Source organism: Haliotis rufescens, unplaced genomic scaffold, assembly GCF_023055435.1.
Source record: "Haliotis rufescens isolate VD_foot unplaced genomic scaffold, xgHalRufe1.0.p SCAF_8, whole genome shotgun sequence".
NCBI classification, from domain to species: domain Eukaryota; kingdom Metazoa; phylum Mollusca; class Gastropoda; order Lepetellida; family Haliotidae; genus Haliotis; species Haliotis rufescens.
Genome location: NW_025964372.1, coordinates 1,312,501 through 1,440,000, shown reverse-complemented (window position 1 = coordinate 1,440,000; position 127,500 = coordinate 1,312,501). Strand labels below are relative to the sequence as shown.

Sequence of the window (127,500 nt, the reverse complement as noted above, 5' to 3'; positions counted from 1 at the left end):
TACGCCAGTCAGACATTGTGAGCTCAACCCTGTTGTGCCAATCTTGTCTAAGTGTAACGGGTTCGTAGACATAACACAACATTCATAAGTACAGTTTCATATACGTCATCAGCGGAGATAAATGTTACCTCAAGCAGCCATCTGTTGAACAACAAGTACCTCTGGATTAAAAAAACCGCAAGCTTCCAATACTCATCCCGTTTCATAGCTCTTAACTAGTCCATCAAGTTTCCAAGCTCATATAATGCAGTACATATCCTAAATTGCTACCCCATCAACGCATGTCAATTGAATACAATAACAGCAATATTTTGAGACCACACCCAACTCGGTGACATTTGCACCTGGGAGAATGCACGGACGGTGTGAGGTCATCACCTCGGGACAGGTGTTAGGTAATTAGGCCATTTCATACATGCATGACAACACACGAATATTTTCTAAGTTTATCATAATTTTACCTGTAAAAGTACATTTGAAGGGTAATCACAAAGTCGGTTAGGACAGGCCAGATTAGGTCAATTCGCGTTATTTTGATATATGGTTTTTTATAGTCCTATGACTCGTATTTATTACATGAAGTCGGAAAAGCAGTGTTGTAGCATTTCCGACGGTACTTAAGTAAAATTTGAATTTTTTTCTCATTTTACTGTCATGATGATTATTACACTTTTGGTCTGATAACGCAAATCGTTTAAGCTCTCTTAAAATACTCTACAACGCTAAGACTTGCAAATGACTTCATAGGATGAATAAATCAGACTCAGCTAGAACAAATAATTAATGACATATGGATTATACATCAACAAAAAAATGTCTGTATTATCAGCCACTTTTTGTGTTTTTTGCATTGTTCAAGGAATTATGTTGTCGGTCATCTTTGAGATTTAGACGCCGCCGAAAGGAGTGACCATAATATTGATTATGATGAATGTATGAACATAATGCAGACAGACGTTATACATGTACAATGTTATATTTGACTTCAAGTATACAAATAGACTAGATAAATGTCTTCACCTTAACGTCACATATGCGATCTTTGAGAACGCTATTAACCTGTAACCTCATTCCTTGAAAAGCAGGAATGAAATGGTTCACTTTGAACAAGGAATACGTTTTTCGATATGTTCATAACATTATTAAAAACTAATAAATAAAAAAGTCACATGTACGACCTTCGAGGTCATCATTAACTTCATTCTTTGAACAATAGGAAAGAAATGTTTTGTAAAATATTATTAAAACATAATTTCTTATGTGTCTTTCAAAGACATAATTTATATATATTTTGTGCGACTCCCCTTACCTGGATCTGTTTGAAGCAATAAAAATCCTTTGATTTAACGATTAGTATTTCACAAAACTTTTCATATATGGGTACCCGTGAAGAACCGGGGTACAATAGGTCTTCAACAACCCATGCTCACCATAACGGGTGGTCAGGCATGCTGACTTGGTTGATGCATGTCATTGTATCCCAATTGCGTAGATCGATGCTCATGATATTAATCAGACAATCCAGACTCAATTATTTACAGACCGCCGTCACATAGCTGGAATACTGCTGAGAGCGGTGTTAAACAACAAACACAGCATGTATGGGATCTGCTTGGTAAGACACAACTGATCTGAACACTGAAACGTTCCGCAAATAAGTATCAAATTGATTTTTGTAATCTAACCTATACATCCATATCATTAAAAAGCCCTTTCTCAAAATTGTGTGAGATAGAAATATAACATTTCGTTCTAGCATTTATAACTAACACAGCCACACGCTTTGGTAAAAGATTATTTTTTACGTTTAACATTCTTTTCACTTGAATATGGATTTCACGTTACTGGCAATGCACAAGACGTCGACAGTCAGTATCTATAAATGAAAAGGACGAATGGAAGGCTCGATCATCTGATACCATCGATATCAATATGTCCCATGTGAAGGTAAGGTGTTAGGATGCTGGGGCTTAGTGTATGTGTATGTGTTAAACAAATAGTGACAAGTGACACGTTCACTTGCATGATCACATCCAATATCCCTACTGTTAATTTACGTTGTGTCACATTGAATAAGGTTTGCTATTGCACCTTACGTGATCTAATTAGAACCATGACAATATATGGAGACAGTATTCATGCGCATGCACTTTCATCAGACAAAAGTCTCTGTGTCAGACTGACTCGTATTGTGAAGATAGAAACAAGGCTCCCCAAAGAATAATGAACTCAACAGCCAGTCCTGACACTGGAACAGACACAAATGACGGTATATTCTCCCTTAGTGTTATTTATCTCATTGTATCCTTGCTGGTCATGTCCGCCAACGGAGTCGTCGTGTTCGTCTTGGCCAAGACAAAGGAGCTGCATATGCCAACGTTGTGGACCATCACTTGGATGGCCGTCTTTGATTTCTTCTTGGGTCTGTATATCTTGATTTTCGTCGTCCCCTCTGCTTTTCTAAACCGATTTGCCTACTCTGATACAATAGTCGGACTTGCTTCCTGTTTATTGACGCTTATAATAGGTCAAACGGTTTTCAACGTTGCCTTGACCGTCATGGAACGTTGCATTGCCGTGTGCTGGCCATTGAGATACATCCATATTGTTACGACCAAGCGCGTCATCATAGCAGTTATCATCTCGATGTTCCTCAGTCTAATCCGTCTGGTCCTGATAACTGTACCTGATGGGGATTTCTACTTCCGCGAGGATGCTGCACTTTGTGTTGTAGACTTTGATACTGCAGCAACTGTTTTGGCATCCGTTGGATTTCCTATGGTATCACTGGCTTTGATCGTCATCTGTTTTATGATGATCTTCATCAAAACGCGAAGCCTGAAGATGCAAGTTCACCCTAACGGCGTTCACACGAGACCAGTGGGTCAGGTCAAGTTTACAATGACATGTATGGTGTCTACAAGTGTCTTCTGCATTTCGTACGTTCCCTTTACATTGGGTATTATTACAAATTACATATCCGGAAAAGACAATGTACCCACCACCCTGGTTCGGATCATTATGACTTCGCTCTTATCCAACAGCCTGTGGAATGTGTTCATCTACTCTGCCACCTACCAGCCATTCAGGGAGGCTCTCGTCTACGTGTTCTGCAGGTCATACTTCAGAAGGAAAAGGCAACAGGAGATCACTTTAGTGCACTAATTTCGCTGTAACACAATACGCTTAACCACTCTTTATGCGATTACTATTTCTCTGGAAAGTTGAAATATTGTTATCAGGCTAGCCTTTTTTATTTATCATTGGAAATATCGAAATCGACCAAAATGACTAATAATCATGGATGATTCAGTTAATGAAACAGTGATAACTCGATTTTCCAGGTGACCGTGGTCTACAATTCATGAATGGTATTAATTGTCTGGTAAAATGTCATGATCCGAACACACTTTCCACCAGAAGCCCACGGTAGATGAAACAACAACTGCCTCTTGTATCGTGAAAGTATATTTCATGACAGTTTTCTCTGACATTTAATGACTAGGCGACTATTTTCTAATCTAGGACTGGCGTGTGCTTTACGGGCAAAATTGAGCACAAAAATTATTTTGATCAACGTGTTGTTGATGAGATATATGGTAAAAGATGTAAATACATTTCTATCGCTCTGGATATATAGTTAACCATATTGAATGGCACTGTTCTGCCTAATGCATGATGCCAACAAGGCAGTGAAAACAACTTGGTTTGGTTTGTTTGTTGTTTAACGCCGCACTTTATTTTTAAACAAAGGCTATTAGATATATTTCAGCAACACTGGCACCAACCAATTTCTCCTCCCATTTTCTCAAGCATGATACTGGTATCAAGTCATTGTTGCAACCAGACAAATATTTAACTGTGTTACAAAATCTCTTTTGAGAGCTCTTTGTAGATTTAGCATATATCTCCATAACGCCAATGTCAATAGATATGGCAGAAACAAGAATGTTTTGTTTGTTTGTTGTTTAACGCCACACTCAGCAATATTCCAGCTATATGACAGCGGTCTGTAAATAACCAAATCTGGACCAGACAATCCAGTTATTGACATCATGAGCATCGATCCACGCATTTGGGATACGAGGACATGCATCAACCGAGTCAGCGAGCCTGACCAGACTTGGTGATAGTGATAGATAAGTGTGTGTGATCAGCTCCCAAAACTTACATTTCGCTTTTCTCCCTCCAGTGGGACACGTTTACTAAATGAATGTGTTGACATGATCGGGAACACCAGATAAAACAAGTGGAAGACAAGAAAGGCCACATGCTCTGCTTGTGCACAAATGAAAATAGCGAAACAATTATATGCCGATTAAATACGCGAAGACTGCTAGTTTGCCTCTCTGCCTCTTGTACAGCGGCATTTATTGTTTCTTAATGTTTACAGTCGAGGCAGAGAACATCAGTCATAGTGCTTGGCAAGTTGAATATCACTGAACAATGATTGTGTCTGAGATGAAGAACCCGAAGGCACTCGAGACAAGCGAGCAGGTCATCAGGACCTTGTGGGAGGGGAATGTGGATGTTTGTACGAGAAGCACGATCAGAGGACACTATATAGTGTTGTGTGATAATGTCGACAGTGAGAACTTAGTATTCAGATATTCTGTGCAAAACCAACCCATTGACAATTTGGACCTAGACGTGTCCCTCTTTATACATCAGAAGGTTGGCAATAGTGCGATCTCTTCAATTCAGACACCTCGTGTATCGCTGATAGCCTGGACATGAAGTGAATTGACATTATTGGAAAAGCGAAGCCGATAAAGAACTCTACGACAGGTTACCTGTGCAAGAGCAGTAAAACGCTAGAAATGACCAAGTTATCTCAGAACAGTTCTTACATTTTATCCTGAAAAGAATAGAAGGTTTGTGTGGAGACATTGTAGGAAATGGAAACAAGAAAGCGTCGTGATCAGTGGTGAGGGACACACTTTACGTCTCTTGAAGCTGCACACAACAGACACTCATGAACAGCCATGAATACAGGTTGATACTAAGGCATAATGAATATCTGTGAATAATGGTCTGTCTTTGTCAAAAGTAAAAGAAGAAAATGGTTACAAGTTAATAATAAGAGTGTAAAAGAAACCACAAATGACCGTAAAAGAAAAAAAGTAAACTGTTTAATCCCCAACTCAGGAATATACCAGTTATATGACGCCGGCCCGTGGATCAGACAATCCAGTGATTGATATTGTGAAGGACGATCCACTCTATCAAGTCAACAACGACAGTGCACTCACAATCTCAGGCCCTGACGCCAATGCTAGTCTCTCCAGTGAGAGTAATCTCCAGGAATTAATTGAGTTTAGAATTCTACATTTTTTTGTGGTTATCTGTTTGATAATTGTGGTCTGAGCGAAATATTGTTGTCATTATTACAGTTTGTGATTTTGTTTGTGATTTTGATTCCTAGTAACTCTTGTTAGACAGTATATGTTAAGCTTCAATGAGCGATGTGGCGGATTTCGTATTGTTGTCAACAGTTTTTAGTGTGTTCATGAATAAACTTTAGTCTGTGGAGATATTGTTGATGAAGTATTATTGTCTAGAAGTTCATTCCACGAACACACACACATGGGCAACGCATGCTCCGGGTTGGTCAGTAGTGTGGAACCCGTCCGCCATGACACCCATGTGTAACGCGCTGAACATGGATGTGCACCCTTGACACACGCATTTCGGGGGGAAATTTTGACCAAAGGTGGATCCATGTTAATCTGAAATTGGAGGTAGAGACAAGGAGAACAATTTAGGATGTCCTGACGAAAATGTTAAAACACATTATGTAAGGTGCTTACTCATGTCTCCATTTGAGGGGTGGTCGGGTAGCCTAGTGGTTAAAGCGTTCGCTCGTCACGCAGAAGACCCGGGCTCGATTCCCGACATGTGTACAATGTGTGAAGCCCATGACTCAAAAACTCTCGATGACAAGACGGTGACTTGAAATGTGCATCAGCTCGTGTTCTTCCCTTACGGATGAGATGAAAAATACTTATTGCCAGCTTGTTTGGATAAGAATCTAGTGTTTATCAAATCCAAGATTATAGTGTTAATATGCCTCGGTCGGATGAAGCCAATCACTTTCGTTCCTCGTGGCCAGCCTAGTACATCTGTCGCATCGTTACATCTTACAAAGACCATTCATGTGTTTCATATGTTTTATTTTGGACGAGTCTACACATATATAAGAAAATATCCTAAACGTGAAAAACTATTTCAATTTGTTTATTTATCATCAACGTGATGTCATCAAAGCCCTACGGAGATCGCTAGAGATACGGTCACTTTGACGTATAAACATATTCTGTCATGCACCTCACAGTAGAAGTTTGTAATGGTTAGTCTATATGATTATGAAGTGAGGTGAGGTGAGGTGACATTGGGTTTAAAGTCGCGTCCAAGATTATTGCACTTATATAGTGACGTGCATGCACGTGTGTTTGTGTGTGTGGCTGTTTGTACTAGTCCGGATTGATGCCGATATATAGTGCTAGCTCACTGAGATACCATGCCGCAGTTTAACATGAATACAGTATACTGTGTCTGAGCCGACCAGTCCTTGTTTTTCACCCTTAATGCCGAGCGCCAGACAGGGTAACAACAAGTACCATCTTTTGACGCGGTCGGGGGTCGAACCCCCGACCTTCCGCTCTCCGGGCGGACGCTCTACCTCTAGAGGCGGAAGCGGTCTATATGTATATGAAAAACAATTTGTAAAAATATAGTATATAAACGTCTTTGTAAAGGGCACCGAAAGGCCCGTATGTTCTTATTTCAGAATATGTGCATTTGTTTAGAAACCAGAGAAAAGTGGTGAATAGTGCGATCCGTCGATCACTTCGCATACGATTTCACCGAAATTATTGTAAACATGATTATAATTATTAAATGAAATTTTGAATATAATTAATAAAATATATTGCAAACATTAGTCCAGATAAGCAATGAATTATTTTTATTACCAGGTATTATAATAATAGGATTAAATTGCGTACTTCAGTTCGGATTTGTTGACTGGTATTTCCGGTGTTTCTTGATCGCGGTGATCAGCTGATAATGTTTTCTGAGATGGGGGAAAACATCGTGTCATTGGATAACTTGAGTTTAATTAAAAAATTTAGAAAATATTAAAGCGCGCAATAGCGAGGGAACACCGAAAGTAACAAATTGTAATGTGTGTGAAAAGTCGTACTAAAATACGCTATTAGAAGGGGGCGTGGCCTAAATGCAAATGTCCGATTGGGATTTTAAATTTTCCGTACCCCTGAATAAACACACAAAACTTTTTCAATGCAAACGGTAAATAAATGTATAATATGAATACTTTCTTTTGTTTTAGTTTTTTAAATTAAGATCCCAATTTACCATGAGTGTTCACAGTGGGTCTGTTCACCGTAACCAATAAAACACAGGGCGGGGCCACACTGGGAATAAACCGTCCAGATATATCTTGGTTTATTATAACTTGAAACCTTGATTTGAAAGTCTCAGTTGATAAATCTGAACGATACTGTTTGTGTTGATGGTAGAATGATTGAATAAACTATAAAACGTCGACGCCAGAGAATACTCAATCTCTAAATAACTTCCTAAACGTGTTACATTGACAAACATTATATTATATTATATTTTATAAGTATTTGTTGCATGTTATGTATTCAGTCTTCGGGGGTAATTGTGTTCATTGATTAATTGTGTTAATTATGTTGTCATTATCCCACAGCATATTCTTATCACCAGTGGTTGTCGCCATCCTCTGGTCATCAGTGTATTGATTCATGTCTGATTAATGTATCACCTCTGCACCTGCCTATAATGAGTGTGTTCGGACATTTGCGTATGGCATGTGTTGCAATCAGTGGTTCTCATTTGGCGTTTTCTCACCTTTGGGTAATTTTTGGGTCATTGATTTGGTAATTAATGTAGTTTTGATCATTGATGTGTAAAATGGCTTACTGCAGTCGTGTACCACTGAAAGAATAACAGGTCCAGTACAATACCCATGGAGGTGAGGTGAAATGGGGTTTAACGTCGCGTCCAATATTAATATTATTGCACTAATATAGCGCATGCACTCGCGCGTGTGTGTGTGTCTGTGGCTGCTTGTACTAGTCCGGGCTGATGCCGATTTATAGTGCTAGCCCACTGAGATACCATGCCGCAGTTTACATGAATACCCCACTCAGACACAGTATACTGACTCCGAGCCGACCAGTCCTTGCTTTAGCCCCTTAATGCCGAGCGCCAGACAGGGTAACAACAAGTACCATCTTTTAACGTCTTTTGGTATGACGTGGTCGGGGATCGAGCCCCGGACCTTCCGCACTCCGGACGGACGCTCTACCATTAGACCACGGAGGCGGTCAAATACCCATGGATGTTAAGTCAAGAAACCTACAGATTAAGTGTGTGTCAGCTTTCTTGGTGCATATTTCAACATCAAGATATATTAGACAAGACGTGTACAGCTGATTGCTATTTCCGGCTTAGTTTACGAGAAATTACACACGGTGATCCTAATCCCTGACAGGAGGTTCAGGAGGTAAATCATCAAGTCTAGAGATTTATCGCAAAGTTCACATTTTTATTGACATTGTGTGTTATCACCTGTTCATTCACCATAATTCGCTGAAAGGATACCAAGCTATATTGTTACTGCGCAAAATGCTCGGAAAATCTTATGCTTTGAATAATAGTTTTTTGCCTCTGGAGAATTTGAGTAGGGGAGGTAGCTGATGTGGGATTCCGATATTCGGAATTTCGTTTACCCGGACAATATTTGCCAAAACGCAAATGTCCGGATAAGCGAGGTTTGACTGTAACACCTATTTATGAAGCGCTCCGTGTGAAGATTGACTACGCTTGACTAGGAAACATATTTCAACAACTTTTAAAACATTCAGATGAATAATAGCATATCACACTTGAAATTGAAAACACTACAAAAAGGTACAGAATAGTATTTAGACAACCATCTTCTCGAGGCAAGAGTTAACTGACTATAAAAGTCCAGTTTCCACCCTTGCCGAACTAGGCTGGAATTGCTGGGCTCGATCGTAGCGCCACCAGTGGCTATTATGAGTTATGTCATTTCCAAGCCTCTCCTATGGACCAATCAGATACACCCTTGTATCACTTGCATTTGCTTCAAATAAAATGGCGGTGCCCAGTCAAGACGATCTAATCGATAATCAAGATCTATATTGTGATAAAACGGGCCTTACGTCGCGAAATGCATCAAATCACGTGAGCACCTTCATTAAAAACATGAACAGATTTGGAACATATCTCTTGACAACGTGTTGGCGGTGCACATGCTTTGCAAATCCTGCATTCGACCGAAATCTGCACGACAGTTTACGAACTTGATTTCGATTCCATTGCGCGATTTTGATTGGACTATGCATAAACTCGTTAGTCCAGCCAAAATGTAATTCTATAATACCAGCCTAGTTCGGCAAGGTTGGAAACTGGACTTTCTTATAAAGTCAGTTAACACCTTTGCCGCGGGAAGATGTTAGAAAACATGGTTAACTCGTTAGAAAAAAAATTATTGTAGATTTCCGTTATTATTCAAGACGTCTACATCGGTTCAGCTGCCTCGCCACTATATCCCATAAATAATTATTTTAATGTGACTATTGTTCCAACAGTGTATTATTTCCCAAGAACAATTTCAGTCAAATACATGTACATGTTCTATCAACAAGAACACGTTCACCATGTGTATCAAGCGTTGTAACCACGTCATCTCGAACTGCACATACAACCGCATGTTTTATTTCGACACAGGGGTAGTTGGTTGTATTTGCGCGTTGGCTTTTCGTCAGGGTTGACTTTTCTATGTAAAAGAATGACCCATACTTTAATTTGTTCTTCTTTATGACGTAAACGCCGGTTCGTTCCCATACAAAGAATACTATATCATAACGCTACTGCCTATTTGCTACTCCACGACAGTGAGTGAGTGAGTGAGTGAGTATGGTTTTACGCCGCTTTTAGCAATATTCCAGCAATATCACGGCGGGGGACACCAGAAATGGGCTTCACACATTGTACCCATGTCGGGAATCGAACCCGGGTCTTCGGCATGACGAGCGAACGCTTTAACCAGTAGGCTACCCGACCGCCCACCGACCACCTCCCACCCCCCACCCCCCACCCCCACCCGTAAATGAACTAACCAATATTGTTTTTAAATTCAGTGTCTTTGACGTTCAAATCGTATCATAGGGTTGGACAACTTCCTACAATTCTCGACCAATGAAGCCATTGTTCAACACCCATCTATATATTAATGATTGAACATTAGTTTTCTGTACTGATTACATACAGATGTAACCAAGTTAAAACATTATGTATTGCATTTGCGTGCATGGATGATTGGTTAAAGGGAGAATGCAAATGGTTTTTTTAAACTGTTTCTAATAACCAGGATATTGGAAATAACTGAACATGGAGAACGCATCAAATTTGTGATAGATGTCACAGGGTAACATTCAACAGGGCCGTTACCTTGTGATCATGCCAACGTTTTTCTTAACAGTTTAGAAAAACTGAATTTTTTTAATAAAATTGAATAAGTAGTGTAAGGCTTTGATTATATGAGACTCTCCGTCCATAGGAATCCCATCTCCATAATCGTCTCTTCTCTCTTATAGTGTACAATGTATAAACTAAACTTTGAACTTGCAATGATGTTTTATTCAGGAAGTATATTTGAATTTGTTGTGCTTATGTTGATGAAAAACACTTGTTAATCGTCAGTAAACAGCTCAAATAAGTCATGCAAGTTTGTAGTGTCTATACAATATCTAGTTGTGCTCTTCGCATATGCGCAGGGAAGCTGTTGAGTAGTCATTCCCGATTAAAAGCTGATTCAATATTGTTTCTCAATTCAATCATTACCTTGGATACATTTACTTTTGCATTATTATGTTACTAACTTAAATAACCTAATAGCCCATGTCAGTGATTTCAAACCACATTTTTGGTGTAACCCAGTCAGTGCCCCACCTCTCGTGTATGATAAAACACTTTAATATTTCGCCCTCGTGATCTAACGTTATGACGTTGCAAGACACCACCATCATCTAATACACAAATGATGAAGTAAATGCCACTCAAAGAAGTTATACATAAATGATGATTCCTGGGCATGTTATTTTTAGGTTCCATTGCCTATACTCTGTTATTACAATTGTTTTTACCGGTCGTTAGCGAATAAGGGGGCTGTTAACAAAAAAAAAAATACACCTTTACAATTTTTTTATAACCATCATAAAACTCAAATCGATGCGCAAATAACTGTGTCCGGTCTACCGCTGGATTTGATGCGGTGGCAGTGTTATGATAACTTCTTTGATAGGCATTTAGAAGTTGGAGTACAAAGTAAGAAAAAGAATTTATGGATGAACAACTTGCTTGATAACGGTGTTAGAACCTACACCAAAACGTCGCTCTTAATTGTAATAAAGAAGTTGTTCATCCATAAATTCCTTTCCTTACTTAGTACTCCAACTTCTAAATGCCTATCAAAGAAGTTATCAAAACACTGCCACCGCATCAAATCCAGCGGTAGACCGGACACAGTTATTTGCGCATCAATTTGATACCTCCCACCGACAGGGTGGGATGGTGGTTCAAAGCGAAACGGACGACACTGTCTGTTGTCTAAAAGATCCTGGGCGGCGCCTTTGATTTTGCTCCAACAGATGTAAACGATGGTCGAGATGGCGTGAAAATAAACAAAGTTAGTTCTTTTTGAATATCAAGGCATCAATTCATCTGGCCCATAGTTTTTTTTAAGATACATGTGTAATATTAATATTCAACATTGACTTGTCAAGTTTACTATAATGTAACAAGCATGAAGAGATAAACACGGATTCTAAGCAAGTCTGAGTTTCTATAATTTAACCTTCACTAAGCTGAAATGTCATGGCAACCGAAAGGAAATTTAAAAGACTGGAAGGCAAAATTCACTTCCCTCTGTGTGTGGGAGGGGTGGTGGGGGTATTGCTACGTGAGATAAAGGAACATTAATTTAATTAATTTAGTGGTATATTTTTGTCTCACCATTTGTCCAAAAGATAAAAGTCAGCGGAGTATGATGCATTAAAACAAACGCCACCCAAACGGGCTTTGAGAAACAGTTAAACATTGAATTAACAGTACTGTAAATTATTTGTTTGATAGATTTCTGTGTGCCATATGTGTAAAACCAAAATGAATTGACAAGGCACTACATCGTCCGTTTTAAAGCTATTCGGCTCATGTTTTGTTATTTTGGAGGGATGCCATTGAAGATTATGAATCTACTCTTATCTCAACACCGACCAGGTGTCCCCTTTTCTGGCAGCCGTCTTCAATTCTTAATACAAAATTAAATAAAAATAAATTGTGTTGTTAAGTTCAGTGTGAGGATCAAGAATACGTTCGCACATATTAGCTTACACTAATAAGTAAACATTATACACTTATCCCTACGTACCTATAAGGTATATGAGTATATATACATTGCTTAGCGTAATATACACAAAGAAAAGGGACAAGTATAAAAATAAAATACATAAAAATGAATAAATGCATATGAGGGTAAAAAATTATGAATAATAGAATAGTTTCTGTGGGTGAACATTTTAAAGCACAATGAACCTCATGAAGTTGCAAAGGTATTACATTCAACTATGTTTATAACGAACACGCTTATAACGAACTGACGGATATAACGAACTATATTTTTGCCCCGACTATTTGCTGTAGTTACGCTATATATATGCCTATAACGAACAACGGCTAAAACGAACTAAAATTAGTGGCCCTTTTGAGTTCGTTATAACCGTAGTTTACTGCATAGTAAAGCACGCTTATAACGAACTGACGGATATAAAGCAATGTATTCAAATATGTGGCAGAGGCATCGCTGAATAAGGTCGGGAGTTCACTACGACGGGTATCATTATAGGAAATGTTTTTATCTATCGGAACAAGCAATACAAAAACCTAGGTTTGCTGGGACTAGTGGGATCCTGTATCAACCCTTTCAATCTCCAACTTGAGGGCGTCACATCTCAGGGGAGCAAGGACGGATCTCTTATGGCGTGGTTGGTTGTTGGTTGGTTTGTTGTTTAACGCCCCACTCAGCAATATTCCAGCTAAATTAAATGACGGCGGTCTGTAAATAATCGAGTCTGGACCAGACAATCCAGTGATTAATATCATGAACATCGATCCACGCAATTGGGATCGATGACATGCATCAAGCAAGTCAGCGAGCCTGACCACCCGATCCCGTTAGTCGCCTTTTACGACGAGCATAGTCGCCTTTTAGGGCAAGCATGGGTTGCTGAAAACCTATTCTACCCCGGAATCTTCACGGGTCTTATGGCGTGGTAGTTGAGCGTAGGGTTCAGTGAATAATTCTGACTTAAACAGTTTATAAGTTCTGAGTGTAGGCATTAACTGAATCCGTTCTGTTGGTCAACAGCATCAATCGTGTGTGTGATCGAGATTGTAGTGAGGGGCCTGTAGCTCAGTGGGTCACACACATCACTGCCCTGAGCTTCCTGAGGGGAGGGTTTAATCCTGCCTTTATTACAGATACTAGGAACGCTTCCCGTCTCGAAGCTATGGGAGATAACTCTGTATGGTAGTTTTGCACAAACTTCATCCTCCAGGACAACACTTGGTATACTGTCAATTTTCGTTGCTTTCCAAATTTTTGCTCTGTGTATGGCATAATCCACATCTTCTCTACTGATTGGAATTGTATACATTTGAGAGAGAGAGGGAGAGGGAGAGAGAGAGAGGGAGAGAGGGAGAGAGAGAGAGAGATAGGGAGAGAGAGAGGGAGAGAGAGAGATAGGGAGAGAGAGAGAGAGGGAGATAGGGAGAGAGAGAGAGAGAGAGAGAGAGAGAGAGAGAGAGAGAGAGAGAGAGAGAGAGAGAGAGAGAGAGACTATTACTGAGCTTCATGACGAAGATTTTCTGTAAACAAACTATTAATATTGTGTCACGTGAGAAATACCCACTATACAGCACAATGACGACGTGATGTTAACCTGAAGTTATTCAGAAAAATTATATATTTTTAATTTCACACCGAAAGCTCATCTTTTCGCGGACACTTTGTAAGCGAGCGAGCGAGTGAGTGAGTTGGGTTTAACGCCCCTTTTAACATTATTCCAGTTATATCACGGCGTTAGTCAGCTTAATGTGGGAGGAAAGCCCGAAGTCATGCCTCATGACACCACCATCATGAAACCGACCTTCATGACACGACCTTCATGACACCGACCCTCATGACACCGACCCTCAAGATACCGACCTTCATTAAACGACCATTATGAAACCGACCCTCATGGCACGACCTTCATGACACCGACCCTCATGACACGACCTTCATGTCACCGACCCTCATGACACGACCCTTATGAAACCGACCCTCATGACACGACCCTCATGACACCGACCCTCATGACACCGACCCTCATGACACGACCCTCATGACACCGACCCTCATGACACCGACCCTCATGACACGACCTTCATGACACGACCTTCATGACACGACCTTCATGACACGACCTTCATGACACGACCTTCATGACACGACCCTCATGACACGACCTTCATGACACGACCTTCATGACACGACCTTCATGACACGACCCTCATGACACGACCTTCATGACACGACCTTCATGACACGACCTTCATGACACGACCTTCATGACACCGACCTTCATGACACCGACCCTCATGACATGACCCTCATGACACGACCTCCATGACACGACCCTCATGACACCGACCCTCATGACACGACCCTCATGACACCGACCCTCATGACACGACCTTCATGACACCGACCCTCATGACACCGACCCTCATGACACGACCTTCATGACACGACCTTCATGACACCGACCCTCATGACACGACCCTCATGACACCGACCCTCATGACACGACCTTCATGACACCGACCCTCATGACACGACCTTCATGACACCGACCCTCATGACACGACCCTCATGACACCGACCCTCATGACACGACCTTCATGACACCGACCCTCATGACACCGACCCTCATGACACGACCTTCATGACACCGACCTTCATGACACCGACCCTCATGACACCGACCCTTATGACGCCGACACTCATGACTCCGATCCTCATGAACCGACCCTCACGGGTGGCCCTTCCTGAGAGCACGGGTCCTTGGGATCAATACAAGTAATAATTGTTAGGATTTTCGACTTAAAATGCAATGATAGTTTGGGATAATTGTTCCCTTTCCCTCAAGAGTGAGAACAGATGTGTTGCAGTAGAAACTATAAATACTAGAGATGCTGGTTTTGACATTCCACATAGGTTACCTTCTTTACCTTGGCCATGTCGCCAAACTACTATTATTCGTACTAATAAAGGTTCAAGACACGTACAAGTCTTTGACTACCACAGTTCCCACCGACAATCTAAGGGTAATCTGGCCTTGGACAACGCAGAGTTGTGTTATTTAGTGTCATTAGGCGCAGGAGTTCCACCAGTTTATCCTTTGGAATTCTTAGCTTCTTGCAAGATTAAGAAACTTTATTGTAATGCTATTATCACAGCTGCTTACTTGCTGAGACAATTACATAATTATCAGAACATCTTGCAAACTCTAAAAAATAATTGAGCTCCTGAAAATGCTGATCTCAAACCAAAATACCTCCTCCCCTTCCCGGAAAATGAATCCCCTCCCAGTGAAACAACAATGTAGGTTCTTGTGTGTATGCTTTTTAAATCTGAGGGACTTTTGCAATCTTAGAAAAGAACCAAGTTCAATTATGTCAAAACGTTTGGTTTTTCAACTTGGTACATCATTATCCAACACGTAAACGTTCACAGGACATTTGAATATGAACTTGGTGACCAAAGATACAGTTAGCTCTTTTTCTTATAAGGTTCAGGACAATTTGTCAAGAATGGAAGCATTTGTCATCTGATGTTTATTGAGAAACCAATATGTGAAATACGTCAATGTGACATAGGACATTTAGGCAAGAAGGAGGCATCCCCATGGGCACCAATTGTGCTCCAATGCTTGTTTGGGATTGGCCGACTCGAAACAGGACAATTTGACCATAAAGTTAACTTAATATTCAGGTATATCGATGATCTTATTTCGTTCAATAATTGTGAGGGGGCGCGGGTGACCGAGTCGTCTAAGGCGCCGCGATTCGCTGTGCAGAGTTGCGTCCCTTGGACACGCCAGAAACCTATGATTGTGGGTTCGAATCTCGGTTCGCCCCGATTATGTTTCTAGGTTTGTCAGCACCATACCCGTGCTCGTGGGTTTCACCTATGTGGTAAACGCCCGAGACCTTCATCACTTCTGGCTTTCCTCCCACATTAAGCTGACACGCCGTGATATAACTGGAATAATCAAAGCGGCGTTAACCCCCACTCACTCACTCATTCAATAATGGTGAAATAGCCAATTCCATTCTACTGATTTACCAACGTGAGTTAGAAATAAAGGAGGATAATGAAACCCCATCATTTGTTTCACAATTTGATCTATTCATAAAGATTCAACGTGACAAAATAATATCCACAAAAGGTCGTTTGAAGATAGCATTAGATCATTAATAATAAAAATGTACAACGATATGAGGTAAGCATTAATACGGTTCAGCTTTTGTCGTTCTTTCCTTCCGATAAAGCCTAAAATTTATCACGAATCCTTTAATGGTAAGGAAGTGTGTGTGTGTCATCTTGCACGTGGTGCCTGTGCCCCAGGTGAAGTGGTATGATATCCAAGATGGGCTTCATTTACAGCTTTCAAATAAAAAGTGTGACATTTGTCATATTTAATGTTTCTTTTTCATAACAAAATCAATACACTTGACACGGGGAGTTTAGAGTCGAGATGACATGTGTACCTGCTGCTCACACATCGGTTGCCATAGCGATGTTATGGCTAGTAGGTACATCTAAAGTGCATGGTTAGCTAAATAGAAGTGTGTGTGTGTGTGTGTTTGTGTTGTGTTGTGTGTGTGTGTTGTGTGTGTGTGTGTGTGTGTGTGTGTGTGTGTGTTGTATGTGTGTGTGTTGTGTGTGTGTGTGTTATCTTTGTACTATTTTATCTTGTAATCATTCACTGATCAATTACATGTTTGTAAACTTGAGGCAAGCTCAACATTTTCAGTTTTTTCTGAAGTATTTAAATATTTTAAAATACACCCAGTCTGACTCCAGTCTTACAGACTAAATAACTAATGTGTTGTCTGCATCAAACGAGAATACCCTGGCGTCTTCCGTCTAGGTTGATAGTTTCTATCTCTTGCAATATTTATGTTGAAAGTGATTGTAGTTCAGCGCGTACCTAAAATATCGATCATATTGTTTATCACATATCAATAAGTTAAAATCCTCAGTTTGATATCTGAGATTAATACCTCCCAGCTTCTGTGCGACGGTTAAGAAGCATGGGCAATAACGTAGAAAGCAAAGGCAATCTGCTCCTATAAACTATGTTATTTGTTCCTTGTGATACAGAAAGCTTGTCCATTGCTATTTGCATAATCGTGAATAGTTTAATTGCCAATTCTAACCATTTCAGCAACAGATTCGAGCGCTAAACAGTATTAAACTTTGTATTTAGAAAAGCACAACATTCGTTCGGTTTTTTTGGGGTGGGGGTGGGGGGGTGGGGGGGAATCCAGCCCGCCCATGAACCACAAGGCTACCTTACCACCCGAGACAGGGCATAACATGTCGAGCTAAATGACGGCGTTGAACAACAGAATCTAGATCTGGACAAGACAATCCAGCAAATGATATGATATGTTTTGATCCCCGCAATAGGGAAACGGTGACATGCTATCGGCCAGGTCACAGAGTATCACCGCCTGGTCTATTAAGTCGTGACTCAATTCTAACTAGAATAGGTACTATCTAACTATATCTAACTACAACGGGGAAGGGTTTGGAGATCCAGAAGACCAGGGGTACTAGTCCAGAGAAATAGAGATTGTTATGATGTACTCAAGGAAACCTTGTTATATGGAGAAAGATGATGAATGGGATGACACCCTTGTTATTAAATGAATGGAATAACCGCCAACTCGCAACCGCCCCACGAAATATCTCGCCATACACTCGAAATTCAATTTAACAATTGACGTTTATACATACTGAATATGATATTTCCAATACCGGACAACACCAATGTACCTGACCTTCTGGGTTGAGAATGTTGTGTGACGTGAAAGGGCGTTTTGCATTTCATCCCGACAAGCCACAGAGAAAGGACAGCGTCGATCAATAACACATGAATAACACATTATCATGGTTCTACTTCTGACATCACCAACATACTGTCGTGTGCGGCACAGTGAACAGTTGCGCTGTAACTTGTGAAGTGCTCACAACACATACAAAGTAAGCTTCGGACTAGACGAAAAATGTACAATTTCTTTTATGACATCAATTACTTAGTTCATGTGGTCAACGGCCTGTGCATGTATTTAACAAGTGCCTGTACGCTTGACATGCTTCAGTACGGAAAACGCCAGGAAGGGTCGACTTTCAAGGTGGTTGAGAAATCTAACTTGTTCTCATGTGCTACTGAATGTGCTTCATATAGGGTCTGCAAGTCTTTCAACTTGGACTTGGACCGACACACATGCCATCTCAACCAACAAGACGATGTAACCTTCGAGGAAAACCAACGGAATACATCGGCATTCATATACAGTAGAATTACTCCCTGGAATGAGGTAAGTTGGCAAAAAAGACCTAAAATAAGAGTTCCTTCCGTTTAGAATTTTAGTTTGGGGAGAGAATGGGATGTTTAAATGTAGTTTCGTTACGAAAATGCGAGGAAAATAATTTGCTTCAGGTTTTACACACAGCAAAGTTCGCTGAGTGTTCTGAAAATAACGTGTTGTAAAAACAGCATTTTATGGAACCCCTCTTGCAGTGGAGATAAAAAGGTTGTCGAAAACATATTTTGTCTCTTACCAACATTCCAGAACATCAAGTGGTCGGTCCTCATCATTTTAGATTACTAGATTATATGGCTTGATATAATGTGCCCCATACGACAAGGTAATCGTTTCTTTAGCAGCTCCACCTGCCTCTTTTAGAATGTTTCGGAAAATACCAAAACATGAACGCCGAAGTGAAGGTTCCACCATAGCTCAGCTCAGCAACATACATCCCTGAATTCCTCATACATTTTAGAATCAAATGTCAAATGATGAAATAAAACGAAATAAGTTGGGTGTGGAAACGGATCGGTACTTGTTTGAAATCTACACAAGACAAAATTCAAATTTTACACTGTGTAGCATTTTCTCTTATTTTGAGAGATCCACTTGCTAATTTGTCGCATTCTTTGGCTCAATATTTTGAGATTTTACAAGGGAAGAGTGTCCCCGGGCTAGTTACACATATACCCGTGACTCAAGAACCTGTGACCATATATATCCACGCTTTCTCCAGATATATCCTGGTTAAGTAACCCTGGTCACCTCACGCTCCACGCCATTCTCCTGAATAGTCATACCCTAGACCAGTTCCCCTGGATGTCTAGTTCCCCGCTCCCTCCCGGAATAGTTAGCTACACCCTAGACCAGTTCCCCTGGTCATCTCGTTCTCCGCTCCCTCCCGGAATAGTTAGCTACACCCTAGACCAGTTCCCCTGGTCATCTCGTTCTCCGCTCCCTCCCTGAATGGTTAGCTACACCCTGGACCAGTTCCCCTGGTCATCTCGTTCTCCGCTCCCTCCCGGAATAGTTAGCTACACCCTAGACCAGTTCCCCTGGTCATCTCGTTCTCCGCTCCCTCCCGGAATGGTTAGCTACACCCTGGACCAGTTCCCCTGGTCATCTCGTTCTCCGCTCCCTCCCGGAATGGTTAGCTACACCCTGGATCAGTTCCCCTGGTCATCTCGTTCTCCGCTCCCTCCCGGAATGGTTAGCTACACCCCAGACCAGTTCCCCTGGTCATCTCGTTCTCCGCTCCCTCCCGGAATGGTTAGCTACACCCTGGATCAGTTCCCCTGGATGTCTAGTTGCCCGCTCCCTCCCGGAATAGTTAGCTACATCCTAGACCAGTTCCCCTGGATGTCTAGTTCCCCGCCCCCTCCCGTAATGGTTAGCTACACCCTAGACCAGTTCCCCTGGTCATCTCGTTCTCCGGTCCCACCCCGGAATAGTCAGCTAGACCCCAGACTACTACCCCTGGTCATCTCGTTCTCCGCTCCCTGCCCGGAGTAGTTAACTACACCCTGGACCAGTACCCCTGGTCATCTCGTTCTGCGCTCCCTCCCCGGAATAGTTGGCTCCACCCTGGACCAGTACCCCTGGTCATCTCGTTCTCCGCTCCCTCCCCTGAATAGTTAGCTCCACCCTGGACCAGTACCCCTGGTCATCTCGTTCTCCGCTCCTTCCCGGGAATAGTTAGCTCCACCCTGGACCAGTACCCCTGGTCATCTCGTTCTCCGCTCCTTCCCGGGAATAGTTAGCTCCACCCTGGACCAGTACCTCTGGTCATCTCGTTCTCCGCTCCCTCCCCTGAATAGTTAGCTACACCCCAGACCAGTACCCCTGGTCATCTCGTTCTCCGCTCCCTCCCGGTGGGTTAGCTACACCCTAGACCAGTTCCCCTGGTCATCACGTTCTCCGCTCCCTCCCCTGAATAGTTAGCTCCACCCTGGACCAGTACCTCTGGTCATCTCGTTCTCCGGTCCCACCCCGGAATAGTCAGCTAGACCCCAGACTACTACCCCTGGTCATCTCGTTCTCCGCTCCCTGCCCGGAGTAGTTAACTACACCCTAGACCAGTACCCCTGGTCATATCGTTCTCCGCTACCTCCCGGAATGGTTAGCTCCACCCTGGACCAGTACCCCTGGTCATCTCGTTCTCCGGTCCCACCCCGGACTAGTTAACTATACCCTGGACCAGTACCCCTGGTCATCTCGTTCTCCGCTCCCTCACCTGAATAGTTTACTATACCCTCGACTAGTCCCTAAACGTACTACACTAAGTCCCCATCAACCCATGATGAGCGTAAGACGGGACTTAACTTGGCTCGGTGACTTGGCTGACTGCATGTACTCGTATCACAATTATGGGGCACAACATGTGTGAAGCCCTTGTGTATCCCTCCGTCATAGTGCTGCATTATTGCCAAAAGCGGCGTTAGACCATACTCGATATATGCTGTATCAATTATTGAAACGAAACAGAAACTGATGACAAAGTAGACAGAATTAATGGCTAACCAAAGAAGTTGTTGTCCATAAATTATGCCTACTCAGAAAACAGAAACGTACGCTTTTGTGTTTTATCGATTTTGTTAACGCTGTTGATACAGTATAGGACTCTATTGTTAAAATTGATAGCATTTGGTATAAATTGCCAAATAGTCACGATCATACAGAATATGTGTGGAATTTCTAGAACGTAATAGTAGACATATCCTGTCTAGCACAAGTAGGAAAGATACAATCCACAGGACAATATGCTGTCTACCAAGTGACCTTGTTCTCACCCGTTACACTGATGCTGTGAGAATATTGTCTAAGATAGCAATCCTAGGACATAAAAATTTCATGACGTTGACCATATTTCGACATCTAGGCTGGTCTTCAACATTAATTAATAATTTATTGCTGACTAATGTCGGGAAATATTGCCAGAAATTGAAACTTTCAACCAAAACATATAACTCCAAGGTATATATAATGTCCAAACAAAACAATCATAAATTAGTCTGTAAGTCCGGGATAAATATATTTTGCTGTAGGTTTGAAAAAAATAAATTGGTCACTTGATGTCCTGAGCAGAAATATGTCCATATTTTGTTCTCGTTTCAGATTAAATATTTTGTGTCTTAAGGTAATGTCATAAGGTCACGTAACTATATCTTAAAACTTCATGTCCGCTATTCAGTTATACGAGTTGAAAGCGCTAGCCAATTTAAACTGTTAGCCAATCTTACGCCACTTATTTAATTATTACTATATTGTGCCTGGGAGTTAGAACTTTATATATATATATAATGATAAATACATACATTAATAATGTCTATATGTTTTATTATAATTGAAATGTATGTAATCATGGTAGTAATTCTCAACAAACAGCCGCATTCATCTATAAAATCTTTGGTATACATCATGCACTTATTAACCCTCATAAATATCAAAATGGATTTCAGTGATTTCTAGTTCTTAAATCTTGAACATTGTCTTATGAAATCTATTTGATGGCATAATTTCCCTGTTTCTTTAACAATTTCTCAGTTATATACCTGACACACAATTATTTTGCTGTCAAAATTCACAATATTTACAAAGGAACTTTACGCTACATGAGACCTTCACAAAGCCAAGCAGTCCTCTTTGTATATCAGTACACTAGGGCAATCCAGTCTCTCCAAATATCTCTCACATATATTGTGGCGTGTTTTATTGTAAAAATAAATGCAACAGTAATTGCATGGCCTCTCGGTATACCTACAGCCTCATCCATTTTTATAAGTGTGATATTCAAACATCAAAGGCATCACTTTCAGTGCGGATTGCAAAACGTCCAAAAAGTAGCCTGGAATGAACGATCAGCTGATGTCACCGTCTTGCTTCGAAGGGCAATCTAGAGGTTTACTATAAAACTATAAGCAGTGGTCGTCATCCCTGATGCATCATTGGATGACGGAACATATATTTCAGGACATGACAAGAGATAGATAACTGTTTAGGTGAAAAGATAGTGTCCATACTCCAACTTGAACGTTGCTGAGGTGAAGCCAATACTGGTTAACTGTCTATAGGTGCGATATCTCGACGCACCGCAAACACATGCGCTGTCAGTTTAAGATTGCACCTCGCGGGTGAGTGAAGGGAAGATGAATTGACAAACGTCTCCCTCAGCATCAAACCTCCTTTTGTTCACTGACGCGTGAAATTTTGAAACCCTGATCAAACAGGTTTATAGCAAGACTCTTTGAAAACCTCGTAGAAAGAGAATGCTTGATTGTACCAGGTGTTCGTACAAAGGTGAGCGTGTCCTGCCCCACCGGTGGCACCGTCACAAACACATGCAAAGGCAAGTCAACCAAAAGAACACTGGAACATATGGTTCATGTCAACATTTGGAACTGCATCGGGTATTATTTTTGTCATCGATACGTAAAATGTAGAATTCTACTCCACATGTCTACCATTAATCTTGTTGAAGGCTTCACTGAGGCCTTGACTGTGAGTAAGAGTCTAATGCATGCTCCATTGTACATCAAAACTTGTGAATTGTAAACATCAAAAGCTGGAGTTTCAGGAATATATATATATATATATAGAGAGAGAGAGAGAGAGAGTGAGAGAGAGAGAGAGAGAGAGAGAGAGAGAGAGAGAGAGAGAGAGAGAGAGAGAGAGAGAGAGAGAGAGTATTTTATTAAGATGTCACGTGCAAATAACATATACATACTGCATAAAAACAAAAAACAACAATTATCATCGGTATTGCACCCAGCCTTCACAGGCTTATGAGACATCGTATGTACATTAAAACATGTATAAAAGTATCCAAGTAAAACATTGTAAGCTTTTTTCTTACATTGTACCATCATCTTTTCTTATTCCAGCAGCCAAGGAACTGTCAATTTTGTTGGACGCCATATTTTAACGTTATATGTGCATATTAAGATCGCTAGTTACCAAATGGCTGACTTTTTTTAGTACAAAATAATAAGAAAAATAACCATCAAAACACCTATTTATGTGTATGTTAACACCAGTATGATTAAACCACTTGATTAATACATACAAGTTTTAAATGTTAGGGAATATCTTCTAGTAAGAATACCAAATGATAATTTCAAAAGACCTAGTTGGCGGAGCTTATACGAGTGATATGACAGGTCAATATGACGTCATTAATAACACACACATTTCATTGGTTAATACGTAAACGGCGACATGATATGTAAACACCCACCCACGTGGCAACAATGACGTAAGTTTGTGCAATGACACACTCACCATTAATGGTAATAAATATTCATCAAACTATTCCACGACTTCTCAACAAACGCGTACGACTTTGGTTTCAAAACCTTTCTGCTATTTCGTCTTCGGTGATGATCTTCATAAAATGTCACTGTGGAATGTCCCCGATCTATGTTTTCATTCCAGTCTAACACACACAAATTCATCCTGCGCTTGTATTCTCTGGACGAGAACGAAATACGTTTGTCGTGATAAATAATTAAGAGCAGTGTTATTAAAATATTCAACATAATGTGTGTCACGGCACCACAGGCTGGAGCTGGAGCTTGAGGAATATTGGTCAACATGAAGGGAACGTTGACTACTGGGATGTTGAAGTCATCCCTATTGTCTTACAGTCTTGTGGGGAGCGTTTTGTCACTCTGAATCTTTATGCATTGATCGGAATATGAAACCGGTCTCCTTTGTCTCTAGCTCTGGTGGGTAAATCAGTGGAAGGGAATTGGCTATTTGGTGGTTATTGATCGATATCAGATCATCGATATACCTGAAGCTTGAGTAAAACGTCTTCACCAAATAACTTCTTTGAGTGGCATTTAGAAGTTGGAATGGTAACTAGGACAAAATTGTTATGGATGAGCAACTTCTTTATTACAATTGGGCGACGTTTTGGTGTAGATTCTAACACCGTTATCAAGCAAATGATGTACAAACTAGGTATGAGCATACCCATCAATCACTGTTCATCCTTCTTAGTAATCCTTGTGTTAATCCCATACCCATCAATCACTGTACATCAACCCTATCTCTTTTATAAACTTGTTTATCATAACTACCTATCAATCAGTGTACATCAACCTTATCTGTTATATAAACATCTATCTATTGTTATGTATATATGATGGGGAACACAATTGGTTCCCATGGGGATGCCGACATCTTGCCTAAATGTCTTTCCCCCAAATAGTATTTAGATCTCCATGACATAATACGTTTTTCAAAGCATTTGGATTGAAATTCACCACCAAGACAATTCTAAAGGATCCAAATCTCAAGAATCTGAATGAAACTTCTTTCTTAAGTCCGATATGTTCCAGTCACTGAATATTCAAATGTTCGTTTGGATTCTGGAACTACTTTACGACTTTACAACCTGTTGTTAATATTTACATTTCAAATCGCTCTGTACCTCATCACCCATTTATAAATCTTTGGTCTGAGTGATGTGAGTTGAGATGGATACCATTGTCAGTATCGGCATGGCGACCAGTAAGATGGTACCAGGTACAAATACAGTCTGAACCTCACTTGTAAAGTGTATTGATTATTGAAGGGATTTCAAGCACTATTGCACTTGAAAGTAGACGCTATCGATTCCTCAAGTTACTTGGGACATGTCATGCTAAATATTTGAAAGCTGAAAACAAATGGACGACAAAAGAGAGAGAGAGAGAGAGAGAGAGAGAGAGAGAGAGAGAGAGAGAGAGAGAGAGAGAGAGAGAGAGAGACGCGTGTCCTGGCTAAACCTGTGTCAATATCGACCTCTTCAATATGAATGTTTGTAAAACAAGACAAGTTGATGCCAATTTGCTTGAAAGGTTTCAAACATACAAAGGCCTGTCGCTTGTTTTTGTCGCATTGTTTTCCTAACCTTAAAACATTATATATGTTTTTGTACTGTCCTTTAAAACATTATGTACATGTATTTTATGTAGAGCAGGACATTCTTCCCTTTTCTCAAACACCTGGGGGGCACGGGTGGCCCAGTCGTCTAAGGCGCCGCGATTCGCTGTGCGGAGTTGCGTCCCTTGGGCACGCCAGAAACCCATGATTGTGGATTCGAAACCGGGTTCGCCCCAATTATTTTTCTAGGTTTGTCAGCACCATACCCGTGCTCGTGGGTTTCACCGAAGTGGTAAACGTCTGAGACCTCCATCACTTCGGGCTTTCCTCCCACATTAAGCTGACACGCCGCGATATAACTGGAATAATGTTAAAAGCGGCTTTAAACCCAACTCACTCACTCACTCAAACACCTCGTGTCTTTGCCGATTTTCAGTACTCCTTTCATATAAAGTAAGCGTCAGAAGAAAGTATAGGTTGGCAATTTGTAATTTTCCTAAAAACAGCGATAACTAGTGGAAAGTGGGTATTGGGAATATGACTGCCCAGGAACAGGTACCAAATTAACCTCAAACCGAACGCGCTACCTTGTACGGCCAAAGAAAATGGTGAAACAGGTTTCCCGCCTATGGCATAAACTGGAAGACGGTAAGGTACGGCTCATTCACCTGCGAAACAGATTCGTAACGGCGACGACAGCAACAGCGTTGGGACATCCCGTTAGCCAACGCACAGTACTACGACGACTTCGTGCTGCTGGAATCCGAGCGTATCGTCCTTTCCGAGGAATGGCACTGACTGCTCAACATCGACGCCTGAGACTGCGATGGGCGAGGCAGATTCGACGCTGGCAAGTGAGAAATTGGCGTCGAGTGCTGTTGACTGATGAAAGTCGGTTTAACTTGTTTCGAAATGACGACAGAGAACGAGTTTATCGACGCAGAGGGGAACGTCGTGTATTCGAGAGGTCCATCCATTCGGCGGGGGAGGTGTCACGGTGTGGGGTGGTATTTGTGGAGATCAGAAACCTGATTTGGTGATTATACAGGGAAACCTGAACGCTTTGCAATACAGAGACCAAGTGTTGCAGCCAGTTGTGCTTCCGTTCTTACAAAACCAACAGCAGGGGACATTGTTTCAACACGACAATGCCAGGCCCCAAACTGCAAGACTGACTCGGAATTTTCTAAACCAGCACAACGTTGACGTTTTGCCCTGGCCTGCCCACTCACCCGATGTGAATCCTATTGAACATCTGTGGGTCCATCTTGACAGACAGATTAGAGCACGCCATCAGCCTCCCGTCAACAGACAAGAATTGCAGCAGGCCCTGAGACCCGAGTGGAACGGATTCAGTACACGTCATCAGAAGACCGACGTCATCGATGAGGCGGCGTATCACAGCATGCATTGAGGCAGCTGTGTCGACAATGAACCTGTAATGTGTCTGACAATTTTTTGGTGACATTTCAGGCAACTTTTGAAAATAACCATTGTTTACCTTGAGCTTACATTACCTGTGATTGCACAATTTCATTCAAACTGGGGTTGATCAATCATTTGTTACCCCTCCCTAGATTATATTATAATTCGCAACAAAACCTCTTCTTGTTGTTTTTTTTATCGATCATGGAACTCGACCTATACTTTCTTTTGCCGCCGAGTTTACCTTTTATCACTACTTGACCTTTTTATGTACCATATCATCTGTCTCTGGGGCATTGAATTGTCAATTGTTACATATATTGAGTGCTGCTCAATACGTCGACTCTGAGAAGCTTTAAGTTATGGACCACAAGAGAAATCTAGTACGTTCATTGTTCCACTTAAATGTTTGCATCGCATTCAGTGTTTGTTCATGGGAATCAAACAATCAGTGACCTAAAATCCTGCATTAAGTATTTACGATCAAACAGTCCTTGTTGTATATCAGTACACAAGGGCAATCCAGTCTCTCCAAATATCTCGTACATATATTGTGGCGTAGAGATGCTGCAACCGCCTTTAACACGATTCTCCTGAACCCTTTCTGCATTACAATATCACAAACAAATCCTAACAAAATGAGCCATTTATACCAAACCTTTCACTGCATTTTAAATTGAAATTTGAACACGTCAAGTGAGGTCGCAGCATAGCCAAACCATTTTGGCATTTCGATGTACCATTATTATTCCAAGAAGCCATGCTGTACGGACCAACTATTGAGTGGGTGAGTGTGGTTACACGGCGGGGGACATCAGAAATGGGCTTTACACATTGTACCCATTTTGGGAACCGAACCCTGGTCTTCGGCTTGACGAGTGAAAGCTGTAACCACTAGGCTACCCCACCGCCCCGGGACAAATAATGAGAACTGCATGATCAGAGTCTGTGACGTGTTTAATTAGATCTTGTTGTTTCGCGCTGATTGTTGCTCATGCTAACTGTCACCTGCCTTGATTCCATTGTTTACAGCGCAACAGATGGAATAGTGCTAACTGCGGTAACCAGACAAAATTTACTCACTCAAAATAGTTGACCCGTAAAGATCCGAGTTAGAATAGGACTTCAGTAATCCATACTTGCCGTAAAAAGCGACTATGCTTCTCGTAAAAGGTGACTAACGGGATCGGGTGGTCAGGCTCGCTGACTTGGTATCCCAGTTGCTTGGATCGATGCTCCTGACGTCAATCACTGGATTGTCTAGTCCAGACTCGATTATGTACAGACCGCCGTCATATAGCTGGAATATTGCTGAGTTCGGCGTTAAACAAAACAAAAACAAATACAAACAAACAAACACTCATAACAGGCCGATTTATTTGTATTTGTAAGGACCGAACATATGATTTATAGAAATGAGTCAAAAATAAATTTGGCCTCAGGTTTATTAACAACATAAATCCCCAGAATGTCCTAAAACAACATTTATTCAGCTCGTCGTTTAGAAAAAAGGTGTTGTACGCTTTGAAGCAGTTACTGAAAAAAATAAGTTAAAACACTGGTTAGGGTGAAGTGTATGGCGGCTTGAGTTGCCTTGATTGTCGACAGCTTATCAGGTTTGACATGTTTATATATTCTCATCGCAGATTACACTTACTCCATGTCAAGGAGTCTCGTGTGGATACGGCCAAAGATGCGTTGTCAGAAGAAACGGTGACGTTCAATGCGGTAGGTTAGACCTGAAACTCTATATTGTGGATTCCTGATGAAATTTTGGTCCCAGCAACTAAAACTGGCCATCAGAGGCGACATAATGGTGGTCAAACCTGGTCATTTTATTGATTGCGTGTCGTCGCGCCCCGATGGCAGGGGACGTTAGTCATAATATCAATCAGTAGTGTGTCTTTGCTTGATTATTTACGACCGCCTCCATGGTCTAGTGGTAGAGCGTCCGCCCGGAGAGCGGAAGATCCGGGGTTCGATGCCCGACCACGTCATACCAAAAGACGTTAAAAGATGGTACTTGTTGTTACCCTGTCTGGCGCTCGGCATTAAGGGGCTAAAACAAGGACTGGTCGGCTCGGAGTCAGTATACTGTGTCTGAGTGGGGTATTCATGTTAAACTGCGGCATGGTATCTCAGTGAGCTAGCACTATAAATCGGCATCAGTCCGGACTAGTACAAGCAGCCACATAAACACGTACATGCACGTCGCTTTATAAGTGCAGTAATCTTGGACGCGACGTTAAACCCCATTTCACCTCACCTTGATTATTTACAGCGGCCTTTATACTGGTGGAATGTTATTCAGTGCGGCGTCAAACAATATGTAGGTCTAATGCTAAGGCACCGCAATCCAAGCTGCAGTGTTACGTCCAGTAGCCATGCCAGCATTCTACATGTATAGTCGTGGTTCGAATCCCATCTTGGCCCTCATCATGATTCATGGTTTGTCAGCACCATAACTGAGACCTGCATCACTTCGGGTTCTCATCCAGCATTAAGCCGACAGTCTATGAAATACCTTTCAAAGCTGGGTCTACTTACTCACTCCCTTAAATACAATGCCATCTCGTTGTAGGTGTAAAGAAATCACTATTTACATTTTTTGCCAATTCGTCATAAGGAGACAACAGAAACAATGTATACTCTTGTTTGCTATTGTTAACTGAACATGTATCGGTGAGGTGATGTGAAATGGGGTTTATTGCACTTTGTGTGTGTGTCATTGTGTGTGTCTGTGTGTGTGTCTGTGTGTGTCTGTGTGTGTCTGTGTGCCTGCGTCTCTGCGTCTCTGCGTCTGCGTCTGCTTGTACTAGTCTTGACTGACGCCGATTTATAGTGCTAGCTCACTGAGATACCATGCCGCAGTTTAACATGAATACCCCACTCAGACACAGTATACTGACTCCGAGCCGACCAGTCCTTGTTCTGTTGAATTGAATCATGGTATCTCAGTGACCTCACACTGTAAAACCGGTATTTGTCCATCTTCCCGAGGCAAGGGAATTAACTGACTGTAAGATTCCAGTTTCCACCCTTGCCGAACTAGGCTGGAGTTTCTTTGCTCGATCGTAGCACAACCAATGAGTTATGCCCCTTCTATGCCCCTCCTATTAACCAATCGCATTCCACTTGTCATATTACTTGCATTTGTTTCAAACAAAATGGCGGCGCCCAGTCAAGACGATCTAATTGATAATCAAAATCAATATTGTGATAAAATGGTTCTTACTTCGCGAAGTGCAACAAATCATGTGGGCACTTTGATTAAAACATGAACAGATTTGGAAAATATCTGTTGACGCGGAGTTAATGGTGTACATGCTTTGCCAAACCTGCAATCGACCGAAATCTGCACGGCAGTTTACGAATCGGATGTCGATTTCGTTTCGCGATTTTGATTGGACTGTGCGTAGACTCGTTAATCCAGCCAAAATATAACTCCATAATTCCAACCTTGTTCGAAAAGGGTAGAAACTGGACTTTATAGTAAGTTAACTCCCTTGCCTCGAGATGGTAATAGTCCTCACTAGTACAAGCATCCACACATTCTCTTATAAGTGAAATAATCTTCAACGCGATGTTAAACCCCATTTCACCTCAACGTAATAGACTAACGAGCACCTTTCTTACACAGAGGACGTTTTACAAAATATTGCACCTCAGAAGCCAACAGCTGCAAGTTCTGTCTGGAGTCTGGAACATCCGCCGAGTGCTGCTGCAAATGGTCGTGTGTCAGGACGATGGGTCCCTGGAAACTGCTTTGCTGTGGACAACAATGATTACACGCCTTGGTGGCAGGTGGATCTGCTGGCCACGTGCATCATTGTGGAGGTCCGCGTGACCTCCAGAGATAGTACTCGTAAGACTCTTCACCTTCCATACTCACTTCACCGTAAACCTATTCTCCAGGGCATTGTGTTTCCATTTCATTAAGATGAATATCCTACAGCCAGTAAGTTTGATTCACGCAAGCAAAACCTACCATTCAAATGGCTTGAGGTCAGAGATCTGACCGATGGTGGTTGTGAGGTCACGTAGCTTTTATGGTATCATTATCGTAATAGACTGGATATATGTACACTGGATAATACCTTGCACCCTTTTAGCGATTTTAATCTCCGGCGTCGTGTATCGTTATCTGTGATGTGTTTGATGCATTTGGTATGCACACGAAAACTCCCGTGGGGTTTCAGGGTTAGAAGAGGGCACAGCAGTCTGTGCTGGTTGTACGAGCAGATTCTACTCTGTATCAAGTGATCGGGCCGCTCGATTTGGTCATGCATCTCGAAGAAGTTTTTGGTGCTCATAATATCAACCACTGGTCTTTATTTCCAAGACTTGAGTATTGGCATACCGCCGTCATTCAGATAGAATATTGCTGAAAGCGGCATAAAATAACTCTCACCCCACACTCTTCGTCCTACATCCCACACCCCTCAACCCTCACTCCTCACCCCTCACCCCACACCCCTCACCCCACACATTGCACACCACATCTCACATCTCACATCCTCACATCCCACACCCACACCCAACACCCCTCACCCCACATCTCACATCCCACATCCACACCCCTCACATCTCACACCATATCCCTCACCCCACATCCCTCAACCACACCTCACACCCACAACCACACCCCACATCCCTCACCCACACCCCACACCCACACCTACACCCCACATCCCTCACCCACGTCCCACATAACTCACCCACACCCCACATCCCTCACCCACCATCCACATCCCTCACCCACACCCCACATCCCTCACCCACCACCCACATCCCTCACCCACACCCCACACCCCACATCCCTCACCCACACCCAACACCCACACCCCATATCCCTCACCCACGCCCCACATCCCTCACCCACACCCCACATCCCTCACCCACACCCCACATCCCTCACCCCACATCCCTCACCCACACCCCACATCCCTCACCCACACCCCACATCCCTCACCCACACCCCACATCCCTCACCAACACCCTACACCCCACACCCACACTCCACATCCCTCACCCACACCCCACATCCCTCACCCACCATCCACATCCCTCACCCACACCCCACATCCCTCACCCACCACCCACATCCCTCACCCACACCCCACACCCCACATCCCTCACCCACACCCCACACCCACACCCCACATCCCTCACCCACGCCCCACATCCCTCACCCACACCCCACATCCCTCACCCACACCCCACATCCCTCACCCACACCCCACATCCCCCACCAACATCCCTCACCCACACCCCACATCCCTCATCCACACCACACATCCCTCACCCACACCCCACATCCCTCACCCACACCCCTCACCCCACACCCCACACCCCACACCCAACACCCAACACCCACACCCCACATCCCTCACCCACACCCCACACCCCACATCCCTCACCCACACCCCACACTCTTCAACCCACACCTCTCACTCTTCAACCCACATCCCTCACCCCTCAACCAACACCCCTCACCCCACACCCTTCACCCCTCACCCCTCAACCCACACCCCTCACCCCACACATTGCACACCACATCTCACATCCCACATCCACACCCCTCACTTTTCAACCCACACCTCTCACTCTTCAACCCACACCCCTCACTCTTCAACCCACACCCCTCACTCTTCAACCCTTCAACCCACATCCCTTACTCTTCAACCCACACCCCTCACCCAACACATTGCACACCACATCTCACATCCCACATCCACACCCCTTACTTTTCAACCTACACCCCTCACTCTTCAACCCTTCAACCCACACCCCTCACCCCTCAACCCACACCCCTCATCCCTCACCCCACACCCCTCACCCCACACTCTTCAACCCACACCTCTCACTCTTCAACCCACATCCCTCACCCCTCAACCAACACCCCTCACCCCACACCCTTCACCCCTCACCCCTCAACCCACACCCCTCACCCCACACATTGCACACCACATCTCACATCCCACATCCACACCCCCCACTTTTCAAACCCCACCTCTCACTCTTCAACCTACACCCCTCACTCTTCAACCCACACCTCTCACTCTTCAACCCACACTTACATCCTACATCCCTCGCCTACACCTCACAACCCTCACCCGCACCCTACACCCCTCCCCCAAATCCCACACCCGACACACCTCATCAACACCTCACATCCCTAAACCCACACCCGCACCCTACACCCCTCCTTAAAGCCCACACCCTACACCCCACACCCCACATCCCACACCCCACACCCCACTACCACACCCCACACCCCACATGCCTCACTCACACCCCACATCCCTCACCCACACCCTACACCCTACACCCCACACCCCACAGCCCACATCCCTCACCCATACCCCACATCCCTCACCCACACCCCACATCCCTCACCCACACCCCACATCCCTAACCCACACCCACACCCCACTCCCCACATCCCTCACCCACACTCCACATCCCCCACCAACATCCCTCAACCACAACCCACATCCCTCACCCACACCACACATCTCTCACCCACACCCTACACCCCTAACCCCTAACCCCAAACCCCACATCCCTCACTCACACCACACATCCCTCACCCACACCCCACATCCCTCACTCACACCCCTCAACCCACACCCCACACCCCACACCCCGAACCTCACACCCCACACCCACACCCCACACCCCACATCGCTCACCCACACCATACACCCCACATTCCTCACCCACACCCTACATCCCACACCCCACATCCCTCACCCACACCCCTCAACCCACACCCCACACCCCACACCCCGAACCCCACACCCCACACCCACACATCCCTCACCCACACCCCACACCCCACACCCCACACCCACACATCCCTCACCCACACCCCACACCCACACCATAACCAACACCCACATCCACACCCTACATCCCACACCCACATCCACACCCTACATCCCTCACCCACACCCTACATCCCTCACCCACACCCTACATCCACACCCCACATCCACACCCACACTCGACACCCCACACCCACACCCCACATCCCTCACCAACACCCCACACCCACACCTCACATCCCACACCCACACCCCACACCCCACATCCCTAACCCACACCCACACCAACACCCACACCCCACATCCCTCACCAACACCCAACACCCACACCTCACATCCCACACCTCACATCCCACACCCTCACCAACACCCCACACCAACACCCCACACCCACACCTCACATCCCACACCCACACCTACACCCACACCCCACATCCCTCACCAACACCCCACACCCACACCTCACATCCCACACCCCACACCCCACACCCCACACCCCTCACCAACACCCACACCCCACACCCCACACCCACACCCATACCCCACATCCAAACATCCCTCACCTACACCCCATCCCCTAGATCCCTCACCCACGCCCGAAACCGCTCATCCCACACCTCACATCCCTCACCCACACCCCTCATCCCTCACCCACACACAACACCTCACATTAAACCCTACTCACGCAGACCTTCCGATATACAATTCCATTTGCAGCTGAACGCCTTCACGACTTTGCCCTTGATGTTTACCGTGAAGACCCACGTTCCCATGACGACGCCACGCCTCAGCTGTGTTTCATGTACAACGGAGCTGTTACCGAACCGGGCAAAACGGAAGCTATAAATTGTACGTCACCTGTGACTGGTCGCTACTTGAGAATTAGTGGCAAGAAAACCCAAAACAGTCAAGATGTTCTGCAGTTCTGTGAAGTCCAGGTCTTTGCCTTCAGTGTGATATACTGGTAATGTTTATACACTACATTACCTTATAACTTTAACGTAGCCAGCAAGTGGCCATTCTTAGCACGGCTTTTTCCCCAAACGAGGGCATCCAAGGTTAGACTTGATCCCCAGAAACCCATGCCACTGGAATACTGAATGGGTCGGGTGGTCAGACTCAGTGTCATCGTTTGATGCATGCCATCATACCCCAACGACATGGATCGTTGCTCATAATATCAATCACTGGTTTATCTGACCCAGAATCGATTATTGCCAGCTGCCAAATATGCTGCCATGTAGCTGAAATATATGCGGAGTTCGGCGTAAAAACAACAAACAAACAAACTTCTCTGTTGAAGTACAAAATAACATTGGAGTTAGATGACACACAAAGCTGTGTGACACACACATACTACCCCTCTGCCAACTGTTTGACACACAGTTACAACCTCTCTGTCAACTGTTTGACACACAGTTACAACCTCTCTGTCAACTGTTTGACACAGTTACAACGTCTCTGTCAACAGTACGACACACAGGTACAACCTCTCTACCAACTGTTTGACACACAGTTACAACCTCTCTGTCAACAGTTTGACACACAGTTACCTCCTATCTGCCAACTGTTTGAAACAGGTACAACCTCTCTGTCAACAGTATGACACACAGTTACATCCTCTCTGCCAACTGTTTGAAACAGGTACAACCTCTCTGTCAACAGTATGACACACAGTTACATCCTCTCTGCCAACAGTTTGACACACATTTACATCCTCTCTGCCAACAGTTTGACACACATTTACCTCCTATCTGCCAACTGTTTGAAATAGGTACAACCTCTCTGCCAACAGTATGACACACAGTTACATCCTCTCTGCCAACAGTTTTACACACATTTACCTCCTATCTGCCAACTGTTTGAAACAGGTACAATCTCTCTGCCAACAGTATGACACACAGTTACATCCTCTCTGCCAACAGTTTGACACACATTTACCTCCTATCTGCCAACTGTTTGAAACAGGTACAACCTCTCTGTCAACAGTATGACACACAGTGACTTCCTATCTGCCAACTGTTTGAAACAGGTACAACCTCTCTGTCAACAGTATGACACACAGTTACCTCCTATCTGCCAACTGTTTGAAACAGGTACAACCTCTCTGCCAACAGTATGACACACAGTTACATCCTCTCTGCCAACAGTTTGACACACATTTACCTCCTATCTGCCAACTGTTTGAAACAGGTACAACCTCTCTGCCAACAGTATGACACACAGTGACCTCCTATCTGCCAACTGTTTGACACACAGTTGCGGCTGGCTAAATACTGACTTGCTTACACTGGCATCTGTGTTACCGGTTACTGTTATTTATGATTCCATTTGCAGCATAAAAGCAAATGTGCTTATGCTAATTATGATTGGTTTTACAGATTCAGGACACATCTACAGTGTTCCAGTCGAATAAACTACCATTTCTGGGCATAAGAATTACTTCACATCACCCAAGGACCAAATCTACAGTTACTTCTCTTCCTGGATTTACACACTTCGAAATATCGTTACCTTTCTTTATCCGGACTAAGGTTGAAGATGTTAAAAGAAAGGATTTCTCAAAAAATATTCAATGGATTTGCTTTAATTTGTGTAATCTCCAAACAGAACCAAGTTTGATTCTGGTAAAAGATTATATTTTTCAACTTTTTACTCCGTGATCCCGAATAACAAATTTAAGGAAAAACTCCATTCCTTGATCCATGAGGCTTTTGTTTACTAAATGTGAAGACCATAGATAAGTTACATATCTATTTTAAGAGGTTCAGGAATATTTGTTAAACATGAAAGCAAATGCCACCTGAAGTTTTACTAAGAAAACCATATGTGAAATGCTGGACTTCCTCATTGATGACATCTATGTAAGTTAAGAGGTAAGACATTGTGGCAAGAAGCTGGCATGCTGGGAATTATTTTTCTTCTGGATTTCCCCATAATAGCATATATGTGGAATTCTAGCATAAAGAGTTTGGCAGAAGTAGACTTAGAGCGTTTCTTGAGTGTTGGTTGTAAACCTTTTTGCTTTCAATTTATTTTGATCTTTGAACTTTGTATATAGATACGAATATTATCTTAATGACTTAATGGTTTACATAGTAGGGCGCGATTGACTTTTCGCTTTCCGTAACCAGCCTCCTGCACTGGGGATAATAACGTTAGTAATATACACTGATGAGTTGATAAAATGTTAACCAATTTGCTCCTATTTCTCGTAACTGTTGTCGTGCATATATCACTTGACATTTAAAAGCATGCTGGGTCTAGCACGCCCACTCTTCTCGGAGTGAGTTGGTTCATCTATCAGTTTGTACAATATCCTTAAGTGGCGTTTCAGAAGTAACAATGACGAGAGATGACTTATCGATTTCAAAGCTGTTCTATACAGATGTTAGTACTTGTAGCAAGCAAGTTGCAAGTCAGAAACAGATGCTAGCTGTTCTATACATGTGTTTGTACTTGTATCAAACAAGTTACAAGTCAGAAACAGATGCTAGATGTTCTATACAGGTGTTAGAACTTGTATCAAGCAAGTTACAAGTCAGATACAGATGCTAGATGTTCTATACAGGTGTTAGTACTTGTATCAAGCAAGTTACAAGTCAGAAACAGATGCTAGATGTTCTATACAGATGTAAGTACTTGTATCAAACAAGTTACAAGTCAGATACAGATGCTAACTGTTCTATACATGTGTTAGTACTTGTATCAAGCAAGTTACAAGTCAGATACAGATGCTAGATGTTCTATACAGATGTAAGTACTTGTATCAAATAAGTTACAAGTCAGATACAGATGCTAGATGTTCTATACAGATGTAAGTACTTGTATCAAATAAGTTACAAGTCAGATACAGATGCTAGATGTTCTATACAGATGTAAGTACTTGTATCAAGCAAGTTACAAGTCAGAAACAGATGCTAGATGTTCTATACAGTTGTAAGTACTTGTATCAAATAAGTTACAAGTCAGATACAGATGCTAGCTGTTCTATACAGATGTTTGTACTTGTATCAAGTAAGTTACAAGTCAGATACAGATGCTAGATGTTCTATACAGATGTAAGTACTTGTATCAAATAAGTTACAAGTCAGAAACAGATGCTAGCTGTTCTATACAGGTGTTAGTACTTGTATCAAGCAAGTTACAAGTCAGAAACAGATGCCAGCTGTTCTATACAGATGTTTGTACTTGTATCAAGCAAGTTACAAGTCAGATACAGATGCTAACTGTTCTATACAGATGTAAGTACTTGTATCAAACAAGTTACAAGTCAGAAACAGATGCTAGCTGTTCTATACATGTGTTAGTACTTGTAGCAAACAAGTTACAAGTCAGATACAGATGCTAGCTGTTCTATACAGGTGTTGGTACTTGTATCAAGCAAGTTATTGTTGCCAAGTATCTACGTTGACTGCACCTGTGGCTTTGGGTTGCCATATGACGCCCATTCAACGGTAGGGTTTCACATTGCCGTCGAGCATGCAGATGAGCTGCAAGAAGTCGATTTCGAAATATTTCCCTGAGAATGTAACACCAGGGGGTGTAGGTGGATTGCCATTTGACTGACTGTCCTTTTTACCTTGTTCCTTATAATATAATATAATATAATATAATTCACACTCGTCCCTGTAGTTGCCTCATTGCAGATTATTTAGAATCAATTTATCAGAATGCTTAAAATGTCTGTGTGAAAACGTCTATCCCCTTTTCTCGAATATCCCTATTATGATGCCATTAGAATTTCAGTATGTAACAATCTTTATCAGTTGGAGGTCTTTTATGGATCCTGACAGTTCATATTGTGATAATTATTTCTGGTTGATACATAACAATATTATATGTATCAGCATTCGTCACATCTGTTCAAGGCGTTGTAAGTTTCGACAACGTTTTCCCGATCCATTTGTATTTTAATGTTAATAAAAAATGTTAATATCAAATCGGTCATCAAATAGCTCCCCAGGAACCTATGCTGTTCATAAGAAGCGACAAGATGAACCGGTGGTCAGACTTGGTTCGCTGCTCATAATATCAATCACTGGATGGTGTGGTCAGGACTCTTGAATTGTTTTTGTTGTGATTTTGTGAATACGTGAGCGAATGTGTTAGGATGAGATGGTTATGTGATCGTAAACCTATGAGCGCCTCACAGGCAGTTTGAGTTTTATACTCCCTAGGGAGCTGAGATTAAAAATCGAGTGCACACTGATCCATTCACGGGGTAATGATAATGTAGCGTTAATTATTAGTATTATTAGTATTAGTATTATTACACATATTAAATTAAATGAATGCAGCAAAGAAGGTTTAGGTGGGAAGTGACTGGTCCTGAACAGCAAACTGAACGCTTTCTGTTTCACTTTTCAAGCCAGCCGACTTCATCCAACCGAAGGACTCTGCCGGGTTTCTGACCTTCTCAACACACTTCACATAAACCCGATGCAGTGGTTCAGATAGCCTCTGCTTGACAAAACTGAGTCTGGGCCGATTTGATATGGCACTTCACTTGGTTGACAGTCATTTCTGTAGCGTCCACCAGTACAGAACCATCAACGAAATCAAAACTGATATTGAGATTGCGTCCCACATCCTTGGCTCGTTTCAGAAAACTGTGAAATGCCTTGTTTTCATCACGAGTCTTGACGTGCTTCACAAGAAGATCATTAAACAAAAACGTGTGCAAAAGTGCACAAAACACTTCTATCAGGAGAACCTCCACCTTATTCAAACAACACCGTCCCATTATCATAGGTAAATATAAGCGATTTGGGGAAGAGCGAGGTGGGTGGGATCTATTATCTGACACGATTCGTGTTGTGAGGGTGTCAGTACCTTGAATTTCTTGTTTCGTCCAAGCAAGACCAAAAGAATATGAAAGGACGGGCACAACATACGTATTTGTGGCTTTGACTTTAATACAAGCGTTCAGCTCTGAACTCCTGATTTTCTTAAGTCTACATTTGTACTATGCCCGAAGTTTTTCCTTTATATTGGCATTCTGGAGTTTGTCCCTAATCTGCATCCCTAAGTACGTATAGGCCTGACCTTCCACAAGGGGGTCAATAATTCCTCCCCAAAGTAAACTTCTACCTTACAAAGTTTCATATGAACAATGTTGCATTTGTTGAGTCAAAAGGACATGCTGATATCATTTGAAAATGAGAATCTGTTTATTAGAGTTGATTCTCCTTTGGCAAGTTCAAGGTCATCCGTGTAAAGGCGGTGAGTATAGGTAGTCGGGGATATATGCTGAGAAGGTCCAGGATGATAACCTTCCTCTTTGCTTAGCAAAAAGCTTCAAGGATTTGGTGACCAACAGAAAATCAAAGGACGAAAGGAATCTCCCAGAAATATTCCTCTTCTGATAGAAATGGGTTCCGAAGTCACCACCTGCCCCAACGAATACATCTTAATGAAATAATAAGGCTAACCAGGGGTGAAACCATCATTGTAGCAGAAAAGCAATTGGTTACACCAAAAAAAGCACATTTTACATCTAACAAAGCACAATTTTGTTTTAAAATAAGAAAATCTAAATTTACCCATCTATGCAGTAAATTATTAATTTAAACTCTTCACAGTCGAGCTTGATATTTATTGTCAGACTTGAAAATTGGAATCTTAAGCACTTTATGATTATAGTGGTAGGTAGTTTATCAAGTTGTGAGAGTGACGTCCCTTTGTTGACACGATGCACGTTGTTTATGTAGAGGAACCCGTGAAGATCCGGGGTAGATTAGGTCTTCAGCAACCCATGCCTGCCGTAAAAGGCGGCTATGCTTGTCGTAAGAGGCGACTATCGGGATCGGATGGTCAGGCTCAAAAGTAATAACATAATCGTCAGGAAGGGCTCTTATAATCTGCCACAGGACAAAATAACATTCGATTTGTGCAACAGCAGGACAATGCCCGACCCCATATGTCAACGTTCACAAAACGTTAGTTTGCAGAGAGCAGGTTGTCGTGATGGATTTTCCGGTCGCTTCGCCGGATGTTAATCCCATTGAAAATGTCTTAATTCTTACATTGAAAATCTACTTAGGGAAATGTCTGGCAGCTCATGATAAAATGTTAAGAAGTTGCAGTCTGAAATTATAAGATGGAAAGACACGATCAGCTAGACATGGCAAAATATACTTCAAACTACCACAGACAGTTTAACTAGGCTTATGACTAGTTGCACGGAACCAGTGAATCGACAGACTGGTACCCTCATTGGGTATGATATATGACAGTGTATTGTATTGTTGAAAAATGATTGTAACTGTGTTACATTGTTTCTGTTGAGTTGCCACAGACGCTGATTGTATTGTGATCAGTCGTCAGGTTTTACTATATTTAGATGTCAGTGTGGTGTGTGGTCACATCTAATCCAGCTTTCATGTGAAGATCACTCATCATCTCTGATTCCCTGCTGAAGCCGATCTCGGAAGTTTGACCACCGTCGCCCTTTGAATGCTGTCACCTCTATTTGTGTATTTCAAACTGGCCACTGCATTCATATTATATATTGCCATTGAATATTGCAATACCATTCTATTGTTAACTGCCATTGTAATTGCTGTGTAGTTATTTGCGGTGATTTGTATACCTAGTAAATTGTGTAATATAAATGTTAATTCTACACCATTTGTTGGTTAGTTGTTGGTTATTTCACGTACAGATTTCTGGGTTAACATATAGTTTCGATGTGGGACACGTAACGATATCAATACTGTGCTTGTGAAAAAATGAACCCTTACACCGCTTATGGCATAAGTACATTGCCATAATAATATGTTTGAAAAAATCCGGCTGTTTTGGCACAATGCTGTACATTCCGCATCCTAATTCTTACATTAGAAGTTAATAAATGGAAAAAGGTATTTGAGCAAATACTTTATATAGTATCTGAATATGTGCGGTATATAAATGAATAATAATAATAAAAATAATAAAAAAAATAAAAAAAATAAAAAAAATAATAATAATAAGTACCGGTTTATCGTAAGTTAGGATCATGATTGTGGTTATGTTAATGTTATGTATAGTGAGCAGCTAGGTAATATGTAAGATGCGAAAAACGCGTACACTCGAACTTATCCGTAGATCGAGACAACGGGATGTGAACGTTAACATGTGTCCAAAGCATCGGTCAGGATTCGGCTGGGACTCAACAATATACCTTAACGATACAACGAACTTTATTTAATTAATATTATATGTATATCTTGCATTGTGCAATTAGTGTCAATCAGCGCATTATACGTGTGAATATCTAGAGTCAGAAGGATAAATGATAAAAGGTATCATATATTGTATAAGTGTTCAATTAGTGTGCAATGTAGATCATGCAATTACAGGGTTTCGGTCTGGAAAGTGTGCTGTGCAAGAACCCAACATGCCGACCAGAATGAACATGGGCTGTCCGGCAGTATGGAGAAACGTCGTGGGTGTTTTCAAAATAATTGTACCTAAAATATCCAAAAATATCAAATGTGCAACATCATTAATTATAGACCAGGAAGACGTTTTAATTCATTTGTAGTCAGACTCACCGCCCATCCATTGACCCTTTAAATCTGTGTTGTGTGTGTCACATACTGGGTCCAGTTTGAATTTGCGTAGCGTGTCCTTTTATAATGTATTCTCATATATAACACACGCGTTAAATAACACGCACGTTAGATAAAAGAGTCTCACTTGAAATGTGCGGTTTATAAATCCATATTCCCTAAATGTCATCATTTTTCAACTTTTTTGTATAGTATATCACCGTTGATAGCCACAAGCTTTGTGCCCCTTGGCCTTTGACAGGCTAACTCTTTGCTTTAAAACTTCATTACTAGAGACAATGGACAATGGCTAGATGTCACAATTAGAAATGACAAGCAGTAATGTAGTGCTAAACGAGAAGAGTATACCTTGTGAATAGAATGAACACAAGAGTTCAAAGACCAACGAAGATGCCTGGTCAATTCCATACAACATACCCCCCTTAAGTTGAGTGGGTTCAGTGTTCAAGATATAATTGATGAGATTGTGCATAACTGCATGAAACAGTAAAATATGAAGATATATAACACAGAGTATATATTGTTAATAGTTTATTATGCTTAAAAAGCATAGGTACAATAACATTACGGGCACATGCCTTACGTGATATCGACAGGGTGCACAGAACACGCAGGCAGAGCCATATTCTGACGGCCGTACGAAATAGGATGTATCTACAAACAGCTCACAAGGGTTAGTAAAGTGCACTATCACCATATTCACACGTACAGCACGCATCACTTGAATGTTTTATCATAGTATTAAAATATTTCAATGTACAATGTATTATTATAATATTATCCATGTTCAAATAGTGTTCAATTTAAATAATTTAAAATGAAATTTAATTGGAATGCGTGCTGTCTTTGCATTACCTCTACACAAACTATTCATGCACATTTCAACAGGTGTACATATTACAAGCTTTAGGCATCTTAGGCGCTAGAATGAAAAAATACAAAATATTTAAAAATTTGAAAATACGAATGTAAAATTCGGCATTTTTGTTTCGGACAATGAATATCTTTCGTCGCCATCAGCTGCGCGTGAGTTAAAATGCATGTTTGTGCTTAATAGATCAAATCTGGGCACAACACAAGGCATCAACACTTCAAATTAACGACAACCAAGCCATTGAATGCAACTTGTAAACAACGCGTGAGCAGATTATGAGATCATTAGAATAACAACAAAGAAATGGTTTGAAACATACATCGGGTTTAGTTAAAAAAACAATCCGACTTCCAAATTTGGAGTAAAGGTTTTAAGAAGATTGGTATAAGATTCCATCGTATTTTCCTAGGGAACATATTATGCTATTGTGAAAAGATCTTAAAAGAAAATGTTAAGAAGAAATGACATTACTTTCTCAGAGGCAATGTCCAAGCGAACCAACCACCATCGTTAGAGCTTCCATGTTCCCAAGTCCCAGGGCTGTTTGCTTTACTCCGCGAAACTGCCATGGTTTGGAGAAGAGTTTCTATGAGAGGGTATCTCCAATTAAGCAAATGTCCACATAAACGACCGCAGTCTTGTCTAGGGTAGAAGTAGTGGCCTGTTTCTTCTTAATGGCAATCAATACCCGATGGTAACAATTCTACCTGATTGGTTCTGGATAGGTTTATTGGTACTTTCACTGTATAGCTTATGAGGGAGACACAGGTCACACTGAAGAGTTTCTGAACCAAGACGGTTAGGCAGATGTCACCCGTGCTACTTCACTGTACCTTTAATTTAAATTTTAAATTTAAGTTTAATTTTAAATATTGAATTTAATTGTCCGTCATTTAAGACAATTGTAATTGTCAAACCATACAGTACGTGTATGTGATGAATTTGTGTCAATCAGAGTGGACCCCCCTAGTTCTATTCTACAGATGATATGCTGCCTAGACATAACTGTAATTCTCTTTAAATGCATAAGGCTAGATGAAAACAATATCATATAATGGTAAATATTATGAAAAAATAGTTTGCAAAAAGTATATAAGATGTGTTCTTTGAAAATCTTTAATATATTACAAACAGATCTGGTACATCAAGAAACGCCTGAGATACAATAAAAGCAGAGTTATCTACCCTTTTTGAACAAAGAATTTGAATCAAAAGATGTACAAGGGATACATTGTTTGGATTGTTAGTTTCACAACCACAATGTAATCATCCAGTTGATACGGTAGCACCACATAAAGTATTGAACTGAAAGACGTAAACACAAGCGCTGGTAGATAATCGTCATGCGCTTTTCTAAAATTCTAAACTTAAAGTATTTTCCAACTAATCAACATAGAATGGTTCAGGAGAGTATTGTCATAAATATGGTTGATACAAAAGCATGGAAATTAAATAAGTCCACGATGATACTCAAAAGGCGATATTACCATACACATGTTGTTTTTTTAATCTGGACTGGAACAATTGAAATCTCTAGCTATATTCTAACTCAATATAAACAGAGGATAGGTAGCTTTTGCTGAAGATGACTACAGCTTAGACAGGTGCGCCCTCTGGTGGCGTGACATGGCAGTGCTTGGGAACGTTTAGGAGTAGTTGGTCTTCTGGATGTGACAGGCCTTCTCCTGCAAGACAATTTATTTGAGTGAATTTAAAAAGAAGAGGTCACGAAATCTACCGACATTAACAATGGGTCAAAGAGGAAGTGCGGATTATATTCTTGGGGATACCTGTTGAAAACCCCACGCCGTCGACAGACCAATCCATGTTGAGTGGGTCTCGCTTTTGTCACTAAACATGATTTTTTACACAGATATTGTTTATAAAAAAGTTTAATCATTTTGAAGCAAAACCTTTCAACGTAAGAACCCCGGGACGTTAAATAGCTTTTATTTAACCAGACAAAAGCTGTAATTTCAACAATCGAAAACAATGACAGGAGTAACTTGTTTTCAATATTAGCCTTATTTCAGTGCCGTGTTAATCAAAGTAATTTATCTCAAAACAATTATGTATAAAACAGGTTCCAATCGTTGACACAAATGTACCCCTGAAGTATATTATCTGCAATAGTTATTCGGTCATGACAACCAGCATGCTGACGTGGAGTCTTGACCATAATACATGTACGTACCTCGCCCTTCTCATTGATGAGGGTAGTGGTGATGTTGGATCCTGTTCCCCACGTATCGGCGTCACGGAACACCAGGTCGTTCAGACCGGCGCTCGTTGAAGACCCCTTGGCCCAGATCTACAAGAAAAGGTGATACTTTTGAATATATGCTTGTTGTGTCACACGTTCATGGAAAGGTAATTGCCTATATCGATGGCATTGGATAAGCTCGTAAATATGTTTGTCTCCATATGATAAGGTTGCTCTCTTCAACAATGTACACGGCTTATTGACATTTAGTAAAATAAATGACAAAAGAAAAAAGAAAAATACATTGCACATATAATTAATATTTACCCAAACCTAGTTTTTCTTTATAATTATATGTTCATTTTCTACAAAATTTATCATTCTTATAATAGAAACAGCTGTATTGCCAATTATTACCAAGACAATATTAATAATATTAGCATAAAATGCATTACGATGCATGTATGCATCAAGCAGTTTCTGGCTACCACTCCGAAGAGCCAGGACACATGTTGCACTGACAAAGTACAGGTGCCTTTAGGAGCAATGGTTTCAGGTCACGGAGATAGTGGACCTTGCGGTCCTTACACAAGCCATAGACGTTTCTCAACGTGTCCATTACCTTGACTTGTTTCCCGGCCTTCAGTGAGAAGTTTCTGAAGGTGTATGACAGTTTTCTCTTGGAGTCCAAGTCCCTCTCAAGTCTGTACCTGTCGAGGTCGACATCCTGAAGAAAAGTAAAGCCCGATACATATACGCACAACATGGATGCTCAATATTAATGAAAGGAAGGTAATCCATCCACACATACTTCTTAACTGTTGGAACCTGTTTTAACAACACAACGAGTAAGGATAGGATATGTGGATTAAAACTTCTTTATTACCATTAGCAGCGACGTTATCAAGCAAGTGATGCTTGATTACGATGTTAGAACCGACACCGAAACGTCGCTCCTAATTGTAATAAAGAAGTTGTTCATCCATACGTCTTATCCTTACTAAGTGCTCAAACATGTAAAATCCTCTCAAAGAAGTAACACCAGCCCCATCAAATGTTCGCGTTCTGTAAACATCCTTGGTTCGTGAACACCTGGTGTCATCACTATTTGATGGGGATGGTGCACGCATGCTCATTATAAAGTCGGAATTGTACACTCGACTCTTCTTTTGGTAGAAGTTTCTTATAAATATGGAAAGGTTTTTTTCGCTTGTATTTATTGATATATTACATTACATACCACGCTGTAGTTTGAGCTCCTTAATAGTTGCCTCCTACAAGCATAGTCGCCTTTTACGGCAAGTATGGGTTGCTGAAGACCTATTCTACCCCGGATCTTCACAGGTGCATTTCGTATAACTATATTGTGTGTGTGTGTGTGTGAGTTGGGTTTAACGCAGCTTTTAACAGTATTCCAGTTATATCGCGGCGTGTCAGCTTAATGTGGGAGGAAAGCCCGAAGTGATGCAGGTCTCAGACGTTTACCACTTCGGTGAAACCCACGAGCACGGGTATGGTGCTGACAAACCTAGAAACATAATCGGGGCGAACCGGGATTCGAACCCACAATCATAGGTTTCTGGCGTGCCCAAGGGACGCAACTCTGCACAGCGAATCGCGGCGCCTTAGACGACTGGGCCACCCGTGCCCCCCTATATTGTGTATATGCCTGGCTCGGGAACAATTGCAGTCCCAGCAAGTGGGATTCAAGTCATTCTAACGCCATTTCCATTGTCTCAAAACTCTAGTTTATTATGTATGATGAACAAAAAGAGTTAGGGATCATGAATATTTTTGGGGATACTTTTTGTAGTGAAGACCGAACACACAATTTCATGAACATATCTCCAAAAATATTCATGATTCCTAACCGTTTCCGTTTGCTCAGTATATGTCACACTATCAGTTAATGGTAGCATGTTAAGTACATAAAGACGTTTCATGGTTAGGCAAGGCTGGTTATTGGCGACATATTGTGAATCATAGGTTTCATGTCCAAAATGTTTGTTATTTAAAATGGTCAACTTTTTTTAGGCACATCGTCTTCGTTAGTAAATTCCGAATCGATTTTTTGTCCTGATAGTTGTCAGCCTTAACTTCCAGAATCTTTACATCTGCAAGTATGGCTTTAATAGCAAACAGTTCATGTACGTGGGACTCGATGGAAATGGGAAAGGTTAGATTTACCCTGCGTGATGTTCCTGACGATGTGTTCTCAAGGACGATGAACTTGCCCTCGGGGTCGACTGAGGCGACTACGACGGGGCCAGTAGAGGTTCGCTGATACGTCGTCTTGGCAGACACTTCACCTCGCATCATCTTCATCGACACTTGGGATGCATCTCCTGGCAACGACAACATGGATACAACTTACTCACCTCATCATTGTCCACAAATTCAATTTCATTTATAGAAAATATTTCACACACATACTTGTTATCAAATTTATTTATCATTAACGACCATGCAGCATTAATTCATGTTTAAATCAAAACATAACTTAGATCATTTTTGTAATGGTATGTGCTTACAATTACATGTATCATCTCTTTTATCTTTGTTTTACATTAAAACATGACTTTATGTTGTTCATTTCAGAATAATTCATGGCTATGATAACTATAAATAAATGGTTAGCTCAATGCAATACTTACCAAAGTATATATATAATTATCCTTGTTAATTTGCGGGTGTGTAAATATAGTGACTGTGGTTAATGTTTGACATGAGCAAATGGTGAATAAAACACATAAATCTAATTAATTAATTAATATATATCAATGGGTCCATCGCCAGGGTTAGGTGTAAGTAGGAGGTTTGGGAGTAAAGTTGAACAATGTGTATCCTGTAACTATCCTGTAACACAAATGTTACAGTAAGTCCCTCCTTTTACAAAGAACCACAAACTGGCATTTTGAAGAGGACATTCTCTTAGACCAAGAACACTTGGTGGTTTCTCGAAATCATTTTTTTATATAAAAGTCATAATACCAATGTGCCAAATATCTCTCAAGGAATTTGTATTGTGGTACATTCGCACTGAATGAATGCATCCATTTATAAAAAATAACATTTTTACACCAGCGTATTGTCAATTACGGGTAATCAGGAAGAACCTCAATACAATATGCTACCTTGATGAAATGTATGACAATCATTCTCGCCCAAGAAAATACCATACCAGCAAATGACAAACATGTTTGTGTCTTTATTATGTTCATCTCAGTATTTCACATATAACACCTACAGAGAAACTTTGTTACTTCGAAGTTCTGGATCGGATAGATATTGGGTTACCCGTAGTTCGAGACAAGCGGATTATGGCAAAAAGACTTGCTGATGCAGATTTAACAAGGGAATCGAGAAAGCAGAGTTCGAGTAACGAGATGTCACTGCAGTATTCATTTCATGTTGACCACAAAACAAGTTAAAGAACACCCGAATTGTTTTATATGACTTTAGTTAATCTGTCATGGCATTGGGTGTTCCTTAACTTCTTTTGAGTAATATATTAAAGATGCCATTTGTTTGTATGGTATCCATGTTTCTCCTTCGTATTGATATATCGCTATCAGAAACAATGTTTCTAAGAGCGTCCTATCATCTCCCTCTGTAAAATAACAACATGTTAGAGGTGTTAGTTTATTTCAATTGCTGCTTACAGAAGCTCCCCAAGATCGCAGCAATCTAGGGGGATATTGCCATGGAAACCATATCGACAACAAGGGAAATAACTCAGACGTTACAGGCAAAGATGTTGTTTTATGATATTTTCACCGGTTAAACTACATCTACGGGAAGGAGAAGAAGAAATAGCGATTGGATGGCAGTGTATGAGAAATTGATGCCATTTATTGAGTGATCACTAACCATATGTGCGACACATGTCCGACAAATAACGTGAGATTCTTAATCGTAATGTGCCTGAAAGGCGGATGTAAAATAAACAAAATCCAAAACTGGGTGATGACGAAGGTATAGTTATGCAAAAATGTAAAGATTTTCCTTGAGTATTATAAGAATGATGGGACATCACAGATGTGTTATGCATATGAGCTCAAAAGAGCTTATCACAACTTTAAGCATATAACAATAAAGACATTGAATACTTATAAACATATGATAAGCTAACCTGCAGCACGATCAACACTGCTAACGCCATTTACTAAGCGAGAAGGTGGCAAGAAATACACACTCCGCTTGGGCTTTTGAGATCATAAAACTGATGGGAAAAATTGGCACGTTAGAAAAAGATGCTGGCGTCATGAGAAGCAAAAGCAAACTGTCTAAGAAATTCTACTTGTGGATAAATTGGAAGCAAGATATTAAGGATAATGCCCATGCACAGGTGTCTATCCCACACTCCTCAGATAAAGACATGCGTAAGACGTTTCTGGTTGTTAGTTGCGCATAAGCCCAGGTTAATCCTCCTCCTTGTGTTGTCTAATACGCACCCCCAACTTCAAAATGTCCAGACTGGGCAGCGTTGATATAGTCAACCAGTCGTGAAGAACTATCACTTTGTACGTTCATAACTTGCTCCACGACTTGCCGTAAACCGACTCTGTGAGACAAAGGTCAAAGGTCAATGGTCAAATGTCAATGATATGTCAATATTAGAAGGGGAACACTTGTTAGTATTGTGGACACAGCTGTGGACTCGTGGTCTGGGTTTACGACGACGCAGTCTGCTCAGTACCAGATTGTTTCTCGTCCTCCACTTTGGGTTTAGCATCTTCCCCCTTCCCTGATTGGGTTGTAGACTGGCTCGACATTGAACTAGATGAAACTCGGGATTTCCGTGAGGATGAGCTCATGTAGGATGATGGTCTTCATGATAGAGAGTGCATGAAAACAAAATAAATGTTGAGCAAAGAGTTGATAACAAATCAATGGAGACACCAAAGAGCCACAAGTCACAACATAGTCAGCAGAACTCATCGGTGCGGACTGAAGCTAAAAAAAAAGCGACAACATTTTAGGACGCAATATTGTGCATGCAGGTGACCACGTGACATGGGTCATGTGACGTCCACCTACCACCCTGACACCCTAATTATCACCCGATTTCTTGTCGCCGGGAGATTTGTCACCACCACCTTCTCCCGGCTGGCTCTCGTTTGGGGAAGCACTAGCCTCCTCAACTCTCTCTTCAACGGGTTTAGGATCAGGCAAGCCTTGGGGCTCCTCTAGTCGGTCCTTCTCCTCCTCCGGTGATGGAGAGCGTGCGCGTCGACTTGAGCTCGAAGAAGAAGACTCGACTCTGGTTGTCACGATTCTCACAACCTTCCCTTCAGTGTCAATCTCCACGCCGTTTACATTGTATTCCCTGAGATGTTTATAAACATGTGAACGCTACATGCGCCTGCACCGGTCATCAAGAAACAAAAGCAATTTCCAGACAACCATCTACTACAGACGAACAAGACTCACTGACAGGGTAGACTAACATACCGGTCAATTAGTAAAAAAAATAGTCCATTTTACCGGCTTAAAAAAGCCGAATTAGGATTTTGAGATTCTTTGGTTTAATAAAAATAAAAATTTTGATGTTCAATTGACGGGTATGCCAGAATTTGGAGGTGACAAGGGCCACAAAAAACTGCAACTGAACTGAATAATAAAGGGTGTTGCTTTTTGCATTGACAGAGTGAAAAGGATCTAAAACTAAATCCACGCGGAATGTGACGAAACAATGCAATATTTGCCACTGATAGGGAAAACCAAGGTCTAACCTGCAGTGGTCGTGTCGCCAGCTGTGGAATACTGTCTAGAAATTCAAAATCAACCAATCATATCACTTGACAAGAAAAACAAACCAATCATATCACTTGACAAATACAACCAACGAGTCAGATGCATATCTCTCTTGACACATAAAATCAACTTATTATATCACTTAAAACAGGAAATCACTTGCAGTAATTTTTTGACAACAGCCGATATCAATAACTGTAGTTGCGGTTGGCAGTTGTATGTCTAATACAGAAACTGAAACCAAACCATGTACCTCGACGGCATTCACATTCGCAAAAGAAAACATCTGACAGCTAATTTTAAATGAACCAGTAAACACTCGCATTCACTTTTACCACAGTTACTTCCAATTGTAAATGACACTAAGAAAATATAAATATTGAAATTAGTATCACAGATAGGGCGATAACTAAAGGTATTTCACAGATCAGCTGTATTATTCGTCACACAATGTCCATGCTAACGTTGACACTAGATTTAATATTTGACTTACAGTGTTGAAATTGATATAAAATGCATTGTAAGCGAACAGTAAATAAAATTATATCACAACATTTACTGATGCGTGTGTCTTTTTTCATACATGCGGTAATAATTGCTGACAAATTCAAACAAAATTACAGAATTTCAGATCAGAATGAAAGAAGTAATTTTATTACTTTGATGATATGAAGTTCTAAAAATTTGCCCAATGATCAAATTGAAGTTTTCTTAGAATCAGTCTTCATACGTGATAACAAAGTACCAATCTCAAAACACTTTCAACTTTCTTACAGACCACAAAACTTCTTATTTCAAAACAAATAATTATTTTAAACGGTTTGTACTTTGTATGACCATAGCCGTTCTACTGTGGTAACAGCTTCATCTTTATCTTCAAATCATCTTAGCTGCAATTCTCAGTATCGCCAAAAGATGCTGCCAGGATGAATACTTTATATCATGCCGGAATGTAATTTCGAGTCAGAAGACATCTCGAAGTGCTCATTGGCTCAACGAACTATTGATGATCAAAGGAACAATTCTTGAAACTTTTCTCACCTTGTTTCTTCTCCCTCCAAGAGCTTCCTGTAGGCAGCGATTTCCAGCTCAAGGGACAGTTTGGCGTCCATGAGCGTCTGAAGCTCCTGGAGGATGCTCTCCATCTCGGACCTCAGCTTGGTGATCTCCTCCTTCAGCTGGCTGGTCTCAAGGTCATGGTCGTGGTCCTTCTGTTCCATCTCTCTCAGCAGCTCCTGGTACTGCTTCTCCAGCTGGCTGTTCTGTAAGTCAGAGTGTTGTTGTGTTGTACAGATTGTTGTTGTGTTGTACAGGTTGTTGTTGTGTTGTACAGATTGTTGTTGTGTTGTACAGGTTGTTGTTGTGTTGTACAGACTGAGTGTTGTTGTGTTGTACAGATTGTTGTTGTGTTGTACAGACTGAGTGTTGTTGTGTTGTACAGACTGATTGTTGTTGTGTTGTACAGGTTGTTGTTGTGTTGTACAGACTGAGTGTTGTTGTGTTGTACAGACTGATTGTTGTTGTGTTGTACAGAGTGTTGTTGTGTTGTACAGACTGAGTGTTGTTGTGTTGTACAGACTGATTGTTGTTGTGTTGTACAGGTTGTTGTTGTGTTGTACAGACTGATTGTTGTTGTGATATACAGATTGTTGTTGTGATGTACAGATTGTTGTTGTGTTGTACAGATTGTTGTTGTGTTGTACAGATTGTTGTTGTGTTGTACAGACTGAGTGTTGTTGTGTTGTACAGACAGATTGTTGTTATGTTGTGTGGTGTTTTCAGGCACCATGGAAGGTTACGCTAAGTTTCATTTTGAGGTAAGGTTTAAAATTGGGTTTAACGTCGCGTTGATGATTATTGCACTTATATAGCGACGTGCATGCACGTGTGTGTGGCTGTTGTAACAGTTCGGACTAATAGCGAATTTATAGTGCTAGCCCACTGAGATACCATGTCGCAGTTTCATATGAATACCCCATTCAGACACAGTATACTGACTCCGAGCCGACCAGTCCTTGTTTGAGCCCCTTAATGCCGAGCACCAGGCAGGGTAACAACAAGTACAATGTTTTAACGTATTTTGGTATGACGCGGCCGGGCATCGAACCCCGACCTTCCGCTCTCCGGGCGTACGCTCGACCACTAGACCACAGAGTATGAAACAATAATTTCATGCTTCTGCTTCTGAAAGTCTCTTATAAATGGTTAATATGTAAGGTGTCTTTTAACACTCATTCACTTCAAGAACATGTAGCACTCGTGACATCTGAAGCGCACGTAACTGTTGCACATGTACGGTCTTTGAAATACATGTGTCGACTTCTTTGGTGTGTTTCATATATTGTTCTTTTAACATGTAAACAATTCCAAAATGCACGTAAGAGCTACTTACTCTAGCCTCGAGGTCCGCAAGCCGGGCACGGGAGTCGGAGAGTTGCTTGATGTATTTCTTGGATTCCTCCTTGGCGTGTGTGACCTCCATGTTGTGTTTGGTCGCCCCGGTGCGGAACTCCTGGACCTAGATCATAGAGTCACACTTTAACAGAAGTCTATTTTAGAGTCTGTTTGTTCATATTTAAGCGTTACGTCACTTTTGATTTTATGAACAAAGATTCAAATTTAAACTTCCTCCTGAACAGGTTCTGTCTAATCAATGACATCTTACTTGAGGAAATACATTGAAGCCCCATTCCTGGTAAGATCGAGGATTAACAAATAAAGGGACGTAGTCTTGTCTCAATAATTATACATAGATGTTCCTGACAATATTAGCCCGAGTGGGGATTGCCTGGGAATATCTGAAGAGACATTGTCGCGTTGTCGCCCTTTTGTAAAGTTCAAAAGTATTATTCATTAAAAGCAACAAAACCCTTTCAATACTCATTAGAAATCTCTGTTAAAAGCAGAGTCCATTGTATGATCCCGACTTTATCATTAGCATGCATCAAATAAATCACACATGTAAAGACATGTGAAGTGTTCAGCTGAACACAGGACTATATAGTACAAATCAAATAGAGAATTGCATCGGACATCATTTTTGTGAGTTGGTTGGTTGGTTTGTTTGTTGTTTTACGCCGCACTCAGCAATATTCAAGCTATATGACGGCGGTCTGTAAATAATCGAGTCTGGACCAGACAATCCAGTGATTAAAATCATGAGCATTGATCCACGCAATGGGGATCGATGACATGCATCAACCAAGTCAGCGAGCCTGACCACCCGATCCCGTTAGTCGCCTTTTACGACAAGCATAGTCACCTTTTACTGCAAGCATGGGTTGCTAATTTTTGTGAGTGATGAGTCAAATTTGGAAATGCCATAAAACGTTTCGAAAGCTTCACTGAGGCCTGTTGTAACATTTGACTAAGAGTCGTATGACACTCTTCTAAATCTTTGTTGAAAGCACATGCTCGACTGAACCTCACAATGAAGACAAAAAGGCTGGGACTGCTAAAATATTGTTCAACATTAGGTAAAAGTTGACTATTGACGATGTGGGAATGGGTCAATATGTCGCGTTTTGGTTAATATTGTAACTTTTTGCGACAATGTCCATTCTGGAATTCCATAGTTTCGTACTAGCGGGGTTTCGCTGTTTGGTGTATTGCAGTATGTTAGTTACCTTGAGGTTGTAGTACGCTTCCATTTCTCCCTTGATCTGGTCACACTTGGCGTCGTACTCGTTCTGGATGTCTCTGATGGCCTGTGACAGCTCATTCTTCCAGAACTCGCGGTTCTCAGCGGTGGTGTCACGGTACGCCAGGGCTGCCAGCTCCTTCAGCTCCTATTAAGAAAAACAATGAAAATAAATGAGTGAGTGTGCTGTTTATCGTCGTTTTGAACATTGCTTATATTTATATCACGGCATGTCAGCTTCATATGGGAGGTGATGTAGATCTTAAACGTTCAATGTTTTTGTGAAAGCCACAAGCACGGGTATGGAGGGCGCATCTTGGATTATACACTGTAATAACAGGATCCTGACACAGCACAGGGAGGTAACTCTGCACAGAACTAGACTAGTACACCATGCGACGCCACTATAACTTTAATCAAACTGGTACCCAGCTCAGGATATATTTGCGGTTTATTTGTATATCTGGACTATGGGGTAAGCACCCATTCCTTCCACAGTAGTAGCAGCCAAAACGCTTTGTTTGAATACAGCCTTCTTGAATTCACATTTAATTTGATCAGGTCTCATTACAGGATGAATGATTCTGCCATTTCGATCATTACAAAACCGAACAAATAGTCATTATATAAAGTTTCCATTACTTTATACACTTATTTTGAGTTGTCACATTTACCGTCCGTAAAATTTCTATCAAGGGAGACAACTCCTGCAGTATAGATGGTCACGCGTTACGCGAGTCGTGATTGATGCTGTAATCTGTCTAACTGATGCAGTAACACGAAATGTATCGACTTGAACAGGGGAACGTGATCACAGACATTCCAACCATCAAGAGCTCACGTGATCTCTTTCATCGTCACTGCACGCAATCCGGATTACATAACTACGTGCAAATCATGAAAATAGAAACGAAAAAACGCCTCGCGTTTATAGATTATTAATTCAACAAACGCTCTGAAAGTAATTAAACACCGGTCTGCAATATAGCATTGCGTAGCAACTCTATTGCAACCATATAGTGGGACATTCCCAGGGGGATGGATACATCAGCTTGGAGAATTTTATGGAGGAAGCATTCATTCCTCCGGCATCACCTGACTTATTTACACCGCTCCACCTGACTGAGGCCTTCACGAGGCCTCCCCCTGAGATAAGGTCACACTGACAACGTGTGAAGTGAGCCGAACAGCTTAGCAACCACCAAGTCTGTTTCGTGTCTATTGATTGCATCCTTTGGATGAAATATATTCTCTGAACTGTGTTATTTCACAAAGAAAGAGAAATGCAGCTGACTATATACTACTGAATATAGAAACTAAAGCTCAAAAGCATGTCCTATGAATATTCATGAGGATGTCGACAAGGAGCAGACCATCCCAAAATGCCGCAGGACGTGTGTCTGAGCGTGCTTCTGGCTACAAACAAACGGGACAATGACAGTGGGATGGTGTATGGTCGCCCGGGTGGATGGGTGTAGTTGAGGTATGCAGTGCATATAACATGTTCAAAGGATCATGTACTTGTTCACATTATTCATGTGAGCTGATTCAGCGAAATGGTTGGATGGTTTGTGTGTGTTTATGTCAGCATTCAGCAGCGCAGTATTTGTCCTCGAACAATCGGTGAGGGGCAATATGCTATTGTGGAATGTTGATTACAGTAACTTAATGTGATTCAGGGACGCCATCAACCTGCCATTCCAAACGCTGATTAAAACGAGACTTGCGTTAATAGTTATTATTAATAATAAATAACAATTGTCCGCTTGTGATGGGCATACTGCCATCCGCAATGCAATCTCGAAGCGCTGCATTATCATTACCTCGGTCAATGTATCCGTGTTCACTCTCTATTTAATTCTCAGCTCCCTTGGGAGTATACAACCCAAGCTGTATGTGAGCCACTAGAAGGTTTATAGTCACAAAACTATCTCATCCTACTGGGTGCTCATTCACGGTTGTCTGAATAGAGGCATATTTAAAATAAAATCCCTTGCCTAAGGTGAGGTGAGGTGAGGTGAAATTGGGTTTAACATCGCGTCCAAGATTATTGCACTTATATAGCGACGTGCATGCACGTGTATGTGTGTGTGTGGCTGCTTGTACTAGTCCGGACTGATGCCGATTTATAGTGCTAGCTCACTGAGATACCATGCCGCAGTTTAACATGAATACCCCACTCGGACACAGTATACTGACTCCGAGCCGACCAGTCCTTGTTTTAGCCCCTTAATGCCGAGCGCCAGACAGGGTAACAACAAGTACCATCTTTTAACGTCTTTTGGTATGACGCGGCCGGGGATCGAACCCCGGACCTTCCGCTCTCCGGGCGGACGCTCTACCACAAGACCACGGAGGCGGCCCCTTGCCTAAGGTGACACCACAAGTGATACATATGCTTCAGGGTTGGGCAGAACCAATGCCCCAGAGACAGGCGTAAAGGAGACAGGAGTAAAGGAGACAGGAGTAAAGGAGACAGGAGTAAAGGAGACAGGAGTAAAGGAGACAGGAGTAAAGAAGACAGGAGTAAAGGAGACAGGAGTAAAGAAGACAGGAGTAAAGGAGACAGGAGTAAAGAAGACAGGAGTAAAGGAGACAGGAGTAAAGAAGACAGGAGTAAAGGAGACAGGAGTAAAGGAGACAGGAGTAAAGGAGTAGAGCTGTAGAACATGGTCACCAATCCATGTCTCAGTAACCGCAGCCGACGTTGCTTAACCTTGCCTGGTTTGTGACCTGTGCGCTGTACCAAGGCTCACGGCACCGTGTTTTAGGACACGTGTTACTTCAGGTCTTCCAGCCTTTGTGTGTCGCTCGTTGGAGTCCTTTATCATCACATGTGAAGTAATGTATGATATAATGCTTACACCAAATCTGTGTGGTATCATTCGACATGCAATCTTTTTTTCCTTTCTGAATCGTAATGTGGTGCCAGATTGCCTGTTAACCTTGTTCTTGTCATGACTTAAGGTCAGAGTGAGTGAGTGAGTGAGTGAGTGAGTTGGGTTTAACACCGCTTTTAACATTATTCCAGTATACCACGACGTGTCAGCTTAATGTGGGAGGAAGGCCCGAAGTGATACAGGTCTCAGACGTTTACATCTTCGGTGAAACCCACGAGTATGGTGCTGACAAACCTAGAAACAATCGGGGCGAACCGGGATTCGAACCCACAATCATATATTTCTGGCGTGCCCAGGGGACGTAGCTCTGCACAGCGAATCGCGGCGCCTTAGACGACTGGGGCAGCCGTGCCCCACCTAAGGTCAGATGTTCCATGTTGCATTGATGTATTCGAGTCTTTTTTAATGGATCAGATTGTGTGTCAGATCAAGAGGTTAACATCCGTTGAGACAAAACAGATTCAGAAAAGGTTCACTCATGCAGCACTCACTGGCACCTGCATGCACCGTGAGAAAGCCTTGAACCATGCTACTTTCAATTTGTCCTTATTGAGTCTCCATCATATTGGAACATATTACAACCACCGAGGATGAGGAGAGATGATGCAGTGTGATGAGACAAGGATGTGAATCGACCAAGGAATAAACAAGAACGGTATTTGTGTTCATTCAGCCCTGAAATATTAATGGTTTGTGGCAGCAGTGTCTGTGCGTTGTCATGGCAAATCATTCAAGCAATTGATGAAAGTTTCCACTTTTACGACTAGATGGCAGCATTCACCCAACACGTCTGAAGTGATTCATCAAACAGCTCCATGGAGAGCGATGGCGAGACTTTAACTCTCCCGTAAAAATGGATTCTTCCGCGATACCGGAGTTAAAGATGTTTGTGATCAGAGACCGTACAGCCGGAGTGTGGAATTAAGTTCCTTGGTGTTAATACTATCACTCACAATCAGGTTCCGCGTTGGTTCATATTTCCTAATATTATGCATTAAAGATGCCGAGTCATGTGAGCTATGGCTTTAATTATTGCCTGATTCAGACAAAAATGTGCGATCGCTTTTGATGTTAAATTAGATGTTATGAATCATAGAAACTCTTTTGGAAGTTTGGAAATGTTTTTGTCGGTTCCCAAAGTGAAGCAAATCCCTTGAAAATTCAGATTTTGACACGTTTGTTTCATTTGTCCAGCATCAAAAATTATTTATTTGAAAACCTTTTGCCAAACTAGTTGTAGATAAATCTTCAAAGTATTGTCCTGTTTCTTGTGCGCCACAATCATATTGTTCTGTTTAACGCCACATATATATGACGGCTGCCTGTAAATAATAATACAATCCAGTGATTGATATAATGAGCACCGATCCATGCCTTCGGGAGTCGGTGACATTTTATCAACCAAGGACTGCGGGGGGTCCATTAAGTCCCTCAAACAACCGGCAGGAGTTGTTGGGAACCTAACTTACACCCTGAATCCACAAGAACTGTACTCTTGTACTCTGGGAGTATTTTACTGACCTGTTCGTGGACCTCCTTGAGGAACTCGATCTCCTCTGCCAAAGTCTGGCGTCTGTTGTCAGCCTCCATGCGAGCCAGAGTCTCGTTGTTCAGATCCTGCAATGTAAGCAAATGTGGTTACCTCATGCAGTGTACACAATATGGAAATTGCATATCGCCAGAGCAATATGCCCATGGTTTGGTTGAAAGACATCATGTTGTAATTATCGGATAACATTAGGGCAATATTAAGTTAGATCATAATCTAATATTGGTTAGAACATCACAGCCAGCTTTGCTTTGCTACAACGCGGAGTAACATAGCTTGAACAGGCAACCATTGCTTGATGGAGTAAGGTGTACGAGAGGATGAGTACGGGTCTCAGCTTTTAGCTATATTGCAGGATTATTGCGACAGTTTTTGAAAGGCTGACGGGGGCCTAAAAAGACATCTGATAGAAGATGTTAAAAAAGTTGGTCAAAACAAACAAATAGACCAAGGGTCAGAACAGACTCAATCTTGGTTACGAACTCATAATCTCTGCAGTCATGACACCTTAGAACGTTTGGCTCTTTGTGTGAGTGCAGTCGCAATTATTTTTTACTTTTTCTCATTCAAGGACTACCCAAACTTAACAATCACGATTACTTTATGGTCGTTGTTCAGTTCCATGCACGGTCTGTGGGGGCAGAGTGACACATCATTTCTAAAAGCATATTACATGTTTATATCTGAGTGACAATTAATTGCATAGCCACATTCATTTCTTATCACTAAGGAGGATAACATATTATTAATATAAACATATAAAGTTACTCATCAAACGCGATTTTGTAGAAAATATGTAAATAAAATGCATTTCAGTCATCATGATCCAGTGCTAGGTTAAGGCAACCAGGCTAGTTTTATTCCGTATAATTCATATCCCCAAAAATCACATATCACTGTTTGACAAACCAGAATAAAGAACCATTATGCCTCACAGTTGAAATGTGAATAATTGCATGGGGAATCCTGTTTTTGAATAAAATGTGGCAAAGCAGAAGGTGTGTTGAAAAGATTATGTTGTGAAGAAAATACAGACGTTGTTTGAATTATAATAAGTCAAGTAAAGTATATGCCATTACATTATTTTGTATATCATCATATTGAATGTTTGCTTAATGGTTATAATATGACTTATTGCCTTGTCATCTCAACGCGTGGCAAGATTCGGGTGTACGAACTGTCCCCTTCACGGGTTATGAGTATCCATGCATGGACGACTTTCATGTGAGTAGTAACGCCACAATGTAAGACTTAGGGTTAAATCAGAAGTGTTGACGTTGCAAAAACGACCAAAAGCTATTGACCTAGATGTTTGTGATCTATTGCTTGGAATAACATGCTGATCATTGTCACTTGAAGGAACACCATTCATGGTTTTCGTCTATGGTTAATCTATGAAAGGAACGTTCACATTCTTTCTGATGTGAACACAGTATATACACAAGCTTGGACCTTGTATACATTTTCTTTGTGGTTTACAGTCATAAAATGATTTTGTTGTAGTTCTGGTAACATAGTTCTTGACGTACTGTTGATAGGAATGCTATCTTTTACACATTTGTGCTTGTCATTCTGTATTCAGCAAAGTGTATGGATTAAAAAGTGGTTTGTGTAGTTATGTTTTTGGCCGATGGGTAGAGTCAAGGTCTTTGGTCTTATGATATATAAGAACCTCAAGTAACTATTCACAGCATGCATCAGCACATGATAGAATTAACATTTTTTGTTTTTGGCCGATGGGTAGAGTCAAGGTCTTTGGAGAAATGATATATAAGACCCTCAAGTAACTATTCATAGCATGCACCAGCACATGATAGAATGGACATTTGTAAAACACCAGATCGCTTGTCACACCTGTCGTTCTCTAAAAATCCGTTAAAAACGTAAAAGCTGTCACATCAATTAAAATAACTGAGTATTCTTTTCTTTGGTTTAGAGTTTTGAGCGAAAACGTTGAAGCCCCGATGCAGTATCGATTCTTTGTGCAGATGTGTTGAAATGGCAACAGTTCATTTGGAGTCAGCTGACAACAGTCGTCACAATGTCGAGACACGAGTGAAAGGAATATTTTCTACTCGTTTCATACATTAGATGAACGGCGAGGATAACTGACATGCTGTTTGCAGTCTTGGCGCGCCATACCGAAAAAGTAGGTTCGGTTCCCAACACGGGAACAATGTGTGGCGTTCATTCTCGACGTACCATAGTCTTAAACTATACACGCCCACTGCAACTCATGGGACAAAACAGAAGTGTACATATTTGCTTTGTGTTCTCACTCTAGCTTACACTTCGACCCATATGCATCCTACTGAGAAAATATGTTACGTTTTTGTCAATGAGATTTCTGTGGATTGGTATACGTTATATTAGTTCATGGCTGTATGTGGCGGCCATAGTGAGTTTCACGCTCTGTTACATATGCAGCGCAGGTGGTCCGTGACAAAAGGGGAAATCGATAGCGTATTGTAACATCTGGGATATGTACGTTCAATATGGCCTATACAAGTACCTGCAGTGTGTACTAGACACGGGTAATGGACACACTGAGACATAAACTAGGATTTGGGCAATCTGTGGGTCAATCCATATGTGTCAGGAAATAACAAGGTATTGCTTGTTGCTCATATGCACTTACCCACGTGTTAAGGGGTTTTGTGTCATCACAAACAGACCCCTATTCCTATTCATGCATTATGCTGGAGGAATACTTAACATTAACTGATGTACCAGTGTAGGGCGTACAGTTAATGTAGGATTTGTTATGCACGATACGAATACAGTTGAAGAGGCGTGGTTTTTACCACTCACGGGTGTACCTCTCCTCGTGGCAGGGTCATATTTTCTTCATGGCAGATGATAATCCATCTAAACGGTTTTGAGATTAATGACCCATGCTTACTTCAATTCTGTTTGCTCAACACTGTGTGTCAAAATATTTCTGTCTAATACAAGTCACTTCAGTTCAGACTGTAATCAACTACCGTGCGTCAAAGTCGTCAGCAAACTTAAGGACAGTCTTAAATCATTTAGCTGTTTGTGTCATACAAAAAAGTCCTAATGATCAGACAAATTAACTTTCGCCACTAAGAACTCCTCTATTCGTAACAGAGGTGGTGTCCAGATAGTCATCTGAACATGTTTAATAGCTCTAATAGTTTGCTTTAAGACAAGAAGCGATAATGATAAACGTTCACTCGTCACGCCCAAAAATCTTGATTCCCAAAATATGCACAATGAGTGATGACCAGTTTTGGTTACCCCTGTCATGATCTTGCTAGTGTACTGCGAACATTGCAGTGAGACTATATTTCTTCAGTCAAGCTTGGGACAGTATCCTATTTGAGGAAATGACTTACGATCCTGAGTCTCTCCAGTTCTTCGTTGAGTCTCTGGATGGTGGCCCTGTCGCGCTGTCGCTCCTTGTCCATGGAGTCATTGGATCGCCTGAGCATGCTTATCTCGCTTTCCATCTCCGACATCTGCTGGTTCAGCTTGTCGATGATCTCCTTGTCTTGGACGCGCCATCTCTTGGCCTCGTCTAGTCTGCAAGGTAACAGAAGAAGGTCAGTCTAGATCTGGTAAATCAGCTTACACTGCACTAATCTCACAGAAGAGGCCTTTGCTTTTGCATTCTCCTCCCGAGAACCATTCATGTATGGTTCATCAACACGTGTGTATTCAACACCCCATCGTACAGTAGTAGCAGTATCGGATCTATGGTTGCATCAAAACACATAGCAGTGTGACAAAGAATGCAAATAAAATACAATAGACTACGGTTATAACGAACTCGAGGGGACCACTAATTTTAGTTCGTTATAACCATAGTTCGTTATAAGCATACATACATCATATATACAACAAATGGTCGGGAGTAAAAATAAGTTCGTTATATCCATCAGTTCGTTATAAGCGTGTTCGTTATAAACGTAGTTTACTGTACAATGAACTTTATAAAACAATTTCACTAAAGATCCAAATGTTTCTCAAGTGCAACTTTAGTTTGGATTGTGGTGTGTTAATGTATTGCACAGGATGCAAGTGTACATTTGTAGCAGCAGGATGGGTATATATTTTGTATTAATGTGCAAAATAACACATATGCAAAAACGACATAACAACGAGGCTTCAAACAGAAATACATGAAAAGGTGTTTTTTATATTAAAAAGTGATGTTCATATATGGATGTGGGATTTTATTGAACCATGAACCGATTATTATATCACGAGTGTTCAATTGTTCCAAGTAAAACGTCAATAAAACTTGACATGCATGGCACCAAAGGTACAATGATTTCATCATAAATAAGGAAATGAATGACCCGGTATTGTATTCGCTAGGCCATAAATCGAACTGGTATTGTATGATCAACTTTCGCATGCCACATAAACCATTAGAATTATTGATTGAGTTTGATTACCACAAGAAAATATGAGCGAAATGGTAGATAGCATTATAAAACATTTATACCTCCTGAGAACAGAATGCAGTGTGCGTGTCAAATTATATTTCTCTCAGTAAGTGAGACGTTTGAAAATATTCTTTTCCATTTGCGATTAAACTGATATTCATATCGAGCATGGCGGTTTTTGGGTAAAACCGAACCATATGATATATATATATGCATGGTGTGTGAGAATGATCAATAGTTCTAAGTTTGTTGAGGATTTGCTTGTGATGATGCCATAGGTTCTTATATTAATGGTCATGGGTATGTATTGACTGAATCAGGAAGCGACAGGTGTTACTGATTGGATTGGTATGTATCCGGAAACACTAGTATTCAGGACATCGTTAACATTCAAATTCCAACACACGGAATGTATGTTCCACGTAACATCTTATACATTTGAATTATTTCCATTTTTCAATGAATTCATATACATTTGTATTCCGGTTTCACTATCGCAATGTCTGGGTCATCGTCACCTTGTGCTTGACCTTTGAGAATGTACTTTAGGTTTCAGGGCAACCTACCGTTTCAACAAGTCAGACATATCGACCGACTCTGAAGAGAGGGCCTTGTGTTTGCTATACGTGACTCCGTGTACTTAGCTCTATCCCGCGACACTTCTCCGTAACCGACACAATGACAAGTTGACCCGTCACGTCGCAGCAAATTCACATAGCTTGGTTAATTGGAAAAATCATTTTGACTTGAACGAATAACTGGGTAAGACAGGGAAGTTTCAGTGATGACTTAAGGTTCATGTTACGTTGCGGAGTGAGTGAGTGAGCTGCTTTTAATAGTATTCCAGTTATATCGCGGCGTGCCAGCTTAATGTGGGAGGACAGCCCCAAGTGATCCAGATCTCAGACGTTTACCACTTCGGTGAAACCCACGAGCACGGGTATGGTGCTGACAAATCTAGAAACATGATCGGGACGAAGTGGGATTCGAACTCACGATCATAAGTTTCTGACATGCCTCAACTCTGCTCAGTGGGGCCTTAGACGACAAAACCATCTGTGCTCTCTACGTTGCGTAGTACATACATGGTTCATGCAATAAAACAACGTGTCCTTGACCTCGATTTATGTGAAAACAGATTCAATTAACGACGTAAGAAACCTTTTAACGCCTTATAAAGCGCCAAATTTTCAAAACTGGTTTGGACATCGTACATTATTCACACTTGTCTACTGTGGCTTGCTGTATTCTTAAAACATGAAGTAGGTCTGTTTGGCAATGTCGTATTCATGTATAGCTGATTGGCATAATACACTTATCACCGTATATATGAGGGAACAAATTTCATTTACGCTGACAACTTAACGTGTGACAACGTCTGGCAGGAATGGATGTTTCACAAGTAACGCCAAGTAGCTGAGTCAATTTGTTACGGTGTATGGAAATCGTTCAATAAATCTTCAATTTCATCACCATGGTCTAGCCAAGTTCAATTTGCCTCAGGAACAATCTATACTTCATTTCATCTGTGTAAAGAAGCTGCTGTGGTATTATCGCTTAGACTTGGCCTACGTTCAAGACATATACATGCACAAGAGGCTTAGTCGTGGGACTTGGAGATAGGATTGATTCGACATCCATCAAGCGGAAAAAAACAGTATAGATTATCTTGTGTATTGCACTGGGATTACCTTGCCCAAGAGTCGATGGAAATACATAGTTCCAGAAATACCTCAAACGTGTTCTTTGTCGCAAGTGATCATTAAGTAATCGTTACAGTATCAGTATGGTCTGAGGTTTAAAGAAACCCTACTCAATCTTTTCTGAGGCTAGAGGTGAGGTGAAACGGGGTTTAACGTCGCGTCAAGATTATTGCACTTAGCGTGTGTGTGTGTGTGTGTGTGTGTGTGTGTGTGTGTGTGTGTGTGTGTGTGTGCTTGTCCGGACTGATGCCGATTTATAGTGCCAACCCACTAAGCTACCATTCATTTTAACATGAATACCCCACTCCGAGCCGAACAGTCCTTGTTTAGCCCTTTAATGCCGAGCGCCATACAGGGTAACAACAAGTACTATCTTTTAACGTTTTAGGAATGACGCGGCCGGGGATCGAACCTCGGGCTCTACAACTAGACCACGGAGGCGGTCCTCTCGAGGATAGAAGCCAAAACTTATATATATATTTCATCACTGACTTCATCTCTAACGCGGCGCCATTGTGTCAGTTTCTAGAGGGACGCTGCTCTAATCGTAGATACATCCTAACACGGGATTCCGATAGCAATCTATAGTGTCTGAAAGTATAATAATAAAAAATGAAGGGAAATTTATGACAGCCACGAGTTTCTTTGGAATGTGCTGTTTGGGTAGTTTAACCACCTTTGACTACTTGTGTTGAATTAAATTTACAATGTCTCGATTGGAATGAACATTAAAATATATAACTCGTCGTCACAAAAAATGTACTTGTGTTTGGATTAAATTCCAAGCTGTGCATACATTGTCATTACTGATAACGCGAATACCACTTGACATATATCCCTTTTCAATGAGATGTAGTCAACTACCCACCGCAAAGCTGACAATGGCTATCACGACGTGTTTACTGTGTCAACATCTTGTTACGGCGGCGGTCAAGAACAGATCTACAAATGAAAGTGTTAAAGGACATGGTCTTCAAATTTTGGGGGACGTCCCAGTTTTATTGACCCAAGGCGAACAAAACAACTGGCTTGTAATCCACAAGCGATGGTCTGTTTATCAATAATGACCACCACACCGTGCCATCTCTCATTTATGAAGTTGACCATAGGTAGATACACTGCATTTGGAGAACGATGCTATTTGAGGTGAGGTGAGGTGAAATTGGGATAGACGTCGCGTACACGGTTGCATTTTTATAGCGACGTGCATGCACGTGTGTGTGTGTATGGCTGCTTGTTCTAGTCCGATTTTATAGTGTAAGCTAACTAGGGTACCATGTCGCAGTTTAACAAGAATACCCCACTCAGACACAGTATACTGACTCCGAGCCGATCAGTCCTTGTTTTAGCCCCTTAATGCCGAGCGCCAGACAGGGTAACAACAAGTACCATCTTGTATCGTCTTTTGGTATGACGCGGCCGGGGATCAAACTCCGGGCGGACGCTCTCCGGTCACACGCACGCACACACACACACACACACACGCACGCACGCGCGCGCGCACGCACACACACACGCACGCACGCGCACGTCGTGTATGCACGTCGCTATATACTCTTGGACGCGACGTTAAACTCCATTTCACCTCCCCTCACCCAAACGCAATGCTTGGTATACTCCTTGGCGTTATGCCTGCTAAGCAATTAACTTAATATAAAGAGTACCCGCTGTACTATATATTATTCAGCAAGCGTGTTAGAACGGTACGACTACTGTATCGTAAGAATCAATATTGAGGTGACATTACGTAGGTACAAACTTAACCTGCTTCGCGTGAAAGACGCTATTTGAAATACTGCTGACACAGCAAATTCATCAGAGCATTCATAGTTCTCACATCAGTGATTGATAGGTATTCATTTGGATTTTATTGTTCTGTAGTGAGAGACACGCAACGTCTACGTAAGGTCTTACATACTGTTTACGTCACTGGGCACTGACCAGTGACAGGCGCTTGACCTGTGATCCATCAGCCGTGACCACTTCAGAGGTGTCCTTTTGCCCCCGGGTCGATGGTATAGCAATCTATCTTCGTAACCTTTTGTATTGATCTCTACCCGATGACACTGCAGACACAACCGTCTGGCTTTGTCTCGTTAACAGACAGCTCATAATCCAATGTACGACCAATTTCTGTTGCATCTCTAGGCTTTGAATTTCATATCGCACACATTGTTATTCATATCATTGCCACGTTAGAAATATTTACACCACAATATCTTGACAGCGAGTTGGCTGGTGTTAATTCCATGTATGTATTGGTAACACAACAGGGTTTGTCTGACTGTGATTTAGACAGGAAGCAGTACCTTTCGGATATGAATTTTGAAAATCATTTGCGTTCTCGTCACGTTGTGTTCTCTATGCATAAAGTTCCCTATACCCAAATTGGAATCATTTTTCAAATTATTATTTTTTGTTGTATTTTGTTTGCATATTTAAGTTAATGTGAGACATTATTTACAGTTTATTATAACACAATGGAGACTGATGGAGGTATGACTGTGATGTCGATGATTGACTGTATGCTCAGAGCTGACTGTGGTATTATGCTTGACTGTGAATGTGATATCATGCTTGACTGTGAATGTGATGTCATGTTTGACTGTGAATGTGACATAATGCTTGACTGTGAATGTGACATAATGCTCGACTGTGAACGTGACATTATGCTCAATTGTGAATGCGGTATTATGCTTGACTGTGAATGTGATATCATGCTTGACTGTGAATGTGATATCATGCTTGATTGTGACTGTCAGCACAACTAATGTCGTGTTGACACGCAACAAACGCTCTCGATAGCCCTGTATACGATGTATCGATTATTTCACTTCTGTATATCGTCGATGAAGGCTGGTCATAAGCAGCCCATGTTATCACTGGCAGTGTCGATTTCAGATGAGTCAGTCCACATCAACCCCACTATCCGTGTCGCAGTGACCTGGTTCGTGCAGCAAGACTATCTTGATGTATGGTTGGAGTGATTAATCACTGGGGTGGAAATTTATGTTCAAAAGCCAGGGGTCATATTCACTAGTGACAACGGGCGTTAGCTGTGTTTGCTGTACCAGTCAATCAGGCGAGCAGTGTTTCACGACACAGAATATGTATAACCATAGGGTTGTTTTTATCATTGTCGATAGTCGCGTGTGTGTTGCGTATGACGCTGTGAAGTTGAAGAGTAAAGTTGAATACAATACGTTAATCCTCCTGTGAAGATCCGGGAAAGAATTGGGTTTCAGGAACTTATGCTGGCGGTAAAAGGCGACTATTCTTGTCATAAAACTAACGGGATCGGGTGGTCGGGCTCACTGACTTGGTTGATGCATGTCATTGATCCCAATTGCGTGGATCGATGCTCATGATGTCAATCACTGGATTGTCGGGTACAGACTCGATTTTTTACAGACCGCCGTCATATAGCTGGAATATTGCTGAATGTGGCGTTAAACAACAAACAAACAAACAAACGTTAATCCTGTCTTCATTCAACGACGTCACCCAAAAACATAAACATTATCACATTGGTGCATCACCTGTCAGTGAATGTATGTAATGTTTCACTGATTATAGTAAAATGTAGCAACATGACACTGGGACTCAGACACCAACTTGTTGCCAATGTTGAAACCTAAGTGAAGATAGCTGTAGTGTTGTTGCTTTTCGTTGATGTTATTAAATATGTCGGGAGTGGGGGAGTATAAGTTTAGCACTGTAACAGCATCACACTGTCACTGCATAAATTATATATGGGAATCGAACCCGAATCGACGGCGTGACGAGTCACCACCCTAACCACTAGACTACCCCACCAACCCTTTAGTCAGTCAGATTGGTTTTAATTGAATACACAATACCAGTGTGGCGTGATGGAACTATTTCAAGACCTACCTCGCAAACAGGTTAGCAAAGCTTTTATCAATTGTGGCAGACGACAATGAATGACGTCACACAACCAAGCAGACGACAATGAATGACGTAACACAATCAAGCAGACGACAAAATAGAATAAGATAAACACATTGTCGAAGGGACTCAACGACCCTGAATCCTTGTGTGGAGGCGTATTCAGCAAATAAAACAGAGATAGCCCAGCGTTGAAACGTTCCGCTGACTACAGGCAGGTACTGAACAGCGTCTGTACATTGCACTGATGCGCTGCAGCGATGCACACGCCCGGATGCTGCTCAATGCAGTCAGCTCACTATGGCGTCGTTACAGACTGCAGGCTACACGGAATGAACAGAAGAATGTCAACTATTTACATCTGCACGGGGCAGAAGATGCAACGTCAGCGTCCTTTAGCACGTTGTTTTTCTAGCATCGTATGTATAAAATACGTCACTACTGCGATACACTTTGTACAAATAATTATTTTTGTGTGAGTGGGTGAATGATGTTTTACGCCGTTTTAGCAAAACATCAGCAATTTGTTATATTAGTCATGTTGGAAATTGAACCTCGCCTGACGAGCCAACGCTTAAGTAACATGGCCGGGGAGAATGGGTGAACGAAGTAGTGTGTCCTTGAAACGTAAGTGTGCGCTTTTATAAACATCCGCTGTCGTCTACCATGCCACAAATTGTATATCAACGAATCAGCTATCAGTAATTCATTTCAAAAGGTTATTTCTATATTGATAAGTCGCGGATCCGACACTTTTATTTCATCTTTTACAGTTTTGTTTTTCATGTCTGTTCATCGACTCCAGAAAAGTGTCATGCTTGTCAACGTGTTCAGAGCTGTTGCGTTTCTTCTTTTGTTGCGTCTTGTCTCGGTTCCGAGTCATATTTCACCCCGGTGAACCCAGGTGAGCTGTTTGCAAGCACAAGTGCTTCCTTGCCTCGTAAACATTTCGAAAGCACGGCATAAGCAATGATTGATAAATAAAACGCGACACGATATGACTTCAATCCACTTAAGGACAGGATGGCTCAATTTCAAGGTTACACACTCTATTGAGTAGGAACTGCTATAAACATCGAAGGTGATCGCTTGGTTCAACATATCTGACAACATGTTTAGTGGTACAATTATGTATTGATGTACATGTGATCACTTTAATCATTATATTCAGACGCTATGTTCTTCCAACACTGACCCCATTTGATATGTTAATGAATTAAATGCGTTTTACAAATAATATCAATGTTGAATTTAAGAAATATACTCTTTACACCAAAGTTGAATTACAGCATACTAATAATACCCCAGTTTAATTAAAGACAATAATCAAATTATACCACAGCTTCATTAAAGACAATAATCTGATTATACCATGAATGAATTATAAAGACAATATCCAATTATACCACAGTTGAATTGCAGTCAGAAAAACAATTACACCACAGTTAAATATGTATATCAATATATTAACTATACCACGGTGAGACAATGTCATAAGTTGAAGGGCCTGTTATAGCTTCCTGTTGAATTGGGACAATGACACTCAAATATTTTACATCTTGTGTTTCTGTCAATACATATAGGTGTAAGAGAATCGCCTTGGCGTACTCCAGCGATAACATTTCTTGTACAAAGTGGTTCGTATACGTATGGCTTTATGTGCGTGATCCTAATATATATGTAAGCTGGCAGCTCTATATTCATCGAGTACGTGACCTAGCAGTTGTATGCCGGGGCTCTGGCTCAATCCCGCTAAATTGTTTGCGTTATTGTGAATGGCTCCCCAAACTACATGACGCCCCCGGTAAAATAGTATAGATCGGGGGCGCTTTGCCTGAATGCGTACATAGTTGTTAGAATTTAAGGCAAACAACAGCGTTTTCACAATTGTGAGTGGCATTCTCAATAACATGCTCTTTTAATTAGAAATATTAAGTCTTGAAATAATCATTATCTTGACATAAACAGCTGAACGTTTGCTTTCACAGAAACAGTAAACTGTACAGTGACACCTCGTTAACCAGGACAGTACTGTTCCTAACGTAATCGCAAGAGGGTTAAATATCCTGATTAACGAATCATTTCTCAGAATTATGATGATATAAATATAGATAGACGTTCCCAATACTACTGTCGGATGCGAGGGTTCTGTTTAACGAGGGTCCGGATTAAGGAGGTGTCACTGTTTATTGTATTTAATCATCCATTTCTTAGTTTAAAATTATTTCATTCGGATACAGCACCCTTGAGTTTGATCCAAGTTAAAACTGTTCTTCAATTTAGACCCTTACGTAAAAGAACATGAATCTTACTGAAGACCCGAGGGCCACCATCACGTGACATGTTACAAGTTACTCGAGCTAACAACCCAGCCTTGTACCATGATTAAGTCAATAGTCTCACATTATGAGCGCCCTTCTTATCTAAATCCTTTAAGACACACTTTAGTGCGTTATTGGATATAAAGATATATAATGTCGTCAATGGTGTGATAGAACTCAAACATTGCATACATCGTTTAAGTATCCATGTGCAGTGTTAATCAAAGAAGCGCTACCATGCCTGATCTGCATATGATTCATTAGAGTGAGTTTGCTGAAGAGACTATGCGTGACTGTAGTAGCAATATATTGATCACAGAGCAATTCTTTCACTTGATTTAGGAAAAGCTTGTGATTAACCCCGAAAAAGATGTTATTCTTCCTTACTTTCAAACAACATGACACTAGCCCTCATTCCGAACGTTCAATTTATGGAGTCACTGAAAATTCCAAAAGTGAAAGACATTTTAAATAGCATACTTAAATAGTTTACAAAAAATTGATTTATTTCGATTGGATTTATTTGTTTTGGTTTGTTATGGGTTGCGTCAGATTAGTTTTGTCTTTTTAGTATATTTTATATATTGCCCAAATTTTGAAAGAATTGTTGTTTTCTGGAAATAGATAATTCATGGTTTAAATAGGCTGGTAGGTTGTATTGGTTCAGAATATATCTAATTCCGTAGACATATCGTCATGTGATATTTGCTGTAAAGGTGTACACCACTACAAACTGTCTTGAACAAGAATAGCCTATGTTTGTCATAACAAGAACAGCTCGGGCGATACCGTACGTACGAAGTCCTTTGAAAGTGCTTGCGGGTCAAATATAGGTCTGAATGAGGCCTGAATGAGCCGGCAGAATATAATGTCTATCCCCAGGCAAATATTGACACTTTCGGGGATAGTCACACATGCTGAAGAACTGTACCTAGGTATGAGCATACATGTTTGAGAGACGGAAGGGGAGCCTCTGTAAAGATGGTGTGCCGCATTGTGAAGGTGATATTAACCTGATTCAGCAGATACAGCTACATCATGGTATAAGCATCATCACTAGTGATGTCAGTTGTAGATGTGTTACATGTTTCTGTTTGATGGTGTGGATGACACATGTTTCTGTTTGATGGTGTGGATGACACATGTTTCTGTTTGATGGTGTGGATGACACATGTTTCTGTTTGATGGTGTGGATGACACATGGACATGTTTGATGGTGTGGATGACACATGGACATGTTTGATGGTGTGGATGACACATGGACATGTTTGATGGTGTGGATGACACATGGACATGTTTGATGGTGTGGATGACACATGGACATGTTTGATGGTGTGGATGACACATGGACATGTTTGATGGTGTGGATGACACATGGACATGTTTGATGGTGTGGATGACACATGGAGATGTTTGATGGTGTGGATGACACATGGACATGTTTGATGGTGTGGATGACACATGGACATGTTTGATGGTGTGGATGACACATGGAGATGTTTGATGGTGTGGATGACACATGGACATGTTTGATGGTGTGGATGACGCATGGACATGTTTGATGGTGTGGATGACGCATGGACATGTTTGATGGTGTGGATGACACATGGAGATGTTTGATGGTGTGGATGACACATGGACATGTTTGATTGTGTGGATGACACATGGACATGTTTGATGGTGTGGATGGCACATGGACATGTTTGATGGTGTGGATGACGCATGGACATGTTTGATAGTGTGGATGGCACATGGACATGTTTGATGGTGTGGATGACACATGGACATGTTTGATTGTGTGGATGACACATGGACATGTTTGATGGTGTGGATGACACATGGACATGTTTGATGGTGTGGATGACACATGGAGATGTACCGAACAAAACAGTTAAGCATCATAAATACTTTGGGGGATTTTGTTTGACGTGAAGACTGAGCACACACTTTCTTAAAAATATCCCCAAACAAATTCATTTGAATTGTTTCGTTCATTATATAATATTACCGACCATGTGTTAATTGGTGCGTCAGTATAATCAGTGTAGTGTCCTGGTTCTATGAGATTCCCACGTAAAACATACCAGACACAAAGGGATTGAACTGTTCACATGAAGGAAGTTATCATGAGGCTACTTCGAGATAACACTCTTTCGAAAAAACGAGTTCGATAACAAATAAACCTCAAAATAAATATGCATGATACGGAGCGTAAATAATCTACAATAACTTTACCGTTAGCAAATACCCCTCGTTAAATTGTTATGATAATGTCAAAACGATTTGGATATTTCGCTACGGGACTATTAGTATTGTCCTTGCTATAGAAAGAGAAAAGAAGTACACCCAGGCCTACAAGGAGCTGTCTGCAGTTGCGATACGAGGTAAAATGCTAACGACAATGTCACTGAATGTCAAGGGCCTTGTAAAAATCTTGCTACGAGTGGGAGGTGAACAGTGACAAGAATAAATTTCACAGGTGACATATACCGCCGACATATTTTTAGCCTCTCTCAACAGGACGTCGTTTGTCGGGTTTATAATAGCTGGGCGAGACAGCGTTCATGGGCATGGTTACTGTACAAACAGCGTTGCCCCTGTGCTGGGATTAACTGCTGTACAGGTAGCCTGAACGATATAATGCTGAAAATACTAACTGAAGCAGCGTATGGCAATTGTACATGGTGATGCATTAAAATTCATTATAACGAGTTCTCTTAACTCGAAGGTTGACACAAAGAAATCCAATACGTCAACGCCAACGTCAACGATTAATTTCGAATATCTGCCAAAACAGATTCCATAATGATATAAATTATATAAATGGATTAGTGAATCAGTGATGATAGCAGGTGTTCATCAAAAAGAATGTTCATTTAAAAAGGATGTGACAGTGAATAAGAAGAAGCGAAAAAAGCTTCATGTAACGTAAGGACAGAGTAACAGGTTTCAAGAAGGAACGTCAGTTGTTCGCCAATAAAGACAAGACATTTTATAGATGACAACTTCTATATTGTATTATGATGCAACGTTTCGGTATAGATTCTTATACTGTCAAGCAACACTGTCAAGCAACACTCTTGCTTGACAACGGTATAAGGATCTATGCCGAAACGTCGCATCATAATAGAATAAATAAGTTGCCATTCATAAACTATCTTGTCTATACTGTTACTTGCCAACTTCTAATAATGCCAATATAACAGTTGATTGCTCTCCAATTGACATAAAAGGTCAAATATCAAACACTGATTGAAATACTAAAATAATATACGTGTCTGTATATATTATTATCTGAGTCAAAAATCCCTTTCTATGGAGTAATTATTGTAATATGAAAGAATCGGGTGTACTTTAACTTCTTTTAGTAGTATATATCATATTTTCATTACTTTACATTTTCAACTCAACAATTGCAGAAGCATTAGCTGTTTCGGACTTTCCAAAACGAAAGGAGTAGGTCCTATTTCAATTGCTGAATATGGTTTAACATGGGCTATGGAGACAAGTAGAAGTTATCAACAGACGAGAGAGTAAGACCCAAAAAATTAAAAACATAAAAATCGCAACAAAACACTAACTGGACGTGAGTGGAATATGATTGTGACGAAAAGACAAAGAAAAGAAATAGGATATTTTGCAAAAACATGAACCTTACAAGAACGGAACCAGAAGCTAAATTGAATTACCTTGCTCGAATTGTACTAACCTATCTCTGAATTAAATCAAACAAAATTACATGGTTCTCAAGTGCTAGAGAGAGAAGAGCAGCGTGTCTTCTGTGTCGGTAATTGAAGCAAGCCAGTAGCAAATCTGATTCCTCGATGTTCCCAGATGAAGGTCATTCCTACTTGCGGATGAGGCCCACCAGCAACGTTACCAGCAGCCTGGCATCCTCTCCTGGGTAACAGTTGTCTCAAGTAATGCAGGTCACGTGACCCCTTCTCCACCCCCGGGGCCCCACTGTTCTGGCATAAACTAGTGTTCTACATTGACGCGGCTTATAGACCCTGGGGTGAGAGACCAACAGTGATGAATTCAAATAAGGTTCTCCAGCTAACTGGATTACTGCCATCGTGCTTGTTTTGTGCAATGTCTGTTCCGTTGGTATAAAGGATGTAAGACCAATCTTCTTTTATAATAAATACATAACACGTGGAACATGTACCTCATTTCAAACAAGGGGGCACGGGTGGCCCAGTCGTCTAAGGCGCCGCGATTCGCTGTGCAGAGTTGCGTCCCCTGGACACGCCAGAAACCTATGATTGTGGGTTCGAATCCCGGTTCGCCCCGATTATGTTTCTAGGTTTGTCAGCACCATACCCGTGCTCGTGGGTTTCACCGAAGTGGTAAACGTCTGGGGCCTGCAACACTTCAGGCTTTCCTCCCACATTAAGCTGACACGCCGGGATATAACTGGGATAATGTTAAAAGCGGCGTTAAACCCATTCACTCACACAATCACTCATTTCAAACAACCGTTATATTGCGTTTGTTGTCATCACCAGCTATTGTTCATACCTGATCATAGCATGTCTTATTCAGCGACATGTGTTCAGTTCAATCTATGTTGCTTAGCAATATTTAATAATTCATCCCAAAGACGGTATCGTGACGGCAATGTTATGTGTAACTGTGGCAAGGGGACGATGTAGACTGAACACAACATGGGCGATGAGGAACAAAAGGAACATCACTTGATCTTTTCAGTCAAAGTATTGCTTAGCTTTTCCATATAGTGATCCGCATGACAAAGTCGGAATTGACTCGGCTCTCAACAGAGATTTCTTATATGGAAACAGTTTTATCATTTTTTTTAACATACTTGTTGCATCTGTAGGATTTTGAGCTTTTCTTTATTTGCCTTGGATAAAAATACTTTTATTAAAATATTAAAATATTTTAATCAATATAAAGAGTCAGTTATTGAATGCACTCGTTATTGAATTATGTGTTTTCCCATATGCGACCTTCTCAAAGCACATGATCTGCAAGGCACAGGTAATATACACTTCAAAATTACAACGTTGTCAAGACGTTCCAAGGCTGAAAGCACTTACTGAAACACTTCAAGCTTAAGATCCTAAACACAACTATGATCCCCGCACAAACACATCACAACGAATAACCATTTCTTGTTTGTTTCATTTACAGCAACAATCAAATATTAATGTATATTTTCTTTTGCGCGCAGTTTATATACGGTTTGTCATAAATATCCAGGACAAGGCAAAGCTCTGCTTGTAAAGTGTTATGGGCCGGCTATAGGATTAGGTCTTTTACTGTTACACGGAAGGAAACCATTTCTTCTGCAAGTTTACGAGTTGTCATCGGCAACAAACCTGAAGACCCTCATTATGATGAATATTTAAACATTTTAGCAGGACTTGAAAGTCTCGCCAGACAAGGGTCTTCACGCCCTTCGGGAACAATGCTTATTTAATAATACTTCAAAAACAGTTCCTTGTACATGTCTCGGTGAATTAGAATGGTCTTTCTGCGACACCATGACACCTACACTCTGTTAAATAATATAGAATGAGCTTGATATGGAGCTGCGCTGGGACAGTTTCACCCGACCAAAGTCTTAGTGAATAATGATTATTCAGCAAAATATCCAAAAGGGTCTGCAATGCTAATGTTTCGATGTAATTGGCTTTTGTTGTGCTAGAAATTACATGTATTTCAACCCGTGTCAATTTACGACCACATTTCAATTACAGTCCACGAACTGTTAAATTAGACGATAATTAATAGGGACTAGGGAATGGCAGCCATAGAACAGACTCAATCAAAATAAGCGACAGGATATTACTCCGATACCTGACTATTGGAGACGCCGCTATTGGTTCATTATGAAAAGCGACACCAAATTTCCGGCAAATTTCTCAAGGGAGCGAGAGAGCGTAAACTGTATAACACCTTGACCCTCCACCTCGAGGCCCGACCCGTACACATTCCCAAGCATCCGGAAAGGCAGAACAAGACTGGACTTGTAGGAGACCGAATGGCGGATGGCGTGTTAACCCACTGAACATAAACAGTCGTGTATATAATTAAAACGTACCTCCTGTTATTGAATAATATATGCAAATTGTAATATTCATAAAGTAATATCAGTTAACAATGAGTAATTGGATGTTTTAACGCCACATTCAGTACTGTTCCAAATTTATGACGTTTGCCTGTAATTTATCGAATCTGGACTAAACAAACCAGTGACTGAACGCATGAGCACCGGTCGGGACAGCAACGTGATATTTTGTTCTTCAGTCTTTTGCGGCAGCGCGCTGGATTTCCTGAAACTGTTGCAGAACGCCATGGTTGTTTTCAAACATTAAACTCTTTGTGGAATTGAATTCGAATCTCTTGATGGTGGCCCATTCGTCGAAGCCACCTTCATTCGCTGTGCAGAGTTGTGTCCCTTGCGGACAACAGAAACCTATGGTCGTAGGTTGGAATACCGGTTCGTCCGGATTATGTTTCAAGTCTTGGAAGTACCATAACCGTTCATCAAAGTGGTAAACGTCTGTGACATGCACTCATTAGGGCTTTCCACCTACATTAAGCTGACACGCCGTGATATAACTGGAATACGAGTAGAACGGCATTTAACCCAACTCACTCCCCAAAACCTCCCTGCAAACGAGCGTCCTGGCTGCCCCGCATGACGTCATCTCAAGCGCGTTCACGTAAACTATCATGATCAGTCTCGGTTACTGTAAGGAGTGGAGTTGGCATTTAAGTGTGGATTATTTTTGGTTGATATAAACACTCCTATATAGAATCACAACTTAATTATGTTGTATTACCGGCGTTACTGGTTCACTATGAAGCCCCGAATCTGTATGACCAACACAATGCGGCTTGACATGTTAATGACAGGACCGTGTTTGGTTTGGTCAGATCGTGCTGATAACAAGTATATATTAGATCCATGCGTCTTGTCGATATCCCAGTGTGACATAAAACACCGATCGAGCAACATGTAGTGGAATGTGCATCTTCCCGAGTCAAGTGAGTAAACTGACTTTAAAAGTCTAGTTTCCACCCTTGCCGAACTGGGCTGGAATTCCTGGGCTCTATCGTAGCGCAACCAGTGGCTATTACGAGCTATGTCCCTTCTAAGCCTCTCCTTTAGACCAATCAGATTCCACCTCTCGTATCACTTACATTTGCTTGAAACAAAACGGTGGCGCCCAGTCAAGACGATCTGATCGATAATCAAGGTCTATGTTGTGATAAAACGGGTCTTACATCGCGCAATGCGTGAGCGCCTTGATTAAAAACATGAAAAGATTTGGAAAATATCTGTTGACAACGAGTTAGCGGTGCACATGCTTTGCAAATCCTGCAATCGACGGAAATCTGCATCACAGTTCACGAACCGGCTTTCGATTTGGTTGCATGCTTTTGATTGGACTATGCATAGACTCGTTAGTCCAGCCAAAATGTAACTCCATAATACCAGCCTAGTTCGGCAAGGGTGGAAACTGAACTTTTATAGTCCGTTAACTCTCTTGCCTCGGGAAGATGTGGAATGTGTGCTGTTTGAGACATAGGCTTCTGTTTCAACAAATGTCCCTTCTTTCACGGGTCATGACTAACACTACACTAAAGCCTTGATTAACCCATGCACGATAACCCATATATCATATCTCAGTATCTCAAAATAAAAAAAATAAAAAACACTGGTCATATTCGCCATCATATCGAAAACATACCCCCGAGAACGCATAATTTCCAGTATTGTTATAGCCATGTGTGCTCCTGTTTGTTAAACATATTATCCTATCTGGTAATTCGTCTCTGAAAAGACGCCTGGGCATGTATTTTGCATGATCACATGTGTCAAATATCAAAGCAGCTGTACATCAGCCACCGATTGCCGTGAGTCTGATGGGAGAGTTGCCCCAGCAATCACACTGATCAAGTTACACAGCATGTCCACTTCATCGCGATCACCCCAGCATCTCAGAAAGCCATTACTCAAATCCTGGTCTGTCTGCATAGCCAAGTTGCCACAGACGGCGTTTCGCACGAGCCATGGTTGTCAGTCTAGGTCAGACGACCTCAATCCACCCAGGTCATATGACCCGTGCTTCACCATAATGTCAACATGGAGGAAAAGACAATATGTTCGTGCCTGGGTTGAAGCAGGTTAAATTTGTTCAAGTGCTGACATGTTTCTTTTGAACGACCGAGAACCGAGGGTAAATGAGTAATCAAGCTAGAAATATTTATTTAAAAGTGTATCAGTGAGCGGAGGAGTTCTTTACAGTCATAATATTGGCAGCGGGTAGGCACGTAGTTAACGCCTTGACTCATGCGGTCGAAGTCAGAGAGTGAGTGAGTGAGTTTAACGTCACATCGGCAATATTTCAGCCATATCGTGACCCTATATAATAAGAGTAGGATCATGAACAAGATACAGAATTCAAAGTTAGTGGTCATATTAAGTGCGAAGCCTATTTCTGATTCGGGTAGCCTTGTGGTAAAAGCGTTCGCTCGTCACGCCGACGTGTGAAGCCCATTTCTGGCGTCCCCCACCGTGATATTGCTGGAATATTGCTAAAAGGGGCGTAAAACCAGACTCACTCACTCACTTGATATTCTGCTGTGATCAAGTTGTTAACATGTTAACGCAGAACTAACCTTACTGGTCATAACAGTGCAATAACAGCGACAAAAGCATTTCCATATTCATATAAATATATCTGCCCAAAACAGAGTCGACTGTACTATTCTGACTATATCATGAGCATGAGTTTATGAATCACTATCAAATAGTGATGACAGGTGTTCGCGAAAAGGTGAGCGTATCCTGCCCCACCGGTAACACCGGTCACAATGCACGAAATATAACATTGCCATCATCCTAAAATACGCCACATGCAAGTGCACATTGGATGAGATAACGTCATTAACTAGCCACACTGGACACCAATGGCAGAATTTCTGCCTCATATTATAACGTTGTGTCAAGACGTTTGTCTTCCCCTTAAATGATTTAATACTACCCCTGTTATTCAGAGAAATGTGATACCAAATTAGGCATATCTTTATTAAAAACCCAGTGTTAGTATTTGGTTTGATCCAAGCCAGCAGATAATTTCCCAACATGCCCTGTGACCTTGACATTTCCAAATCAACTACACTTTACTTATTTCAGGATGTTTAAATGTCAGACATTCGTCCTGCCTTTGGTTTCTCTGTTACAGTGCAACCTCGTAAAAGTGCTGATGTATTAGATTCCAGTGTAAACTGAATTTACCAGACATGGATGACCTTTGGTATTGATTCGAGAGAACAAGCTAACGTTTAGAACTTATTGATTCTGGTCCAGACGAAACATTATGACCAACACATTGTGTTTTTCACACCGTAATTCTATTTTCTGCGGTGAATATCCATGTTAACAAACACCATGTGTGGCATCCGCGCCAAAACTCAAGGGTTGATCAAAAAGGTGAACAGGTGAAATGTGAAATACGAGTCCATACTATTTCCTCTTGCGAACACCTGGTGTTATGTTTTCATTAACATATAAGATATTTTATTTAATTCTAAAAACTAGGTGTGGCTTCTATTCAGGTGGAATAGAAACAATATGAGTACCCCTAAAGCCTATTTTAATTCCTGCTAAATTTTCTCGTTGTTATCTACAGTAAATTACGGTTATAACGAACACGCTTATAACGAACTGACGGATATAACGAACTTATTTTTTAGTCCCGACCATTTCTTGTATATATGCTGTTTATACGCTTATAACGAACTACGGTTATTACGAACTAAAATTAGTGGTCCCTTTGAGTTCGTTATAACCGTAGTTTACTGTAGAACTATATTTTGTTACAGATGAGGTAATGTGGCAGAATACGACCACGCCATACACAATTTATCTGGAAAAGTTTGGTTAACATATCTCCAAAAAACATTTAAGTGCATCTTAATGCATCTTCGTGAATCATTATCACGATGGAAAAGGTAATCTTCAAAATGTACCTCTAACATTAGTTTTAATGCTATCAGTTTCACGCCGCTCCTTTCACATCCGCTGGTATCAGAGGTTTTAACTGTGATGTCAGGAATGATGGCTGCTACGCATGTAACGAGATCTGGTAAGACCGGTGCCAGCGGTGGAAGCTTATGGAACATTATTCATGAAGTCATGGCATCAAAGTCACCATCTTGCCGGATGAAATGGCCTCGGATTAAGCCATGATCAATAACCTCTCTGCTGAACAAGGAAAAAAATAACATTGACAGGCACGAAGCCAAGTGACTGAACTAAAGTGTGTATGTGACAAAGTAGGTTTGGTTGTATAGAGCATCAGCCTTGCAATAGTATTTGGATTTGGAGACACTATCCATATGTCAGTTAGCGGACAGAAGAGGTCAATGTTTAGATTATCTTCAAGGTTGCTGAAATGATTAAGCTGTCTGTGGGATGCTTGTCTTAACTAGCTTGGGCAGGTACTGACAGTGAGTAAAGGTTAAAGACGATTTCAGCAATATTACAGTAATATCACGGCGGGGGAAACCAGAAATGGGATTTAGACATAGTAAAAATGTGGGAAGTCATCGGCGTGACGAGCAAAAGCTTAACCACATGCCACCACCACCACCACCACCACCCCCCCCCCCCCCCCCCCCCCACCACCCCCCCCCCCCCCCACCCCCCCCCCCCCCCCCCCCCCAGGGAGACGTTTAGGATAAGACAATACCGATCAGGATTCGGCATCACAAATCACTTTGATGCAGTACACATTGACGTGCATTAACCACATAATTGATGTGTAGTAAATTTGCAAGGGTCTTTACGTAAACTGGCATTTCATTATCGGTGCTGAAACCTCAAAGGGAGTAGGTGCTCTGTAGATGAGGCGAAGGTGGGCACTTATTGGTAAGCCGATAGCTTTCAGCACTGCATGATTTCTACCCTATTATACCTCCCAGGCATTGCACGTTGGCCGGTGATGTCGGAAATCTCCCGTACAAAGCAATGCATTATCGAGGTTCCAATGAAAGGGTCATCACGCCAAATAGCTATAACTCATTTGCACGAACCAGAGCAGCATACAGTTACTGCCAACATCTGACAGCAATTTCCACAAACAGGGACATTGCCTGAGGACTGGTGGTCACCAATAGACGTGGTCAGTTTCACGTGGACACAACGCCATACTCGGTCCTGATCGATCAATCGATACGTTCAATACAGATAGGAATGAAAATACATCGATCTAATGAAATGATATGAGACTCTGACATTAGTGGAAAGGCAATCTGTTGGAATCAGGAAGTCATTTAAGTAGTGATAGTCGTCCATCGAGAAGTGAGAGATATATTTGTCGGACGCAAATGTTGACCATTGGCTCAGAGGGGCAACGTTCCGAGTCATCAGTACAAAATACTCTTTACATTTTGATTGGGATTTCCTATCGCTAGATGTCTACTTGAACCGCACTCGTGTAGCTGGTGCTTGTGTCAATAGTGTGTGGTTTGCTCAAGGCTCAAGTTCAAGCGACGGAGTGAGTGAGTGAGTGAGTTTGGTTGAGCACTGCTTTGAACGCCGTTTCACTTGTATTAGTGGTAGGAAAGCCAAAACATAACGCGGGCAAGAGAGGTGTGGCACTTCGGTGAAACCCATAAACATGGGGATGGTACTAACACCAGAGGAGCCTGAAACCAGAATCTGAAATTCATACCCACGAATAATTGATTCCTTTACGTTAAAGAACAATCTCCCCCTCGTGCCTCATCAGCTGATAGAGAGAAAGGATACACTGCCTTACAAGAGATGGGGTTATCCCTTCAAGGTAGACAGAGGTTCCAAATGGGAAAGATTCTAGGCTGCTGAGGACGATCGACTCAGTGTCAGGCCATATTTCACATACGGCAGTTTTACTGCTTGTTTTTTTTTATTATTCTGGATAAAATCTATCTTTACTGCAACATCAAAAGTGATCTTCATCATCGTCATGAGACATCAGACATATATTAAGGGCAAAACCACCTCGTGGGTATTCCGGATCAGAACTAGTCACCATCAAACCATGCATGTCGTAAGAAGCGTCTGAATGGATCGGGTGTTCAGGGTGGCCAGGCGTCTACCCGACAACGTGGAACATTGACCGATATCACTCACCCGTTTGTCTCATCCCGAATCCATTATTTAAGGCTACCGTTATATAAGCTGATATACTGAGTGTGGCGCTAAAAGGCAAACAAACAAACAAACACACAAACACAGGAATAACAATGTCCCCGTGTACGTCATGGTATGCAACACCTGCTGTAGACCCAGATGGTAGATCTTCAGTACACTATAATCACATACACAGTCTTCTAAATTTCTCCCTTAATCTGCAACCACCCAATTCGCGAGTTCGATTTTAACGGACCACCAAACAGATTATACAGCAAAGGAATTCGAGACGTATAATTTTCTGGATAAAAGGTAATTGTGTCTCTTTCCTTATTCCCAAACGCATACTCAAAGGTATCGTCTGTTCCTGCATCGTATCGTCTACTTCCGTTCACCATCCTTTCGCCGATTGCGTTCGGTTGTACATCTAACCACGGACACATCCTAGTCCTTGGAGAATCACTAATACCTATTTGGATTCGATAGAAGATGTGATTAACAATCTCGCTGGATGCACTGACGTTTGCGGGGGTTGAGTGTTCAAACTGGATGAATGTCATTGAACTCAAATGATGTCCTTCAGAATAAACATCCATTAAGGCAAAAAGTCATTATCGGGTACGGTCGGGACGGACATCATCAGCTTCATCGTCAAATAAAACTCCAACCAGAACCTTTCAGATTTTCATCGACAACTTTAGCAATCAACGAGAAACGTGACACCATTAAAGTACTTCTCTCCGAGGTGACCTACTCAAATTAATTCCTTAATTCCAAACAGTCGACATTTCTAAATCTGACCCAATCACCCTTAATGGGGGTACCAGATTTCTGAATTACAACACTGACACAAATTCGTTCACAACCTGATTAGATTTGTAAATCAGAAACACGTTTGGGTGAATTTCAATTCCACATCCGAGATGGAGGAACGTGTGCCACTTAGCGCAATCAGGAAGTACGTGCATCACAGGGTTTCTGTTCCACATCACTCTCCCGCATTTGACTAAAATATGTGGTTAATAAGCAACCACCTTCCATAAATTATTAAAATTAATCGGTATCATTACATAACAAATCCATTATCCATCCGGTTTCTTATGCTCCTATCTACAGTACTGTAAAAGATAGAGTTCGATCACAACATCTTTCTGTAGTCATCATGGGAGCACCAAGCACAATGTATCTGCATCTCCTCGATCAGATCAATACTCTTTGGCACCGTTCCATCTCAAGGTATGGAACTTCAACTTCAAAATCGTTCAGAATTCTAATGTCCACGACACCATTCAATTACAAACACAGGTCAAGAATATTTTAGGATTTTGATCTGTTGAATAAGTCTTTGTCCATGATGAGAAAAAGATATGTAGAAAGGTCTTACATATTGAAGAAGTTACATGCAGATACACAACTTGGCGTCACTATGACAACCCAGCAGTGAATATAATGTCACTGCGCCACTATATAAAGGCTGCACGCAAGGATCCGCTCCCAACACCTACAGTTATAATGCTATTTTGATTACAATGTAACCAGCTACTGTTACACATGTTACAAATTACAGTCTCCGGTCTGTGCCTTCTCAACCTTAAGCCGTCTGCGATAGGAGTAACGATTAATCCTTATGTATGACAATAGCACTATCCAGGTTTGGGTCTGGAGGCAAGTTTAGTGTTTGCCAGAACATGGTCATCGCTATGTCCCTGTCACATACGACACATGGATGCGTAGACGTGAGTCACTACAGGTTATGGGAGCTGAAACCGGTAACGCTATTTTAAGAATTTGCAAGAAGGGCCTATTTACCTTAACATAAAAGCTCGGCAATGAACTTTCAGCTAATATTTGTTGTATTATTTTGTCAACAGTCTTATGCCTTCCGCAAACTTTCCAGCAAACAAGTGTTGAGTTTTTGCTTTTGTAACAACAACCAGCATTGTAATTAAATTTAAAACGTCCCCACCTTTAGAATGAAATACCGCTGGTTAAATAGCAGGTTACACAAAGCACACAGTGATTACCTGCAAAATGCTAATGTGTTGTGCGAGGCTTGTAGACGCAATGCGCAAAATCAATGTCACATGCAAATTTGCGTACCTCGTGATCATGTCTTTGTTATAAACGTTATATTGCTGATTGGACATGCAAATCACATTACTTTCAATAGCTCAAATGCTCCGGATGTCACTGACCTGTAATGCCATTAATGCTGCATATTTATTGTTTATAAGTAAGATATTTTGTAATCTAGTTTTCATGACGTCAGTTTGGTAACTAAATTAGTGGCAAGTTGCAACAGGTGTTAAAACTACAAATCGTAGGAGGATATTGATGAAGTGAAATAAAAATAAATGCGATTGATGTAACATTCTACACCCCCCCCCCCTCCCTCAACGCGCCCTCTCTCCCTCCCCCATCAGTTCAATAATTCCCTAATGACCTGTCGTCATAACCCATCAAAAGTTATTAATCAATACCCGTAACCATCAAAACTTTATTCATCTTATTATTATAATTCACACGCAAATATTCCACTCTGTGTCAGAATGTTTATACAAGGATCAGCTAAATCCTGTCAAATCTCGTCTGAATGGGTACAAGTACTTCCCCATAAATTTACATATGTTGCCGCGACCATTGTTCGCGTAAACACACCTGTGAATGCATCGTTGAGCGGCTATGGGTCACATAGAGGTATGGGCATACAGCCACACGGGGCCTATGGTCGGCGTGTGAAAGACACGTTGAGTTACTTGAACATATTGAGCAGAACATAAAGAAGCGATATGACCTAGATAGACGCTATCGTATGAGCCAGGTTACACACACCTTGCCTTAGGCTCTCTACCAGGCACATCATAAATGTTACACTCTTGCTTGAAACGCTAGCCGTGTAGACGTGGTCATGTAAGTTATCAAGACTCGAGTATGCATGACGATACTTAATATGCATGCTATCAAATGCATGGATGCGTTTGTAGTTCGCTGTTTATGCATCCCCATGTGTGAGCATGAGTGGAATTTATCTTATCTTAATAATATTTTGTTCTGGGCAGAGTGTGGAGAGTGAAGAGACGTACTCCCTGTTGCATGCAACAGATGGGATCCGATACAGTGTTAGACAAGGCTGACTTGTGATAACAGCACTGAACAATATTTAACGCATTTAAGAATTGATTTAATTTTGACAAATTTTGTTGAAGAGAAGTTTCTTAATCTGGAAATGTCTGTTGCGAACATGGCTGCTTTCGTTACTTTTTCCAGACATGCTTTTTAATTATTCATCCGGACCATTGTAATATTGCATGTATTATGTGAGAATTGGTAATGCGTTCGTGATGAGGATGCGTCATACCTAGGAATGCATTTCATATTTACTAAGGTACAGCTCTGACGTTGTGCATCATCCATTGACATTCTTTGTTCCCTGGTGTATATCAACATATCTACATTTCACAGCAGTGTGAAGGCTGAAGGAACAGCTTGGTAGACACATGTGTGATGTAACAATCAAAGAATTATAAATAACTTCACATTATTTCCTCATAACATCATCATAATAAATACACCACCTGGTAATCAGAATTCATTGAATACCTGTGCATGTACAGCTACAGTTGAATTCAGGGCTGTTAAACGTATGCAGAAAAGTGGGCGTGGCTTTATAAGTCTCTACAACTATACCACGTTGTGGCGAGGGCTTGTTCGGGCCGGCTTTGTCAATGAGTGGAGTTTACAATAGTTAATTGTAGTATGTGTGGGTGAGTGTGTGTGAGTGTGTGTGTGTGTGTGTGTGTGCACTCGCTGGGTTGTAAAAGAAGAGCAAATAAAACATGAGTACTTACTGTCGCTGGAGGTTGTCAAGTTGGTCTTGGAGGCTGCTGACACGAATCTCAAGTCGGGACTTCTCCTTGTTGGTGTCATCAATAAGTTTCCTAGCTTCATCCAACTCTGTTTCGTACATAAGCTTAATCTGATTGGTTTCCTTCCCCCACTTGGATCTGAGGGCTTCCAGCTCGTTGCCCAACTTTTTGTTCTGGGCCTCCAAGAAACGGACCTTTTCAATGTAACTTGCAAACCTTTCGTTCAGATCTTGCATATCCTTCTTTTCTCTCTGCCGGGTGGTTCGGACACTACCCACCCCGGTGGCAGAGATGGTGCCATAGGCGCCTGGGTTTGAAATGAGCCCCGCAGAAGACGACATCTCCACAGAACGACTGTAGCCAGTCTTAGGGGAAAGGACGGAAGAGAGAGAGGTACGGTTGATTCCTCCAGATCGTGGCCCGATGTTAGACTTATAGGATCTAGTGTAGCTCTCTGGACCATCATCGTATGATGAAGAAGAAGACGTAATGACAGTTCTCTTCTCTGTGATCTGCGACATTTTGAATTTCTGTCGTCTGCTCTTTTCCTTCGGCCCTGCTCACGCTCTGTCCGATTGCCCGCTGTGTGTCACTGTCGCAGCTCGAGTATACTGAGTGTGTCTGCCTGGCCTGCTATTTCACCTGAAGCAGCATAATGTATTATAGAGCAAAATCCCACCCGCGGAGGCTACGGGCCTGTTGATTGGTCGTCGCTATGTCACATGGTACCGGCTTCGCTCGGTCGCGTTTAGTGCAGGACACGAGGTCGGGAATTGACCTCGAGCTGTTTTCACCTTAAAAACTTCTATATATGGATGAAAGAAAATCTACAGCATATGTCTCTCCTGCCTTACCTGTTCTGCAGCCCCGAAAACCAGCCCTGCCACAGAAATCAAACACAGCCTAGTCAAACTGATCGCTAGCAGACGACATTTTGAACGAGCAGACGAGCAATGAAAGGGAAAGCCGAGTGCGTTTGTCAGACAATTCTGGACGGTTGTTAATCACTGGCTGCTTGGGAGGATCTGAGACCCGGAATCGTTAACATCCCCTTTCTCGAAAAATCGCTCTTTACTAGACGTAGCCGACATGTTAAGATAAACACTCTAACCCTCTGTTATTTTAGGACACTTTGTCCATCGTTTCAACACAATCAGTAAACAAAAACCTTCACGCACTAAATAACCATTTTGTCATTTATGACACAACCTGATAGGACAATAGCCCATGTAGTATTTAAACATACAAGAGTCAATACAACGTACAGCATTTCTAGATGTAGGAGTATCTCAAGGCCTTAATGCAGCAAACCCTCGAATGCACGGACCCTCTTTAGAGCGGAAACCCTATTTCCGGGCAATTTCTGTTGGGGCCGTGTATACATAATTTCGTTGATATTGATGCTTATTCTTGATTAGTGTATCCCGACGTGTTAATCCAGACGAAAAATATTTCTGTTTTTGCAAAACGAAACCTCGGTAAATCGTACTTTACTCACTCGATACATCGTTAAAGCCGACGTCACTATTTGTATCAACACAACAGGCTTAGATTTTCAAGTCTATGGTCCCGAGGAATTCGAGATTTTTGTTGTATTTGTTGATATATATCGATCAGTCAACATGAACAGCATATTTTGTTTCATCTCACAAATAAACAAATCAATTATGTAATACTATGTAAATATTATATGCACATAATGAAGATAAAAACGTGTTTGTAACCGAAGTATTTCGTTTAAGTAAATATTATTTGCACCAAATTGTTATTGTTTGCACAAAATGAAGAAGTTGTTTCCTGTTAGTAGCAATATTTCGTTTAAGTACAGCTGGGTCGGGTCAACGAATCAAATGACCTGCTACACTGAAGGATTTATTGGGTATGCAATAAAATGCTTTCAACGGGAATAATTGTGATGACGACATAATGTACGCCACGTGCTGCACGCTGTGAAAATAACGATTCTCTGATTGCATTTCCAGTTAAAAATCAACCCCGGGATATATTGATTGAATACTTGATACGTTTGCTGCTGATGCTTGCGATAGAGTTGGGAGTAATCAACGATATGACTTCAATGTGTAAGATGTACATTGCGTAATGTGAAACCCCCTTAATCCGAACTGTGACGTACATACTGAAATTGTCCTGATTAACATACGTCCAGATTAACGAATATCCTTAATGACTCGTGTCATTTTGTAAGCTTGAAAGACTTCACAAATATAATCGTAGGTTCGGATTAAAGAGGTCCGCATTAAGTTATATTGTAAATAATACCGACAAAATGCATGTCCATAATCAAACGAAATTAAAAGCAGAGTTAATTGTGCGATCTATACTTATATATTTATATACTATATGTGTTTATGAATCCCAATCAAATAGCGTTGATACTAGGTGTATGTTGTGTTGATTTATAATAATTAGAAATGTATTTGAATACAAAGTATTTAATTAGATTATACATGTATACATAAATAGATCATATATCACCAACGAATATAGCTCATTCAAATGTTACAAATCTCTTTCAATGTCAAACACCTCAGATCGTTTCTAAACCCTCTCGTTAGAGACCAACAACAAAGACGAGAATCCAATGAGCTGAACGAGTCCGAGCATTCATAGGTCTACTTGACCTGGGGCAACACAGATTATCTGCTCAAAATACGTCTTGAAGATTTGTTTACAAATTCCCAGCAATATTTCACGAATGAGTAGGACGACTGGTTAACTGATAAGGCCGCGACCTTGCTAATTGTGAGCCTTGAGTACAGGAGCGTGTTCTGACCCTAAATCCGCATAAATCAGTGAGATCCTATTTATTATGATGTAACTGGATAAGGGCTCGATTAGTCGATAAGCGTTTAAACGAATGGTTCGTTGGTGTCGAAGTTAGGACTTAAGACTCCGATTCATTTTCATCCTTTAGACGATGACCTCTGCATTTCACAGTGAGTGAGTGAGTGAGTATGGTTTTACGCCGCTTTTAGCAATATTCCTGCAATATCGCGGCGGGGGACACCAGAAATTGGCTTCACCCATTGTATCCATGTCGGGAATCGAACCCGGGTCTTCGGCGTGACGAGCGAACCCTTTTACCACTAGGCTACCCAACCGCTCCTGCATTTTACAGATCACAGTCTCTTTAACAGAACCTGTTTCAGTTTGTTCAGTTTGTTGTCAAGCATGAAAAATGTAAAAAAATGGTCCATTTTTTAGCATCATATTATGTTGTTTATCATAAATAACCAACGTCTGATCATCACCTTGACTCACATTTTTATTCATGAGATACGCTGGAGGTTGTAGGTTCCAATTGAACTTTATATTAACAATTGCTAGTGATAATGCAGAGTTGTGTCCCTTTGCTGTCAGGATCTGCTGTTTGTAGGGTTGGATCCATGGTCTGTCAGCACCTGCCCTGTTCGATGGCGGCAAACGTTTACGTCATGAGACTCCCTCCGACGTTTCAATTGAGTACGTTGGGTTTAACGCGCGTGTTGCAGTAGTTCCTATGTGTTGTTAGATTCTGTGAGGGGTAAACCCGAAGTGATAAAAGATTACATCTTCAGAATGAAAAACCAGGGGCGGTCGGGTAGCCTAGTGGTTAAAGCGTTCGCTCGTCACGCCGAAGACCCGGGTTCGATTCCCGACATGGGTACAATGTGTGAAGCCCATTTCTGGTGTCCCCCGCCGTGATATTGCTGGAATATTGCTAAAAGCGGCGTAAAACCATACTCAGTCAGTCAGAATGAAAAAACAAGAATCGTCAGCATGGCGAATCTCGAATTCGACTCAAGCGAGTTCTGCACAGCGAATTGCGCCGCCCGAGACAACAAAGCTAACATTATACTACCGCCACCTTGTGCGTTAAACAAAGCCTTACTTGCTGATTTGTTTTGAAAAGGGTTTAAAGTATCGATTTCCTGGATTGATCATTTCTGCTTGTGAGTTGATATGATACATGTGCGTCAATCATTTGTTTTTCATGGAACATAATAGTCCATTCAGACCTCAAAATAGCATTTATATTTGGCTGAACGAGACAAAAAACTAGATTTAGGAATCAATATCAGGATATTTGCAAGTTTTCATGAATCCCAAATGTGAAACAAACATTTTTTTTCAGTTTCATAATTATCGTATTTTCCTTTTGTGTTAGCAAGTGCAAAATGTTTGTGCATTTATTCAATATGAAAACTTACATATATCATGAACAACATTGACGTCAACGATGGATGAGAAACACAATTTAGTTTTCTGCTGTTATTGAATAGGATTTAACACTTTGTTTCATGGTATTCGAAGCAGAAAGTCACAGCTAAAATATGTTTTCTTAAAACATTTGCAAACTGTGGTATTCAGAAAAGTGGTATTGATAAGTGTTCATCATATCTTCGGTGTGATTTCTACTGAACAGAAACTGCGGTTGTCAAGGAAACATCTGTTGTTTGATGACGTCATTGTATAGTGACGTCATTCTGTCCTAGTTAAAAACACATACAAAGAAAAGGTTACGGAAAAAGACCGATAACTTTGAATCATATTTTATTATTCAAGTTATGTGTAAATATATATTGGTCTGTTTTATAACATCAGACTTGTAAGGTGGTTTTCAAGCTTTATTAACTCTCTCTGATCTCTTGTGGATTCAGAAGCAGACAATGAAATGATCCCCGGCAACCTAATGTACAGTAAATTACGTTTATAACGAACACGGTTATAACGAACTGACGGATGTAACGAAATGTGTTTTGATCCCGCCCCATTGCTGTATATTTGCAGTATATATGCTTATAACGAACTACGGTTAAAACGAACTAAAATAACAGGTGCCTTTGAGTTCGTTATAACCGTAGTTTACAGTATGTTGGTTGTAAGAGGCAATTAAAGGGATCGGGAGATCAGGCTCGGTGACTTGGTTGATTGCGTGTCATCGTACCCCGACGGGGGAATCGTTGCTCATAATATCAATCACTTGATTGTCCGAACCAAACTCGATTATTTAGAGGCCGGCGTGATATAAGGTAGGATATTGTGAATCTAGCTTAATACCGCTGGGGTATTGTTCAGTGCGGCGTTAAACAACAACAAACAAATGGTCATACTATCAACCACTAGTTGCCTGGTCCAGTCTTGACTATTTACGGGTTGCCATCCTACAGATGGAATATTACTGTCTGCGGAGTAAATCGATGTCATTTATTCAAGTTTCAATATAAATCCTGAATTATTGGTTGCTCATAACGCGGTTGTCCCTGAAACAAAGCGATTTTGTTTCAATTTCTATCATTCATATAATTACTAAGGTATTGACATGAAAAATATACTGCCAACATCCAATACATTTGTCCGCCCTAAAAGACAAAAAGGACCTTATCCAGACCATAAACTTACATATCAACCAACTGTTGAAGAAGAGGCAACGAGTGAGTGAGTGAGTTGGGTTTAACGCCGCTTTTAACAGTATTCCAGTTATTTCACGGCGTGTCAGTTTAATGTGGGAGGAAAGCCTGAAGTGAAGCAGGTCTCAGACCTTTACCACTTCGGTGAAACCCACGAGCACGGGAATGGTGCTGACAAACCTAGAAACATAATCGGGGCAAACCGGGATTCGAACCCACAATCATAGGTTTCTGGCGTGGCCAAGGGACGCAACTCTGCAGAGCGAATCGCGGCGCCTTAGACGACTGTGCCACCCGTGCCCCGGTTGTCCCTGAACATACGTGGACCTTAATGTTGTCATCGTGCACATTGTATTTATTCTTTTTATGAACACGCATGCTTAATTTTTTTTTTATTCTACCGACTATCCATTAAATAAATTGATAATGGTAATAGTTGATATTAATGTATTCTTAATGACTGATGTCAGTTATACGGCAATGAATTATAAACACGTTAACCACAGACCCGCTTTGTGCCGCCGGTGGGGCAGCATAACGCTCACATTTCACAAACACCTGGGATTATTCCCATTTAACAGAATCCGTAAACACGTGCTTATGAAATAGTCGGAACCATACAATGGACACTGAGATTTCTTATGATTATGGAAATGTTTTTGTCGCTTTTATTTATCATACACAATCAATCATTTAATGTGAAATTAATGTAAAGTGTTGAGCAGGGTTGGAGGCAAGTGCACTTCACTAGTCCCCGTTGTTCACTGGTTCGCCTTAATTCGCACGTTTTTCGCGTGCTGGTTCGGTTCACCGGCGTGGTATATATAAAAAGCCAACGACAGAAAATAACCAGTCTCGATTATCCGACGAAACAAATTCCATTAGGGTTAAAGGCATCATAGCAGTGAAAATTATGTTCATGGTCGGTGAAAATGAAAGTGTTTGAGAAAATGTTAAGCCTGTCATGCCCTACCCGCTACTCACATAATTTGCATATATAAGTAAGTGTTTTTTGCCGCAAGCCACACAGCAATACTCAAGCCATCTTAAACATCGTATACCTGCATCACTCCGGTCTCTTGGAGCCTTGATGTAACTGGAATACTCTTCACAGAGGTGTTAAACAAAACTACCCCGTGGTCAGAATGTTCTGACACGTCTGCTCAGTATGCTGTCAATGGACACGACTCTTACTTTTGATGACCGCCTCCGTGGTCTAGTGGTAGAGCGTTCGCCCGGAGAGCGGAAGGCCCGGGGTTCGATCCCGGGCCGCGTCATACAAAAAGACGTTAAAAGATTGTACTTGTTGTTACCCTGTCTGGCGCTCGGCATTAAGGGGCTAAAACAAGGACTGATCGGCTCGGAGTCAGTATACTGTGTCTGAGTGAGGTATTCATGTTAAACTGCGGCATGGTATCTCAGTGGGCTAGCACTATAAATCGGCATCAGTCCGGACTAGTACAAGCAGCCACACAAACACATACACGTACATGCACGTCGCTATATAAGTGCAGTAATCTTGGACGCGACGTTAAACCCCATTTCACCTCACCTCACCTTACTTTTGATAATTACAAGCAACCCTTGCAGGTCATCAAAGCTTCAAACTATATTTTGAAGGGTCTATCAATAATGTTTCATCGACAGCTTCCTAACTCCGGCATACCACACAACGGCGCCCTCACCCGTCGCCAAGCAATTCTTACCCTCACCAACGCCATTGATCAATACTGAATACACCTACTAAGTATTGATAGTTGTATTGTTTCCCTTTTTGATAGGCCTGCCATATGAGGATATGGACATGCAGATCGATGTTTTACTCTGACGCAGCATCCCAAATTGATTAGGTCTACAAAGAAGCGTTTTCAAAAGCATCCGAGTGATCACTTAAGCCCTTAATGTCACCATGACATATGTCAGCCATTAACGATAGGTGTGTGCACCCTTACAGTCTTACAAAGGATTTGTGCACGTGGACCGTTTTGGAACAGGTGTTTTATTGGTCGATCATTTGGATAATTTCCAAGGGTGCATATGCACTTATGTGGACACAACTTATATGTTTATAAGAAAGGATATTGAATAACTCGTACACTAGTTACAAACGATACACTATACATTCTACATACGCTTTAACCACTAGGCTACCCGACCGCTTCTGCATTTTACAGATCACAGTCTCTTTAACAGAACCTGTTTCAGTTTAATATGTTGTCAAGCATGAAAAATGTAAAAAAAATGGTCCATTTTTTAGCATCATATGACATGTATGTTGTTTATCATAAATAACCAATGTCTGATCATCACCTTGACTCAATTTTTATTCATGAGATACGCTGGAGGTTTTAGGTTCCAATTGAACTTTATATTAACAATTGCTAGTGATAATGCAGAGTTGTGTCCCTTTGCTGTCAGGATCTGCTGTTGTAGGTTTGGATCCATGGTCTGTCAGCACCTGCCCTGTTCGATGGCGGCAAACGTTTACGTCATGAGACTCCCTCCGATGTTACAATTGAGTACGTTGGGTTTAACGCGCTTGTGGCAGTAGTTCATATGTATCAAGTGTTGCTGGGGGCACGGGTGGCTCAGACGTCTAAGGCGCCGCGATTCGCTCTGCAGAGTTGCGTCCCTTGGCCACGCCAGAAACCTATGATTGTAGGTTCGAATCCCGTTTTGCCCCGATTATGTTTCTAGGTTTGTCAGCACCATACCCGTGCTCGTGGGTTTCACCGAAGTGGTAAACGTCTGAGACCTTCTTCATTTCAGGCTTTCCTCCCACATTAAACTGACACGCCGTGAAATAACTGGAATACTGTTAAAAGCGGCGTTAAACCCAACTCACTCACTCACTATCAAGTGTTGTTAGATTCTGTGAGAGGTAAACCCGAAGTGATAAAAGTTTACATCTTCAGAATGAAAAACCAGGGGCGGTCGGGTAGCCTTGTGGTTAAAGCCTTCGCTCGTCACGCCAAAGGACCGGGTTTGATTCCAAACATGGGTACAATGAGGGTAGTCTGTTTCGGGTGTCCCCGTCGTGATTACTAAAAGCGGTGTAAACTCTCTCACTCTCATAAGACCAATCGCTGTGATTTATGAGAGTTTGTAATTGATGTAGCATTTAATATAGTGTATGTTGTGTTTGTATGGTATTAAATGCCGGTTGATGAGCAAGTACGGGCCAGACAAGATGACCAGGGGATGCTATTTGTAGCAAAGTCCCACGCCGTCACGATGACACGTCCTTGGCCAGACCACGGAGCTTGATCACCCGGTCCAATGAACTCCACTCACAAGCAATAACGTGCTGGGACCTAGTCTGGTTAGTGCCCTCGTGTACTCATACCAGCTTTGGGGATAAATGGCGAAAATAAATGAAGGAAAATCGAATCCCATCGTGTCAAACTGTATGGACCAGATAAATAGTTCGAGTTATCCAGGTTCGACACATCCGACTCGATTTACTACCGTTGGACGAATGAGTCCTGCTTAGTGAACACAACATTGATGATAGCGCGTCCACTTTGGGTCAGAAGACCATTTTAAATATAAATTTAAAGTTCATGAATGATCCTTCTTATATACGAAATAACGTTCGGAGCACGGGTGCTCAGTCATATAAGGCGCTGGAATTCGATACGCAGAGTTGCGTCCCTTAGGCGCGACAGAATCCTTGGTTCGAATCCCGGATTCCGGCTTGTTATGAGCCTTTGCTTAACAGCACCAGAGTGCTCGAGAGTTTAGTGTAAACGCCTAAAACTTGCATCACTTCGGGGCTTCCTCCCACATAAAGCTCCCACGCTTGTGATATACATATGTACTGTTCACAGTGGCTTTCAAATAAGCTCTATCACTGGCCCATGAATCAAATATAGTTCATTTCACAAGTTTGCATATGTGCGGGCACAAAATCCATTGGAAACTGACAAATAATAAGTGACAATGTCGCTCTATCAACACACGATGACAGACCTCATTCGTCTTTCATGAACAAGCCCTCGCCTTTGATGGGAGGTATGGGATGGTCAAGGGACGTTTCAGCTGATGGACAAGTCTGTATCTCGGACAAATGACCATAGGGATGGTCAACGATGGCCTTGTAATTTCCAGTTATCAAACGAGCAGTGTCGTTGCAGGTAGACAGAGTGGGAATCTTGTGTCACACTGACATACCAGCTTGTGATGTTTGCAGTAACACTATTTCATGCAAAAATGACAACAATACCATTTTACTGACGAAAGTCTCACGCCTCCCCTTATATATATATATAGATGTCCTCGTCTCGATCATCCTACGAAACAAATTCTACCTGGTGTAAAAGGCAAAACAATCATATGAACAGATAACTGAAAATCAGTGATTACACCAGGTGTTCGCTACGGTGGCCCATAAGGGACATGGAGTCTGTTTATCCATATTTTGATATTTCACGTACTGTTATCGTAACCTTTTGCAAATTAACACGATTTGTCATTCAAATATGTGATAAATCATGTATAAAAACAACTGAAAACATGGAAAATGTACTTTCAAGTAGCTATTGAGTCGCTGAAATGTGAAGCGAAAATGTCAAAAACTAAAATGGAAATGTCAAAAACAAAAGCGAAAATGTCAAAAACTAAAATGAAAATACAGAAAACTATTTCTACCGCGGTAGAAATAGTTTTCACCGCGGTGGAAATAGTTTTCTGTATTTTCATTTTAGTTTTTGACATTTTCGCTTTTGTTTTTGACATTTCCATTTTAGTTTTTGACATTTTCGTTTTTGTTTTTTGACATTTTCATTTTAGTTTTTGACATTTTCGTTTCACTTTTCAGCTATTCAATATCTTCTTTACACATGATTTATCACATATTTGTAAGACAAAACGTGTTAATTTACAAAAGGTAACGATAAAAGTAAGTGAAATATTAAAATATGGAAAAACAGACTCCATGTCCCTTATGGGCCACCGTAGTTCGCGGAAAGGCTTAAGAACATTACAAAATCCATTCTGAAATAAATGTCCATTGATACAACATATTGATTGAGACGAATTACATGTAATCGATTTCACGTCAACAATCAACAGTTTCAGTAAAATAGCGGTAACTTAAACCCCATTACCTTGATACTTCCTTGAAGACGATCGAACTTAATTGTCTTGCCAGAATTCGGTATGTACTCGACTTGTAAAGTTAAACATTGTACAGTTAACTACAGTTATAACGAACACGCTTATAACGAACTGACCGATATAAAGAACTTATTTTTTAGTCCCGGCCATTTGATGTATATATGCTGTATATATGCTTATAACGAACTACGGTTATAACGAACTAAAATTAGTGGCCCCTTTGAGTTCGTTATAACCGGAGTTTACTGTATATGTACAGTCTAATTGTAATAATATTGATGTCTCTGATTATCTAGAACTACGGATTACTCGATTGGTATTCGACTGTCCCAGGTCTTCGGGTTAAAAAGGTTTCAGAAGAATCAGACAAGTATCTGCACTTATACTCAGCAGACGTAATGAACATATCGTTTTTGGTTTCAACAAAATCCGTAAATGTCCTATCGTGTCTATGAAATGTTTGGTCCATCACTTGATTGTCTGGTCAAAATTCGATTTTTTACATCCCGCAGTCGTATGGCAGAAATAATGCTGTGCGGCGTTAGGCAACAGACAAACATTTACCTTTTTATGTAAATTGTGCTATCGGTAGGGAAGGACGTGCTTGTCCTTTTCGCGAACAGTTTGAGTCATCGCTGATTTTCAGTGATCCATTCATATCAAGCTTAACCTCTAATTGCTGATTTTCAGTGATCCATTCATATCAAGCTTAACCTCTAATTGCTGATTTTCAGTTATCCATTCATATCAAGCTTAACCTCTAATTGCTGATTTTCAGTGATCCATTCATATCAAGCTTAACTTCTAATTGCTGATTTTCAGTGATCCAGTCATATCAAGTTTAACCTCTAATTGCTGATTTTCAGTGATCCATTCATATCAAGCTTAACCTCTAATTGCTGATTTCAGTGATCCATTCATATCAAGCTTAACCTCTAATTGCTGATTTTCAGTGATCCATTCATATCAAGCTTAACCTCTAATTGCTGATTTTCAGTGATCCATTTATATCAAGCTTAACCTCTAATTGCTGATTTTCAGTGATCCATTTATATACATTTTAAGCACTATTTAGTTTTTTACGCTCATTGGTGGATGATGGAGATTGATAATTCTCTCTGGCGTCGACATTTTCAATTCTCTAACTGTTTTATATTCTTGTTTTAGACTGTCTGTCATGGTGTTTCACATGATGAACGTGTGTGCCATGAAAGGCTTTGTTTAGGTCTAGATACAAGACCAGCTCCATTCATCATATGACTTGATTGTAGAGGCAACGTATCTCCTTGCAACGATCTGACCTCGTTACATAGTTTGTCCGATGATTCCTACAAAGTAGGTTACAGTAAGAGGGAATCCCTGTAACTATGTGTAAAGGATGGGTTGGGTCCCTTTCAGCTCACAGTCGCTATGTTACCAAACCTGTCTTCATCCCTGTTTGATGAGATGAGGGCCATAGCTTGGCTATATGGCGCTAGAAGTGGGTAAATAAACTGGTAGTGTTTGTCGTAACATGGCGCATAAATCCACAGTGTTGTCAGGGAGTGAATTTCTGTGTTGTTTGAATTCAGATACAATGTTCATGTCGATGGTATAACGAGGTAAGGGGCGGTGCGTTAGCCTAGTGGTGTAAGCGTTCGCTCGTCATGCCTAGGACCCGGGTTCGATTCCTCAAATGGGTACAATGCGTGAGGCCAATTTGTGCCCCCCCCCCACCCCCCCCCCACCACCACCACCACCCCCCCCCCCCCCCCCCCCCCCCACCCCCACACACACACACACACACGCACACACACACACACTACCCAACCGAGATATTGCTGGAATATTGCCAGAAGCGGCATAAAACCATACTCACTCATTCACTCACAGTAAAGAGGTAAGTACTACGAGGAAATACGGGTAACTTGTCCTCAGGGAATTACTTGTGTCAGTATCTTATATTTAGGAATTTGTGACATCATTACGAGAGAAGGTTGAGGTTTACATTATAAATAATTAAATGCTCACATATAATCTTTTCTCAGGAAAATGAGAGCATAAGTGTTTCGCCAATAATTTCATCTCAGTCAATGTAATGTTTGATCGACGTCACCTTGACGTCATGAAAAGGACATGACGTCATCTACAATTATTTTTGACATTGTTTCGGTGTTGCTAAAACAATTTCAAGTGTGCACACACCAAAAGCATCACCGGCCTGGTCATCACCATGGCAACTATCAGTGTTATGTCACAGGCAAACAATGTAATGTATTCAGACAACAAACAAACGCTTATTTTTTATGTGATGTGTGTCAGTGGCGGCTGCTGCCGGGAGATGAGACACGCTTATCCCGTGTCACCAATGATTTCCAGCGATCCATTGAAGTCAATTTACTATGTGACTTTCACCGCAATTTTGCATTTTACGCCTTATGGAATCTGTTTCGGCATATACTCGATGATACTGATACTGATGATATTGTGGCGTTGACGTCAAACACACAAGCACAAACAAACACACAAACACACACACACACAAACAAACAAACAAACACGCACACACAAACAAACAAACACACAAATACAAACAAACACACAAAACCACACACACACAAACATACACAATCACACACACAAACAAACAAACAAACACAGACAATCACAAACACACACACACAAACACACACAATCACACACAAACAAACAAACACACACATTCAAACATACACACACAAACACAAACAAACACACACACAAACACACACAAACAAACAAACACACAAATACAAACAAACACACACAAAACCACACACACACAAACATACACAATCACAGACACAAACACACACACAAACACACACAATCACAAACACACACACACAAACACACACAATCACACATACAAACAAACACACACAAACACACAAACACACAAATACAAACAAACACACAAAACCACACACACAAACATACACCATCACACACACAAACAAACAAACACACACACAAACACAATCACACACACAAACAAACAAACACACACACACACAAACACAAACAAACACACACATAAACACACACATACAAACACATACACCAGACACACAATCACACACACAAACAAACAAACAAACAAACAAACACACACACCCAAACACACACACACCTAAACACACACACACACACACACACACACACACACACACACACACACACACACACACACACACACACACACACGCACGCACGCACGCACGCACGCACGCGCACACACACACACACACACACACACACACACACTAACCAGTCCTATACAACATTGAAATGGGATTAAGATATGTATGTACATATCCTACACTATTAACCAGACAACTATCCCTGTATGTTTCGTATTCCCCTGACAACCAATAATTATCACGCTCAGTGCAGTATCGAGCGATCGGCGCACGTCCCCGAACGACTGCTGTTTTGTTGAGGGATTTAGTGCGTAATGTTAAATGACCCATGCAGTTGTATCACAAAGCAAATCAAGCTGTGTAGATTAACAGTTCTGTTAGAGTGACGTTGCAAGCTGCATCCATTCACGAGATATAGAGCGTTGGGTGTGTTTCCATATCATAAATATCATATAGTAGAAATAAAAATTGTATGCTGTGAACCTTCAACGAGTAGAATACATATTGGTATTAATGGAATATGAAATTTACGACACGGAAACACACGAGTGTAATATTCTTTACCATTATCATAATGTTTTTGAAAACAAACTGAAGTAATAAAACGTTATTTCGCTCAGTGACGTAACTTAAGACACTGCGCATGAATATGATGTTTGAGTAAACCGACCCATTTGTCAAATAGTGCAGTGGATTTGAAGTCATGTCTGTCGACAGAGTCACCCACACATCGGAGAAAACCCATCTCAAGTCACACGGTACGTTCGGGAACAGCTTGTTCGGAAAACAGGCATTGTATCGATGTGTTGAGCTGTAAATGAGTTCCCGTGCGTGACCTCATTTGCAAGTTTATCGGATTGGTTCAACGCTTCGATGACATTATTCAGTATATAATAAATAGATATATGCAGATCAGTTCCGGAGTGAGCTACTTTTATAGTTTATTCCGTAATGAGGCCACTGGCCCATTAAACTAGTATAAGTATATACTCACACACATACGGCAGGAAGCGCCACATGTTTGCCTCATGGTGTACAATAGTTGACAGTATTGCTACTTGAGATAATAAATGACATCTTTAAAATATATGTTCCGTTTCTTAAGTGCTAGAAAAGAATGGGTTTATCGTCTATGGTACAATGTTTCATTTAGATCCTCTTGTGTCAGATCTGAAGCCATCTCCTATCAAGTTATAAACATGTTATAACATGTTATATACAGGCTATATACAATTTATATGCAGGTTATATGCAGGTCCTAAACACAGGTTTACTATAGGTATGTAGTTTGTCTCCCCAAAAATAGAGAATATATTAAAAAGGAGTCCAACTCAAGTATAGAATGGTTTGGCAAGTCTAGGTTGCATAAACTCTGAAATTAAGGATTATTCTAGGCTCCATTTGGAGAGTATCTTACCCCACCGGTGGCACCCGTCACAAAATTACATCCTCGGTTCTATCTCAAACTCTGTGGACCGCCTCCGTGGTCTTGTGGTAGAGCGTCCGCCCGGAGAGCGGAAGGTCCGGGGTTCGATGCCGGGCCGCGTCATACAAAAAGACGTTAAAAGATTGTACTTGTTGTTACCCTGTCTGGCGCTCGGCATTAAGGGGCTAAAACAAGGACTGGTCGGCTCGTAGTCAGTATACCGTGTCTGAGTGGGGGGTATTCATGTTAAACTGCGGCATGGTATCTCAGTGAGCTAGCACTATAAATCGGCATCAGTCCGGACTAGTACAAGCAGCCACACACACACACATACACGTGCATGCGCGTCGCTATATAAGTGCAATAATCTTGGACGCGACGTTAAACCCAATTTCACCTCACCTCATCTCAAACTCTGTAAAATGGCGACACAAAGATGGAACTGCTGTAACATTGATCGACACGAAGTCATCCTCTTGTGGATCTTTTTTGTCATTTTGAATCTTTATGCACAGATCTATATGAAACAGATGAGGCGGTCTCACTCGTCTCCTTTATTTCAGTTCGGATTGGTAAATCAGAGGACGGGAATTGGCAATTTGGCCATTATTGAACGATATCAGATCATCGCTATACCTCAAGCTTGTGTCAAACTTCTTGACTAAATTCCTTTGTTTTATTTTGCCAATCTGCGAAGGAATTCTGACCCGTATGCATAACCGATCAGCAAGGAGGGGAGCACAGTTGGCGCCCATGGGGATACCGACTTCTTGATTCAATGTTCAGTCCCCCAATGTCACATAGATGAATTTCATGGGAAGTCCAGCATTTCACGGATTGTTTTCTCAGTTAACTTCAGATGACATAACTCACATCTAGTGATACAAAAATATCGATTTACGCGTTTTTTTCATTTGTGTTTGTGACGGGTGCCACCTTTTGGGCAGGATACTCTCATCTTTTCGCGAACACCCGGTATCATCAATATTTGATAGTGATTCATAAACACATGCTTATGATATGGTCGGAATCGTACCATCGACTCAGCGTTAAGCAGAGATTTCTTTTGGCTATGGAAAGGGTTTTGCGCTTTATTGTCTTTGAAACAAAATATTTCTCAGGATCCACAGAATCAACATAGGGTGTTTTAACCAGAGGAATATCCACAGCGTACTGGTCAGGTGTCAGTTATTAATAAAAGGAAATGAAGATGCCTTTGTTTATATCAATAACATTAAACAAATAGTGAGGTATTATTTAATTCGAAGTGAATCAAATGCACTAAGAACATCTCAGATAATCCAATCAATCCATGTCGAAGTTGCAGTCTCATTTGAGGTATCTCCATCACTTTCGAGAAGACGGGAAGTTAGACTCACTATATTCGACTCTGTTAACAGCCGAAAGTGAAAACCCTTTTACATTTAATCCGGAGCCTGATCCCTGCGATACTTTGCAACCATTACGCGATAGCCGCAGCATTTTCATTGCAGTGTGGGCTGAGTCATAGCGTCAGGAACATCTTGTTGTCTAAGATGTACGTTCTTCCAATCCAGATACAGCGAGACCTAATTTCCTGTGTGAGTGAGTGAGTTGGGTTTAACGCCGCTCTGAACAGTATTCCAGTTATATCACGGCGTGATGTGGGAGGAAAGCCCGAAGTGATGCAGGTCTCAGACGTTTACGACTTCGGTGAAACCCACAAGCACGGGTATGGTGCTGACAATTCTGGAGCTCCATCGGGGCGAACAGGGATACGAGTACACGACCATAAGTTTCTGGCTTGCCAAGGGACGCAACTATGCACAGCGAATTGCGGCGCCTTAGGCGACATGGCCACCCGTGTCTCCGCTTCATGCGAGAACAAGGCGCAAAGCGCAGGTGATGGACAAATACCACTTTAACCAAACGAGCATTTACTTGACCAAGTTTCGTACTGAGAAGCTGGACCTCGGTAGATTCGTGACGGGCGTCTCCAAAAAACTTGCCACTCAGGCCATAAGCCATAGGGCCAACCACCCTTCCTACGTCTGTGGGACATTGACGTACATGATCTGCCTTCCTGTACGTCAGGGGCGGTCGGGTAGCCTAGTGGTTAAAGCGTTCGCTCGTCACGCCGAAGACTCGGGTTCGATTCCTGACATGGGTACAATGTGTGAAGCCCTTTTCTGGTGTCCCCCGCCGTGATATTGCTGGAATATTGCTAAAAACGGCGTAAAATCTCACTCACTCACTCACTCACACACTCCAGTACGTCATCATCAGGAGGTCACGATCCAGATGCACATTGTAATTGGAGGAAGAAGAGTATGCCATAATGTTCCAATCGGCATCTATTTATTTATTCCAATTGTACAGCACTGGCGTGTTTTCTCTGATGTATGTAACAAACGAATTACTTTTACTCTGTTCTGTCAAAGAATATGAGAGAGAGCAAACACGCTTAAGAACAAGTCTTATTAGTTGCGAGGGACTCTTGACGTCCAGGGTCTATTTCTGGTGTTACATTGGTGTTCTTGTCTGAACTGGATGACTGTAGGTCAATGCCTGGTATGGATGCCAACACTAGGTAAACGTTCACCGACTCAATCTATATACCTCAACAATCTTGAGATCTTGAAACTTCAGCCCTAATCAAATATCGACCCATCCCAGCCACGGCAAGATCTGTTTATGTGCTTCGTGATTAGACAAACTTCACATAAATATACTTCAATGGTGTTAAATCAGCATAATAAACACGCATTTACTCGTCGACAAATATATTGGTCTTCACCATGGACACAAAATCAATGCGTGGCCTGTCAAAATGTATTCAATGTCATCCTATTTGACACGGGTAGTTCACAAGAAAGCCAAATGGTTGTTGTGGAATTTTAATGGGAGCTCCATCGCAATCCGGCTTCAGATCTTGCCTTCTTTATTGAAGTTCTTGAGAACAGTATTACGTCAGCTTTAACCAGTCTAGCCAGTGAGCAAAGTTTACGAGATGAAATTTAAAGTGGAGCGTTGAGGTTATCAATTAAGTTTATAGTGAATGTCTAAGAAAGAACGAAAACAAATGTCAAGGTTTTAGACAAGGTCCTGAAGGATGTATGGTAAGGTGAATGTGGAGAACATTTCCAAATTTGACGCATTAGTGACAAAACAATTGTCCAATGCAATTCCGTCTTCTGATTTGTACCTTTTTCTGGTAAAAAAAATTATGTGCTTGCGATGGTGCCTTCAATGGGGCAGGGTACGCTATCCTTTCACGATCACCTGGTTTCATCACAACTGGATATCGATTCATAAAACATTCTCATGATATGGTTGGAATCGCACAATGGACACTTTCGTATGTTTATAGAAAGGGGTTTTTCGTCGCCTTTACTGTGTACAATGTGTCAACCAATTAACGTATGGATTCATAAGGACGTGAACAGGTACTGGTATTCGTTTGTTTGTTTGTTTGTTTGCTTGTTTGTTCATTTGTTGTTAAACCCTGCAATCAGCAATATTCCAGCTATATGACGTCGGTCTGTCGATTATGGAGACAATCCAGTCATTGATATATCGATTCGCGCAATCGGTATCGATGACATGCATCAACCAAGTCAGCGAGCCTGATCACCCGATCCCGTTAGTCGTCGCTTGCAAGCATCGTCGCCTCTTACGTCAAGCATGGGTTGCTGAAGTCCTATTCTACCCCGGATCTTCACGGGTTGTAGACGTATAATGGGCGAACGGTTTCATATATGAATAATAAAAATTCAACTATATTTAATGTAGATGATAAATAACTTTAAACCTATGATTTTGAATAAATTTTAAATTTTGAATAAATTATTTAAAACATTGGTGAAGTAGTTGTTGCGAAAAATGTATCAAAAACAATATTGTGGAATTACATGTTAATGATGAACCTCTTACAAAATTGAGCGATTCAAAAGGTCCAAACACTGAATTTATAATGGAACCAGGCAATATATTGCATAACAAACCAATGCATTGTTTCGTGACGGTCAGACAAAGTAACTGGTCAGCATGCCCTCAGACGCCATGGCTACTCATGTCCACTCAACGCGGGGGAAACTTACCTGTGATTGATCGTGCGCACCTGTAATCAGTTACATCACTATTGTATACCTTTGATCCCCGACCCGTCCACATTGCCTGGCACACGATGCTGTCGTCATCTATGGTTGACAGGACATGTAATACCTATTACTACATCTTAAGTACATTTAGCGTTTAATAATAAGAGGATTTGATTCACGGAACGGGGATTTCAACCACTGACTCAGCAAAACGAAGTAGGTGACCAGTGGCCTCAAGTGAGACTTGTTGAGTGACCTTGACTTTCAAAGGCGTAGATCGATATGGTTAAAAACGTTTTACTCATGACAGGATCAACCGCCGGACAAAGTCTATGCTGGTGAAAAGCTAAAATTAGTTGTGTACACCTACTACGAAACTAAGCATAGTTTACTATATATGTTCATGTAAAATAGAGAAAGTTTGAAATCATGTATTAATTTTCTAACCAAACACATTTGCTTTTGTTTGCAAATTGACATACTCATGTTGAAATACAGCCACCGAAATCGATTATCTAATGATGAGTTAGTGATGTTTAATTTGTAAATCTTTCTTGGACATAGGGGCGGTAGGGTAGCCTAGTGGCTAAAGCATACGCTCTTCAACACTGAAGTCCGGGGTTCTGTTCCCCATATGGGTACAGTGTGTGAAGCTTATTTCTAGTGTCCCCCGCCGTGATGTTGCTGGAATATTGATAAACGCTTTTCATGGACATAGTTATTTAACGACCTTTTCCTTTGCTTCCGCTGCCTCTTGTATCATATAATATACTCCACTTTAATGCCTCCAGTATATACCCCACTTTAATGCCTACAGTATATACCTAACTTTAATGCCTCCCGTGTATGCTCCACTTTAATGCCTCCAGTATATACCCCACTTTAATGCCTCCAGTACATGCCCCACTTTAATGCCTCCAGTATATGCCCCACTTTCATGCATCCACTATATGCCCACTTTAATGCCTCCAGTATATCCCCACTGTAATACCTCCACTATATGCCCCACTTTAATGCCTCCACTATATGCCCCACTTTAATGCGTCCACTGTATGCCCCACTTTAATGCCTCCATTATATGCCCTACTTTAATGCCCCCAGTATATGCCCCACTTTAATGCCTCCAGTATATGCCCCACTTTAATGCCTCCAGTATATATCCCACTTTAATGCCTCCAGTATCTGCCCCATTGTAATGCCTCCAGTATATGCCCCACTTTAATGACTCCAGTATATATATCCCACTTTAATGCCTCCAGTATATGCCCACTTTAATGCCTCCAGTATATGCCCACTTTAATGCCTCCAGTATATGCCCCACTTTAATGCCTCCAGGATATTCCCCACTTTAATGCCTCCATTATATGCCCCACTTTAATGCCCCCAGTATATGCCCCACTGTAATGCCTCCAGTATATGCCCCACTTAATGCCTCCAGTATATGCCCCACTTTAATGCCTCCATTATATGCCCCACTTTAATGCCCCCAGTATATGCCCCATTGTAATGCCTCCAGTATCTGCCCCATTGTAATGCCTCCAGTATCTGCCCCACTTTAATGCCTCCAGTATATACCCCAGTTTGATGCCTCCAGTATATGCCCCACTGTAATGCCTCCACTATCTGCCCCACTTTAACGCCTCCAGTATATGCCCCACTTTAATGCCTCCCGTGTATGCCCCACTTTAATGCCTCAAGTATATGCCCACTTTAATGCCTCCAGTATATGCCCCACTTTAATGCCTCCAGTATATGCCCCACTTTAATGCCTCCAGTATATGCCCACTGTAATGCCTCCAGTATATGCCCACTTTAATGCCTCCCGTGTATGCTCCACTTTAATGTCTCCTGTATATGCCCCACTTTAATGCCTCCAGTATCTGCCCCACTTTAATGCCTCCAGTATATACCCCAGTTTGATGCCTCCATTATATGTCCCACTTTAATGCCCCCAGTATATGCCCCACTGTAATGCCTCCACTATCTGCCCCACTTTAATGCCTCCAGTATATGCCCCACTTTAATGCCTCCCGTGTATGCCCCACTTTAATGCCTCAAGTATATGCCCACTTTAATGCCTCCAGTATATGCCCCACTTTAATGCCTCCAGTATATGCCCCACTTTAATGCCTCCAGTATATGCCCACTGTAATGCCTCCATTATATGCCCACTTTAATGCCTCCCGTGTATGCTCCACTTTAATGTCTCCTGTATATGCCCCACTTTAATGCCTCCAGTATATGCCCCACTTTAATGCCTCCAGTATATGCCCACTTTAATGCCTCCAGTTTATGCCCCACTTTAATGCCTCCAGTATATGCCCACTTTAATGCCTCCAGTATATGCTTTGATTATTGTTTGTGTTAGTTATCCAGCTGGCTTCCATTTGTCCATTGCTTATCACCTATCAGCATCAATTATCTGTTGTCTTCCCTTGTTAGTTTCCACCTTTTTTATCTTATTACTTTTGTTGTTCTTACAGGTACACATATATGTTCTCTGCTTCATGCTATACATTCACCTGATGGAGGAGTAAGCATATACTCCCAAACGTTGTGATCCTCCTAATTAAGAGGTGAGGTGAGGTGAGGTGAGGTGAGGTGAGGTGAGGTGAGGTGAGGTGAAATTGGGTTTAACGTCGCGTCCAAGATTATTGCACTTATATAGCGACGTGCATGCACGTGTATGTGTGTGTGTGGCTGCTTGTACTAGTCCGGACTGATGCCGATTTATAGTGCTAGCTCACTGAGATACCATGCCGCAGTTTAACATGAATACCCCACTCGGACACAGTATACTGACTCCGAGCCGACCAGTCCTTGTTTTAGCCCCTTAATGCCGAGCGCCAGACAGGGTAACAACAAGTACAATCTTTTAACGTCTTTTTGTATGACGCGGCCCGGGATCGAACCCTGGACCTTCCGCTCTCCGGACGGACGCTCTACCACAAGACCACGGAGGCGGTCTCCTAATTAAGAAGTTGAGGCATGTCACAGTCTTCTGTACAACAACTTCAAACGGCTACTTTATCCTCAAATAAAAGCTCGTCATTCAAAGATTAAGAAAAGTTGGATTTTGCCTAATACATGAGGTTTCTACTATTTGATTGTGGTTTGACGCCTCACTTAGCAATCTGGACCAGACAAACCAGTGATTGTTATTATGTCCAACGATCCACGATGTCTGACTACGAATACCCCATCGTCTACGTCACTGAGTCTGATCACGTGGTCTATTTAGTCACCAATTACAGCATCATCGGTTACTCGGTATCTATTCTCGCGAGGGGTCTAAATACAAAAGATTAAAGTCAGGCTTATTGACCATTGTTTCTGGTGTCCAAAAAGCCCTGTCTTCAGGACTACAGCCATCAAGCTTATTACCTGCGTCAATGTAATCACCTTTTTATTGAGCAATTTTAGAACAAATCTGTTTTAGATTCTGCGTTGATTATGGCCGAAAGCCTGACGCCGATAATGCGCTTGGACCGTCTAGACCGAAAGTATTGGCCGCGTGGTCAGAGGTCAGACATTTGACCTACAGCAAAGTCTTGACGGCTGTCATTTGCTGATACAACTCCGTTGTTGCTGTCACACAGCCGACGTGCAGTCTCGACTCGACAAACGTATAAACTTTCTATCATTGTATGGAATCTTTATTAAAATAAGTCAAACACCGTTGTGTCGAAGTTGAAGGGACCTACGTAAATATTTCGACCTATGCGACGTTCGACACAGCCGAAAATGGTGACTAAAGAAGGAATAGCAGGGACAAACTTGTACTGCGAGACAACCTTAAGTTCGACACATCAAATTCGACACAACAGTGTATGACTGGTCCACGTAATGTTACTTAGAAAATCTGTATACATAAAGGGTCGCGGGTAACCCAACAATTCGCTGTCAAAAACTTTGTCCCTTTGGAGTGCCAAACACCTTGGGTTCGAGTCCAGATTCGCCATGAGTAGGTTTGTTTGTTCATTTGTTGTTTAACGCAGCACTCAACAATATATTCCAGCTATATGACGGCGGTCTGTAAATAATCGAGTCTGGACCAGACAATCCAGTGATTGACATCATGAGCATCGAACCAAGCAATTGTGATACGATGACATGCATCAACCAAGTCAGCGAGCCTGACCACCCGTTCCCGTTAGTCGCCTCTTACGACAAGCATGGGTTGCTGAAGACCTATTCTACCACGGATCTTCACGGGTCCCAAGATTATATATCTAGGTTTGTCAACACCATATATGTGTTCGCGGATTTTACATCGAAGACTTTTTGTTTTGTTTTTCACATTCAGTCACATAATTGGTTTAAATTTACTCGACGTTGTGTGAAGCTCTATATGCACTTTAAAAACAATGAATAAATTTGATTGAATTCGATGTTATTTATTGTCAGGAATTCGGCATTTAGAGATATCATATTACCTTCAACGATAGTATATAATTGAGCAAGAAACAGCGAAAGTACTTGTTGAAGTTGGGCGATTCTCTCGCCCTATAACACCTCTGTCAGAACGTACCTGTAAGTTTTGTAACTTAGATAGAGTTGAGGACGAAACGCACTTTTTAGTTACTTGTGATCTTTATTCAGACCTAAGATATAACATATTCCATCAAGCGTCTTTAATTAACCTATTGTTTGTGGCTATGACTCCTACTGGCCAGCTCCCCTTCTTAATGCAATGCGATGAATTATCGGCAAGCCTTACCGCTTTAGTGAACCGGATGTTTCAGCGTAGAAAGCATTATTACAATAGCTAGTAATATGCCGTAGGCCCGGGCGCACGCTCTCTGTCTCGCATTGCCATGACTGTTGCACATGTAGTTGTATCTATCCATCTATTTTATTTACCTATATCTATCCACTCATTTACTTAATGCGGGATACATGTCGCGCACACGTGCCTCTTACACGTTTTACAACATTTGTGTTTTTAGCACACTGTGTGCTTTTATTTGTACTTATGAGATAGTTGGTGTCCCATAGGCCATATCGGCCGGATGATATGCAATAATGGTTTTTAACTGTTTGTCCTTATGTATGTATATCATGCGACGCCCTAATAAAATATTTTCTTCTTCTTCTTCTTCTTCTTCTTCTTCTTATCATTTGTTTGTCAACAACATGTTACAGGAGGCAGATACTGTTAAGCATCAAGCTCGGGTTCTCCATCTTTCGCCGCATGCATCAACCCAGTGCAGCGGCTGGATGTGCGTCCGTTTGACGTGGCAATGACAGGAAGCAATTACCTGCCTCCTCAATTACATGTGTTTGACACCAGGAGGCGCTCTTGACATTTGAACAATACAGAATGCAATTGTGGGGGTAATGTCATTCAATGACATATAATTGCCGTTTCTCCTGAACGCCCATCCTTATTACTAAGTGTCATTTTCATTTGATCCTATAATCCAGCTTTATTGCCCACTTTAATCATAGAAGCTTATTTTTTGTGAGAATTTAAAAAGTATTTTGTGTCTTTTTTCTCTGATAATCAAAGTTCAAAAATAGCTATTAGAACTATATTTTATATTTAACTATAACTGATATCCGTTTAAATTACCCACATTTTGAGCTTAATCCCATGTCGAACTTCCATTTTTGAACTATCTTTACTGCAGTTCGAAGGGATGTGTGGTTTCCCTACCTGACTCTCGATAAAACAAGGACTGTTCGACTCGGAGTTTCGCCTCATCTCACCTGCAAGGGCTTAGTTCGATATATAAGTATGTATATAGAGGTTATCACGCGAGTGTGTTTGGGGATGGTAAATATCCTGCATTAGGAATAAACATTGTATTTAGCGATCCTTGGCGAGCTAAATACATAGTGTTTATTCCTAATACAGGATAATTACCATCCCCAAACACACAAGCGGGATAACCTCTTTATCATATAATGTCATTCTTTAATTCCGTGCTTGAAAATCGCTTTCCCTCTTTCACAAACATTACCTAAACATTGCGAGTTTTCCTGGAATGCGCGCATTAATATTTATAACGTCACATGGTAAGTGATGTGTCAGTCGGACAGTGACAGTAGCCAATATAGTTCCAACTGAAATCTGTTTCTTATACAGTGGCGAAGCAACATATATATACGCAAAAAAACAATTGTTTTCACTTGCATTTCGCGGCAATCCATCGGTCTGTCCGCTAGAGTAACTGCCCTTTGTCAAAGGGAAGCTACTCTAACCCTAGTCTATGAGACATCACGGCCACGTTCAGACGTTGTTGATAGTCGGCCTGTCCTGCCATAACGTTAAGAAGTGCAGTCAGACGTACACAAAGCGACAAAACGAAACAAGGTAACAATTCAAACATATTTTGGCTAAATCCAACTATTTTAATTTGTGGAAAAGGTTTCAAGCCGCAGAGGTCTACAAACACAGATATGGCTACTGATCCCGCTTGGCTAGGCCTAGTGCCCTCGCAAAATTATTTCGAAATTAATATCTCCAAACTTGCCAACTCTTATAAAATGCCTTAGCTACGTCACAGTTAGACACTGATTTTAAGTATATTGGACTGTTCTTTTGATGATGATAGCAATTATCCCTGTAGTTTATCCAGATTCCCGATCGTTAATTCTGACTCGATTGCCGAATGACAAGGGCGACGCCATGTTTGTTTATAAACACTGAAAGTAGTCCCTACTTGACCTTTGATATTTGCATCTCTATCCGCATATGACCCCAACGGATATTGTTTTTTATCCGTTGGCTTTATCCTGCCGAGAAACCTACCCATTGTATGATAACGAACTTTACCCTACCTCTCGAATTTCACGTCTTTTTATCTTCAGTTCATAATTTTCTTTGATCTACATCGTATTTTCAAATCTCAAAAACAAGATATATCTAGATCCCTGCTCTCTATTTCCATCCCCTCCCAAATATCTAAAAAAGTTCTACAAGTTCATCTTTCTCAAAACATTATCACATCTTAAACGCATCTCTCAAATTATTACCATATGCAAATTCTTATCTCCTAATTTCGAGCATCTCACATGTCCACAGTAGAATTACCGCCCACATGAGACTTCACAGGCGTTACACTGAGACCGACTGGCGGAATAAGGCCTTAGAATGTCGATAGATTACGTTAGGGCGAGTTACAGGGAATAAATGTTGTTAAAGCTGAAAAACGCCATGTTTTGTTGCGGCAGCACGTTTTCACAATGAATTCTACATCACTACTGCAAACACGTTCCCAAGCTTCGTCCTCCTTTTCAAGAGTTGCGTCCCTTTGGCACGCCAGAAATCTATGATTGTGGGCTCGAATCCCGGTTCGCCCCGATTTTGTCTCTAGGTTTGTCAGCACCATGCCCGCGCTAGTGGGTTTCATCGAAGTGGTAAACGTCAGAGACCTGCATCACTTCAGGCTTTCCTCACACATTAAACTGATATAACCGAAATACTTAAGTGAGTGAGTGAGTGAGGATGGTTTTACGCCTCCTTTAGCAATATTCCAGCAATAACATTGCGGGGGATACCAGAAATGGCTTCACACATTGTACCCATGTCGGGAATCGAACCCGAGTCTTCTGCGTGACGAGCGAACGCTTTAACCACCAGGCTACCCGACCACCCCTCCGGAATACTTAAAAGCGGCGTTAAACCCCATTCACTCACTCGCCCTGCTTTTCAAAGTTGTACATTCATTGGGCGTTGTGTGGGAACACAAACCTGACTGCAGCTGGTCCACACTGCCTGGGATGTAGATGCAGTGATCTCCCCTTGACTCCAGACTGATGGCACCACTGGGGCTACAGGACCGAGGATCGGTGCATGGTGTTCTTATTGGCCAAATTGGAACAGCTGGTTAACTGATAATTCCCGTGAGGTTTCAAATCTTTTAATTACGACCGCTGATTCTGGAACTGTGGCTCACATTGAAATACTGTGAAATGGTATCTCGTGGAATGGACTGACTATACTTGTAGTACACAAAGTAAACCACTGCCAAAGGAAAGTCTGCACTCATGTTTGATGATGGCTAAACATGAAATGCACAATGTATCGGAGACTGTTTTCAGCCTAGTAACGTTTTTATAACGTTTGTAATTTATTGGCCAAATCCAATTTCCATCCGGGTCTCTAGGCTGGCATTGGTATTTTGAAGAATATATTCCAATCGTACGACCAGACTTTTTTGGATTTGTTACCAACTCACTCACTCGTGGCAATAATATTTATAATATTAACTCACTCTAACGTTCATACTAATTCGATGGGTAAGGTTGTAATAACAAAAGAAAATAGTTCCGATGGCCCGTAGTTATTAAATGCTTAGGCTTACCCTTAAAGTAACCCAGTGACACACTTTCTGCCAACTGTTTCACTGTATCACTTCGTTGATGTCGACAACGTCGGCATGGGTGGCCCAGTCGTCTAAGGTGCCGGAATTCGCAGTGAAGAGTTGCGTCCCTTTGGCGTGCCAGGAACCTATGATCGTGGGTTTGAATCCCATATTTGCCCCCCTCCTCACTCACTCACTCACTCAAGGGAGATGATTATGTAGTCAGCACTGCTTCCAAGTCACAACAAGGTCATCGTGACATAATTCTATCTGGATTATGGCCAAGTCTTCCAAGGCGCTGGACAGGCTTTCGCCAAATTGATTGAGTTAAACTTTAATGCCGCATCGGCATTATTTCAGCCATTTGGTAAACGTGATATAAATGGAATACACTCACTCACTCATAAGGGAATAAGGGAATAAGGCACCCGTCTCTAATAACAATAAATAGTCATTCTTTATATTTTGAAAATCCCCTGATTGTCATATAAAATCATATAAACGATAGAAAAATGTTACAGTGAGACATTGTGTCCGCACAAGGAATTGTTTATTCATAATATTCATAAGACTGGGTTCCAGTAACAAGAGATAATGTTCCTGACAAATTGTATCACTTCTTAAAAAAACATTAATCCCAATATAGAGCCAGGTGAACTGGCGGTACTTTTCAAATGTTTGCTGCAAAAAACATTGAGAGTTCAGTTACCTACTTGCATAAAAGTTTGCAAACGTTGAAAGTTACCGCTCTGAACAAACTAAATTATCTCTGGAATTTGCTGGAAGAACCGGGCGAGCAGTGAAGGCAATGCCCGCTAGATTAATGTGTCCGTGACCTGAGCAAGGTTTCAGAACTTGGCACAGGTTCATTTTCAACGCCTACTAACAATGCAGGGCCGTGTTAGATTAGAACAAGGGTTACTGCCTTCAGCCATGGTGCCATGCTCACCATTATAATACGATACAAGACATCAATGCCAGAAGATAACCAGTCTCGATTATCCACCAACCAGATTCCATTGGGTGTAAAAACAACATAGCTGTGACCTTATATGGATGATGACACTGGATGTTCGCGATATAGCCATTCTTGATCATTAGTAAGCCTTTAGAGGTTTAACCTTGTCATCCTTTCAACAACCTGATTGACGAAGATCACACTTATGTTGTAAGAGTTCTTGTTACCTTTAATAGTTTGGACAATTTTAACCAAGTACCAACTTCAGAAAAGCACAGTTTCTTATTGTGTTAACTTGTCAATTCACACGCGTTGAAGTTGTCAAGGCAATCACAAAATCACGATCACAATGTTCTATATTTATGAATTGTCTGCTTGTTGGAGACAAAAAATAGGTCCGATGCCTTCCCTATTTTGACTTCTTCCCGTGCTTTTAGGTAAAAAATGCCTTGCCTTTGCATGTGTTTGTGATGGGTGCCACCAGTGATGCAGGATACGCTCATCTTTTTGCGCAGACCTTGATTCATAAACACATGCTCTCGATATAGTCGGGCGGTCGGGTAGCCTAGTGGTTAAAGCATTCGCTCGTCACGCCGAAGACCCGGGTTCGATTCCCGACATGGGTACAACGTGTGAAGCCCATTTATCGTGTCCCCTGCTGTGATATTGCTGGAATACTGCTAAAAGCGGCGTAAAACCATACTCACTCACTCACTCGATATGGTCGGAACCGAACGATCGACTCTTATGAATATGGAGAGGGGTTGTCGCTTTCATTTGACACCGTCTGGTCAGATTGACCTGCATTATTTTGGGGATACCGACAGGTTTTTTTGTAATACACGGAATATTGGTTAAAACTACAATATACTTCAAGGGGCTGATAGATGTTTCCACTGAGTGCGGAGCTGAGGTTTTTATCAAAAGTGTTCACGTTACTATATATTTGAACAAACGAACATGGAATATCACAAAGAATATATATATACACACACATATAAAACCTCAGCTCCACAGACACACTGAAATAGCGGCTGATATGTGAAAAATGAATTCTTCTCAGCCATTGGATGTTAAAGGCCTGCCGTAAGTCGTTGACTTCATAATCGAGGTTTGAATGTCAGTGGAAATTTGACGGGCCTAAAGATTACAGCAGCCACTCAATCTATTGATCTCTACAAATGCTTCTCTGAAAAATTTCTGAACCAGAAAGAAATGGAACGTTTGCGACGATTTTTTCTCAAAGCTGAACATGTACAAATCAATGGCCTTTCAGAGACTGCTGCCACAATGCCAAACCGGCAACATCTGCTGTCATCGACAACCAATCAAAACGCAATTATACAAATTGCCCGTTTACCTTCCGTAATTCGCATTGATATTTTATGTTAAAAAAAACCTAAATAGCCAATTCTGTTCTTACAAACGACAGCTTTGTGAGGTTGTGGACAATCGATTCTGTTCAACCATCCGCACCCGCATCTTCAGTTCCTCTTCTTTGAATATCTGTCAACTCTAAAACATCCCTTTCCACAACCCAAGCAATTTCTGACAGAACCTGTCCCTACGGGTCACCGCGCCCTCTACCGGATCATATCGATCACCAAATCTGCCCATCCAGAGGTCGTCTGCTCCTGCAAAGCAGACGATAGAGTCATGCTCAGTGGATGTTCGTTGAGAGAGGATAATTGAGTGATGGTCCTTCTGTTGCGTCATCCATTAATACTGAAATTGGCACCTTTCCCGATAGAAGGCATCATGCCAATTTTCTTCTGACTTGTAGGATCGTTGAGTGAAAAAGTTAACATACAAAGAGAAGGTAGATGACACGGAACTGATCAATCCATTAAGAAAAGAAAACTCTGCGTTCATCTTATGGACCAACTTTATCCCTCGTTAGATTTTAGGATTGGATAATCATCGTGATGGTTTGGACGTTTTTGTCTCCTTACAGACACGAGTCTGTTGGAGGTATTTCCGTTCAAGGTTTTATCACAACCGAAGTGTCTTGTACGTCTTCGTAAAGATATTGGTTCTTCGTTTCGAGGGGAAATTGTAAATCAAATAAAAGCGACAAAATTCTTTTCCATATTTGTGAGTCGATTGCCGATGACTGTCATGAGCATGTGTTTATGAATCAGTATCAAACAGTGATCACACATGTGTTCGCGAAAAGGTGACCTTGTTCTTCCCCACCGGCGGCACTCGTCACAAACACATGCAAATGCAAGTCAATTTTTCACCTGAAAGGAAAACACGGTCAAAAGTCAAAATAGGGAATCATTTTTACAATTTGGAAATATCCTCCACATGTCTAAACAGATTAAACACCTTTGGAACAAGAGTTGTATGACACTCTTTGAAACCTTCGTAGAAAGACCATGCTCGATTGTCCCTCAAAAGTTGTGAAATGTAGACACCAAAGGCTAGAGCTGCTGAAACATTGATCGTAATGAAGGGAAAGTTGACTAAAGGAAAATTGAATCGTTTATGGTAAGTTTCTTCACAAGAATGGTAATCAAACGAATAAACACGTGAGGATTCCGGGTCAGAATATAGGTCCCGTATCCGCAGATCCTGACACGACCAAGGGACACAACTCCCTTAAACCTTCTCAAACCAATGCGTCCCTCATTCTGTGACTCGTAATAAATCAATCAATACTACCAATAACCAAAATGTACTTTTTAATGAAGCACCAGTATCAGAAACCAGCCAGTCCTGTCCACACACATGCTTGAATGGCCTGCTTGTCACTCAAGGATATTTAACATCCACCTTCCAGAAACCAACATTGACCATTTTTCCTTCCGCCAATATTCAACTGTAAATGTGGGACACCAGTCAAGATGTTACTTCTATGTGTGTGGGTTGAGTGATTGACCGTAGAAGAACACTTGTTTATGCCCTTGCGTTGGTTAAGGAATCTGGACACGGACTAAGTATTGAACGGCTGAAGTCAGTATTGTGATATTGACCAGCATGATCGATAGGTCTTGGCACCGATCTGGGATTTGCCTTAGAACGATGAGACAGCAGAATGGGGATACACCGAAAAAGCGTGTTGTCGCCTATGATCGTTGGTTCTTCCTCTTGGGAGCGATTCATCATTAACGAAGTAAGATAAGATTACCATGAAAGCCAAGTAAACCCTTGGTTGACAGTTTGGTGTACTCCATCGTCTCAGTCATATGAGAAATATCACGAATCTCCATTCTTGGTCGTTAATGAAATTGATATGCACTCTATGTGGTTTAAAAAACATCGATGACGGTCATCATGCTCTGTGTTTGAAAGACCGAGACAAAGATTTCTTAATCCATACTTTGAAGAAACCCAAGTGCTCACAGAACGTACTTTCTGCTTAATTGTAAACCGTTAGTTACGCTTAGAAAACAAGATCAATTCTGTACATTACTAAAGCAGTCTTTTAAAACAACCAAATTCCAAATAAGCAAATACATGTTGTTTATCAAAATACTTGTTATCATTTATACATAATGTTTACATATGTCTGTACGTATATTCTTGTTGGTTTAAGGCACCTATACCGCGGACAGCGTTCTAAGAGTGAATACAGCTCTGTTCTGTTCTGTAATGCCGTGATAGTGTTTCATTGGACATATTAGTCATTTTGTTTTGTCATCATGTATTGTTTTATGCAATGTGTGTACGACTGTTTATATCATTTTACTATAACAGGAATGAAGTTATCAGTGCAGTGTCGGTATACGTACAGCTGAAACAATAACCATTAGAACACGCTAGTTATGTAAATTCATGCAACTCAACTATGGAAGGCTTCTGAATGTTTTCTGCTTTAAGACATACAATTTAATTCTTAAGAAAGAGCCCAAATTGTTTTGATCAACTACCCACTTTTCTGTGAACGATTACCTTTTTGTAAGTGAAATTTTCTGATCCAGTATGCTCTTTTACTTGTGGCATACACATGCATCCTGCTTGTTCTAAATAATATTATCACTTAGAAACAAGACTCTTTGCATAATGTCCCGTCTCTGGCGACGTATTTTGCAAAATAATGCATGTTAATTCCCCTAAAAACACCATTGCATCAACGAATATGCAATTCGCTATCTGCAGTAGTGTGGCCTGATCGAAAATTCAGACTGTTGCTGGGCGTCACCCTTGAATTACTTGTAAGGTCTCCTGGGCATAACAAAGAGAAGTCAGCGGCTCAAAGAAGATTAAAATTGCATGATAATGTACGCTAGGGCTTAGCCACGATTCCACTATGTCTGCCGGGGGCGTGTACCTATCAGAACGTGTTGCACAAGTAGACTGGCGATATCTTTATCTCCTTCCCTGCAGACACTGCACACAGTGAAACTACTGCAGACGTCCAAATGCTCGCATGGAATCACTAGGGGAATTTCGCGTATAGTGTTTCTTCGTACACATATAAACGTGTACAATAAACTCCGTCATATGCTGTGTCACCGTGTCCTTAGGTGTGACAAGAAATTGTAGGTTTGAATCCAAGAGTTGTCAGCACAACGCCTGTGCTCATGGTCATGTGCTCACTGATATTAGTGACTTCTAAGAGTAATATCAGCATCACTTCGCCCTTTCCTCCTATATGTACCTTTGACGTTTCTTAATCCTTTCATCCATCCATCCTTTCTTCCATCCATCCATCCATCCATCCTTCCACCCTTCCATCCATTCATCCATCATCCATCTTTTCTCCCTTCCTTCTTTCCTTCCTTCCATCCATTCATTCATCATCCATCTTTCCTTCCTTCCATCCATCCATTCTTTCTTCCATCCATCCATCCACCATCCATCCATCCTTCCACCCTTCCATCCATTCATCCATGATCCATCTTTTCTCCCTTCTTTCCTTCCTTCCATCCATTCATCCATCATCCATCTTTTCTCTCTTCCTTCCTTCTTTCCTTCCTTCCATCCATTCATTCAACATCCATCTTTCCTTCCTTCCATCCATCCATCCTTTCTTCCATCCATCCATCCACCATCCATCCATCCTTCCACCCTTCCATCCATCATCCATCTTTTCTCCCTTCCTTCCTTCTTTCCTTCCTTCCATCCATTCATTCATCATCCATCTTTCCTTCCTTCCTTCCTTCCATCCATCCATCCTTTGAATCCACTTCTCTTTGATGACGCCAGTACCATCATTTAAATGTATACATAATATGGCCAACAAATATAGACCTTCTATCTGTGGTCCCATCCACTCCTTCTGGAGTCCCTGTTAGAAGGTCCCCAGCAGCCTGTGTTGTAAGAGGCAACTGAATGGATCACTCGGTGAGCTGTCACCAAACCCAAACCGCAGAATTAAAGAGGTGCTTTCAGACATTTGTCAACTAAAGGGATTTTAAGTCTTTGAATGACATTTAGAAGAGATACACCCGATTGAGGAGTAAGTTTTTTCTTCGAAACGTGTTCCTCATAAATAAATTGACATCTATAAATTCTCTTCCTTGAAGGGATTTTGTTCAAAGCTGCAGTCCGTGCTCAGCTTTATCTAGACAATATTTCTCCATGCCATCTGAAATGATTACAACTGTCGTTCAAGGACTATTTCACCCAAAGAACTGTTTTCCAAACAATTGATTATTGATTGAATGTGTTTGCTCCACTCGTCGTTTTCTAATCTTTTGTTCCTGGTTTGTTTTCTGAGCGGACATTGTTCAGTTTTGCAATGACGAATAGCGTTTAAGAAAATGCAGTGAGTAAATGAATTGGGATCAACGCCGATTGGAACAGTTTTTCAGTTGTCCCGGGCGTCAAGAAGAGCCAGAGCTGATGCAGCTGCAGAATGTGCAGTAGTGCATATCAACTGTCCATATGCTCTGCAGTAAACGCTGTACATGCACACGTTCTCTTGCACATGTTCTACACACTCGGCAGCAATGGTGTCCACACTCGGCAGCAATGGTGTCAACACTCGGCAGCAATGGTGTCCACACTTGGGAGCAATGGTGTACACACTCGGCAGCAATGATGTCCACACTTGGGAGCAATGGTGTACACACTCGCCAGCAATGATGTCCACACTTGGGAGCAATGGTGTACACACTCGCCAGCAATGATGTCCACACTTGGGAGCAATGGTGTACACACTCGGCAGCAATGATGTCCACACTCGCCAGCAATGATGTCCACACTCGACAGCAATGATGTCCACACTCGCCAGCAATGATGTCCACACTCGGCAGCAATGGTGTCCACACTCGGCAGCAATGATGTCCACACTCGCCAGCAATGATGTCCACACTCGGCAGCAATGATGTCCACACTCGACAGCAATGGTGTCCACACTCGCCAGCAATGATGTCCACACTCGGCAGCAATGGTGTCCACACTCGGCAGCAATGATGTCCACACTCGCCAGCAATGGTGTCCACACTCGCCAGCAATGATGTCCACACTCGGCAGCAATGATGTCCACACTCGGCAGCAATGGTGTCCACACTCGACAGCAATGATGTCCACACTCGCCAGCAATGATGTCCACACTCGGCAGCAATGGTGTACACACTCGGCAGCAATGGTGTCCACACTCGGCAGCAATGGTGGCCACACTCGGCAGCAATGGTGGCCACACTCGCCAGCAATGATGTCCACACTCAGCAGCAATGGTGTCCACACTTTGGAGCAATGGTGTACACACTCGGCAGCAATGATGTCCACACTCGACAGCAATGATGTCCACACTCGCCAGCAATAATGTCCACACTCGCCAGCAATGATGTCCACACTCGCCAGCAATGTTGTCCACACTCGGCAGCAATGGTGTCCACACTCGGCAGCAATGGTGTCCACAATCGGCAGCAATGGTGTCCACACTCGGCAGCAATGATGTCCACACTCGGCAGCAATGGTGTCCACACTTGGGAGCAATGGTGTACACACTCGGCAGCAATGGTGTCCACACTCGGCAGCAATGATGTCCACACTCGCCAGCAATGATGTCCACACTCGGCAGCAATGTTGTCCACACTCGGCAGCAATGGTGTCCACTCTCGGCAGCAATGGTGTCCACACTCGACAGCAATGATGTCCACACTCGGCAGCAATGATGTCCACACTAGGCAGCAATGGTGTCCACACTCGCCAGCAATGATGTCCACACTCGCCAGCAATGATGTCCACACTCGCCAGCAATGATGTCCACACTCGGCAGCAATGGTGTCCACACTCGGCAGCAATGATGTCCACACTCGGCAGCAATGGTGTCCACACTCGCCAGCAATGATGTCCACACTTGGGAGCAATGGTGTACACACTCGGCAGCAATGATATCCACACTCGCCAGCAATGATGTCCACACTCGGCAGCAATGATGTCTTTACTCGGCAGCAATGATGTCCACACTCGGCAGCAATGGTGTCCACACTAGGCAGTTAATACTCAACACGGTCTTCAGGTCATGAATACAATACAAGTGATTCCATGGCAACAATTTACCGCGCAATTGTGTTTGCGTCTATGCCACATGTATTTCCATCATGGTTGGTTTGTTGGTTGGTTGTTGATTAACGCCGCACTCAGTTATATTCCAGCTATATGACGGCGGTCTGTAAATAACCCAGTCTGGACCAGACAATCCAGTGATTGACATCATGAGCATCGATCCACGCATTTGGGATAGGATGACATGCATCAACCAAGTCAGCGAGTCTGACCAACCGATCCCGTTAGTCGCCTCTTGTAACAAGCATAGTCGCCTTCTACGGCAAGCATGGGTTGCTGAAGACCTGTTCTACCCCGGATCTTCATGTGCACACTGGCTTTTACAGTTATATCTCAAAAACCGAAAACAGGTGAGGTGAGGTGAAATGGAGTACATGCACGAGTATGTGTGTGGCTGCTTGTACTCGTCCAGACTGATTCCGATATATAGTGCTAGCTCACTGAGATACCAAGCCGCAGTTTAACATGAATACCCCACTCGGACACAGTATACTGACTCCGAGCCGACCAGTCCTTGTTTAGCCCTTAATGCCGAGCGCCATCTTTTAACGTCTTTTGGTATGACGCGGCCGAGGTTCGAACCCCGGACCTTCCGCTCTCCGGGCGGACGCTCTACCACTAGACCAGGGAGGCGGTCTAACCGAAAACAGTCTACATGCTCTTCAGTAAATGTTGAAAGCTCTGCAGAAACGAAATATATATGCTCTACACTATATGTTGTAGACTCTCTGCAGTACATGTTGTATTTTTTATATATGTAAAGGTTACATAGGCACTTCAGTTTAGGAAGCTCATTTCGACCTATAGCGGCCATCTTGTATTCTTTGTAAAAAAACAATTAATCCAGTTATCAATTTCAACAAACAGAACACAGAAACCCACTCGGCATGACACCACTGCCATGGCATTCAGGATCAGTAATTGACAAAAAATCTATCACATTTCTAGAAGGAGAGGCTTACTCATAAAACTCAAATGTCATATCGCATCTCGTTTCGAGAGGATGAGCTGTTCAAATTATTGTCTCAGCTTCAATCATCCTTTGACCAAAATGCGCTATAGATTTTTCCCAACTCGGCATCGTATGGCTGCAGCCAGTGTTGCTGTGTAAATAATCGCTGCGGCTGTACAGAGCTGGGTAGAACCAGGGCAGGATGAGCACAGCATTGCGTCTGATGAGGGATGGCGACACTGGCAGTCTGGCGATCATGTTATGACATCAATAATCAGGCGGCAATATTGTTTTCAATTATACCAACTTGATACTGTTTCAATATTGACTACAAACCGATTACATCTTGGTAAACAGTTTTGCGTTTTTGTTTGCACATGATTAATGCGTATAAAAGGTACAAGGTCAGAACTCTTCTTGTAGGGAATGTTGTTTGGATTATCTGTATGGATGTAAAGTTTATGTTATTTTAACGCTGGAAATATCCAAACACATTGGTTTTAATATGCATTGAATTCTCCAAGCTTCGCTCGGTAACAACCACAAGATGTCTGCGTGCGATAGTGTCCCTTCTTGCACATGAGAGCAATGGAGTAGCCCAGTGGTTAAAGTTTTCCCACGTCTCTCTCAAAGTCCGGTTTCGATTCCACATATGGTAACAACATGTGAAGTTCATTGCTGATGTTCGCCGCCCTGATATTGTTTTGATTTTTATTAAAGTGACCTGGACATGACAAGTTTTCGTTCAGGTCCTTGCGCTACGACAACTTGGTGATAAGAATTGCAATGACTCTAAGTTGTGAAATACCTACGTTGAGGATGACCTGTTCTTTAGTTACTGATATCTTCGCATGGGGAAGTATTTATTTTCATTTTTCTGCCCCAAATAAGCTGATTTATATAGAAATTGGAAGGTTCATCTTGCACCTTGAACGTTTTAAGAGAATGGCCAAGTAAACGTTGAGATTACAATTGACAACTTTAACATTAAAACCACTGGGGTTTCTCAAATGTGTATGCGTCTGTAACTGCAATCCCCAAATGGGAGCGACAATTAACGGAAAAACATAACATGCCCCACTACACAACCCCGGTAGAACGCCAAGGGCAAAGATGGTCCAGTGGTGTTTTCCCTATGCAGAGTTGCATCCCAAAGTCGCGCCAGAATCCGATGATCGTGCATTCGAATCCTAGCTTCGTTCTTCTGATTCTTGGTCTTTCATCATCCTGCATCCTGCATCACTTCGCGCTTTCCTCCCTGACACGCCGTGATGTGACTGAATCAACGTTCAAAGAGGGGATACACTGACACCTCACTGGTAGAATGGCAGCCGGTGGCACTGTGGCCACTCAAGTCCGGATTAAAAGCCTTCATCCTTCAGGGAAGGTGGTAAAAGTGTTCCATAGTTAAGACAATTACCCTGCTTCGGTTATCAACATAGAGCAATGTGTGAAAACAAGGCTCCTTGTAATTTAGCTTGAATATTGCTTAAAGCGGCGTAAAACATGCTCACACACTCATGCACTCAGCAAGTGAGGATCGATAATTCTCTCTCTAGGTCAGTGTTTGTCTCTCTAGGTCAGTGTTTGTCTCTCTAGGTCAGTGTTTGTCTCTCTAGGTCAGTGTTTGTCTCTCTAGGTCAGTGTTTGTCTCTCTAGGTCAGTCTTCGTCTCTCTAGGTCAGTGTTTGTCTTTCTAGGTCAGTGTTTGTCTCTCTAGGTCAGTCTTTGTCTCTCTAAGTCAGTGTTTGTGTCTCTAGGTCAGTGTTTGTCTCTCTAGGTCAGTCTTTGTCTCTCTAAGTCAGTGTTTGTGTCTCTAGGTCAGTGTTTGTCTCTCTAAGTCAGTGTTTGTGTCTCTAGGTCAGTGTTTGTCTCTCTAGGTCAGTCTTTGTCTCTCTAGGTCAGTCTTTGTCTCTCTAGGCCAGAACCTATCTAATTTCTCAAGCTGCTGAATGATTTCCCAAACCCATCCCGATTAAATTTCGTTTTGGGGACGTTATCCTTTTGAATAAGAATAATACGTTTTTTTCATAATATTTTTTATCATCATTATAGGAATAATACTTTTTTCATCTCAGAATAATAATACCGTTTTTCAGCATTATAAAAATAATACATTCTTTCATCATATTATGTGTATCATTTCGGTCATTATCAGTTGAACTATAGAAATGAAGTTCATTAAATATCAATAATGCTATTCGATTTTGAAAGCAATGCAATAAAGTTGTTATATCATAATATATAATCCACTACCGGTGTATAACCACAGGAACGGTCGGTGCCGACACTTGAAACATCGCTGATTGAAAATAAAACAATAAATCTGATGAAAAAAGGCAAAATTGTAGGTTTTTTAAGCCAATTATCGAAAACGTCAATTTATCTGAATTGTATGTTGACAAATTAGCCCTTTGACAACGTATGGAACAATGAATAATAATGGATAATCAGGTGGCAGGACATTTCGATCAGCTATCTGTAATCTGAAAGGCATGTTGTGTATGCATCATGGCAAGGTAAGACATCGGAGTGCTTTCCTTCGGAGTTCGCCCTTGGGGACGTCTTGATGCATTAATACTGCGTTATTTGTGACCATCTCACTGAAGTGCCAACAAATGAAATATCTTTTAGAAATGGAATTCAAATCCAGGTGGCATTTACATAACTAGAATACAATTCTCAGCATCCACGCTTCGACCTCTTGAAACGTTTAGTTACCGTTAATGAAGGCTTTCGAAACCATTCTAACTGATAAAAAATCAAATCGGCATCTCAAAATGATCCCCAGGGAATCTCTAAAAAATACTTTTATAACATTTTTTCCCAAATATCTAGCATTGAATTACCGATACCCAAAGATCTGAAA

General features: G+C 41.6%; 2 protein-coding genes across 5 annotated transcripts; one reads left to right on the top strand and one right to left on the bottom strand.

Moving 5' to 3' along the window:
* The first annotated feature begins 18,387 nt into the window (after nucleotides 1–18,387).
* Nucleotides 18,388–37,010, top strand: LOC124121298 (fucolectin-1-like). Its single transcript, XM_046484277.2, has 5 exons — nucleotides 18,388–18,789; nucleotides 28,719–28,800; nucleotides 30,713–30,937; nucleotides 34,620–34,866; nucleotides 36,284–37,010. Coding segments are annotated over exons 1-5 (870 nt in total). The 5' UTR covers nucleotides 18,388–18,474; the 3' UTR covers nucleotides 36,285–37,010.
* A 5,968-nt stretch (nucleotides 37,011–42,978) lies between these two features.
* LOC124121291 (70 kDa neurofilament protein-like) lies at nucleotides 42,979–88,407 on the bottom strand. 4 transcript variants are annotated; one of them, XM_046484271.2, is made up of 11 exons: nucleotides 87,734–88,407; nucleotides 62,743–62,929; nucleotides 59,356–59,451; nucleotides 54,921–55,082; nucleotides 53,687–53,812; nucleotides 52,336–52,556; nucleotides 51,273–51,307; nucleotides 47,725–47,882; nucleotides 46,160–46,264; nucleotides 45,529–45,645; nucleotides 42,979–45,019 (listed from the first exon to the last, which is right to left on the bottom strand). In XM_046484271.2, the coding sequence occupies exons 1-11, from the start codon at nucleotides 88,270–88,272 to the stop codon at nucleotides 44,981–44,983; spliced, it is 1,785 nt and encodes a 594-aa protein (XP_046340227.1). In that variant the 5' UTR covers nucleotides 88,273–88,407; the 3' UTR covers nucleotides 42,979–44,980. The 4 variants fall into 4 exon arrangements, with proteins under 4 accessions (XP_046340227.1, XP_046340225.2, XP_046340226.1 ...); XM_046484269.2 differs by lacking the exon at nucleotides 51,273–51,307 and adding an exon at nucleotides 50,237–50,367; XM_046484270.2 differs by lacking the exon at nucleotides 51,273–51,307 and adding an exon at nucleotides 49,992–50,101 and having other exon boundaries at nucleotides 87,734–88,406.
* Nucleotides 88,408–127,500: the final 39,093 nt, after the last annotated feature.

Excerpts from the sequence above, each read along its gene's own strand:
- LOC124121298 (XM_046484277.2), top strand. The coding sequence starts at position 18,475 with ATGTACAATTTCTTTTATGACATCAATTACTTAGTTCATGTGGTCAAC. Across the intron at positions 18,790-28,718 it reads GAATTACTCCCTGGAATGAG|ATTACACTTACTCCATGTCA; the intron begins GTAAGTTGGCAA and ends TTCTCATCGCAG. Across the intron at positions 30,938-34,619 it reads GACCTCCAGAGATAGTACTC|CTGAACGCCTTCACGACTTT; the intron begins GTAAGACTCTTC and ends TTCCATTTGCAG.
- LOC124121291 (XM_046484269.2), bottom strand. The coding sequence starts at position 88,272 with ATGTCGCAGATCACAGAGAAGAGAACTGTCATTACGTCTTCTTCTTCA. Across the intron at positions 47,883-50,236 it reads GGAGGACGAGAAACAATCTG|GAGATGCATCCCAAGTGTCG; the intron begins GTACTGAGCAGA and ends TGTCGTTGCCAG. Across the intron at positions 46,265-47,724 it reads CGTCAGGAACATCACGCAGG|GATGTCGACCTCGACAGGTA; the intron begins GTAAATCTAACC and ends ACTTTTCTTCAG.